Genomic DNA, 144,179 nt, shown 5'->3' with positions numbered 1-144,179 from the left:
TCATAAAAGAACAAATACTGTATGATTCCAGTTACATGAGGTACTTTGAGTACTTAGAATGTATTGAGACATAAAGCAGAATGATGGTTGCAAAGGGCTGGAGGAAGGGGAGAATATGGAGTTGTTCAATCAGTACAGAGTTTCAGTTTTGCACAATGAAGAGCTCTGAAGATGGATGGTGGTGACAGTTGCACAACAATGAGAATGTACTTAATACCACGGAACAGTATGCTTAAAAATGGTTAAAACGGAAAATTTTATGCTATGTGTATTTTACCATCACTTGCAAAATTATCCAAGTATTCTCCACAGAAAAGTAATTCAAGAAGTAGAGATTAAACTAAAAGGTCAAAATAAAGTATTTATACACATATGGAAAAATTTTGTTTGCTTTTATTCAAAAGCATTTAATAAAGAACATCTTTGAAAATTTACAACATGGCATAGGAAATAGATGTTCCTTGTAGAGAATTCAAAAAATATGGGCAAACAAAAATGAGAAAATACATTAAAAAATTACCCATAGTGCCATCCAAAGGTAACTTAACTATGGCTAACATTTTGGTGTATATCCATTAAATATATATATACACACACACACGTCTGTGTGCATGCACACACACATATGTCATATACATATGTATATGCATACTATTGAGTAGGCAGCTGGTTCAGCATCTCCCGGGAGCCTTTGAAAATGCGGCTTCCTGCATTTTCTCCATCACTCATGGAGATTTGGGATCAGTGTTTGTTTAAAATATTCCAGGTGATTCCCACACTCTGGTTTGTAGGATCTACTTTAAGACAAACTTTTCTTTTCAGACAAGAAAACAGAGTCAATGGAACCGACCTTTTCTTTTTTTCTGCTGGGTGTTCTACATGACGACGGTCCTTCATCAAGTGTCTTGCTTCAGAAGTGCCCTGGTTATCCCATTGCCTTTGCTCCCTTTTGAGGACTGCTTTCAGGATGCATAGTATTCTTTTAACTGCCCTCAAAAGTAGGATGACAACACACTTTAGAGAGGAGAAAGGAGTGTTAAAATAATTTGTTAAATATTTTTGAAATATTTATTGACTGAGAAAAGTTTTGTTATATTGATAGAATGACAACTCCTGTTCAAAAATATTTTCAAAAATTATTTCTGATAAACTGAAAGTAACATGTACCCATGTATATTTATGCAAAAACTTTAAATGTCTAAATATTGATTATATGACCATTAAAAATAATAATTACAATATTCTTGGTACATATCCTTGTTCTTCAATCAGTTTCTTAGTGATTTTTATCCTTTAAAATATATATTTTTTATTGAAGTATAGTTGATTTATATTATATTATTCTCAGGAGTATAACATAGTGATTTGATATTTTTATAGATTATACTCCATTTAAAATATTAAAATTATAAAATATTGGTTATATTCACTGTGCTGCACATTATATCTTTGTTTTTTTTTTTTTTTTTTTGCGGTACGCGGGCCTCTCGCCGCTGTGGCCTCTCCCGTTGCAGAGCACAGGCTCCGGACGCGCAGGTTCAGCAGCCATGGCTCACGGGCCCAGCCGCTCCGCGGCATGTGGGATCTTCCCGGACCGGGGCACGAACCCGTGTGCCCTGCATCGGCAGGCGGACTCTCAACCACTGCGCCACCAGGGAAGCCCCTATCTTTGTATTTTATTAATATTTTATACCTAGAAGTTTGTACCTCTTGACCCCCTTCCTCTGTCTTGCCCCTCCCCCCAACTCTTCTCCCCTCTGGTAACCACTAGTTTGTTCTCTATCTGTGAGTGTTTCTGTTTTGTTATATTCATTCGTTCGTTTTACTTTTTAGATTTCACATATAAGTGAAAATACAGAGTATTTGTCTTTCTCTGTCTGGCTTATTTCACTAAGCATAATACCCTCCAGGTCCATTCATGTTGCTGCAGATGGCAAAATTTTGTTCTTTTTTATGGCTGAGTAATATTCACAGAAAAACTGAGCAGAAGGTGTAGAGACTGCCCTTATACCTCCTGCCCCCCACCACATGCACACATCTCCCATTATCAACATCTCCCACCAGAGTGGTACATGTATTGCATTGACATATCGTTACCACCCAGAGTCTATAGTTTATATTAGGGTCCATTCTTGGAGGCATACATTCAACGAGTTTGGACAAATGTGTAATGACATGTATCCACCATCATAGTATCAGGCAGAGTATTTTCACTGCCCTAAAAATCTTCTGTGCTCTGCTTACTCGTTCTTAGCCATTTTAAACTCTAAAACGGTGTCACCGGTATTTTTCCAAAGAATTTTTTTCAGTATATTTCTTTTTAAAAATATTTATTTATTTATTTGTCTGTTTGTTTTTGGCTGCTTCAGGTCTTAGTTGCAGCATGCAGGACATTCCCTTGCGGCGTGCGGGCTCTTCATTGATTTGTGGTGCGTGGGCTTCTCGGGCTTCTCCCTAGATGTGGCGTGCAGGCTCCAGAGTGCATGGGCTCTGTAGTTGCGGCACGTGGGCTCTCTAGTTGTGGTACGCGGGCTCAGTAGTTGCCCTGAGGCATGTGGGATTTTAGTTCCCTGACCAGGGATCGAACCTGTGTCCCCTGCATTGGAAGGAGGCTTCTTAACCACTGGACCACCAGGGAAGCCCCTTCAGTATATTTCTATTTTTGCGCGGATATTTTCATAAGATTTTTGAGATCTTCAAATTGTAATTTATGGTTAATTTGAAATTCTTGACATATTCAGCTGAGTCATTTGTAGTAAAAAAAATATTTTTAATTGAGAAAATAACTAATAGATGCTGGTAAGAGCAAGGTGATTTTTGCTGGATGAAGGATATTCTCAAAAATATTTTTCTATATTGAAAGAACTAAATATTTCAGCCTAAATATTTCAGATACTATCTTTCAGCTTCCATTTGGAGTAACTTTTTTTGACAACTATTTTTAAAGACAAAATTTACTGTAAAGATTGCCTGTATTTATTATTATTTTTCATGCTCATCAGATTTAAATGGTGAAAAATCATAGGATTTTTTTTACTTTTACTTCATTCTGGCACAGAATACCAATTTATCTAATAAAAAAAAACAGAAGCCCCATCAAATTATTCTTCCTACATGTTGAGACATTCCAAACTCAATTACCAATTTTCCAAATCAAATCTCATATACTGTTTGAGTGATCATTAGTTTATTTGTTTAGTTCCATCTTTGCTTTAATAAGAAAATATTTCAGGATCTTCTTGTTTGCAAGCTTTGCTTTTATTCATGGCAGTTCTCCAAAAGTTTCAAAAGTTGCACTTTGGGAGCTTTCCATTTATTGCATACTTTAAAGATTTCCAACTGATTTTAAATTGAGTTCAATCAAATTTTAGAGCTGTTATTTTTAAACAAACAAAAATTCAATACATTATAGGGCACAGGCTGATTTGTAAAAGAAAAATTCAAAGACTTAAAAATGTTTTAAATCTGATTGATTACGAGCAGCAAGGGGATAAAGCTCATATTACTGTGCCAACGTGTTGGAGTTTTTAAATTTCAACATTAACCTTGTCACAAAACGTTTGGTAGTTTAGCTGTTGTGGGTGTGTACGTGTGTGCATAAAGTTTGACAATTACAGCTTTTTTTTTAATTGGTAAAATACTGTGACTTGTTTGTACAAAATTATGGCTTATGTGTTCACTCAACCAATTTTGAGTTCAATTTGGCTCCACAGGCTGTTTTCATTCAGTAAGAACAGTTTTTACTATATGGCTATGCTTCACCAAAATTTGCTTTTATATTATTAATGGAAAAGCAAATAAGTTTATCCTCGTTGTTAATTCATTTTAATTCATTTTAATGAATTCATTTAATGAATTTAATTCATTTTAATTCATTTTAATTGAATTTACAGTAACATTCAAAAAATCCTCAAGTGTTTCCCTTTGGATAGGATGAACTTCCAAAGCTTCCCTTGGACTCCATGAATTGGATTTTAAAAAGAAATCCAATATCAGAATATAACTGAACTGATTTTCTATCTGAAGTATCAAGTGACAGTGGTAAAACTGGAATTACTTAACTGTTTGCAAAGTTCTCCATTTTTTCCCTTCTCAGTTGCCCAATACTTTACTTTTCAAATGTGCACAAGAGATCTGAAAGTGAAAACAAGTAAAATTAATTTAGGACAATATTCCATTGATCTAAGTGACAATGCTATGCTTCGTAAAGTGACTTGTAAACGCACGTCCTGTAGCTGCAGTCGTATCTATGGACACATTCTTTAAATACCCACTTAGCATTAAGCAGATGCTGATGCGTCTTCTGCGGCAGATTTGTGCCTTCTGGTTTTCAAGTGGTTGGTGATATGGCTATGACACCCTAATGAAAAGGGATCTTACCCTTGGTAGTGAGGGATTTGATAGTAAATGCCAAGCATATTTTGTGCACGTTGCACTTTCATCATCATTTGTCTTGAGATACAGAAGCTTAGTATTTAATTGTTCACTAAATGTATACTTTTAGTTTAGTTATAGATAGCTAGTGGGAAGCAGCCGCATAGCACAGGGAAATGAGTTTGGTGCTTTGTGACCGCCTGGAGGGGTGGGATAGAGAGGGTGGGAGGGAGATGCAAGAGGGAGGGGATATGGGAACATATGTATATGTATAGCTGATACACTTTGTTATACACCATTGTAAAGCAATTATACTCCAATAAAGATGTTAAAAAAAAATCGGCTCATTGTTGCCCAGAAGATTTATTGCAAAATAAAAGTATTATCAAACACTAAGAGAGTTGCAGATTTGCACTCCCTGATTAATGACAAAAACCACTGCGCCAGACTGTTTTGACTCCTCCCTATGTACTCTCCAGTAGGATTGGGCAGTGTCTGTTTCCTGCACGCATTCCATAAATGCCTAACTTAGGATTTCCATTTTCCTCTGATCCCAGTGAATGGTGGCCCGGCACTATCATCAGTTTCACAGACTGTGGCAAGACCCACAACTAGCTGCTACGTCAAGTGTCCAGCCGGGGTGGCAGCAGCAGCAAATGAGTGTCTCAACACACTGGAGACCAGAAGGAAGTAAATTGTCCCTACACTCTTCTATCTGAGCTCATTAGTAAGAGTGTTAGTTATGCTGAGTGGAAGCATGATCCCACTTGCATAAAATTCTACAAAAGGCAAAACTAACCTATGGTAGAAAAAAGATGACAGCATTTGTTGCCCTGGGGAGTGAGGACAGGGGCGATTGGGAAGAGGCATGAGGAAACTTCCTGGGGTGATGGTAATATACTGTAGCCTGGTAGGTTTGGATTAAACAGCTGTATGCATTTGTCAAATCTCAGTGAATGCCCACATAAGATTTGTGCATTTCATTGTATATAAATTTTACCTCAAAGTAACAAGTTAGGGCTTCCCTGGTGGCGCAGTGGTTGAGAGTCCGCCTGCCGATGCAGGGGACGCGGGTTCGTGCCCCGGTCCGGGAAGATCCCACATGCCGCGGAGCGGCTGGGCCCGTGAGCCATGGCCGCTGAGCCTGCGCGTCCGGAGCCTGTGCTCCGCAACGGGAGAGGCCACAACAGTGAGAGGCCCGCGTACCGCAAAAAAAAAAAAAAAAAAAAAAAAAGTAACAAGTTAAAAATATGCATGATGTAATATTTAGGGTGATATGTATTGACATTTGTAATTTACAAAATAAGATGGATTGATGGATGGAGAGAAGAATAGATATACATGGGATAAACTAAGCCTAACAAAAAAGGTTAATGGTAGAACCTAGGTGGTGGATACAGAGTGTTCACTAGGAAATTATTTCAACTGTACTGTTTGTTTGAAAATGTTCATAACAAAATGGGGGGAAAACAGCCTACATGTGTGCAGTGGTCAAGAGGGTAGAAAGGGCCACTCTTTTCTGTTTAACCATATCTGTACCCACAGATAACAATTCTCATTGTTAATACTGTTTTTGAATATGTGTAGACATCAGTATAATTATAGGTAATATTACTGTGACTACAAGTACAGTGGCAGGACCAGTGTGGGCAGATAAGAACCTGTGATATCTTTTCATTTTGTAAATGAATATCTTATGGTAAATCAAGTTTTCGTTACCTCTGTGTGTGTAACACACACACACACACACACACACACACACACACACACACACACACACATATATATATACATCTCTCTGCCTGTTCCTCCTGAAGCTTCCACTCCTCAAAGCCTTCCTTGGGGAGGAAGATTTGTTTAGACTCTTTCCATTGCAGAAGCTGCAGGACAGCCAGAAGTCACTCCTGGCCATCGCAGTAGCTATTGTCACAGGTGCACTGTGTTCTTCATTTGCAAAGGGAGCAATGAAGCCTGAGACATTCCAGCACTAGAAACGGTCTAGCTGTCACATGTAGGGGCATATTTATATTTCTTTTTCTCTTGACACTTAAACATTTCTTGTACCTTTTCTCCTTTTAAACTAGTTATATAGGCTTGTTACAGGGAAATTTGAAAACACAGAAAAGTTAAATCAAATAAAAATCATCTAAAATATCACCTTCAAGAGAAAATGAGTCACTATGAACATTCTGGTTTGTATATTCTTCTAGCCTTAATTGCATTTATACACTTTTTTTTTAGACAAAGTGGAATTATAGTAAAGCTTTGATTTTGTAAAAATATCTTGAATGTGTACAAGAAGTGTTTCTCCAACTGCTCTTTCTGTTGTCACTTTTCCTAGAGATTAAAATCTCAAAGTAGATGTATTAATTTAGCAGAGGGAGAGTTGAGATGTCTCATTAAAACTTGGACGAACTCCCTCTGTCGTAGCTTATTTATCTAAGTAGCTTTCTTAAAATCAACAGCTCCCACTAACAAGACATGCACATTAATGTCCCACAGCCAAATACACTGAGAAGCGGCTACTCCTTCTTTATATTTTGCACGTACCACAAACATTGGCTGAGATGTGTCAGCTGCTCTGAAGGGCAAGATTAGAAAATTAAACTTCATTTATAACTTCCATGAACCAAAAGAAAACAATCAAAGCAACAACCATCCGTGTTACATTGAACTTGGAAGGGAGCATAAATAAGATATGCCTTGCTTTTAACAAAAGCTGCTGGAATCTGGAAGAATCTTTCCTAGCCAAGGATCGCCTTTGAGGTTCACTCCAAACACCAGGCAACCACTAAGGACAGCTGGTCTCATAATTTTGAGTGTTTAAAGTGGAGCAATTCCAGTTCATGAGCGCTATATATAATTTGTGAAAAAAATACATGCATCACTGGCATGACACTCGAAGCTTAATGAGATCTCTTTGCTCCCGGAGTGTATTGTTGGCTGATTGCTCTTAGTTATTAGGTCAGAAGAGACATACAGGGAGAATACTTTGGAGGAGTACACAGAACCAGGTGATTTAATTATTCCTAACATTTCTCTTTTCTTGGTAGCTAATTAGCAAACATTCCTTTCTCTTCCTTATCTCTTTTGAGGTCATATCAGCAATTATCTGCCCTCCAGTTTATGCAAAACTACCTGAATAACTCAATGCAGAAGAGCTTATCAGCTTTCTTCCATTTCCTTTTGCTCAAGAATGATTAGCCATGAAATATTTCAAACATACAGAAAAATAGAGAGGTAAATAAAGCCACCTGGATTTAACAGAGGTTAACACTCCACTGTACATACTTAATATATTTTTAATAAAACCCTTCAGTCATCACTGCCACATTTACAAGAATATTTGGTTTTTTGCTATAACATGTCTTAAGAACACATCTTTGGTTGTAAATCTCTGACATACCTCTCTGAAGTGGTTGCATAGCTGTCAGCTCCATGGTCTTTATTGTTCCACTGTGGTCCACTCCACAGGGCAGGGGTGAGACAAAGTGGTCTGGTGGTTGCAGCACGGCTTTGGGGCCATACAGATCCAAGTTCCAATCCCTGCCAACTAGCCGAGAGGATGTGGACAAGTGTCTGTACCTAGTCTCTCATTTGTAAAGTAGGAATAACAATGCCGACTTTGTAGAGATGTTGGGAGGTGATGTACTAAAGCCTTAGAAGAGTACCCAGCACACGGTAAGTAGCTGTTATCAGGTTATCTGTTGTATGTACCGAACAATCCTTATAAAGTTTGGGTCCATATCCAACTGAAACTGTATTTACCAGGAACCAGCCAACCACTATCCAGATAATTAACCACTCCTTATTTGGAGACTAATACATGTCACCTTGGTATGTGAGGCCAGATTTAGCCCAGTGAAATGGCAGTCTTTTTTTTTAATGGCTCGGGGTGACTTTTTCCCATGCTTTTGATTTCAAAAACATAATGGAATTTTATAGTTTTATAGCACTTACCTTTATGTAAAGTCAAATTACCCCACGAGATAAGGGAGCAGTTGGTTATAAAAGCAAGATGCCTTGTGACCACAGACATTATTTGGCTGTCTTTATTTCTGTAAGCATCTCCTTCTTTTTGTATCCTTAGGTTTATCTATTATTTGTCATTCAAGCAAATTGCCTTTAAAAAACCCCCCACATTTTTAAACTCAGTTTCTTAACCATGGCTGAGGCTCAAACTCACCTGTGTTTAATAAAATCAATCAGGCTTCCCTGGTGGCGCAGTGGTTGACAGTCTGCCTGCTGATGCAGGGGACACGGGTTCATGCCCCGGTCCGGGAAGATCCCACATGCCGCGGAGCGGCTGGGCCCCTGAGCCATGGCCGCTGGGCCTGCGCGTCCTGCAACAGGAGAGGCCTGCATACCGCAAAACAAACGAACAAACAAAAATCCAATCAATCAGCCTATCTATCTCTCTATGTATTTATCTATCTATCTATCTATCTATCTATCTATCTATCTACCTACCTACCTATCTATCCCAAGGCCCCCACCCAAGACAGACTGGGACTCTCTGGAACTGGGAGTGATGGGGTTGGGCAGAATAAGGGTGGGCAGGATTAATGTTGCACTCAAGTGAGGTTGTTGTAGACCCAGAATTGAGAATCACACTGGGTTAACTTCTTGAAATGGTATCTATCTGAAGAGCAGTATTAGATTTTGGAATTAATCGGAAAGTTCTTCTTCTTTTTTTTCCCTCCAATAGCTTTGCAAGCAGGATGCTACCATTCTGAGTCTTCTGTTGCAAATTATGTCTTCCATAGGAATGAAGCATACACACAGTCCATCCAAGCACAATGTAAATCAAAACACATGTCTACCTCTGGAACAAAAGCATTTGGACCATCTAACTGGATTCCACTGGAATGAGTCTGTGCGACACCACGCTGAAGTAATTGAAAACCACCCCCCTAAAGAAAGTTACGTGAAGGATAGCCAAAATACCAAAAAAAGATAGGATTTAACTCAATTAAAAAAATTTTTTTAAATTGTACAATGCACGTACCACATCCTTTTGCAAACAAAACCACACCAAATGTCAGAAACGGGCCTAAGAGTACACTGTTCTCCAGACATGAATGTATTACCTAGTCCTGCCAATACTCACCTTCCCTCTCCCCTTTCTTTATTCCCATGAGCTACGTGCTCTGATGTAATCAGGCAGAAAAGTGCATCTGAAGATGAAGACCATTAAGAAATCACCCTTCTCTTTATTTATTACAGTTTCCATGGCAAGAGCAAAATAAAAGACAACTGTGTTTCAAAGCAACAACAATAAAGGAAGCAACATCTCTCTCAGGCAGGCACATCTTTAAGTAAAAGTTATACTGTCCAGTGTGAGACGATGCCATGTGCCCTTCCCCAAACTAAGAGGCATGATTCCTCATGGCGCTGGCCACGTGTAGACACAAACTCCAGAGACCAAGAACCCACTGCTAGAAGGTGCTGACTTTTATATTTTCTTTCAGGATCCTGTTGCTAAGTTTCTCTTTCAACTGACTTCCAGATATCAGACGTGAAATCTCTGGGGCTTTCCAGGCCACCTAATTCAAAGTAATTAGGAACCTGAGTAGGGTCAGAATGCTGGCTGACTTCTTTCAACAAACAGGGACCTAGAATTTGGGCTACTGAGATATTTATCCAGTTCTATCTCTCTGGACAGAGTCAGCAGGTAAAATGTTTTCTAATGCTTGAGGCAGGCAACTCCAAATCTAGATGCCCTCTCCCTCTAAGAAATCGGGACCGCCAGACTCATTAGTAACATAGTGGTATACTCCCTCACTGCAGGCTCATCCTTATTTTGTCACCTTGGCCTTGTATTCAAGCACCTTGGCCCATGTCAACTGCAGCAAGTTGCTTTCCCCTTCAATAAAGGCTCCAAATATATGGTCATTAGTTTCCCCAACCATCTAACCCAATGACAGTATTCTCCTTGATTAGCTTCCAAGACCCCCCCCATCCTACCCCCCCACCCCACCCCAGAAGAAAGTGGAAAATTAGGCATAGAGAGAATGGTGAAAGCAGTAGTTTCTAATAGCTTGCTCTTTTTTTTTTTTTTTAAAGGGAGGAAATTCCCTTTGTGGATTTACTTAGAGCAAAAATGGTATCTTGGCTTTGGACTTGCCCCTACATTCATTCATGTTGGTACTTTTTATTTAGTTTTGATAGTAGATAGGTTCCCCCTGCCTAAAAACCCAAAGGAAAAAAACCCAATTCTTTAATTTACTCACATCCTGCTGGGCTTTCTCAGGCTAATCATTTTCATACCAGCTTCACCTTCAACTGCAACATCCTAGTTTGAAGGAAAGGGGGAGAAGGTCTACTGGAGGTTGCCCCAACCTCAGAGGGAAAGAGGGAACCCTACATGCCTCTTCCTGGGAGCCAACACCAGGGCTGCCCTAGGCTATTTCAAAAGGTCAGCAGGCTCAGTTCCAGAAGAAAACACTACACTTACTTCCCAAGCTGCCAGGGCTCAGAGAGGCATAAAGAATTAATTAAGTAAATTAACAGACAAAATCTGGTAACTGCCAGTTCCTGAAAACCCGAGAGATAAACAGTAAGTTATCCTCACCCTGCAGGTGGGTGAAGAGACTATCTTGATACAACAAAAATAAAGGAACGCTGTGCTCTGCAGTCTTGGAGAGGAACTCTCCTCCTGTCCTTGGGGGTAACCCCTTGTCCCTGGCTCTGGGAGACCACTTGACCAGCAAGGTTGACAGCTCCCCACACACAAAAAAAGCATAACCCTTGTAACCACTTGCAACTTGGGCCTGTGGACTAGTTTTATTTAGAGGGGGATTTTTCATTCTTTTTTTCCTATCATGGCAGTTCACACTGTGCTTCATCCTGCTCTTTATATTGAGGTTCAGTCACACTGAAATGGACACTAAGGTGGTCAAGAAGCCACAAACGGGGGAAGGGGGAAGACGAGGCAGTAAAGAGGGCCATAATGCCTACTTTGACTGATTGATAAGGATAGTCACGATCTTGGGAGAGGGATGGTGAGGATTTTGTGTAGGTAATATGTGAGACAGGACTATAAAATAAAGACACTGAGTTTACTGCCTGGATGCCAAACTGAATAGGTATATGGACCACAGGTCTTTTTATTTTAAGCCCCGGCTGGCAAATCCACTTCCCGCTCCTCCTATGCAGCCCACCTTGGTCCCTATGCAGCCATCAGTTCCTACCAAAGCAGAGTTCCAAGGCCCTCTAAGTATGGGAGTCCTGGCCACTGGCTGTTTGTAATTTTGCCCTCTGAAATCTTTGTGTCTCCTGAGTTTGCACCTTGACTCTGGCATTATATTCTTAAACTATAAAGTCCTCCCCTTTACGCCCATTCAGAAAGCCTAAGCAAACAAGACTAGTTAGTCTGAGAAATAGCCAGTTTACTCTATGGAAGTCTGATCCTCTCACTGCCCAAGAGCCATGGACCACTAAAAAGATGCCTCGGATGTCAGAGAGCCCAAATGCCAGTCCTCCCTCTATCCCTAACAGCCATTTGACTTTAGGAAAGGCCCATCTTTTCTTTGGATTTAAGTTTTCTCCTTTATTAAAAAAGAGAAGCTGTCTAGACAATCAGCCCTATCTCTTTCAGCTATAAATTCTATGTTTTGCAATGGCAAGGCTGAAGATCTGAGAATCTGTGCCTGCCAGAAGGGCTTAAAAATAATAGTACCTAACATTCAAGTACTTTACATATATTAACTCATTTAATCCTCTTTAGAACCCTATGAGGAAGGTATTATAATGATGACCCCAATTTTTCAGATGGGGTAAAAGTCAGAGAGGTCGAGCAGCTTGCCCTGTGTTACACAGTAGTGGTGGAGTGGGGGTAGGAACTCGGGCAGTCTGGCTCTAAGGTAAGTGCTTATAACCATGTATACGCAATAACCGGCAGATTGGAGGACTCAGCTTCCCTCTTCTTCGCTTGCTTAGGTGAGAAAGGAAGTGTGAGAATCACAGTTTACCTCAACAGCATGTACAAAGAGCCAGGACAAAAGGTAGCCGGTACCCTCTCTACCACCTGCTGGATTCCCCTGCATTATTTAGCGCACACATTACCATAGACAAACACAAGCACTTCCTGGCAATGGTGTAAATTAGGGTGATTCTGGCAGCAAAGCCTAAAATCATTAAAAAGTAAACTGATCAGCCTGGGATCTCTTTGCCACCTACTGACCTATCAGTGCATTGATGTGGTTTGGGGGAAACAGTCAAATGATTAGATGAGGGAACACAAGAGGCCAGGCAAAGAGAGCTACTTTCCAGACTAGTTTAGAAAAAAGAGCTGTCTCCAGGGGTCTTCCAAACAAAGCCACTGAGGTCCTAACTGCCCTATTCTGGACTCCTAGCTTTAGCCTCCCCAAAGGCAAGTGCCTTTCACTGAGCCCAACACCAGTCCAGCAAGATCTTTGCCGAGGAAAAGCCAACATGCTTGATCATTTTTAAAGTAGGTCCGGTAAGAAGCGTAAGACTCTCTACCAGTAAGACTCTCTACCAGGAAAGTTCTTGCCAATTCACTGCAGAAAGGTAGTGATGAGAATTTATCCTATCTTGATTCTAAGCTTATAGTGTGAGGGCCCAAGATCCTGAATTGGGCCTCTTTTCAACGCTTAATTGCTATAGAACAGTTTCGTTAAATGGAGTGTTGTTTATTTCTGTGCCCTTGGGGTTTTTCCATAATTAATCCTTTTGGAGCAGGGTGGGGCTGGGCTGGGAACAACACAATATAACTCTGGTTGCAGCTGTCCTTATGCAACCCAGCACATCCACAAGTTAAACACTACCTTTTGGGGGAAACCAACACAACTATGCTGTTTTATGCAGCTTCAGGCTGCTAGTGGTCATTGATAGGTACTATCACCAACTTGGAAAAAGTCCTATATATTGATACTTTCTGTGACCTTATCAACCAAATGGCCATGTGGCATACATGCTATCATACTGAATGAAATACCTTTCTTCTCCTGAGCTAAAAGTACACTGTAATAAGAAGCTGTAGGTTCTTTGCTACCATGTCATTGATTTACCTCCTGTACTTTGTCAACCCAGGAGAGCTATGAATCACTCTTCCCTTTCCAGCTAACGAAACAGGTTCCTTTTGATACAATCTCTTCTTAATCTAGATTTATTTGTTCTGAATCCTGATGCATTCTTAGAGCATTACTTCTTATCAAAGGCGGCTCTCCCTCAGTGTTTAATGATAATTTTTATTTCAAGCTCTTCCTGACTAGTGTGTTTGCCCTTTCTCAGGGCTTTCTACTCCTAGGAATACCTGAGTCACATGTTGTTATATTGCCAGCCCTCATTAATCACAGGTGGGGGTCACTCCCACGGCTCACTGAACAGTGTTAAAATTCTGATGTCTTTTAGGAGTTGGGCTCAGAACTCCTAAAGAACTCCTAATAAAGAATATCTTTATTCTTTCTTTCCTCTCTTCATATTCATTAATTTTAATTTCCAGGTACGCAACAGGACATTTATTCATTCAGCCACTAGTTGAGGAATTACCACGTGTCTGGCACTTCTGCCTGGGTGCTGGAGATAGTTAAAGAAAACATGGTCTGCTTTTAGGAAGCTCACAATATGGTGAATAAGAAAGGTCATGATTAGACAAAGCAAGAAGGGCTCTAAGGAAAGATCCACAAGGCATTTATAGGTGTGCAGAGAACTGTTTGACTCCACCTGGAAGATCCCAGAAGAATACATCCAAGAGCCAAGAAGTGATGCTTGCCTGAACTTTACTTTAAAAGGCAAGTAGTGGGGCTTTCCTGGTGGCGCAGTGGTTGGGAGTCCGCCTGCCGGTGCAGGGGACACGGGTTCGTGCCCCGGTCCGGGAGGATACCACATGCCGTGGAGCGGCTGGGCCCGTGAGCCATGGCCGCTGAGCCTGCGCGTCCGGAGCCTGTGCTCCGCAACGGGAGAGGCCACAGCAGTGAGAGGCCCGTGTACCGCCAAAAAAAAAAAAAAAAAAAAGGCAAGTAGTGGTCATTTCGGGGGAATGCAAAAAACAGATGGATCTATGTGGATGCAGCAGAGGGACATAATTAAGGGAGAAGCTGGAGAGTCATGGCCAGATCATGAAGGGCTTTGTCCCTTAGGCTAAGAAATTTTAACTTTATCTTAAAAAGGAGCCACGGAAGGAAAGGGACAGCAGGATTGTAATACAGAATGGTATCATGAAAGGACAATATCCCTGCTAAGTTCATGATAAGATTCTGTGCCCCCATTTGCTTCATCTGGCATTGCTTCTTGGCCCCAGGGACAGCATACAGAGCATGTGGAGACTAGTCAGGACTTACCACCAGTTCATGGCATCAGTCTACCTCTCCAAGAGACTTATAGCAATGACCTTCCTCAGGCTCTCAGGGAGAGCTGTGCTTGTTCTGTAGTCTGGTCTGCAGAGGATTACAGAATAGTGATTATCCTGGAAGCCTTCCTGCAACAAGATCTCTTTGCATAAGGTCATGAAATGAGGGATCCAGGTGGCAGAGAGCAGTTGTAGATGGGAAGATAGGGGATGCACAGAGGCAGAGACACAAGTCAGCAAGCCCCACGTGTGACATGTGAAATACAGAGGGGTAGGGGAAGAGGTAGGAAACGTGGTGAAAGGGATCAGATCTCTTGGTTCCCTTTGTCCCACGACCACATTGCTGCACAGAACATTACACATTTCCAAGTTGGAGCAGCTAAGGTAGAAGGAAATAGAGTAAATGGTCTCAGCGCAAATGTGAGGCACCAGCAAATCAGTAAAACCAATCACAGTTTGCTTGCTTTTGTTTCCAATCTCTGTTCTCCATGCCCAAGAGCAGCCTGCCTGTCATTATCAGGTTAGACATCCTCCCTTTGAAATTATGCATTCACAGATCTTAAGGAAGCTTTTAGATAGAAATGTCATTACTTAAAAAAAATGTAATGCCCTAATCATCTCCTATTTTCGCTTCTATCTGTAGCATAGCTCATGTACACTAATGTACTTAAGGCTCACCAGAGGACTTGGGAACTGATGAGGAAAACAATTTGACTCCTAATGGTCCCGGACACATCACGCCCCCCACCCCTGGACACTGGCTTTTTAAATTGTCCATGAGAAGTTCTGGGTAAAGTGAATTAATAAATAACAGAATTATATGAGTACATGCAATTTTAGGTTTATCTGACTTCATGCACTGGCCTCCCTGCTCCATAACCCATAATCTTTTCCCTCATATATATGTTTTATGATGGATTTTTCAAGAATTTAAAAGAAAAGTTTAAAACTTTCACTCAAGCTAAGCTTCCTTAATTTTCATTAGTAATTTCATTGGCCAGGATGTGTTACAGGGACAAAAGCAGTTTCAAAATTGATGGCTCAGTCTCGTTGCCTGCAAATAACTCTCAGCCTAGCAAAGAAGAAGGTTTTGGTGTTGTGACTGTCTCCAAAGATACACTTATGCTAGTATGTAATTCCCCTATTCTCCCCCTCACCCCTACCCCGCCCCAATTGGACCATATTTTCTATTTCCCAGCTATAAGAAAACAGGTTCTGGATACTGTACAATGAACATAGGTTCAGTATGCTTAATGCTATAGTATTTCCACAAATATATACATTAGCGAGGATTTTGTAAGCACCGTTTAAAATTATCTGAAGGGTATTTTCTAGGTGACTTTCTCCTTTTCATAAAGCAAAAGCCCTTTTGAAACAATGACATCATTCCCTACTTCATGTGTTCTAATTTCAGGTTTTCATGAATTAATTTCAAAAAAGTGATGGAGGCCACGATTGTTTTACATTTGTTTGAGCAGGCTCCACGCCAACACAAGAGCCAATCACGCTTTGCTGTTAAGCTTTACTAAACAAAGACATGAAAATGGGGGCTACTGAGACAGAACTTCCCCATGAGTCAGCAGCCAGCCAAAGATCTCATGGTTCCAACTAATGAGCCCACGGCCTTTCATATCTAGTTCTGCTTTTTGAGTATCTTTTAAGAGTCTAATTTCTGGTCAGGAACTGAGAAAGCGGGCTAGAATTCTACTTCTGTAGGATCCGAAGTGGTGCTAGCCAAGATACCTCATGTTAACAGGGGAAGAAAAAGTGGCTGATCCCCAGAATCTCAAAAAAGAGAACTCGCTCTCCTCAGACCCCATTCTCCTCTCTCCCCGCTGAGGTTCCAAAGGGAAACAATACATGAGCAGAGAGCAAGGCCAGGCAAAGAAAGACATACTGTTAACAGGACTCCTGACTCAAGACTCCCCTGGCGAGCTGGCTTGAACTATAAGCACTCTTGACAGAGGGACAGTTCTTAAATGTAGTCGCACATCAGTGTCACCCGGGGAGGTTTGGTTTTGTTCTGAACTGCAGTTTCAAGTCTCATCTCAGACTTATTTCCAGGGGTGGGGGCCAGGATTCCGTATTTTAAACAGCATGGCGTACTGGCATGTCTTCTCCTGCCCCATCACCACTGGCATTAGGGGGCCACTAATCTGAGTTGGAAGGTATAAGGCCAGTAATGTGCTGAAACTGGCTTGTACCAGCTCACAAAAGCTGACTGGAATTTTCAGGAATTTTGCAAACCCTTATCAAAAGTTAATTATATAAGCTTACTATTAAATAAATTATATCAAAAACAAAGCTAATATGCAAAGCTCATCATGTCCTAATCACTTAACTACATTTTACTATTATCTATGTTCTTGAGGTGTTTACATCTGTTGTATATGCACTGGTGGGAAATGCTATATAATGGTGCATGGCCATGCATCTCTTCCCAACTCCATGTTCAGTGACAACACATTGGTTGCTTGAGATCAGAACATTTATATCATGGAAATCGGCAAACGCTAAAAAATTGGGGCTCGATTTATTGTTGTCTATAGACTTAAAGTGATGGAAAAATACAAATAATGCAGATTAAACTTTAAAATACGTCATGCCTGTAGCTGGTACATTGTGAATAGCACAAAATTTGAGGAAATGTTCTTTAAATACTTGAAAACTGTCTGATTTTAGAAAGGATGCTACTCTCTTCATTAACAAACAAGCGAAATTCCAAAATATGACATCTTTGTTGTTTTAACTATCATCTTACTCTTTCATGTAAAGAAAAACATCAACCAGCATTCATGTCAGGAACCAGACTTATTCATCAACTGCAATCATAGCTTGGCTACAGATACAAGGCTTCCATAAAATCAATGAAAGCATTCTTTGAGAATTGGTGAGCTATAAAAAATTTACAATAGAGTATTGTACATTCTATTGTGTGTGAACTGTATATTCTATTGAATTCTTACTGTATTTATAATATACTGTTTAATAGTATTGTATATTCCATTAAATTTGCAAATTGTATAAATTATTTTTTGTATATCAGTAGCATTTCTAATAGACTTACATTTGATTATATATGTATATACATTTGTTTTCCAGAGAGCTGGTTGTTAAAACATTTACCAGCACACCACTGCCTAACCCAAGAACAAAAACAGGTTGAACAGCCTCTATGCCTTCTATCCTATAGGTCCACGCCCTTATCTCAGCTCTTGAGTTTACCATTCCCCTGTCAAGAAAAACACAAAGAATTGTACAAGAACACAAATCAAAAGGAAAAGAGATTTTCCTGAAGATGCAAAGCAGATAAGTGAATCCGCCTAATCCAGCCTTTCCTAAGGAGGCTGCCTTCCAAGTAGGGACGGCTTTAGGCTGATCTGACCACACATGCCATGTGGAAAGAATAAGAGAATCCTAACAGGTGGCAGGCAGTCTTGGCACCATAGCCTAATAAATGTCCTCCCCCTTGAACCCACATCAATGGCTCCTTGGGAGCAGAGAGGTGGGTAGAGGTGTCAAAGTAGTGAACAAGGAGTTTGATCTTTTGTCAAATTTGGAACATGTTTGGGGTTCATAAGGGTCAGTGAGCATCTCCACCTTTCACCAAGCAAAGTGTACACGAATATTGTCATTGCTTATGATTTAAACATATCTTTCTAAAGGTGAAATAAAATGCAATTACCAAACCAAGATGTATAGAAATTTAAAAAATTCTGTTGCGTGGTAATCTTGTTGTTTGAAACTTTAGGCCAGTGCCAATAGCCAACACTAACTACTAAGGAGTTTCCTTCGGTGCTGGAAAAAAAAAATTGCAATGAAACTTTAAAGGTTTCTTTTAACAAAATTTGTCCCTAATCAAATCAGATCTCTGACTGTCCATGTTACTGGTGTGTCCTAGTCCATGAATCTATCCAATATTATGAGTACTTTTACATTTGTCACAGTCTTATCCCCCCTCCAACTTCTTAATTTTTCTTTAAAAACAAAAGAAGCAGAAGTCCACCGAATATCTGTTATTTTTATCTGAGTACCATGTGGTAGAAACTTCTACTGAAGAGTCATCCTCCAATTAAAGTGTAATTTTTCAATTATGAAAAAACACAACTGATGCAGATAAGGAGTCTTCCGGTAAACTCCTTTTGAATGTCTTATGGTATTGCAAATATAAACGCACAAAAAGACTTCTCTAACCTCTTAATAAAAGGTGAGTCAATGCTACCGTCATAAAAATGTTCACATATTTACCCACCATAAAAGGGAAACTGGCCTCAGAACATCTTAGAGAAAACACAAGGTTATGGGCTAGTCCTGACAAATGCTAATACTTCTACTTAATCGGTATGTTCTTGAAACCTAGGCACAGAACTGCTCCAACAAGATTCCTCAGGTCCTTAAAAAAGGAATGTGTTTGGTGAAGGTTAAACTGACACATTTAGAAGCTGAGACAGGTGAAGAGTGGGAGAAACCCAATCAGCCTGGCATCCTACAAGGTATGAGCCTTGTGTTATATTTTACAAACTAATAACTGCATTGGTGGTAGTAAGGATGAGGGTGGAGGAGCAATACACTTCAAAGAAAAACATATTCAAGACACTTGCAAAACAATCTGGGGAAAATCGAGGAGATATTTCTACTTACCAAGCTCTGGTATCTGTATAGAAAGAAAATGTACTTTCAACCACAGAGACATTTATTAAATTAAAATTTATTAGACATTTCTTTTTCCATAGCTCGTTATCTCATAGCAAAACTAAAGAACTTTTTGGTCATCACCCAATAACTTGCCCTCTAAGTGAGAACACTGAGGTGTTTTCCTGTTGGACCCTTAATTATTAATCCACACCAGTTACCACCTCTTTGTGAATCGGAAGGTTAAAGGAATATATCATTCATTAATATTAAAATCTAGAGGACATTAAGATTTCTGAGGCTTTAGCTACGGACTTATTTCTGTAATATTCTTATTTCTATAGTCCTGTAGCAGGTGATACCGAGAAGTTCAGCAAGGTGTTTTCACTACATTAATAGAGAGGCATTTCCCCAACTCGTAAGTCTTTTTAATGTGCTAACCTCCAGGATTTCCTTTTAAATTGATGTTTTTAAAAGAAGAATCTCTTGTGAGGCTCTGGGACCAATCTGCTTGTCTGAATCCTGTCATTGCCGCTTGTTAGCTGTGTAATCTTAGACAAGTTACTTAACATGTCTTTTGTGAAATGCTGATAATACTAATACCTATCTTACAAGGTTATGATGAAAACTTCTGAGTTAATAATACATATATAAAACATGGAGAACAGTGCCTGAAACACACTAAGTTAGCTATTACTATTGTATTATTATATTTTCATGGTCAGCATATGTATAGTTTGAAGAAAAGGTCTGTATCTACTTAGTGGGAATGAAGTTAACTAGAAAATTATATTGAAATATCTACCTAGAAAATAAGAGTACTGTAGAGAATGTCTCAAACGATCCTTTTAAAACATTATTTTACCGGTTTTTCCATTTTTAAGGCTTTTTAGGAAGCTATTCCTCCCAATATTTTCCAAAGTCGTGATGACTCATTCAGGAAACAAAACATACAAAAGCCCTGTGACCCCACTGAATATTAAGTTTCCAATTTTGCCTAATTCATAGGCTCATATACTCTCACCTGCAAGGAATAATGACTTTAAGCATTCTCTGAAAAATGACTGAAATTTTAAAAGGACAGAGTTTGCTCTCAGGAACACTTACATCTATATATCTTAGCATCTATTTCCATTCTTCTAAAGTTGCATCAAAGCATAGGTATAAAGAGAATACCTGGAAACTCATCATGATATTCTAATTAGTATTTAATTAACAGGTTGAGATGATACATTCTTATTAATTCATCAATAATTAATAGATGATTTGGCGTCAAAATGGAATGCCCACAAATTATTTACTAAGTAATGAAACCTAGTTAACGGTGGTGGCTGTGTAGCACGGCAAAAGCTACATGTGCTCACTGCCGAGTAAAGTTGGCTTCCACTTCACAAGCACTTGTTCTCAACTAATGCATTTAAAGAACAAACTAGCTTGATATTTAGCATTAGAAATACCGAATGGTAAAAGTTAAACTTGATTTTTACCTGCTCCTATGTTTTTGCTCAGCTGGAGAACTCAAAAGATAGGATCCTGATTCTCTGAAAATAAATTCGACTGATGGTCCCTTGAGAAGCAAAACAATGGGCGTGAAGATTTACCTAAAGAAGTGGCTGTCCTGGCAGATGACTTATTCTATTAATAAAGTGCGTTTGCACACACAAGACACCTTCAAAAAAGTCAGGCCTGGAGAAGAGGTAGGAGGAGTGGAGGCATGAAACACATTTCCATCATACAAAGCGTGACCATTTCTTCCAGACTCAGCCTCTTTCTTTAGGCATGATGAGCTGGCAAAGAATATTTTCTTTGCGAGCAGTAGGGTGTAAAGCTCTCTCTGCCCATGCAACTTGCCACTAGGTAGCTTTCCTCCCAACTAAGTTTCTAAGCTTTGCTCGGATTAAAGTTATTATAGTAATAGGTACAGGTACTGAGTCAAGGTCATGGAAAATGAACTGCTGAGCCTGTATAACAAGTGCTAAATATTTGGTTACTAAAATTAGAGAAACCAGAAACCGTAAGGAGCTGCTCATAACCAGTAATGTAAAAACCTGGTTCAAATGTTACCTCCTCTGTGACACTGGCCTCTCAGCCCAGGTCCTATGCACAGACTCTGATTACTGCAACTCTGAATTGCATTTCATTTATCTGTAGTTTAAGCTGCTTGAGGGTAAGGGCCATTACTATGAATCCTCAGTGCCGACACACAGTAGATGCTCACCATTGTTGAATGAATAATATCTCAACATCTTCTTTTGTTTCACATTTTAGTCAATGTTTCACCTAACAGGGGAATTTATTTGAAATAACTCCTACCCACAAAGTAGATCTAACATAGACTGCTATCCCTTACTAAGATGTCTTATCATTTGGAGTTATTCCAAATTACAAGATCGCATTTTATTTCCCAGCCTATCTGGCTGGGTTGTTGTGCCAGCCACTAATTAATTTCTCAGATTCAACTGTACCCTTCAATGCCTGCTCTGAACTTCTGCACTAATCGATGATTCTTCTAAGCATTTCTCCTTTACAGCAAGCACAGTAAGTTTCTCAGAAGGCGCCTGGGAGACACTGCCAAATTCTAGCTGCTGCCGGACTGCTCAGTGGGCGTAGAACACCCAGTGATGCTTTGCCCCTGCCTTGTGCCCAGAATGGCAGCCCCAGCTCAGCCTGATGACTACCTTCCCACATGGCTCTCCCCACACAAACAGCAGGTACTCCAGGCCTCCCACCCGCAGTGGCACTGTGACCCTCTCAGCGAGGCTGACCCGCGCCCTGGAGGGTGGCTTCATAGTTCCCTGGCGAGTGCAGACAGATCTGTCCTGGGCAATGCAATGAACTTCTCCAACACCCAGTGGGCTGCAAATACTGGATGCTGACTGATAAGGTGGTCAATATAGAAGGCTTGACCCTGAGATACAGTTGTCAATATAGAAGCCTGGAGCTTCCAAAATAAAAACTGAGGTAATTAATTACCTTTGGCTCTGAACTCGGACCAAAGATATTTATTAAAGTAAAATGTCCTATATCATGTTTTTTATCCTTAGAGAAACTAAGCCCCTATTTTTTTTTAAGCTTCTGTTTTCCTAAGCCTTCTATTTGGAGATAGAAGTTACAACCCTTAACTTCAGCATTGCAGGTTAATAGTTGTCCATAATGAAAACAAAAATTCCTCAGCACTTTCTGCATCAATCACCAGAAAGGCACAAAGCAAACTACTACACTACAGAGAAATACGAATTAAGAGTGGCCATGTAGGGAGGGCTTCCCTGGTGGCGCAGTGGTTGAGAGTCCGCCTGCCAGTGCAGGGGACGCGGGTTCATGCCCCGGTCCGGGAGGATCCCACGTGCCGCGGAGCGGCTGGGCCCGTGAGCCATGGCCGCTGGGCCTGTGCGTCCGGAGGCTGTGCTCCACAACGGGAGAGGCCACAGCAGTGAGAGGCCCGCGTACCGCAAAAAAAAAAAAAAAAAAAAAGAGTGGCCATGTAGTAGACACATTTTATTATTGAAGAACAGGACCTTCCAATTACTGCAAGTAGAATATGCTATCTGTTAGTACAGAACTATACCTGCAGCAATAACACAACCTAGAAAGTTATATACTGCAGTGTGGTGAGCTTGAATTTTGGCACTTACACAGACCTAGGTTCAAATCCCAGTTGTGGCACTTCTGAGCTGTGTGCCTTTGGCCAAATAACATAATCCCTGAGTTTCTTTCCTTATCCTGTCTTGTGATGATGGTTATAAAGTAAGATATACCTACCTTATAAAATTGAGAAGATTAAACAAGGTAAGCAACCATTAGTGTGATTAATTTTCCCTCCTGTTTCCTCATTTTATAGGTAAGAGAAAATTGAGGCACAGAGATAAAGTTTTTACCCAAAGCACAGTAGTTTACAGATAAAGTTGAAACTAGGCTTAAAATACTCTTGACTTAAGCATGCAAACTTGGGAAATGAAGTATGTACTAAAGACCAGTAGCTCCATTCGATAAGGATAGTAATTTACTAAGTAAATAATAAATTATAGCTGCCTGATAAATGCCATAAGTGTAGAACAAGTGCAATTTATGTGATTAAAAATTTAACATATTCATATAATACTTTATGCTTTATAAAGTGCTATGACTAATATAATTTAATCTGACCACAGTAGCCTTATCTTTAAAAGACCTATTTTTTTAGTTATAGTAGTAATTTCATAGACTAAGAAATTTCAGAAAAAATAAATTACTTTAGGTGTGAATAAAGGAAAATCATGACTAAATAATGATTTTGCTATAATTTCTCAACTTTTAATAAAAGCCCAAGTTTCTCTTAACTGTATATATCATATATAGAAGAGGTTAAATTAGAGGTTTAAAAAGTAGCCACTTCGCTAGGAGGAATAAGGTTGCTTGGATTTGTTGCAAAAAATATAAGTAAGTAAATGTGAAAGTAAACTTTGTATGGTCAAAGAAATAAAAGACTGCCACTAACAGAGGCAAATGGTTTTTCAAAATACATCTTTGTACCCTACAATTTCAATTCAATGGTGTCTTCAATAATACAAGTCTAGACAAACCACACCTTCCTTCAGTCCTCCCGGGTCCCATCTCTTGAAATCAACAGACACTAGAAAATAAATTTTAAAAATCCACAAAACTATTTCAAATGATTTTATTAGAAAACTGCTGTGTTTCCCATTTACAAAAAGTTTAAATGTTTCCTGAAATATACCACTTGCTGTACATAACTTATCAGAATCTTAACCTTTTGTACACTGGTGATGGGGGCCATGGAGGGTGGTGTTTTGGACTGGGAAACTGCATCATTGTTGCTGCATTATCCTGATAGCACACACCCACCCCACATATTCATAACATACACAGCAAATGAACAAGTTCATCGCAAGTTATGTCGAATATTCTTAAGCTTCTCCCTTCGTTAAAGCCCCTGACCTGGTACAGAATCTAACCAATGGACACTTTCATTACAGCAAAAGCTTCCAGCTGGTCCTGCTGATGGCCGTCCTCTCCATTTTGACCTACCTTGCATATTGTGGCCAGATTAACCTGAAAGTAATTCTGCCCTGTTACTTCCTTTTTCAAAAGTCAACAAAAGTTTCCCATTAATAACGTCACCATTTAAAATAATGGTTAATTCTTACCAGCAATACGCTTGGTTCTTTCATTTCCTCACTTCACCTGAGAAAAAGTCCACCATGATGCAATGAGTAATAAGGACAAATTTTCCTTGAAAACTGAGAATTGTCAGTTTTATTTTTCTCCCACACTCTAACTACAATATATTAACTCACAGCACCACCTACCTTTCAATAAAAGGTTAGGAAACTAGTTTTACTTTTAGCATAATGCCCAAATATCTGGCCTGTACAATTTAGTGTGAAATTAAGTCTAAAATGCAGGAAGGAAAAAAAAAATCCGAAAATTAGAAGTTCCATCTGACATGTATATAAAACACTTATACCAGTATGTATCAATTTCTTAGTAATGTTTCAAACAAAGGAGTCTGGCCAGCAGTATACTGAAGATTTTAATCTGCCACAAAATAGACAGTGAACAAACTGTGCCTGAGGACGTTAACTCGAAGTCGCAATCAGGGAGAAGCAGGGCCGTTCTGACTTATAAATTCTAATATTCATTGATATTTTCATGCCCAAGCGTTAACTAGAATGTGTGTTGCCTTTTCCTTAGAAGTCCTCCCAACATTTTGGTCATTTTCCTTGTTTAAATAAGGAAAAAAAAAAAGGTATAAAATTTCATTTTCATATGCTCTCAGTGTGATCCCTATCAGTACTACAAGTAAGTATAAATTTCTAACGTGGAAGACAGCCTGCTCATACAGCACACAGTTCATCCTCTGTTTAAGGATCCCAGTCAAGACACCATACCCCTTTCTCAAATCAGTGTTATTCTCTGACCTCACGCTGCAACAGAACTATTTTTAGAAATGACGATTTTCTTACATAAACCTAAGCAGTATAGAAATATTATAGAAAATATTTTTTGGTCAGAATGAACGGGCATTTGTACCAACAGCTGAGAAGTCAAACCATGAAAAGTCAAACCATGAGAAGCAACTGATTATATGAAAAGCCTGGCTGTGATGTCCATGAAGAATTAAAATGTCTTGAATTTACAGAGCATTTCTCCTGTGCAGTCCATGTCAGCTCTGTAAGGCAGGCAGGGGCGGGTATCACCACCCATTTCACCTACAGGGAAACAGATGCACTACAGTTGAAGCGTGTCAGTCCATTGGAAAAACAGAACTCCAAGCCAAGGGTGATTTACAGCTGTCTCACGTTCTATTCCTCAGATTTAAAAATTAGAAAAGAAAACTAATAATTTCAGTTAAAACTGATTGAAAATAATGTAACTCATGAAAGTTATTTTGAAAACAGCATTTGGTTACAATTTTCAGTAATATGACAAAAGTTTTGAAGACTATTTTTAAAGAATAGCTTGTCAAAACTAATTGGATTAAGCAACTTCTTAGCAATTGATATACTGGGGCTCTAATTATTTCAGAAAGCTCTTTTGTTAGAGCGTAAGTAGTTCATCATGTCATAGCATACAACTTGTACCACATAGGCTTTCTTCTGGTGATTCTCATCAGCAGAGAGTAACACGGCTCTGTGACTAGTTAATTAAATCACCATCCAATTCCAGTTACAGTTAGCTTGTCAGTCGTAGCAGAGTTGTCAAAAGAGAGAAATAAGCTCTTCTAACCTTTACAACAATTAGTCAAATTTTCATATTATCAATGGAATAAAAAGGATAGTTCTCACCTGCTTCACAGGCCTTCTATTCTTTCTGAAGTTTTACATTTCACATCCATTTCTTCCTAACGTCATATTACAGCTGACCCTTGAACAGCGAGTTTGGACTGTGCATGTCCACTTACACGTGGAGTTTTTCCAGTAAATACCTAGTATAGTACTACCTGATCCCCGGTTGACTGAATCCCCAGATGCAGAACCATGGATATGAGAACCAACTGTACACCTAAATGCAGATTTTCAACTGCTTGGGATCAGCTCCCCTCACCCTCACAAGGGTTAACTGCGATTTCAAATGCCTTCTCTCCTCCTGTAGAATCCCTTTGAAGCTATTCCAGGGAAATTACTAATATGCATCCAGGTACTAAACTTCTGTCATGACATGTAAGATACAACAGAAATTTTTATATCTTCTCATATTTTATTGCACAGTATAAACTTGATTAAAATGCACTAAGTAACAACATGTGTTTAAATCAACACTAATTAAAATGTTAGGTAGGAAATAGCATAACTTACTTTAATATATCCCAACTCAGTATGAAGGTGAGCAGTTTATTTCCGAAGGTTTAGATATTTTCACTGTAGTTCATTATCAAAGCAAACAAAATATTTTGGTCTCTTTCTTCACCTTTGATTCTTTTTAATTCTTCTTCTTTAGTTCACAGTGTCATAGAAGTGTAAAATGAGACTGATAGAAACCACTCTAAAACATATGGCTTTATATACATAAAAAATTCAATAATGTTGCCACAACCCCTAATACAGAGTGATTCTTATTTATCTGCTAGTATCCAGAATAAACTTCTGTACATACTAAATTGTTCAAGTATATCTAGAGCAGTGCTTATAAAAGTGACGTCCCACTGCTACATTAATGGGCATCTCTTTGAAGACCACTTCTAATTTCAACACAATTAAGGTAGAGTTCTAAAATTTTTTGCTTTTACAACTTATCATACATCCTCAAATATTCTAAAATGCTCCAATGAGCCAAATATCTAATTTAATTTACATCTAGCTGAACATCCCTTTTGTACAGCACCAGTGGTTAAATTAAAAATGCATCTGACTAACCAAATGTTCTCTTCCTTCCATTAGTTACAGCTTGTTATTTATTTATATAACTCTGAACCCAAACTGAAAATGAAGACAACTCAGGTCAAACTCTTTCACCCTAAATAAACATTTCATTCACTTTACACTTAAATACCTAATTGTTTTCCTATAGTGTATGTTTCTCAGTAACAATGATACAATTAACTAAGCCAAAGACCAACTTCTCATCTTTGAGGATTAGGCAAGTCGGATAGGATTCTCCAGGTTTGCTTTAAAACTTTCCAGAAACCTGGTAGCCAGTTCATCATCTACCACTCGGCTGTCACTGGACATTGTGACCGTTATGAGCTGGTGTTGCTGCAGTTTGGCATTACCCTCTTCATCCTGAGTGAGCTTCAGCACAGGTCGGAATCTCCCAACAGCCAAAATGCAGGCCTGAGGAGGGTTGATCACTGCAGTAAATTCATCGATGCCAAACATCCCCAAATTGGAAATACTAGGGGAAAACAAAAAGCTCTGAAGATGGCATGTCCTTAATCAAAGAACCCTTTCCCTGAGTCATATATTTTTACTTTATTAAAAAACTGTGTCACAGAACCTCATTCCAAGTTACTCAAAGACCAAAGAAAGAATACCATTTACAGTAGGATCAAAAAAACAAGTATCAACACACAAATATTGTATCTAATGTAAACATTTATTCAGCATTGAACTCGAAGTCCTAGGCAGAGGAATATGGCAAGGAAAAGAAATAGAAGGTATGAAGACTAGAAAAAAGAAATAAAACTTTATTATTCACAGATGAACTGATTGTGTACAAAGAAAATCTAAGCCTCTATAGATAAACTAGTAAGATTAATAAATGGATTTAGCGTAGTCACTAGATAATAAGTCAATATAAAAATTTATACAAGTTGCTTTCATTAGAAAATAATACCATTTACAATAGTATACAAAATATCTAGGACTAAATCTAATGAAACATATATAAGACCTCTAAATAAAAAATTATAAAACACAACTGAAAGAAATCAAAGAACAAGTAAACAATGGTTTATACCATGCTCATTCACTGAAGACTCAACGCTATAAGGATGTCAATTCTTCTTAAACTTAAATTGATCAAACAATTCAATGCAATCCCAATAAAAATCTGAGCAAGATTAGTGTGTGTGTGTGTGTGTGTGTGTGTGTGTGTGTGTGTATGAAAAATGACAAGTTGATTCTAAAATTTATTTGGAAGTACAAAGCCAGGAAAGACAATCTTGATGGTGAACAAATTTGGAAGACTTTCATTATCATATATCAAAAGTTATAGTTTGCTGGTATTAAGCAAGGGAAGGACAAACAGGTCAATTGAAAAGGAGAGAGAATACAGAAAAGGACCAAACACACTTGGTTACCTTCTCAATGCTACAGAGAAGTAGTAATCTTTTCAATAATTGAGGCTTAGTCCATTAATTATCCACAAAGGGGAAAAAAAGAGAATCGTGACCTTTACTTCCATATCAAAGACAAAAATCTAATTTCAGATGAATTGCAACCTACATGTGAGAAGTTACAAAGCTTCTGAAGATAACACAGAAGAATAACTTCATGACTCTGGGATAGACAATAATTCCTAGCAGAAAACAAAGAGTACTAACTATAAAGAAAAATATTGATAAATAGGATTTTATTAAAATTCAGAACTTCTGTTCATTAAAAAACACCATCAAGAAAGTTTCAAAGGCAAGGTACAAAGTGGGAAAGGTATTTCAAATAATATATATCCTATAAAAGTCTGTGTATCAGGAAAAAGGAATTACTATAAAGCATTTTTAAAAATAGACACAAGACTTCAACAGGTATTTTATCCGATGAGTTACCAGATACCCAAATGGCTGACAGATAAATGAAAACAGTATTCAACGTCATTAATTTGCATTTCTCTGACCACAAAGAGTACCACTACACACACCAAGATTCATTAAAATTTAAAACCTAATACTATTAAGAGTTAACAAGAATATGAAGCAACGGGAATTCTTCATACACTGTTGATGGAAGAAAAAAATGGTAGAACCATTTTGGAAAACTATCTGGCAGGATCTACCAAAGCTATAAACCCAGCAATTCTACTTTCAGGTCTATACAACAAAAATACGTACATATAGTCACCATAAGACACTAACAAAAATGTTCACGAGCACCAAACTGTAAACAACACAAATGCCCAACAGTGAAACGGACACTAGCATATATACAGCATACTACAGAATACTATAACGCAGTAACAAATAAATGACTGCTTCACACAGCAACATGCATGGTTCACCTCACAGACATTAATGTTGAGCGAAAGAAGTCAGACACTGAAAAATATGTATTTATGTAAAGATCAAAGTTGGCAAAACAAGAACTTCGGTGATAATTTTCAGAATCATGGTTACCCTCAAGGGGGTGAGAATTAGGAAGGGTAAAGGGAGGCTTATGGGATGCAGATAATGTTTATTATCTTGCTTTGGTTGGTTACACAGCTTTCTTCACTTTATAAAACATTGCAGCTACACTCTGTGTACTGTACTGTAAGTTACAAACAAAAATAGAGCTGATAATAACTCAAGAGTCTATGTGTTAATATTTTACCCCAAAGGACCTTAAAATAAATCACAAGTAGAAAAAAAATAGTTGACGTTTATAAATCTATTGTATGTCAGACCCTGAATGTCATTCTATGAACATCTAAATGGGTTAACCAGCTAACCCTAATGGCTTCCTACTAGCTTTGATTCATATCAAAGACTAACTGTCTGAAGAACATTTTCACATATTCTCTTGTCTAAATAAAGTATGATATTTAGCTTAAATTTTTAAAGAAATGCTTCAGAAAATAAATGAAAACAGGTTAACAAGGACTTCATAAGTCTTATGTCTGATGCTACAAATAATTAAGTTTAAATTTTACCTAAAAGATCCTCCTTGGTATTCTTCAGGTAACAATTTTCCATCTCTAGCTTTCTTTGATAGAGCCTGAGAAAAATACAAACAGAGCATGACAACCAACACTACATTATATGGCTGATTTTGTCACTTAAAGATATGTTTATAGGGTACACTCTCATCCTTGATATGCCTTGACCTGACTTTATAAGAGACTATATATACATACGTATGTGTATATATATATATATATATATATATATATATATGTTTTTAAAATTATATATATAAAATGTTCTCTAACACACTTAAAAAAATGAGTAAGTTAGAGCACAGATAATCCAAGAAGCTATACACATGTGAATCAGAACTCTAGAAAAATCATTTCCCTTTAAAAATTCTTCAAATATTGGAATTACCTTGTACACTATGCAGAATGTTTCAGTGGTTTTTATATATACAGTGAAATTTTCCATTTTGCCTATAAAATTTTTTCTTGTAAGACAAAGTATTAGAAGAGCCTTTCTTGTTACTCTAGTAGCTTTTAAATAAATTATTCAACGGCAACGATCTCACAACCAACGCATCGATTTTCATTTCAGTGTTTGCTTCTTTTTCACCCATAACATATATATAACTTCAAACAGTTGTTAAAAACAACAGAGAATTTTATAGTCACTTTTCAGTATTATATGCATCTTCTGTATTGTTAGTCTTTGCAACTGATTTTTAAATGCCTGTTTAACATTCTAAATACTGCACCTGCCACAATTTAGTCATTTTCCTAGTGTTGTAATTTGGTTCGTTTCTTTTGAATTCCTTCATATAAATTCTCAGAAATGGAATTACAAAGCCCTAGAAAATGAACTTTTTTTTTGGTTCTTGATCCTATAGCTAAAACATTTCCTGTGAGCTAGTCTACCCTGCTACAAGGAATGTAAAAATGTAGTAATTTCATTACACCCTTGACAAAACTGATGTCTAAAAACTTAGAGGGAAAGACAGACAACACTCTGAGAGCTATATGAGGAAAAGTAGTTGAATTTCCCTCTACTTGCAATTAACCACACATCTTAATTTTTATTTTTCAATGCTTCAAAAGCAAGGGGACAGAGACTGAGTCTTTACATACGAAAAATTAATGAAGAATTACTTTATGAGGGGGACAATAGAGATAAGCTACTGTCATTGGGTAGATGATATAAATCTGGGGTTTACTTAATATTCTATACTGTATAGCTAACAAAAGGTACAAGTACAATCCCCACTGAAAACTGCTTAATTTTGAACCATAGATGATTTAATTTTTGAAAAATAAAACATTCTTTAAAAATCAAAAAAACGATCTCAACATATCACTGTGACTTACTGCCAAATGAATCAATTACAGATTTATATTATTTGGATATAGTTACTTACAAAACTATTTAGATCCACAATGAAAAAAATAAGAGATGAATTTAGACTTGTATAGTCCTTGGAATATCAGAAGTAGAGAGGACAATCTACAAATGCATTTCTCCTGCTTTAAGCAATATAACAACTTCACATGATCTGAACAAGCACATATCACATGAACTTTAAAAGGCATTTCTCTAAAGGCAGATGATCATAACACATCCTGATGAGTTACCAGGCTACAACAAATAAAAAACATATTCATTAAAAAAAAAAAATAGATGATAAGCACACGTAATAAATACACTTTAAGAAAATCTCTATAGACCCAAAACATCAGCAGGATATTCCTGTCAACGAATTCCTAAGAGTGTGGAATAAGAATAGATTCTGATGAGGATCATTGGTTTTGAAAGTAACTAATTCTCACTGGTATTTCCTGGGAGTGTGAACGTAAAAATCAAAGCTCATGTTTCCTGAACCATCCAGTTGACAAGACATAATACAAGCTGACTAGCAAATACTTCTAAAATATATCACATGCCGTACTAATTTATTCAACAAATGTACTGGGTACTAAGGAGCTAAACTTTGCCTCTGCCTCTTAAAACTGTTGAAGCTGGCCTACTGCCTGCGTTCTGCCTATTCAATGTGATGTTTTTGGTGAGAGCTGACTCTTCCATATTGGACCCCAGGAAAAAGAAAGCGTTTTCGCTTCTGGAATACCAAGTACTTCTAGTGGTCTCGATTGTAGAGAGGAAATGAATAAACTTTTAAGAATAAAATGCTGTGAAAAGTGAGGTCTGTCCATTACCACTTTGATAGAGATATAGTTTCAGCTTTAATCTTAAAATTTACCTAAAATAGCATCTCTAGAGTTGCATTATAGACTCTGGGAAACAAAGCAGCCAACTTGAACACAGCTGGCCTTAACTTGTACGCATGCTATTTCTGAATTTTTAAATGTTAAATGTTCTTAAAATGGGTTGTACCTGGATAAAAGCTTAAAAGTCTACATACGTAATTGATAAGCACCTGGAAATACCAAAAATATACATTACGTGCATGCACACACACCTATCTCACAGCGTGGCAGAGTATGCTAACCTACCTTCACAGAGTCAGCAATCTCTGGCAGACCCTTAGCAGCAACATCTTTGATGACTGGTGTAATTAATCCTTTATCTGTGGCCACAGCCACTGAAATGTCAATAAAGGGCAGTTGCTTTGGGCTCTCTCCATCCCAGCTTACATTAACACTCGGCATTTGCTAGAAAGCAGAAGTAGAGAAAAATGTTGCTAAAGAAGTAGCTTTAGACCAAGGTTGTTATGGAAAAATAACTAACATTATTATGTAGTTTTGAAAGGGAATATAGCTAGACTGAAGGAAATAAATAAAACTTCGATTTGAAAAAAGTGGTTTGGACCTCTATATTAAATATCTTTTATGTTTGGGAAGAATAATTAAACATACCATCCTTTTTGAAGCAAGCCTGAGGAAATTCTGATGATGTACACATGTTTTGATCTCTTTATATCATGGTTAAGAAAAGGGCTTCCTTTGTTAAACCTAATTGCTAGGAAGTATTTAACGTTTGTTAACCTTTCTGTCTCATATGATGACCGACATGATCTTGAGGAGAAGAGGGGAGGGCAGAGGGGTAGTGACATCCAACCACATTACTTCTATGGCATGAGGAAGCCTGACTTTCTAGTGCAGCCCCGGGAAATATTAGCAGGCTCTTAATAAATGACTTCCCTATTTAAGAGAGATTTCCTAGGCTTCATAAACATATGCTATATACTATATATGAGCATGTATATATTTAATATACATACAACTACACTGAGGATGAAAAAAACCAGGAGATGACTAAATGCCTGGAAACAGTGTGTATTGATAATGTTGCCAGACATCACTGGAGAAAATGATGCTGAAAAACAGATATCAAAAACTAATTTCTCTTCTCAAAAATTCATTGCTTTCTGCAGAGTAAGACCCAAGCCTCCCAGCATGTCATTTAAGCATGGCAATCCACAATTTGATTCCATCCAATCTAATTTCACTCCTGACCACTCCCCTAAGATGAATTTCCACTTTACTCAGGCTTCTCATTCTTATGCTACACTCATTTCTATTTCACCACTGTTCAACTGCAATTTTCACTTCTTCTTTCAAGGCTCAACTCTTTCATTCAACAATGCCACTGTGTCAAAATAATAAAGTCCCAATCTCCCAGAAGATTTTAAATTCTTCATGGACAATGAAGTAAAAGAAGAAAACAAAACAAAACAAACAAACCCTCACAAATGAAGAACGTCTGGCAAATAAATTTAATTAGAAAGTTATGTAACGAAAACCTCTAGGATAAAGCCTAAGTTGTATTCAAAGGAAAATTCATCTTAAACTTTCTTATTAATAAAAAATAATTATAATGAATTACACATTCAAGTTTTCTAACAAGGTATTTCTAACCAAAATAAACTTAGGGAAAAGAAGGAGGGAACACATAATGAAACAATATAAAAGGAGTGATAAAGCAAATATGCAAGTGAGACAGAGTTCAGAATAAACCCAGGCACTGAGGGCATTAAAATAATCATAAGAAACAAATTCAAATAACTCTAGGCTAATAAGTTTGGAAATCCAGGTGAGATGAATGATTTCCTGGGAATATGTAAATTTCTAAAATTGATTCAAGAAAAAGCTGAAAACCAAACAGCTTGATAATTATAGGGGAAAAAAATGGGAAAGCTGCCAAGGCCCCTTCCTCAAAATAGAACTAGGCTCCGATATTTTTACTGGTGATTCTATAAAACTTCAAGAAATACAAATCTTTGTAATACTGAAACAAGCACAGAGAAAGGAAAGGGAAAAACACAACCAAATTCATTTTATGAAGCAAATGATTTAGAAAAAAGAAAAGTCTGAAAAAGCGAGCACACAATTTAAATTACAATTACTTATGGTTTCTGATACAAAATTATAAAATGAAATCTTAAATAGTTAATGGACCACTAGAGACACACTTGAAGAAGGCAAGAATGATTCATAATTAGAAGATCGTTAATATAAATCAAAATATTATTTGGTCAAAAGAGAAAAAGCATACGAACACTGAGATACCAAACGACTGAAAAGGCATGCCTTTAAAATTCTCTATAGTTGTACTCTCCAAGAACTACAAATGAACTCCTTATAAAAATACTTTAAATACAGCACTTAGTAAGCAGTGATGCAGAAAATAGCATAGTTATAGAAAGAATGCATGACAGCAAATGGTGCTGAGCAGGGATTCAGGAAGCCTGGGCTTTGGATTTACATCTCCAGTCGGACACCTCGCTGAACTGCAGGCTCTGACGTTCACCTGCTTCTTGCCACCCCACTGGGACACTATGAGGTTTCCTGAACTTAATTTGTCCAAAACTGAAGTCTAAATTCCCTGCCTCAAACCTGCTCCTCTCCCAGTCTTAGCACATGGGAAATTCCATTCCTCCCACTGCTTGGACCAAAACCCTTGTCCTTCTTTCTCACATTCCACATCCAATCCACCAGCAAACCCTGGTGGTTCTGCCTTTGAAACGTAACCACTTCCACCCTTGCCTCTCCGCAAGCTGTGTTCCACACAACCACCACAGCAGGCTCTCCTTTTTCTTTTTAAAGTTTTAAGTCAGTCATGTAAATCCTTCGCTCAAAACCCTCCAAAGACTTCCTTCTCATTTGTAATAAAATTCCTCCTCCTTCCCATGGTCACCAAGGCCTTGTGTACTTTGGGACCCCCTTAGCCCCTCTCCCTCTTCTTTTATGTTTAATCTCATCTCTTACCCTCCTACTCTCACTAATCCACTCCAGGCACACTTCATCCCCAGCACCATGTCTCTGGGTGACACGATCCACTCCTCACAGCCTCTGTGTTTGCTTTTCCCTCTGCCTGGAGCATCTTCTACCACATCTCTACATGGTTTTCTCCCTCTCTTTCCACAGGCTTTGTCTCAGTTATCATCCTGCCAGAGAAGCCTTCCTTGGCTAACTTTTGAAAATAACACCTCTAGTTCTTCTGTTCCCTTAACCTGCTTTCTTTTTCTCCTCAGCACTTTCACTATCTGACATATATATTTGTTTGCCTCTCCCAACTAGAATATAAGCCCCATGAGAGCAGAAAATATGTAGGCTTTTGCTCACTACTATATCTCTAGTATTTAGCACATGCTAGGGGATCAATTAGTATTTGTGGAATAAATGGTCTTTATTCTGCTGTAATTAGTCGTAAGCCTTTGTGATTCTCAGTTTCTCCATCTGCAAAACTGAGTGAGATTAAATAATAGAATATTTTTAGCATTAAAACTGTAAAATTTTTGTCACTTAAAAATAAGAGTTCTATTTATTATATAAAATCCCAAGATGTGAGACTACTTTGGAAGCCAAAATTATTTGGGGTTTGCTACTTACTTTAAGGGTAACAGCTGCTGCCTTGATGATAAAATCGTTTACTGATACTTTGATGTCATCTGAAAGAAAAACAAGTGTATTAAAATTAATGTTCATAATAAAACTTTTAAATTAACCATTATGATTTCAAACTTTTAAATTATGGACTGCACTGACAAACAATGATAAAAAATATTACAGGTTTTGTTCGCTTAGTCATGGTTCCTCTGAGTAGGAAAACTTGCATTATATGAGGTCCTGGATTAATATTAACCATGAATATAAAAGTTTTCTCCTGATCCTGATTTAAACTGCTCAGATAGCATACACAAGAACTTAAAAGACACATGACAACCATAATCAGAGAGAAAAGATCCAAGTCCCATGTCTTGAAAAAGACAAATGGTCTGTCCATGGCATATATAGTCAGGAAGTTTACAAGATGATTCATTTTTTTTTCCATATCCTTTTCAAACGTCCGTATTCTGTGTATTCTTTATAATACATGGATTATATTAGAACAGTGGTAGCTGTAGTCACTTTAAAGAAACAAATTTTAAATAGCGTTCAGAGCGGGGATGTTCAGAAATTTCTTTTTACTAACAAAGTGTACAATGAAAAAATTTAAGATCACTGCATTAAATAAGAGCTGCTTTTTAACTTAACAAAACAGGATATAGCAAATGCCAAAGATGATGCAATGCTGGCGTGGGTCTTAATGCAATGAATAAAATGAGGTTCTCTGTCTAGTTTTATGGTGAATCCATTTAAATCAATTTCCTTCCAGTATAATGTTTTAAGATAAAGCTGGGGTCCCCTCCCTTCCCAAAGAGCTGATCTTAATGAAAGCATTTGGTTTATACCTCTGCTTTTCCCAGTGCGTATGAAAGTGTTGAAAATGTAAACTACATTTGATTCTTTATTGCAACGGCTTCTATAAAAAGACTTTAAGATGGTATCTAGTCAGTTGATGGTATGTGGTAGGATACACAAATCCTGTTACTCTACTACGGTGGAATTTTACATGAATGATATCTCATTCCAAAGGCATGCTAAGATTTCAGAAAGGGATTAGATGTATTACCATAAACCTAAATACTGTCAAACTGTCATGGTAACTGTCAGCTGCTCTTCTAATACACAGCTCTTACAATTCAGATTTCCAGAAACAAACATTTTTGTTTGTTTAAAACTCCTTTGGGAGCAGAAAAACAAACGGATTTCCAGTGCTTAGAGACTTAATGATACCCACATACAGAAAATTTGGTCTGCATAAATTCAAATATGCAGACAGAATATTTTATGAACACACTGTGCTTACCTCTCATGCCTCCCTCTGCCTCCTTCTCACTTTACCTACTATCCATAGGTGTCCACAGTGAAGACTTCCCAAACCATTTACCAGCTGATGGTTTCCAAATCTACTGCCCAAGTCCATAGTCCTCACTTAAAATTCCCTGCCCTCATCATACTACTACATTTGACCACTTTCTTCATCTTGAAACATGTTCTGTTTCTGACTTCTGTGTCACAGACTCTCCTGGTTTTATTCCACTCTCTGCTTACTTACTTTCAGTCCCTTTCTCTCAATGTTGACATCTCCCCAGGTAAGAACTTTCAGTTTGATACCATTTATATGATAATGATTCCTCCAAATTCTATCTTGAATCCTGGTGTATCTGGAGCTTCAGACTCATACACCCTCTTTCTCACATGACATTTTCTACTTACTTGCCTGATAGGCATCTCAAATCTAATATGTGCAAAGGAAATTTTTTTCAAGTTCCTTTATTTTAAAATAAAATTTAAAACATACAGAAAAGTTTTTTTTGTTTTTTTTTTGTGGACATTTTCAAACATACAGAAAGACCATTGGTAATATTTATTAAGAAGAGAGTAAGAAATACATTGTGAGGGAATATCAAATATTCTCCTTTGCATACTGTTACAAAACAAAGTGTGGAACATACTTATAGAATGTTATATACTATAACCTTTAATGTGGGCCCTTTGAAGACTCATCAAAAAAATCCCTAATTGAAAGGACATACCAAACCTGGCCCATGCAAAGATACTACACTAATCCATACCTCTAATGAAATAGTACTGTTTCCTGCCTCATGAGAGGAAGGAATCAGGAAAATTATTCCCACAATAACCTCTATATCATAACTAGCAGGTATGATTTGAAACCTGTAAGGGGAGCTTTCAGGGTTAACTTTTTGAACATTGATCACTCTAAAATAGCTTTCCATTTAGTTCCTTAGACTATAAAAATCTGTCAGGTTTGAAAGCCTGTACCTATACTGATTTTTCAGTTCTGCTTTCACTTAGGATATAGAAAGCCACAAGAGAAAGTTGTGCCCATCCAAATAGGGTGGGAGGAAAAGTAACATAAACTACAAAATCATAACTTTCTTGAGCTTATTAGGGAGCTGAGGTTACATCTAAGCTTTACAATTATGTCTAACATTTATAATTAGAGTTCCAAGGAGAAAACACATGAAGCAGAAGGTATAGTTAAAAATAACTGTATCTGGGAGTTTTCCAAAATTAATGAAAGACAACAAACCACAAATCCAAGAAGCTGAGAGAAACCCAGACAGGATAAATGCAATAGGGAAAAAACAAAAAACAAAAAACAAAAAATGTTAGGCATACAATAGTCAAGCTGCTATTGAAGAAAATCTTGAAGGCAACCAGAGAGAAAGAAAACATTATATACAGGGAAACACAGATTAAGAATGGCAGCAGATATTCTGCAAGTCAGAAGATAATGGAATGGTATCTTTAAGTAAAAATACTGGGGGAAAAAAACCTATTTACTCAAAATTCTATACCCAACAAAAGTATCTTTCAAAAATGAAGGAGACACACCCATTAGAATGACTACTATCAAAATCACAGAAATAACAAGTGTTAGTGAGGATACAGAGCAACTGGGACCCTGATTTGCACTGATGATAAGAATGTAAAATGATGCAGCCACAACAGAAAATAGTATGTGAGTTCCTCAAAAAGTTAGGGTTAGAATTACCATATGATTCAGCAGTAACACTTCTGGGGATACAACCACAAGATCTGAAAGTAGAGATGCAAAGAGATATCTGTATATCCATGTTCACAGAAGCATATTCATAAAAATCAAAAGATGGAAGCAACCAACTGTCCATTGACAGATAAATGAATACATAGAATGTGGTATATACATAAAATGGAATATCATTCAGTCTTAAAATGGATGAAAATTCTAACATATGCTCATTGTGAATGAACCTTGAGAACAATATGCTAAGTGAAATAAGCCTGTCACAAAAGGACAAGTACTGTATGAGTCCACTCAAATGAGATACAGAGTGGTCAAATTCACACAGACAGAGAGTAAAATAGTGGCTGCTAGAGGCTGAGGGGAAAGGGGAACAGGGAGTTACTGTTTAACAGGTGTAGTCTTCAGTTTTACACAGTGAAGAGTTTTGTGAACATGCATGGTGGCAATGGCTGCACAACAGTATGAATGTACTTAATACCACAGAACTGTAAACGTAAAAATGGTTAAGATGGTAAATTTTATGTTATGTATATTTCACCGGAATTCATAATTCAAGGGATGGAAAAAAATGAAGGAGAAATAGACTTTTCCAGACAAAAACTGAAAGAATTTTTTGCCAGCCAACCTGTATCACAAGAAACATTAAGAAAGTTCTTCAGGCAGAAGTATGATAGCAGATAGCTAGCACTCTGGTTCTGTACAAAGAAATGAAGAATGACGAAACTGGTAAAAATACATACAAGTATAAAAAGACATTTTTTCCCCTCATTTTAAAAACTTTAAAATATAGTTGATTTGCTAAAGTAAAAAAAAATTATACATATATTCTGCTGACATCATATGTAGAAGTAAAGCATAAGAATAACAGCATAAAGGATGAGGGAGGGAATACAGGCATACTGTAAGGTGCTTACATTATACATGAGGTGGTGCAATAAAAATATGAAGGTAGATGTGATAAAGAATTATACTGTAAACCCTAAAGGAACCACAAAAATAAACAAACATGAATAAATAAATAATGAGAGGAGAGAGAGTAAAAAGAAATAAAATGGAATCATAAATAATCCAAAATGAGATAAGAAACAGGAAGAATGATGGGACAAAAACAAAGGACAATAAATGGTACAAAAGAAAATTTTACAAAGGAAAAACAAAGAACAAATCATTAAATGTGAATAGTTTAAATCTTAATAAAAAGAAACCACAGGATTGGATTAAAAAAGTGAGAACCAATTATATGCTGTCTGCAAGGAACCATCTAAATACAGGCATACCTCATTTTATCGTGCTTTGCTTTACTGCCCTTTGCAGATATTGTGATGGGGTTTTTTTGTTTTTGTTTTTTTTTTAACAAATTGAAAGTTTGTGGCAACGCTGCTTCAAGGAAGTCTACTGGTGCCATTTTCCCAACAGCATTTGCTCGCTTCATGTCTCTGTCATATTTTGGTGATTCTCTCAAAATTTCAAACTTTTTCATTATTACTATATTTGTTATGGTGATCTGAGATCAGTGATCTTTGACGTTACTATTGTAATTGTTTTGGGGTGCCACGAACCACACACATAGAAGGTGAACTTAATCGATAAATATTTGCGTGTGTTCTGACTGTTCCACTGACTGGCTGTTCCCCTGTCTCCCTTTCCTCAGGTCTCTTTATTCCCTGAGATTCACAATGTTGAAATTAGGCCAATTAATAACCATACAATGGCCTCTAAGTGTTCAAGTGAAAGGAAGAGTCACACATCTCTCACTTTAAATCAAGAGCAAAAAGTGATCAAGCTTTGTGAAGAAGGCATGTTGAAAGACAAGGTAGGCTGAAAGCTAGGCCTCTAGTACTAAACAATTAGCCAAGTTGCAAATGAATGCAAAGGAAAAGTTCTTGAAGGAAATTAAAAGTGCTGCTCCAGAGAACACATACATGATAACAAAGCAAAACAGCCTTATTGCTGATAGGAAGAAAGTCTGAGTAGTCTGGATAGAAGATCAAACCAGCCACAACATTCCCTTAAGCCACAGCCCGATCGAGAGCGAGGCCCTAACTCTTCAATTCTGTGAAGGCTGAGAGAGGTGAGGAAGCTGCAGAGGAAAGTTTGAAGCCAGCAGAGGTTGGTTCATGAGGTTTAAGGAAAGAGCCATCTCTATAACATGAAAGTGCAGGGTGAAGCAGTAAGTGCTGGAAAAGAAGCTGTAGCAAGTTATCCAGAGGATCTAGCTAAGAACATTAAGGAAGATGGCTACATTAAACCACAGATTTTCAATGTAGATGAAACAGCCTTCTATTGAAAGATGTCATCTAGGACTTCATAGCTAGAGAAAGTCAGTGCTGGCCTCAAAACTTCAAAGGATAGGCTGACTCTCCGGTTAGGCAGCTGGTGACTTTAAGTTGAAGCCAGGGCTCATTCACCATTCCGAAAATCCTAGGGCCCTTAAGAATTATGCTAAATCTACTCTGTCTGTGCTCTATATATAAATGGAACAAAAAAGCCTGTATGACAGCATACAGTTTACATACTGTTTACAAAACAGTTTACTGAATATTTTAAGCTCCCGGTGGAGACCTACTGCTCAGAAAAAAAGATTCATCTTAAAATATGATTGCTCGTTGACAATGCACCACATCACCCAAGAGCTCTGACGGAGATGTACAACAAGATTAATGTTGTTTTCATGCCTGCTAACAATCCATTATGCAGCCCGCAGATCAAACATAATTTCGACTTTCAAGTCCTTGTAAGAAACATTTCATAAGGCTACAGCTGCCATATATAGTGATTCCTCTGATGGACTTGGGCAAAGTAGGTTGAAAAACTTTGGAAAGGATTCACTATTCTAGCTGCCATTAAGAACATTTGTAATTCATGGAAAGAGGTCAAAATATCAACATTAGCAGGAGTTTGGAAGCTGATTCCAATCCTCATGAATGACTTTGAGGGGTTCAAGACTTCAGTGGAGGAAATAACTGCAGATGTGGAAGAAACAGCAAGAAAACTAGAAGTAGAACCTGAAGATATGACTGAATTGCTGCAATCTCATGATAAAACTTGAACAGATGAGGAGTTGCTTCTTACTGATAAGGAAGGAAAGTGGTTTCTTGAGATGGAATCTACTGGTGAAGATGCTGTGAAGACTGTAGAAATGACAACAAAGGATTCAGAATATTACATAAACTTAGTTGATAAGCAGCAGCAGGGTTTGAGAAGATTGACTCCGCTTTTGAAAGAAGCTCCACTGTGGACAAAATGCTATCAAACAGCATCGCTGCTACATAGAGTCGTTTGTGAGAGGAGAGTCAGTCAATCAATGCAGCAAACTTCACTGCTGTCTTATTCTTTTAAAAATGCCCACAGCCACCCCACCCTTCAGCAACTCCCACCCTGATCAGTCCACAGCACTCAACATCAAGGCAAGACCCTCCACCAGCTGAAGGCTCAGATGGTGGTTAGCATTTTTAGCAATAAAGTATTGTTAGACATAATGCTGCTGCACACTTAACAGACTATAGTATAGTGTAACATTACTTTTATATGCACGGGAAAACCCCCCCAAAAAAAGTGTGACTTGCTTTATTGAAATATTTGCTTTATTGTGGTGGTCTGGAACTGAACTCATGATATCTGTGAGGCATAAAGATACACATACATTCAGAGTAAAAAGATCTAAAAAGACATAATATAAAAACACTAATCAGAGAAATCTGGAATGCCTATACAAATATCAGGCAAAGGAGGTTTGAGGATAAGGAATATTATACCAGGAACAAACAGGACATAACATGATGGGTCTATTCACCAAGAAAACATAAAAATCCTAAATGTGTATATGCCTAATAACAGACCTTCAAAATACAGGAAGCAAAAACTGATAAAAACTAAGAGGGGAAACAGAGAAATTTACAATTATAATTAAGGATTTTAAGGCTTGTCTTTCAAGAATTAATAAAACAAAGAGACAGGAAATCAGTAAGTTTACAGAAGGTAAGAACAATAGTATCAACCAACTTCACCTAACCAACATTCATAAAACACTCCTCAAAAGTAGGACACACATTCTTTTCAAGGACACTAACCTTTGTGCTCCATTGCCTGTGCTTAGTTGTGCTGGCTCTGCACCTTTGTAAAAGAATATTGCCTAAAGCCTGAAATATACATAATAGCCCTTTCTCAATGCTCTGCAGGCAGAGGCTTGAACTTTAAAGGTGTAACACTTTTCCATTCACATAGAGATAAAAAGTTGCAGAGCAGAAAGCAATTGCCTTATTGGAGGTTTACAGGAACATTTTGACCAGACCCACCCTGGCACTGTAAGAACAAAGGATTCCAGCACATCCCCTACCCTTTTAGTATAAAAGAAGCCTGAATTCTAACTCGGGTAAGATGGTTCTTTGGGACACAGTCTGCCATCTTCTTGGTCTGCTGACTTTCTGAATAAAGTGCTATTACTTGCCCTAACATCTCGTCTCTCAATTTATTGGCGTGTTGTGCAGTGAGCAGTATGAGTTTGGACCAGGTAACATTATGACTATAAAATAAATCTCAACAAACTTAAAAAGATTTAAATCATACAAAGTGTCTTCTCTAAACACAGTGGAGTTAAACTAGAAATCATAAAAGAAAGAAAAGTGAAAAGTCCCTAAATATTTGGAAATTAAACTTATACTTCTAAATAACTGATTAATCAAAAAAGAAATCACAAGGGAAATTTGAAAACATCTTGAACTGAGTAGGAAGGAAAATAAAACATGCCAAAATTTATGGGATACAGCTGAAGCACTGCTTAAACTTAAAATTAAAAGTATCATATGCTTACGTTAGAAATAAAGTTTATCATATTATATTGACATCGATTTTCACCTTAAGAAACTAGGGAAAAAAAGGGCAAATTAAACCCAAAGCAAATAGAAAAAATGAAATAATAAAGATGAGAGTAAAAATCAATAAAAACAAAATTATAGAAATAGAAAAAGTTAGTAAAATCAAATAACTGATTCTTTAAAGAGATCAATAAAATTGATAAACCTCTTTCCAGACTGACCAAGAAAGTTAGAAGACAAACCACTAATATAAAAAATGGTAATCTCATCTCCTTTACAGTCATCCCTCCGTATCCGAGGGGAACTGGTTTCAGGACACCCCTTGGATACCAAAATCCGAGAATGTTCAAGTCCCTTGCATGAAATGGTGTAGTATTTGCATATAACCTACATGAATCCTCCCGTAAACTTTAAATCTCTAGAATACTAGTAATAGTTAATATGATGTAAATGCTATGTAAATAGTTAACAGTGCATGGCAAATTCAAGTTCTGCTTTTTGGAGCTTTCAGGAATTAAAAAAAAATATGGTTGGTTTAATTCACAGATGCAGAAGCTGTGAATATGAACGGCCAACTGTATACATAGATGTTAAAAGTATAATAAGGTAATATGATCAACTTAATGCCAATAAATTTGATAACTTAGAAGACATAAACAAATTCCTTGAAAAACGCAAGCTACCAAAGGTCATTCAGGAAAAAATAATAACTCTTAATCTATTTTAAAAGTTGAATTTGTAGTTAAAAATCCCCATAAAGAAAATGGCAGTCCTAAAAAGCTTCATTGGTAAATTCTACCGAACAATTAAAAAACAAGTAAAACCAATTCTACTCAAACTCTTCCAGAAAATAAAGGAGTAAGAAACATTTCCCAACTTATTCTGTGATAACAAACCCAGTAAAAAAAAAAAAAAAACTCAATAAAAGAAAAACGACAGACTAGTATTTCTCATGTGCACAGGTGTAAAGATTCTTAGCTAAATTTTAGAAAATGGGATCAAGCAATATATGAGAAAAGTTTTAATGATTAAATGAATTTTAATCTCACTCACTAATGAGGAATCACTCATGTAAACAAAGGTGATTCAACATTTGAAATCAACCAATGTAATTCATCATATTAACAAGGAAAGAAAAGGTTACTTCAAAAGATACACAAAAAGTATTTGAAAAAACTTAACATCCATTCATGCTTAAAATTCTTGGCAAATTAGGAATACAAATTTCTTCAACACGAAGAAGGGAATCTTCCAAAAAATCAACAGCTAACGTTAAAGACTGAATGCTTTCACCCAAGATCAAGAACAAGGCAGGAATGTTTGCTTTTATCACATACTGATCACTGTAACAGAGGTCCTAGACAGTGCAATAAGGCAAGAAAATGAAATAAAGCCATACAGATTGGAAAGAAAAAAATAAAACATCAGATCATTCTAAAAATTTATATGTCTCTCAGCAACCTTAGTTTTAATAGATTTGGAGAAGGAACATTACAAATTTAATAACATGAAAGTACATTTTGAAGAGGAACTAAAAGTTAAAATGTATAAAGAGTCATAGCTAAGATATATTTACAATCTAAAACATTCTTAAATCAGTTTTGGATTTTATACTTTCTAAAATGTTAAGAACTGCTTCTTCAGATATCGTACCAAAAAGTATGACGTATTCAATACTATGTAACCAATTTATTATAGGAAAAGAGAACCAATTCTCTTCTAGGGCTAAAATATGCCCAGATGATGAAACTGATGGAAAAAGCTACACAATGTGCATTTCATAAATAAAAGATCTCATAATAGTTAGTTTAGCATGTGTATTACATTAACTCAACTTTACTAACCTCTGACCAGATTTTGCCTAACTTTTAAAACAGCTCCAAGGTCACAGTCAGTAGTAGCATATGCATGAGGTACAGTACGTTTAGATTCAGTTAACCTCTTGGCAATAACTCTTCTAATATTGCTAGTAGGGATTTCAGTGAACGTGCCCTGCAAAGAATAACATGTTCATTAAACCATAAATAGAATTGGAAAAAACAAGCAAACAAACTGTAACTGAAATCCAGTCTCAATGACCTAACTTATGAAAATAAAAATTAATACAGTAAAACTGTTATGAAAAATTCTTAGTATAAGAAGAAATATAAGAAATCCGAGGAATTTTAACTTTATAGTATATGACTGTAGAAAAAAAGCAGAAAAATTCATGTTTCAGTTGTGAATGGAACATCTATGTTACCATGTTTAAGATGATTAAAAAGAAATGTACCAAATCATGAATAAACCCCTCATGGGTGTGCTTATTGAGATATCATCTACAAGCCTGTAAGTAGCTTCTGTTACAAACATCACTTCTTAATAAAACTCAAGGCAATCAATAAATCAACAACTACAGGCAATTTTTACTTGTAAAAATGGCACACATGAGAAAAAGGTAATTCAAAATACTAGATAATCTGCCAAATTATTTCTATTTTGGTTTGTAATTAAAAAATCACATGAGCATCTTATTTCCAAGAAACTCATAAAGTATGAATGGGATAATAAAATCTTCCTGTAACTTTACTGTAGCTTTTCCATTCTGTTCCTTGAACCACTAACAAAAACATGATGGACCTTAAATTATGTCTAATTCCTTCTTTGTCCTTCACTCCATTCTGGGGCTGGATTACAATCACTTATGATAATACAAATTAGCCAAAAGTACAGCTGACTTCTTTTTTTATAAATGCTTTCTGTGGGAATTAAACATCTTATGTTAGCAAAATACTTGATCAAATAAAATAAATGCTGTCTACATACTGTAAGAATTTTAAAGGTTTATCTTTCAAATTTGAATAACTTACTTTTTAAAGAAATAAGATTTTATTACTCATAAACTTTTGTGTATGTAGTCACGAATCATTAATGTACATTTAAAAAATCTGTTTCTCGTGAAACTTGTACTGTTTTTAATTCTTTTAAAATACTATATTGGAATATATTTCTCCATCAGAAAAAGCAGTGTAGGTTTATTTATTTATTTTTTTCAGTGCCCATTCAGCTTTAAACAAACCTGATTATCTTGCATTTCTTCTGATGGGAAGCAAATGACATAAAAGGTACTAAGAAAGGGAGACAGAGAGGCAAAATGGAGTAATTTGAAAACAAAAAAGGGCTATTACATGTATCCAAGAAGTAAAGAATGATTAGCTATACAATCTCTATAGTTCTTCACAGTAAGACTATCAACTCCCTTAGTCAAAAAATAAAACGTATGCACAAAAGGGAGCTGGTATCAGCTACCAATTATTAGTATCACACCCAAGAAAAAAAAGACATGAAAAGTATCACGATTATACAGCATATACATGGCACTGACACTGTGGAACTTGTGGCAAATTTAAATTGAATCATAATTCTATTTGGAAGTTATTAGCACTGTACAAACAAATCTGGTTTATGGAAATGTGCAAAACAAAACATTTAGAGAATTTTTGTCTTCATCACTTTGAGCTACTACTATATGGACTGGTAAAAGAACTCATGAAACATAGAGTAATGGTTCTTATTTTCTCTCTCGCTTAAGTCTGAAAAATAAAAATCTACTCAGATGACATTACCGCTACATTAGGCTGTCCAGGAGTTGATACTGGAGGGATCATTGGCCGGGGATAAGATGGCCTGGCTGTGGCCTGTGGGGGTAAAGACGCTGTGGGAATGGTTGGCAGGGCTGGGGTGGGTCTGGATTCAGTGATCTTGCCCATCTGTTTCAACTGGACCAGTTTAAGAGCATCCCTGGAGATAAGAAGGGAGTTAGATAACCATGATTAGCAACCAGGAATATAAGAACGTTCAGAAAATGGAGGCCAGATGTGAAGGGAAAATAAAGAAATATACTGATGGCAAGGCTATAATGCAAAACGACTTGAGCTAGACAAGAAAATCTTGTCTCTTACCTGTTCTACTGATTCATATTTGTCCAATGGCTACAATATTTGCACATTTTAAAAATAAAACAACAAACAGATTTTATCAAAGTATTGGGTGTAGACAGTTATTTTTTAAAGGAAAGTCAGTCTTTCTTTCTGGGGGCAGTGTCTTTTGGTAGATGAGCAATTCATAAATTAAGCTATACCCCCATTCATGGTATTTGTGAAATAATTTTCATATAGCATTCAGAAAGTGTCAAGCTTACTGTACCTATGACTTTCATTAGAATATTTACTAAAGCATTGTTTATCCTGGTGCAAATTAAGCTTGTTTATGGCCAGGAAATCATACCTCAAATGCTATCAGCACAATCTAATGTAATAAACCTAAGCCATAGCAGCATTTAGAATGAAAAATAACTAAACAAGTAACAGACTTGCCTTTGTATTATTCTGCAAAACAAAGGTGTCTTTGTTTATTAAAAGGATATAATTAGACTACTATTCAAACTCTCAATCCATTCGAAGTTACAGTGGTATAAAGTCATGTACTTCCTTAAACAAAACAGCTTTTTCAAAAATTTTAATCTGACAATTCTAAAGTACTTAAAAATGTTTTAAATCTAAAAATTTTTTTAAATGAAAAAGGTTTTACATAGTCTAAAAACAACTTCAGGGTAACAAATCTAAAGGCAAATTATATTTTTAAAATTTCTTAAACACAGTTAATGATTTGATATTATCACATACTAGGCAGAACTCTGAGATGGCCCCAATATTCCTGTTCCTGGTGTACATACCCCATATAATCTCTCTTGAGTGTGGGTGGGCCTGTGAATATGACAGATGTCACTGCCATGATTAGGTTACATTACATGACAAATGTGATGGATTTTGTAGACATAATTAAGGTCCCAAAGCAGCTGACACTGAGTTAATCAAAAGGCAAACTATCCCGAAAGGGTCAGACATATCAGGTAAGTTCTTTAAAAGGAACAGGGAATTCCTAAAAGAAGAAATTTGAATGGCGATTCTCCTGCTTGCTCTGGAGAAGCAAACAGGCATTTATGAACTGTCTATGGAGGTGACCTCGTGGCAAAGACCTGAAGGAGGCCTCCAGGAGGTGACAGCAATCCTTGGATGACAGCAAGCAAGAAAACAGGGCTCAGACTCCTACTACCCCAAGGAACTGAATTCTGCCGACAACCATGTGAACCTGGAAGAGGGCTCCAACCTTCAGATGAGACCCTAGCCCTGGCTGACACCTTGATTTCAGCCTTGTGAGACCATGAGCTGGAAACCCAGTCATGCTGGACCAGGACTTCTGACCCACAGCACTGTTAGATAATAAGTGGGTGTTGTTTTAAGCTACTAAGTTTGTTGCAATTTGTCATGCAGCAATAGAAAATTGACACAGGCAGGAATGCTCTAGCTTGGGGAGGCATCATGGGAGGGATCTCCCAATGTGTACTGGTACATTTTTAAGGAAGGAGAGTCTATGGTTTTTATATCAGGTCCAGAAAGGGATACATGAACTTAACATTAAGTGCAAGTAAGTTACTTGTTTCAAAATTAAAGAGCTGACATTTAAGATAAGAGGTCAGACTGACAAAGAAATCTTAAAGGTTGTATCATCCTTGATCTTTAAGTACTGAAAGAGGGAATAGAAGTGGAAAAGTGAGTCTCTTGTGTATGTACTGTGGTTATGTTAATGTAATCTTACACCAGCCATGTGAGGGAGGTATTATTACTCCCACTTTATAAATGAGTAAGTAGGTTCAAAGAGGTTAAATTCCATTTCTAAGTCAGTAGTTCTCAAGCACCTACTCTACTCTAGGTGTTGAAAATATAATGTTAAAACACTTCCCAACAAGGAGTGTTATTCTATAGGAGAGTCATACATTAAGCAAGTAAACAAATGAACAGATAGTGAAGAAAATAAAGCAGAGTAATGAGATTGAGAGTCATGAGTGAGAGGAGGTGTTACTTTAAAACAGGGCGGTCAGGGAAGGACTGAAGAAATAATATTTCTGTGGACGGACATGAAGGACCAAGTCTCAAGAACAGCTGGGAAAAGCATGTTTCTAGGCAGAGAACAACAAGTGTAAAGGCAGGGAAATTAGGGCTTCTAAGAACAGAAGGAAGCCCAGCGTAGAAGGAGGGCAGTGAACAAAGTGGAGAGGGTTTAAAGGTGAAGCTGAAGAGGTAGGCAGCTAGGAGCTGCCAGGGCTGGGACCAAACCTGGGTATGGCCAACTCCAAAGCCTGTGTATTTCCTACTACCTTTCTAATACCTGTGCAGAGTATGCCAATTAAACTAGGCAGAGTCGGAACAACTTTTTCTCAGAAGAAAAGGCTAGAATAGAAAGAATTAAATGAGCATATCTCAGATTAACAGCAATTCTGTGATTGAATGAAGAATAGTTATCTACCCAGTCTGAAGTAGCTAAAAGTAGGACCTCCAGACAAAGGCCCTTCACCTACCACACAAAAAGTAACAGGAACATAACTAGAGGCAAGCCTGGTTCTCCAAGGGTGAGGCACAAACCTGATGGTAATGGCAGAAAGACTGAGTGTCCTGGGGAATGAGCTTATGTGCTCTTAAGGCTTTTTAACAGCAAGCTTACTCCTATTTGGAAGTTAATTTTAAATTTACTTATGACATTTATAACCCAAAGCACCATTTTTCCAGTTAATTGTTATAACATTTACATGTGAAGTAAATGACTGCCCTACAATTCCTGGGGATTTATGTCATGAGTCAAAACCTTGGCCACATAGATAAAAGTGTGAGCATTGATATAAGATAAGGCCTTTTGTTTTAGAAAAATGCCTTTAACAAAAGATATTTCACGTTTAAGAGCTGTTACAAGCCACAGTCTAACATTACTAGTCCCCTTTCATCATATAAGGTAACTAAATACACCTCTCTAACAAAATCTATTATTAATCTGGGTTTTAAAGTTTAGCATCAGAATGGCATATACAAAACACATTGATTTCTTTATACAGGGATCACTAGTGTACCCGCAGTAATCGGTTAAAAACAAACAAACCAACAAACAACAACAACAGAAAACAATGAACACTTGAGGAGACTAAAAAAATCTAAAATAATGCCTGAATACATTCTACTTTAAAAAAGGTTGGTCACACTAAATAGACATATTCTTATTTCACTATCAGCATTACTATTACTTACTATTTTTATCAAGAAAAGGCAGTTTAGGTTCATCCCTAAAAGTAAGTAGGAGTCATCAATCATAAACAAGCAGAAAAGCAATTCTGGCCATGGGCTCACAGTAAACTTTTATTGCTGATTTTACACTTATAAGCCTCATAAAGTATGAATTTTAATTATTGTTTAATAACAGCCAATAATTTAGTTTCTGTAATGCAGAGAAAGATTTTTAATGATTTCTGTCCATTAAGTAATTAATCAGTCTAAGCTTGAAGAATCAGGTAGATATTAAAAGCTATAAAAATTAGAGAAAAACTGATACACCATTTACTTCTGCTTTGGGCATTCACTTAAGGCAGAACCTTCTCTACCAGATCCCTTAAGTCATTTGAGTGTGCTACGAATTAGTTTTAAAAAGAAGTATCACTGAAAACATACTAGACATGACTGTCATGCCTACTATATTTGTGATGCTGTGATACGAACACAAACATTAGCTACAAGTATGACTTAAGACGTAGATATGCCAAAGAAGTTAGGCTATAGGCCAAGAACCTCCAACAGTGTCCCTGGCACTTGTTTTCCTAAAACAGTTACATGTACAGGCAAAGCAAAGTCTACATGCTTTTGCACAACATATACTCTGAGCAATATGCTTGCTTTCATGCAACATTAAAATAGCAACCATGACACTTATGGTTTTCTTCATAAATACAATGGGTCAGAGACACCTCCTCAGTTCTTGCAACTGACTTTTCTCTTCTACTTGCACTTTCAGTTGACAAGGTAAGAAGGAAGGATGTCTCTCATTATTTCAAGAACGTGTGCTAAGGTATTTGGGGCACAGCTTATGCTGAAGGCTGCAATTTGTCAGTCTTACCAGAAGATGACATTTCTGTAGATGACACGAGGACAAATTTTTTTTCCAAAGCTCACCTCAGGGTTTAACTTGAAACAAGGTATCTTTAGTAGTATACAAAGTAAATATTCTCAATAATGCATGCTTTAAGGATCCATTTTCCTCATGATATCTTTTGTAATATGTCACATTTTAAAGACCGAAGGGTGACCCTCTTATAGTAGGGAGTTAAAGGGCAGGGAAAGGACTGGGTAATAGGCAGACAAAGATAGCAAAGATATCAAAATCATAACTCTGTAATAGTGCTTCCTTAGGGTATCCAACAAGATAACACCATTCTGTCCTCCTTAGGAGATGTCAGACTACTATGATAACTTTCAACTTGGGTTTAAAAAAGATACTTGTTCATCGTATATGTATTAAGCACATACGGAAAGAGAAGGGAAAGAAAAAACTCTACTTCTTTACCCCACTGCCGTCACACCACTGATTTGCCCTCTAAACGGTCACTAATCACCAACTTCAAGAGCCTTTTCTCAGAGCCCTTCCTCCTTGACTTATATCCATCTCCTAGGTATCCTCCAACAGAGAAATTTTTGCCTTCTAAAATGTTTACCTACTGATGATCTCAACTGTAACTATCACTTTATTATCTATCAAACCTACCTCTCTAGTACCAAACTATCTCCCAAGATGCATCTTCACCTCACTGATTCTAATATCTGGATTGTCAGCACTGACAATAAGCTTCAAACCAAACACATTAGTTATTCCACCAAGACAAATACTTCTGCAAATCCCTTATGTCTATTTATGGGGCCAAAATGTCATCACCTGGAACAGAATCCCAGGTTCTTCCCTTGACTCATTGCTATCCTGGTCTGTGCTCTACATTCTATCCTTTACAGGCTTCTGGATTTTCTCCTTATAATGCTGTATCCATCAGTGATCTCTCTTTTAGGTTCCTACCTACATTTGAGTATTCATTCTCTCTTAGCTAGACTACTTTATGAGCCTATTAATTTATCTCCTTACCTCAATTTTTTTTTTTTGCTCCAATTTATCTTTCACAAATTTGCAAAATTGATCTTTCTAAGTTACATCTATGGTTATTTTACATTTCACCAAATCTTCAACAATTAATGAATTAAATATAGACTCTTTATCTTATCCCTCAGATATATATCGGTAAGTCTACCATGTTATAAAGAAAGTTGTTTTCTCCCATTTTTACAGACAGAGACTTTTTCATAAGGTATGGACTGGTAGAAGATTAACAAAATTAAGATACAAGTAGTATATACTAAATAAGGATTAATGTGGGGAAAAAACTAGGCTTAACTACCTATCAGGATTCTTTATTTTAATTTTTTATGACTAAGTGAAACTTTTAAGTCTTTTAATTAAAAATCCACAGTCCAGGATGTTGCCTTTCAGCCAGGGGTCAGAACAGCTGATTTCCAACTCATGTGAGTATGTTGGCACAAACTTCACACTATATAAGAAAACCACACACACCTGTCTGATGAACAAATCAGCAAGGCTGAAGTACAGATAAATGAGGATATCTAAGAATTAAAGTGTATTGCTTTCATTAAAAGAAATATCCAACAATAAACCAATGCTTTAATGAAGAGTAAAATAATCCAATGAAAAGAAAGAAAAGTCACCTGGTCTGCCACTTAATAATTTCATAACTTTGCTCTACCTCACCTCGTAAAAATTTCTGCCCAATACTACTGATCAATTTTATTAATAGTAGATAAACAGGGAATAAGCATATTGCTTTAAAACATTAACTCAATTTGAAAATTTAATATTACTCTAGTAGAAATGTGGCAGACACCACTATAGCAATTTCACATTAGCTCATATGCCTATTTGATTAACCTCTGTCTTCCTCACCAGACTAATTTTCAATAGAGCAGGGGTCATCTGTTTTAACATATTCTTGAAAGACACAAAAGTTAAACGAATAGAAACACATAGTGTTCTTGAACAGGAAGACTCAACATCATAAAGATTTCACTTCTCCCAAAGTTAATTTAAAATGTGCTACAATCCCAATAAAAAGAACATAGTCTTTTCCTGCCCAACCCCACCAGTAGGGCTAGACAAATTGTTTAAAATTCATTTGGAAGAATAGTAAAATAAAAATAAACCAAGAAAACTGGTTTACTGAAAAAGAAGAGAAAGGATAGCTCTATCAGATTTTAAAGCTTACTATAAAATATTTCTAATTAGGAGTGTGGTCCTAAAAAAGTGAGGTACTAATTCACGGACAGACTGAGAAACAGAATAGAAAAGAAAATCCAAAATGAGACCCAACTGCCTATGGAAATTGCTTTGATCGTACACGTGAGCAAAATCCAAATGGGTTAAGAATGAATTTTTTTCTTAAACTATGCTTCAGAAATTTAAATGTGATTGCATGATTATTTCATACAAACTTAAAAACAATACAAAGATTCACCATTTTGCACTCTAATTTTCTCCATTTATCATCATTTCTAAGGTTCTGGCTTAGTTATCAAATTAGAACTATTTTTCAGTAACGCTGCAATTATTCAAAAAACAACCCTTGCATAAAATACATTTTATGCTGACAAAAGCAATTAAAAGTACAAAAGAACAGTGTATTTCCTTTTAAATCTTAACACTAAATTAGCCCTTCTTTAAATACTTTCAGAAAAAGATGATCATGATAAATAATGGAACTGGTTATTACAAAAAGCACACACATACTCTTTAGTGAATATCCCCCGAGGGCCAGTGGCTGTGCCCTGGTTAGCATCCAGTGCGTGTTTTTCCAGAATATTGCGGGCAGCTGGACTTAAACGGAACCTAAAGAAAACATGAAAATTAATGGAACCAATGAACACTTATATTTGATTCAAATATATCTAAATGTCCACAGTTTTGCTGAGAATTAGAAAAATTAAAACATAATAAAGCTAAAATGGCTCCCATAGATAGTGACAGTCAAATAAATTAATCTGTACTAACCTGGTTTATTTTACTATGAAAACATTTTCATACAAGTTTAACTAGTTATTATTTCAAAACACTTTTAATAAGAATAAATATTCATAGGGAGAAAGCTTCTATTTTGACTAATCACTTTTCACATGGCTCCTCACCACATAACATACATCAATAAGAAACTATGTTGCTCCTTCATGGTTTTTTTTTATTATAGTAAAATGTATGTAAAATTTACCATTTTAAGCATTTTTAGGTGTTATAATTGAGTGGGATTAAGTACAATTACAATGTTGTACAACCATCACCACCACCCATCTCCAGAACTTTATCATTCTCCCAAAATGAAGCTCTGTACCAATTAAACAGTAACTCTCCATCCCTCCCAGCCCCTGGCAACCATCATTCTACTCTCTATCCTTACTAATTTGACTACTCTAGGTAACTCATATAAATGAAATCATTCATCATTTGTCCTTTTGTGATTGGTTTATTTTACCTAGCATATCTTCAAGGTTCGTCCATGTTACAGTATGTGTCAGCATTTCCTTCCTTTTTAAGACTAACATTCCATTGTATATATATAGCACATTTTAGACATATGGGATGTTTCCATCTTTTGGCAATTGTGAATGCTGCTGCTATGAGCATGGGTATATAAATATCTCTTCAAGACCCTGCTTTTAATTCTTTTGAGTATATCCAGAAAAGGAAGTGCTGGATAATATGGTAATTCTATTTTTAATATTTTGAGGCACTGCAATTCTGTTTTCCAGAGTGACTGCACCATTTTACATTCCCACCAACAGTGCACAGAAATACTAATTTCTCTATATCCTCAGCAACACTTGTTATTTTCTGTTTTGGGTTTTTTTTTTTCTTGTTTTTAGATAACAGCCACTTTAATTAGTGCAAAGTGATATCTCATTGTGGTTTTGATTTGCAGTTCCCTAACATCTTTTTATGTGTTTACTGATCATATGTACATCTTCTTTGGAAGAAATGCACACTTGAGTCCTCTGCCCACTTAAATTGGGTTGTTTTGTTGTTGAATTACATCTTAACATATTTTTTCAAGTCCTTAGTATTTACATGCAAGCATTTTTACTTCATATATAAAGAAGAGAGGCAAACACAATTATGTTGATTCTACAGACAAGGAAACTGAGACACACACCAATAGGTCACATGAATAAGTGTCTACTCTTCAAATAAGACCTTTAAGCCTAATAGCAAACACAAATAACTACACAGTCATATTTTTAAAAATGATTAAAATGGGCTAGATCCAGAAGTTTATAACTCCGAAAAGGAGAGGAACAAATGTGGCATTTTCTGCATTTCTGGGAAACAGCTCTAGTTGATATGGGCTCAATGGTACTAAATCTTCAGATTTTTCAAGAGAAACTGAAATTTTAGATTTTTTTTTTTTTTTTTTTTTGCGGTACGCGGGCCTCTCACTGTTGTGGCCTCTCCCATTGCGGAGCACAGTTTCCAGATGCGCAGGCTCAGCGGCCATGGCTCACGGGCCCAGCCGCTCCGCGGCATGTGGGATCTTCCCAGACCAGGGCACGAACCCGTGTCCCCTGCATCGGCAGGAGGACTCTCAACCACTGCGTCACTAGGGAAGCCCTGAAATTTTAGGTTTTAATGTAAGATTAGCTAGTAACAAACCAACTGAAAAAATTTTTAAAAATCACTACATGGGCCAACACTGTGCAGGTTCACAGGTCAGCTGTTTTTAAACTACACCATGGGGTTTCAGATCCATGTAAATTTCTAACGCTGGATATTAACAAAATCACAAAGTATACTACCTTTGCAAAAGGGAAAAGAGCATTAAGTACCAAGCATCCATGAGCCTACCTTGTGATTTTCATGGAAAATAGAGGAGTCAAGGCAATGGAGTCAGAAATACTGTGTATGATAATGGAAAGTTAAAACTCAGTACTTCAAACACACTGGCAACTTCTTCTAACAAGAACTGACAATGGTAAACGACTGGAAAAAAATATAAAAATGAAAGTGTCTGCATTTTTATTTACGCTCAAAAGCATTCTTAATAGGACCATTTTTCTAAAAAGAACTTTTTTTTTACAAAAAAAAGGAATTTCATATAATTATAGAGAATATTAAAATAAATAAATAAAACATAATTTTCAGAGTCCATCGATTAAAGTTATGGAAAGCTAAAGTGAAACGATGTTTACTAAGTATCTGTGTTGTTACAGAACAACTGGACAAAATCGAGCTCTAATACATGTCAGAAACTCAAATGCAGGGTAGTTAGAAAAGGAAGGCATGTTAAAATGCTAATTTCATTTTATATCAGCTATACATTTGAAACTGTAATTCACATTACAGCAATTAGGATTCCACAAATGAGAACACAATATGAAGTTTGGTACACTGAATTCCATTCTGGAATCCTAAAACCTAACTCAAGCTCAGTGGGGACACAGGCTGTTTGTCTTTTTCTCCACAAGGTGTACAGGGCCTTCCCAGTACCTGGAATATAGTAGGTATTCAATACTATTTGTCTGTGGAATAAACAATGATGGTAAAATAATCATTCCTAGACCTCAGTTTCCTAAGAGAAAAAAAGGGAAGAGCAGCAGCTTCCTACTTAATGTACAAAGGAGTTTTAAAAAGGATAATGATTAAAATACTCAAAAAGTTGCTGTAACATTTTTTTTTTTTTTTTTTTTAAATAACATCATTCAAATAAACATACTCACTGTAGTTTTCCCGGTGTGTGTTCCTTTTTGACAGGGGCAGAAATCTGTGGTTCTGGTGAAGGGCAAGGCACTGATGGTTTTGAAGCTGGTGATGAAGGACCTATATCTTTGGGAATTTCAACATGTTTCCAATCTTCTCCTTCTTCAACTAGCAAACCAATTAGTGAACCTAGCCGTATATTTTTAGATCCTTCTGCAACCTATATTTTAAAAAGAAAAAAATTGCAGAGATGGAAAGACTCATGACTTCATGAAGTAGTTTATTCCTTGGATAATTCTGTACCAGTTAGAAATCTCTCTTAACATGAGCTAAAATCTACACCTGAGCTAGCCTGCCTCCGCCTTTCATGTGCCCTGCCTACCTTCCCGCACTTACCCCTTTCTTCACTACTCTCCTCCTTCCAGTTACTGATTCTACCTCCTGAAAAAAAAAAAAACAAAAAACAAAAAATCTAGAATCTCTTCTCTTTCCGACAGGCTTCAAATATATAAGAGCTACCATTACCATCTTCCTCTTGATGTCATTCAGTACAAATCCAAAACAGGAGTTGGAGTAACATATCTTAACTATTGGTCTTTCCCAGACAGTTTCCACAATGGCTTAGAGAATTCCAAGATTTCATAAGGGATTAATTCCTTCAAATAAGTCATATTTATGAAAATTAATTTAAAGTAAGATCTTTTCAGTAAACTTAGTCTCTGGAAAAAAGGACGTCCCGTTGTATAGACAGAATTGGTTGACTACTGTGGTTAATAATGTTAAATATACTTTCCACATTTCTCTATATTTAATTTCTTCCCTGTATGTATATTTGCAAGACCTAAGAAATAAAATAAAAACTTCATGAATTTTCTGTAAGTACATAAGAAACATGGTGGTGTCTCAGCTGACCACTTTTGCATAGATATTGCCAACTAAAAACATAAATAAGATCGAAGATGATTTTTTTAAACTCAAATATATTTTAAGCATTTCAGCAGCATTAATTTATAAAGAAAGAGTTGATTCTTATTTACTTATTACAAGAAGTCCCTAGAGAACCTTCAGATGATAATATAAGTTCAGTACTGGAAGAAAATGTCATTCCTTCAAAGTTTTCTATTGTTCCCTTTCAATTACTTTAAATAAGGTTCATTAGAGATGTAATCTAATGAATAATAGAATGACAGACTGCAGGACAGTCACTAGTATAGTAATTATAAGTAAAAGCATAACTCTTAGAATGGGTTTGACATTTTCTAAGTAACAGTAATTTTCATGGTTATTAATATGTGCACTATTAAAATAATAAGGCATAAATTCTGAGAGTTAGGAAGCTTTCTAAGTTTACTAACTACTGATGGAGAAGAACAGTAAATATATGAAAGAAATGGGTATGTAAAACTAAATAAGGATGTTTAATGAATTGTGGCTGAGGAAAGAAAAATGCTAAACAACCCAAGAACAGTTTGTTTAGTTGTTCATCACATACTAAAAAGTTTCACTTCTGTGGACTGCTCATTTTTCTTTACTATGTCAAAAAGATGAGTTAAGATTACTAATGGGTTAATACTTTTTCTTCTTCTGAAAATGTCTATTTACCTGCTTATGAACTGCTAACTCAAAATCACAAAGTAAAATGATCAATTTTCTTAAAAAATTGATAGAAGAAAGCATTAAGTGATATGAAGTACACTTGATGTTAATTCCTATCAAAACTGAACCAGAAATAGGATCAATATCCAAGTTCAAAGAATCTCACTCAAATAAAAAGCATTATTTAAAAAAAGGAAAGTTTTATTTTAAAAATATCAATAGGTTTCTAAAACCTGAATCAGATACTATGTAGAATCTGAAACTGACACCTCACCTTGTTTCATTTACTACAATAAATCATATAAATGATTCCGTATATACCCTACTTATTGACACCTTCACAAGTGGGCAATAATGAGCATTTAGTATCATTTCCATTTTTACCATATCTAAGTATCAAGTAAATTTTATTTTTAACTACTCAATATTTTTCCATTAAAAAATGACACGATGAGGGCTTCCCTGGTGGCGCAGTGGTTGAGAGTCCGCCTGCCGATGCAGGGGACACGGGTTCGTGCCCCGGTCTGGGAGGATCCCACGTGCCGCGGAGCGGCTGGGCCCGTGAGCCATGGCCGCTGAGCCTGCGCGTCCGGAGCCTGTCCTCCGCAACGGGAGAGGCCACGACAGTGAGAGGCCCGCGTAACGCATAAAAAAAAAAAAAAAAAAAAAAAAAAAAAAAAAATGACACGATGAAACATGAAATCCAAATACCATGAACAATGATATACTACCACACAACTTGAACATATTAATAGAAGTTGTAAGAAAATAATGCCTATTATAGTTCCATTTAAAGTCATTAAAATCACTATACAAATTTAAAATCACTTCTCTTTCTATTCCCTTAGTGCAATAAGAGATCTTTTAGAGGCGTGCTAGTTTCCTGTAGATATTTGCTTATGTTGCGGTCAGCAAATATTTAAAATTTGTGTAGACTCAGTAACAGAAGAATATGCTCTTTTCAAAACTGTGCTGAGAAACCAAATGAGCCTTTGTTACTGCTCCCTCTAAGATAGCACTGTGGATGCGCTTTGCTCCACTACAGCATCTGGAGCTTTGTGACACCTCAGAGGCCCAGGTCTTTTCCCAGGCATTTGACTTACTTGATCGAAATTCTCCCTTACTCTTGTGTCACTGATTTAATATTAAGTGCAAGATTTTTACACTTAGTTCTGCTAAAACAGCCCATTAATGCTCAAATATTCGATCTGGAGTCTGTCATTTAAACTACTAGCCTTCCCTCGCAGTTTTCTATAGGCTCCCTGGGCTTCAATGCTGGCTCTGCTACTTACTAGTTATGTGACCTTGGTGAGGTTTCTTTATCTCACCATGCCTGTTTCTTCATCTGTAAAATGGAAATAATAATAGTAACTACTTCACAGAATTATCATAAGAAATAAATGAGTTATATACAAGACACTCAGAATAGTACCAGACATCTAGTGAGTACCACATAAATTGGAAAGATGCTATTATTATGATTGCGGTGGTGTTTTCCTCCAAGTTATTTTTAAAACAAAAATATACTCAACATGGATCAAGACTGAACTACAGAGGACTGTCCCCATTTGGAAGGGCTGGAAATTCATATCGAAAGGCCCAGCATGAGGCTGGGTAAACAGCGACATGTGAGACATTGAGACAAACTATTTCTGTGACAAACTATTTCTCAATATACATATACCTAATAGAGTCTGAATTCTATCCCTAGGCCCAGACCCCTGGTATGAGTCCTCTTTACCAGAGACATCCCCCAAAGCTGAAATGTATTATCTGCAAATGTGCTAAATACAGCCCCCTTAATAAGCTCCAGTGTACCCAAGGATATGAGATGCTAAAGACACAAAATATCTACAGCAGTATTTCGCAACAGAGAAATTGTTTGAGAGGGTTCATTCCATTAAAGGTGCTGGTAAATACTGTCTGCTTTGATTCTGGCATTAAAAAATAATCAGTAAGTTAAGAAATTATTTAAATATTTTTCTTCTTTAAAACAGAACAGTTTGAGAGCTGCTAAGTGAGTACTGAAGGAACATGCACAATGGTTAGTGGAGATAAGCTGAGTCACACGACTGGCTTAGTTGGTTTGCAAACAGTACAGATCTTCCATCATAGCTTGAACCATTATACAGTTTTAACTTGTTTTTATTCTTTAATATATATATTTAACTTATATACACTATGAACTTTGGTTTAAAAGGAAGACACATAGAAACAATGAAGCAGAAAACAAATCAATGACAAGCTAAAATGCAGAGGGGAGGAGAGACATCCACTAAGTCCTTGAATACCAGTTTGCCTGGTACTCAAGTGCTGGGCACTGTTCTAGCACAGTATTAACCCATTTAATTCTCTTAAAAACCTTATGAAGTGCTATTATTATTCCCATTTACATATAAGGAAACTGAGGCAGAGAAAGGTTAAATAACTTGCTCAAGGTCACAGGGCTAGTTAGCAAGGAGTCAATGCAGTGTGACACTAGAGACAACATTCAATATGATCAGTACCCAATCTGTAAATTATATTCGCTCAATCAAAATGATCATACAGCACCTCAAGACACTGCTACTATTTTTACAAAGAAGCTTAGAAAGGAAGAGTAGATTATAAATGATTTAGCTTTTAATTCATGGGGAACATAGACTCATTTACTACTTCAATGTCATTTACCCATTTCAGTATTAAAAAAATTAGAACTGAGAGTATCTCCCAATTAGTAGAATTTGCTCTGAGCTTTGAGAGGGTATTTTCTCAGTTAAAAATATTATAGTCTACAGAGTAGAACCAACTGAAGGTCTTACAATTTCAAACTTCAACCATTAACTTTCAAACTACAAAATGCAATGCTGAAGGAGACTGCAGGCAATTTAATAAAAAATAATGGAGGGGAGGAGGGAATCTAACAAAAAAATAAAACCTTACTGAAAAAATCCATTCTTTCGAAAACATCAGTGACACAGTACTGGAGTGAGAAACAAGAAATTGATTGAATTTGATGAACAATACCAAAAATAATTATGATCTGTTGTTTTTGTAATATTCAGATGATCAATAAAGAGTTTTTTAAAAATCTGTTTTAATATCCATGGCTGGTAGGTTTCAGAAAGAATTCTGTTTTTGAAAATTGTTTTGAAGAGTAACGGCCTACCAATAAAATAAAACTCTATCAATGAATGCATTGCCAGTCAATAAACTAAAATTTTCTAAAATTATGTAAGTTTAAATATTTTTTTCATTATATAAGTTTAAATAATCCTAACATCCTACGCCCTCCTCACCCTCAAAAGTATCCTGACTTGTACGACAAATTATATAGTAACCCTAAATACATTTGAAGCCAAACTACACAATCTCTAATAAACTCTCCAAAAATGTCATCCTAATATTCGATTATATTACCATGTAAAACACCCGCTATCCAATTTGCTGAATAAATTTAAGACTAAACTTATGAACTGATATATGTGTAATAATGTAAGGTTTTTGCATGACAACTTACTAGTGATTAAATGAGAATTTAACAACTCTCCAATTAACTTAATTGGAAATAAATCATAAAATTACACGGATACCAATTATTCTTTATTAGTATTATTAAGAGCTTCTAAGCTTTTTTTCTGGCTCTAATTGAAATGTAATAATATTATTTTACATTTAAAATGGAATTCAGAGGTAAAAATTATGAGTACAAAGAAAAGAATAAGATTGGGAGGAGAGAGAGAGTATAAAAACCTCTCACAGACTATGGAAATAAATCCCTATGAATAGCAAAATAGGTTATAATTCCTAATCTTTCAAAATGTGGGCAAACTAAAAACTAGAGTTTTATATCATCACTTGCCTTTTAACAAGCTCAATTATCCAACTCCTTGATGCTGAAAGTAAAAATCTCTTATATGTATCCCTTTAAAAATCATTTATTATGTGTGCTAAAATATGAGGATTATTCCACATTGAAAGACAAAGTTGTAACTTGCTAGTGGGGTGGTTGAGAATGGAGTGGGGTGAAAGGCTAAAAAAAAAAGACAGAAACAAAACACTATCAGTAAAACCACCATAATTTTTTTCTCCATTTTTTCCCCATAAAATTGCACACATTGTGACATGAATATACTCCTATTCCTATTATCCAAAATGCATGTGGAATAATAATAAAGCACAAAGCCCTAAACTACATACAGTCTTTGGCAAGGAAATAGCTATCTGTGCCGCTAAAGCTGCTGTCAATCACACCCCCCACACCGCTTCAGAGCTCTGGGGCCAGATGAACAGTCACCACTGACCTATGACATCATTAATAATCTGAAATGCATTACTAAGTACCTGAGTGGAAAATGCTATCAATTCTGGAAGACTTTCACAGCCAAACAATCCAGAACTGGGGCCAAAAACACAGCTTGCCAAAAGCACACACAATAAAATGTAGTTGCGTTTATTACATATGGTAATTCAAACAACCTTTTTCCATTTCAAAATGCTGCATAAATTAGTGAAAGAAACTACTTTTGGTATGAACACTTATTTTTTCCTAGTTATAAAGGTACAGAAATTTTAGCCTTCCACTCACATTTCCTCCTAGGAAGTATATGTTCAACAATGTGTTTTAACATGGCTATTAATATTGAAGATGACAAGGAAGTTTGACAAATTAGAATGTAAAAAATAAAATATCAAGTATGACATCCCAAGGTATGGTCTTTGAATAGAATGTATGAAGGAAGGCATTATATGCATGGTCAAAGCAGAGGTGAGCTGGTAGCCCAGAATTAAAACCACATCAACAATGGACTACTAACAGACATGCAGTTTATCTGTACAAATCAAACTACAGAGGCACAAATGGATGCTTAGTGTCTAGTCAAATATACAGACTGAAATGGGGGCTTATGGTCCCCAAGACTGAATGAATAACTGTAATAATAATGGGAACAGTGATATTTATTGACACCTGGTGGGTGACAGGTCTTGTGATGAGTGTATATGCATTACCTCACTCAATCTCTACTACTACCCCATGACCTAGGTATTATAGTTATCTCCACTTTATTACGAAGGTTAAAGAATTTGCCAATCATGACATAACTAGTAACCCGCAGAACTTATTAGCTATATCAATCAGGCAGCAGTGTGACTCCAGAGCTTACAATCTTAGCTGTCATACCAAGCTGTCTATTAAATGTCCTACATGTTAAGAAACAAACATGCTCCATCAGTGAGTATACCATGTAACCTTAAACAGGCTTTAATCATTTCATTTTACTTTACTTTTCACATAAATTCTAATATTCCCTTATAAAAATAACATGCCTATTATAGAAAATTTAGAATATAGAGAAAAACGGAAAAAAGCAGAGCAGGAGAATCACTTAGTTCCACTACCCAAAGACACATACTCAAATTTTTATAACACTTCTTTCTAATCTTTTCTGTATTTATGTTTTTAAAGTTCTACAAGATTGTAATCACTGTCCACACACAATTGTAAAAGCATTTTTCCAAAATTTTTTTGAATTTTTGTTAACTTATAAAGAAATCACATTTTTTTCCTAGAAACAATTTTTCATTGGCTATATGATATTCCGTATTTCCTTCCATTAATTAAGTAACCTCTCTTGTATTGCTACACATTTTGGTTGAAGGGTTGTACTAACTTCAGCTTGTAATAATGCCACCAAAGTATCCAAGTTACAGCTTCATATTTTTAATTAGTTATAAAGCAAAGTCTGTTCAGAGAAGAGCCTTGAAAATTACTGCAATGTATTAAAATTTAGATCTAAAAGGAAATTACTTTGGTTTTGCTAGCCCCACAAGTATATTTCCTTTTGCTCATGAAACAGAAAATATGCTATCAAAAGATAAGATTGTCAACTACATTCAAGTATATGAAATATTCCATACACATATCTTTTTATATAATTGTATTTTTAAATAATTATAAAAATGTAAAGGATGAATAAAACTGCAAGAAAGAGTAAGAAGTAGACCAGGACACTGAGCGTGGCTATGAAACCCACAAGCAAGACTATGCATAGGACGACTTCAAATAGTCTCATCTAGAGAAAGGAGCTGAGCAGACAGTCACTTTATACACTTTCTAGGTTTCGGAGTCCTGGGGATAGATGAAGACAGGGTTTCTTGCTTTCATGAGATTAGAGTAAAACATTTCTTTTTAAAAATTTTACCAACTATAAACTTGGAAATTACTAGCTCTAAGCTTTAACCTATTGCTTTCTTTGTCTTCAGATTCCACTTCAAATAGACTTCTCTCATCCCTCAGGCCAGAATGCTTCTCATTTTCCACTAGGGAACCCAAAACACTGAGTATCTTTATCATGGTTGAAATAGTTCTATGTTGTTTGATCATTACTGGCTACTATTAGACCTTAACACTAAAATATTTTAAACATCTGAATTTAAAATGTATTATGTATACTGTAACACTATAAACAAAGAGGTAAAAATAAACAGTAACTCAATTTCAAGGAACTTTAACATTTAAGAAATCTTCATCCTGTTGAAGACAATCAAAATAAAAACTTACCACTATTTTGGCCAAGATGCCATCATCACTTGCATCTAAGGTAACCACAGCTTTGTCAGTCTCTATTTCACATAAGGCATCTCCAGTACTCACAGCTTCACCTACAAAACAAGACTGGGTTTGTTTTGTTTTTTAAAATATGAATGTTATGTGAGATGGTGTGTGTAAAGTGTATAAAACATGATAATAAGTACCAAAACACTCAATAGCTATTTCTGGGCTGTGGAATTAAAAGTAATTCTCATATTGCGTGTGTGTTTCTGTGGTGTATATGTGTATGCTTTATTGCATTTTCCAAAAGCTCAATAATGGACCTAAATTATATCTGTTATAATAAAAAAGTGATTATAGAGATTATTAAGCAAACATTAAAAGTGAAATCGCATTTTATAGAGAATAGAAAGGGATGCGTATCTTCCTCCAAACAAATCAATTCCAGACCCCATATTTCTTCCTTTTTAATATATTTTGATTATTATTCCTTAAGAAGACAGTTTTACAATTAATAACACCTCTGGGTTAACACTGTACGCGAGTTCAGAAACCCTGTCTGCACCACAGAGCACAAATGAATAAAAACATATTAAGCATAAAGAGAGAAAATCAAAGACATAGCTAAGGTCAAGTAAGAAACACCTCTGTGCAACAGAAACAGTATAGATATTCAAAAATGCTGAGCAGACCCTGACTTGCTGGTTTCTGGAGCTAAAAGCAGGTTGTGGGGAGGAAGGGTGAAGTACAGTAGTTTCCTTTGGAGCAAAGGGAACTAAAAGTGGCCTGCTGAAGCAGGGGACTCAAATCGATTCTCTGCTTAAAGCTAGGGCTGGCTGCAACCAAAACCTTTAACTAGAACTATGGCTTTGTATCAGAAATGAGGGTCTAAGAAGGTAGGGGACAAAAACACTACCTCAATACCAGAACAGAGTCAAGCCACCCTCTGGTTCCATTACTTTATCTGCCAATATCCCAAATATCAATAGCAAAATCCCTGGATTGAGGGGCGGGGAAAGGGAGACTCAGGGGACAGGTGGGAAGACATCGAAACTAAAACAGAAACATTCCACTCAAAAGTAAATTGCAAAACAAAGTTCCAAAACATGAAGAAATTTAATGCTAAGAAAGAAAACCACAAAAATCAGTAATTGGAACAGAAATTCATTTCAGATGCAATCCATTTAGTGCAACCCACCAAAGATTTTAAAATAAGTATCTTAAGGATGTTCAGAAATAGAAATGAAGGTATAAGATCCATCATAAGAACAAGAGATAAAAAAGAAAAATAATGTACAGACATAAAGCACCATCAGGTTGAAAGAAAAAAAAACTAATTAGAAATCTTGGAAATGAAAGATACAATTAATGAAATAACAAGAAACAATCAATGGGATATATTCTACAGTCGACATAGTGGAAGAATGATTTAGTAAATTAAAGATAGCTTCAATGAACTACCCGGAACTTAATATGGGCAGACAAAACGACAAGTAGAAAAGAGCAGTTAAGGGACATAAATTGAGGCTGCAGTGTTTGTCCAATGGAGTTCCAAGGGAAGAGATGGGAGAGAACAGTGGACAAGCAATACTTGAAGAGATAATTGCTGAGAATTTCCCAGAGTTAAAAAGAGATATATATCCTCAAAATGAAAGAGCACTGAAGGAGTTTAGAGTGTGGTTATCTACAGTGTATTGACTAGGAGGGGGCACAGGGAGCCTTGGAACTTGCTGGAAATATTCTGTATCTTGACTAGGTATTAGTAACCTGGATATATGTGTATGTAAAAATTAATTGAGCTTACACTTTGTGCAGGTAATACCTTGATAAAAAGAATTAAACAGAAAAAAAGAGTATTACACTGTATAAACATGACTCCACGTCATACACTGTATAGAAATTACATACTTTCAACAATTGAAACACAATCTTAAAAGCTATCAGAGGGAAAAAAATAGATTACCTCAATGGAATGACAGACTGAGAGCACACTTCTCAGCAGCTGCAATAGGGGTCAGAAGACAACGGAGTAATATCTTCAAAAAGCTGAGGAAAAATAACTGTCTAGAATTTTATATGCAGCCAAACCATCATTCAAGAACGAAGGAAAAGTTCAGACATAAAAGCTAAGAAAATTTACCACTTACTGATGAGCTCTTACAAAATGCAGTTTATCAAAAAGAAAGGTAGACACAGAGGGGACCCATGGGCTACACAAAACAAGTTACCATAGAAACTGATAAAGTGTTAACATTTAATCATTTAAAAGGTAATTTCTGAGGGGTTAAAAATGTTTACAACTCAAACATTAAAAAAAACAGTAAGACGGATAAGGATATTTTTAGGTGATAAAACATGCTAAGAACTTGGATACAGACAGGAGGAGAAAATACTGGATAACTCTAGACTGCACTGGCAAAATATAATTAAATATGTATCCTAAAAACTTAATGGTGTATACCAAAAAATATAAAAATGGAAACATAACCTACAGCATTCATAAAAGCAGGAAATATAGAAAATAACAAAAACTATTATCCAATTGAAGGCAGATGCATGAAAAGAAAAAAGCAAAGGATAAAAACAGAAAACACAAAAATGGTAGAAGTCCAAACACATCAGTAATTACAATTAACATAAATGGATTAAAACCACCGACTAAAAGAGATATCAAAATGAATAAAAAAATAAAATCTAGTTAAATGTTGCTTATAAGAGACAGACATAAACAAAAACAGAATAAAAAGTAAGATATAGAAAAATGTGAAGCATACAAATACACCCCCTCACATACACACCAAAAACAGCTGGTACAGCAATATGAATAGGCACACTCAATAAAAGAACATGAAGGAAAATCTAAAGCACTGACCTAACAAATATGCTCTAAAAGTTCACTGTACTGAAACTCCTTCACTGTATATCAAGATTTTCACACAGATGGTTATACTATATCTCAGTTAAAATAGTTCAGAACCACCAATACAAACTATTTTAATGAAATAAACTTATCTGTTAGATATTTATCAAACACCTGAAAGGTGCTCAGTCTAACCCCAAAGAGATTTTCCTACTCAACCAATATTTATTGAAAATGTATTAGAGCACTGAGGATACAGCAGTGGGAGGAGAAAAGTGGTTAAGATTTCTGACCTCAAGAAGCATCCTCACTATCTTGTGATAAATTAATTGGAAATAACAGTGGAATTAGGTGAAGTCAGGATGGTATGGGAACACTCAGCAGGGGTATCTAATTCAGTTTTTGAAAGGTGAGAGCAGCCTTCCTTAAAAAAAAAAAAAGACATCTAGTCTGAGCCTGAAAAGATGAGGAGACAATCAAGTAAAGGGGCAAGTGATCCAGGCAGAAGGCACAACACACCCAAAACTCTCAAGGCGAAAGAAAACAGGAAACTTCGGAGGATCTGGCTAATACTACCTGAGAGAAGTGATGAGAGATTAGGCTGGTGAGGTAAGCAGGAATCCCACCCCAAAAGGAAACTTGTCTGTCATACAGAGAAAGCTACGGTGCCAGATTATACAATCTCACATCACTTCTTTATATGACAGATGTCCTAGGGCAGTTAAGACAGATTATATTTCAAAAGGAAAGGAATCACACCCTAATATGTTTCTGCTGTAACCATGGAAAAAACAATTGAACCAGGCAACCTAGCAATTAAATACTTCTTTTAGACACCTAGAAAAGAAATTCTGCCCATAGGAAAACAATAAAATAATGTTTTATCACTTGTGCTTGCCTATTTCAAATTCCAAACACCCTTTGAGAACGATTCACAAATTCTACCTCAGCCATAGATCAACCTAGATGATTTTGTTCCTATTCCTGAATTCCTATAGTAATTGTAATTAATTTGAAATGAATCACAAATTGTACTATGAAATGTTATGTTAACTTCTATTAATTACTTTTTTAAAAATTGGTTTTCTTCTATTTACCAAACTATGAGCTTCTTCATAATAGGAAGAGGACACAGTTTAAGTGTTTTACATTCTACCTCATTCCCTAGGACTCCAGCTATTGCCTCATACATAATGAGTTTGAGATTAAAACACTTCAGAAAAAAACTGCAATAATATCACAAGTCCTCATTTCCTCATAAGGTATACATCAAACTGTCTTTTATGTTTCTTTCAGTTCTAACATTTGATTTGTAGCATGTTTCTGACATTTAAAAACTTAGGTATCCTGTTTCCTTTTTATTTTGTTTTAATTAAAGGTACACCTATTCACAAAACATATATATATATTAGCTATATGAGAATCCTGAGAGAGAGATAAAATGTAAAGAAACATAGAGAAAAGCATCTATTGTGTGGTGAACCTTCCCCAGGAACCACAGCAAGGTTTAAAACATTGTATTATTATATAAGGCACATTACCCCTAATATCACAAAACTAGGGTTATATCTGTCAATAATCAAACATAATGTGAATGCCAAAGAAAAATTTCGAGACAAATAACGAGCCATGAAGATTCCAAATAAACTCAGTTTCAGCCCTGGTCAACAATTTAGTGCTGTAACTTGGAAAACCTGCAAGGCACAGTAGTTACAAGGAGCTCTTCCAACTCAGACACAGGTTTATTCTAAGCTCTGACACTTACTGGTAATCCTGACCAAGTTACTTAATCTCTCTGACTCTAAGGAAAGTTTTGAATGTGCAGCTATTATAAAAAAAATCATGGAACTGCAAATGTTAACTTTTCACAAACCTCTTCAAATAACACTTCACAACATCTTTAGATTAAAAAGTTATGTATGTTATTAATAACCATTAAGAACCAAGACTCATTCTAGCTCCCTACTCCATACGCCATCATTTCAGACAGATCATTCAACATACATTAGTATATAAGGCATTTATAAGTAAGCACTGGGTATAAACAAAACAATAAGATAGGGTTCTGTTCACAACAAGTTCAGAGTCTAGAGGAGAAGACTTAGAAGCTAGCACAGAGCATCATGGCTGGTGTGAGGTGACAGATGGCTCCTCAGCTGCCACGTTGAGGGCTGACTGGTTGTAGAAGGAGATGGCAGCCTTGCCGTGTTCCTGCGTGTCCCTGTGCCATCTCCTCGTGGTGCGTGTCAGCAGCCGAGGTGGAGCGGGCCCGGAGCGAGAGTGCGGGCCCCAGGAGGGGCCAGAGCAGAGGCCCGCCCGGGGGCCGCTCCCCAGCACCGAAGCCAGCATCGTCGTCATCCCGTGCCTTTGTCCAGGTGGGCAGCCGCCAGAGCTGAGGGCTGGAGTATACAGAGGCTTCCCTTTCTCTTGCAAATTCTGGGTATGACGTGTAGTCTTGATCAAACACAGTTAATGGGGATGTTTATCAACTAAACACATCCTATGACTTTCACAAAATCATCCTGTTCTGCCGAAAGTTAAGAATAAAAGTCTTTATTTAAAAGGTGTGTGTGGTGGTAATGGTGGGAGGCCAAGTCACAGCTACATGAACATTAAAGAAAGAAACCTCTTCTCAGTGCTAAGGTAAACCATAATGACACCTATGATTAGAGACAAAGATAATTCAATCGTATATCAACAAATATTTACCGGCTGCCCCTATGTGCATGACACTGTGCAAGACCCTATGGCAAAAATAATGATAAAATAAGACAGAGTCTGACTGAGGAAGAGCACAAACAAGCAGGCAATGCCAATCTCATCCAGTCAGTGCCTACGGCAGCGTGGGAGGATAGAGAAGGGGGCCCTAGTCAGTGTTTGCCAACTCTTCATCACACACGAAAAGATATTACTTGCATGGCCCAAGACCCCAGGCAACCCGGCTCCTAGGGCATCCTGCTCTGAGGACTCAAGGCAGGAGTAGTTGTTTGAGAAGGAAACTGCTAGGCAAAGTTAACCTCCCTTACATCCTCTGGCTCTTAAATTTCACTGCATTACCCATTTCAAGTGCCCAACACACGTGTGGCTCGTGGTTACTACACTGGACAGTGCAGACATGGAACATTTCCATCACTACAGGAAGCTCTATTGAATAATACTGTAATCTCACCAATTCCACTCACCAATTCTCTAATTATGACATAATAGAAATATTAACAATAAACGTAAAAAAGCATAATGACGGAATGCTATTCAGCACTAAAGGAATGAACTGTTGATACATGCTATAACATGGATGAACTGCAAAATCATGCTAAATCAAAGAAGCCAGTCACAAAAGACTTCATAATACATGATTCTATTTACATTAAATGCCCAGAAAAGGCAAATTTTTAGAGATAGAACGCAGATCAAGATAAGGGATAAGAGAAAGAAGTGACTGCAATCAAGCACTAGGGAGTTTTGGGGGTGATATAAACGTTCTAAAGTTGTATTTTGGTGATGGCTGAAGAACTCTATATATTCACTAAAAAATCACTGAATTGAGCACTTAAAATAGGTGACTGTTAATAGTGTGTAAATTATACCTCAAAAGTTGTTAAAATAGTAGTGTACTGAAAAAACACTGAAGTTATTTGTGAAATGCACACTTCAGAAGTTTTCCATTTTAGCATCCAAACATGTATACAAATCCCCAGAAATAACAGAAACCAAAGCCTCATCTACAATAGAAGCCAGAGACCCATTTAACTCTAGTAGCACCTGGTGATAACAATTCAAATAGTGAACAACACCTTTAAGACAGTTTTACTTCTGAATTTTACACACTGTATTAATTATACAATCTAAGATTTACACAAAATTGTTTTAAATATTCAAGATTCCCAGTCACATGAAAAAAGGAAAGCCCACATAAAGTGACAGTCTCTGAAGGATAACAAACACCAAGGGCAGCAGCAGTAACATGGCTAATGAAGCAAGTTCTATGCCTGTTCCAGACAATGTGTGGCCAAGTACCTCATGTAACTATCTCAGTCTAATTTTGTTCCAGTGTTTCAGGATAAGCTCTTAAATATCGCAAGAAAGAAAATAATGTTTTTCATACCCTCAAATATTCTCTCACAAAAGGGTGGAACAAGAATATTTTCTTCCTTTTTGTTATTTTAACAGATATGACCTTACAACTGATGAAAAAACAATCTATATACACTTTAATTAAACTAAAAATAATCTGACACAAACTTCCCCCACCAAATAACAAGCTTGTGATAAAAATGTGGAATGTGGCTCAATTCACCTTTCAGGTTTTGAAACTGTACGTTACCTGGCACTTTTGAACTGTTTTCTCTACTAAGTTAATAATTCATATTCTTTACTTAATCCTCTCAGACTGAAATTAAGTATTCTAATATTCATTACAAAACTACTTTTCTAACATTCATTAGGTCAACGAAGATGGGAATAATTTACATGCTATATTATTGCATGTTTCCATGTGATGAGACAGGTCATCAAGAGGACGTGACCACTTAGCTGGGCAAGAGTAACTGGAGGTCCCTCACCCCCTCCCCATCCGTGAAATGTGTGCTCCGCTTGCCTTCCCAGTGCTGGAAGCTGCCAAGGACATAGCCTTGAGATAGTACTGTGGTGCTGAGACCACCTGGACAGTATATGTGATCAAGCCCAGTTAAGGCCTCCTCCCATGAAAGTCCCTTTGCTTAATTAAACCTGCCACCTACCAACCTGGAGCCTCTTTCTTCCATCGCTCCCTACCCTCCATGTATGAGGCCGATTTCAGATTACACCCAGGAAGCTCCTGAGGAAGTTGTGATACAACACTATGACTTCAAAAAAGAAAAGGAAACTGAGTTATCACAGAATTCTACAGTCAAGGATATATCTTAGAAATCATCTAATTCAACTCACTCCCAGATATTTCATGACAGAGTGGGAACCCCAAAGGACAAACCTAGACTAGAGTTCTTTTCACTGCACCCTTATTGCCTTGGCTTAAAACAGACACACACACACACACATACATTATTAACAGTTGTGAATTACAGAGTCTCAGATTTTCAAGAAACCGTAAAGGTTTGTAAGACCGAACTGCCATCCACTAAAGGTTATCAGATCATTAGCATTAGCTTAAAAATAAACTAGATTCAAAATTAGATACAACACTACTCATTTTCATGAAAAAAATTCAATCCCCTTGATGTTTGAAGGTCTAAACTCAGTTTTAAATAACAGTGACCATACAATAAAGATCTCAAGATAAAAATTTTTAAAAACATAGCTAATAAGAAAAAAAGGTATATAAAAAGCTTTCTTAGGGGGCTTCCCTGGTGGCGCAGTGGTTGAGAGTCCGCCTGCCGATGCAGGGGACACGGGTTCGTGCCCCAGTCTGGGAAGATCCCACATGCCACGGAGCGGCTGGGCCCGTGAGCCGTGGCCGCTGAGCCTGTGCGTCTGGAGCCTGTGCTCCGCAACGGGAGAGGCCACACAGTGAGAGGCCCACATACCTCAAAAAAAAAAAAAAAAAAAGTTTTCTTGTAGAATATAAAGGTTTTTAATACATAACGACTGAACCAAGTTATGTACCAAGCACCAAACAAACTTAGACATATATAGTCATACCCATGTGTAACAATACATAAATGTTAAACAACTAAATTACGAGGGACTTCCCTGGTGGTCCAGTAGTTAAGACTCCCAATGCAGGGGGCCCAGGTTCGATCCCTGGTCAGGGAAGTACATCCTGCAACTAAGAGCCTGCATGCTGCAACTAAAAGATTCCCACATGCCGCGACTAAAGATCCCACACGCCACTACAAAGATGCCGTGTGGTGCACTAAGACCCAGCGCAGCCAAATAAATAAATAAATATTTTTTTTAAAATCTTAAAAAAAGAACTAAATTATGCTCAAAAAAAATCACAAAGGTGATGAACTAAAAACGAAGCCAGTGAATTACAGAGAACCAACGATTTAGATTGCTCTCAATTACTTATGTGTACTGGTAAACAACATTTCTCCTGAGTTGGCAGAACACAGAATTTTAAAAGCAACCTTCAAGGAAACAGGCTCCAGGGGCTTAAAGTACACCCTGGCTTGTCCTGCATGAAAATAGCACAAGTAATCAAAAGGAAGAAGAACAGAATGATGAAGCCATTTGTCTCCTGGCTCTGCATTATACTCACCATATTCTAATGGGTGTGAATAACTTATCAGGCTGCCAGCGAGCCAGAAGTCTGAGATAAATGTGGTCCAAAGAATCCTCCTATCTACTTGCCTATCAAGGTCTCAAAGTGTGAAGAAATTTAATCATTTTATAATAATCCAAAAAGGCTGGCCTGTGTCTGAATCATTCTTTAATGACACCAACACTCTGTCATACTGGATATGGAAATAGCCAAAGCTCTGTAATTCATCAGGAAAAAAACTTAAAAATAGATTCCAACTGACTGCATTATTTATACAGGTGAAACTTTCTTAGATACTGATAATTATTTTAGAAGATGGCAGCAGCCATGCAGAGCCGATTGCTCAAAATGCTTCCTAATGAAGCACTGTCTCTTTCATTTATATGACATATGTCTTTCTCAAATTCTAGAAAACTCTGCCATTTTTTGGTTGAATATAACCTCTTCCTCATTCTCTCTTTTTTCTCCCTCTGGAATTCTTCCTATTGGGTTAGTAGAGGATTCTCATTTTATTCTTCGTGTCTTAGCTTCTCTTTTATATTCTCTACTGCTTTATCTATTACTACTGCATGCAGGCTAACAGGTTGGACTTCATGAATCCTTTGGTAAGACACGTCTAATCACACCTTAACCCAACCTTGAGTTTTTCATTTTCTAATTTTAGAGACAACATTTTTCATTCCTAGAAGTTCTATTTGTTCTTTTCAAACCTGTCTGGACTTTTTGGATAGTGTTTGTCTTTTTTCATATTTTCAATTCCTTCTCTTACACGTTTTGTCGTTTCAAACATAAGTTTTTATGTATCTAGTAATTCCAATTAGCTGAAGTTCCTGGAGGTCTAATCCTGTTGCTTGTTATGCCTAATAACGTTTGCCCCTAAAGGGCAGCTTCCATGTCAATTATTAAATTTGGAACTGTGAATCTGTGGTTAAGTGGGACTTTATCTGGGAATCTTGTGTGAGTTGGATTAGAGACTGTGTTCTTCCAGAATAATGGCTTCTGCCAAGTAACCAAGGAAGATTATCAGCCCAGGACCACTTTACCTCTACGTATGGGTTCCCAGAAAATGCAAATACCACAAATCTGAACCCCAAAGCCTCATGAAGAAATGCCGATGAGAGAACATTTCCAACAAGGTAAGCATTTTTATTCCAAGACAAATAAATATATTTGTCTGTTAGCCATTTTATGGCATTAAATTCCATCTATAGGGTGGTGACTCTAAAATGTCTATCAAGTCAGACTTCACTCCTAAACTTTAACTCCTATAACCAACTGTCTATTGAACACATTCCCTTGAATATCTAATAAGGAACTCAAACTTTACCACATCCAAACCTGAACCTAATTCTTTTTCTTCTCCAGCTTTTTTTTTATATATACAGCAAGTTCTTATTAGTCATCCATTTTATACACATCAGTGTATACATGTCAGTCCTAATTGCCCAATTCATCCCACCACCACCACCACCCCCCGCCGCTTTCCCCTCTTGGTGTCCATACGTTTGTTCTCTACATCTGTTTCTCAATTTCTACTCTGCAAATCGGTTCATCTGTACCGTTTTCCTAGGTTCCACATATATGCATTAATATGTTATTTTTCTCTTTGACTCACTTCACTCTGTATGACAGTCTCTAGATTCATCCACGTCTCTACAAATGACCCAATTTCGTTCCTTTTTATGGATGAGCAATATTCCATTGTACATATGTACCACATCTTCTTTATCCATTCATCTGTCGATGGGCATTTAGGTTGCTTCCATGACCTGGCTATTGTAAATAGTGCTGCAATGAACATTGGGGTGCATGTGTCTTTTTGAATTATGGTTTTCTCTGGGTATATGCCCAGTAGTGGGATTGCTGGGTCATATGGTAATTTGATTTTTAGCTCTTTAAGGAACCTCCATACTGTTCTCCATAGTGGCTGTATGAATTTACATTCTCAACAACAGTGCAAGAGGGTTCCCTTTTCTCCACACCCTCTCCAGCATTTGTTATTTGCAGATTTTCTGATGATGGCCATTCTAACTGGCGTGAGGTGATACCTCCTTGTAGTTTTTTTTTTTTTTTTCTTGCGGTAAGCGGACCTCTCACTGTCGTGGCCTCTCCCGCCGCGGAGCACAGGCTCCGGATGCACAGGCCCAGCGGCCATGGCCCACAGGCCAAGCCGCTCCGCAGCATGCGGGATCCTCCCGGACCGGGGCACGAACCTGTGTCCCCTGCATCGGCAGGCGGACTCTCAACCACTGCGCCACCAGGGAAGCCCCCTCATTGTACTTTTGATTTGCATTTCTCTAATAATTAGTGATGTTGAGCAGCATTTAATGTGCTTCTTGACCATCTGTATGTCCTCTTTGGAGAAATGTCTATTTAGGTCTTCTGCCCATTTTTTGACTGGGTTGTTTGTTTTCTGAATATTAAGCCACATGAGCTGTTTATGTATTTTGGAGATTAACCCTTTGTCCGTTGATTCATTTGCAAGTATTTTTTCCCACTCTGAGGGGTGTCTTTTCGTTTTGTTTTTAGTTTCCTTTGCTGTGCAAATCTTTTAAGTTTCATTACGTCCCATTTGTTTATTTTTGTTTTTATTTCCATTACTCTAGGAGGTGGATCAAAAGATCTTGCTGTGATTTATGTCAAAGAGTGTTCTTCCTACGTTTTCCTCTAAGAGCTTTATAGTGTCCGGTCTTACGTTTAGGTCTCTAATCAATTTTGAGTTTTTGTGTATGGTGTTAGGGAGTGTTCTCATTTCATTCTTTTACATGTAGCTGTCCAGTTTTCCCAGCAACACTTACTGTCTTTTCTCCATTGTATATCCTTGCGTCCTTTGTCATAGATTGAATGACCATAGGTGCGTGGGTTTATCCCTGGGCTTTCTATCCTGTTCCATTGATTTATATTTCTGTTTTTGTGCCACTACCATATTGTCTTGATTACCGTAGCTTTGTAGTATAGTCTGAAGTAAGGGAGTCTGATTCCTCCAGCTCTGTTTTTTTCCCTCAAGACTGCTTTGGATACTTGGGATCTTTTGTGTCTCCATACAAATTTTAAGATTTTTTGTTCTAGTTCTGTAAAAAATGCCACTGGTAATTTGATAGGGATTGCATTGAATCTGTAGATTGCTTTGGGTAGTATAGTCATTTTCACAATATTCATTCTTCCAATCCAAGAACATGGTATATCTCTCTATCTGTTGATATCATCTTTAATTTCTTTCAACAGTGTCTTATAGTTTTCTGAATACAGGTCTTTTGTCTCCTCAGGTAGGTTTATTCCTAGGTATTTTATTCTTTTTGTTGCAATGGTAAATGGGAGTGTTTCCTTAATTTCCCTTTCAGATTTTTCATTATTAGTGTATAGGAATGCAAGAGAGTTCTGTGCATTAATTTTGTATCCTGCAACTTTACCAAATTCATTGATTAGCTCTAGTAGTTTTCTGGTGGCATCTTTAGGATTCTCTATATATAGTATCATGTCATCTGCAAACAGTGACAGTTTTACTTCTTCTTTTCCAATTTGTATTCCTTTTATTTATTTTCCTTCTCTGATTGCCATGGCTAGGACTTCCAAAACTATGTTGAATAACAGTGGCGAGAGTGGAGGTCCTTGTCTCATTCCTGATCTTAGAGGAAATGCTTTCAGCTTTTCACCATTGAGAATGATGGTTGCTGTGGGTTTTTCGTATATGGCCTTTAGTATGTTGAGGTAGGTTCCCTCTATGCCCACATTCTGGAGAGTCTTTTTTTTTTTTCATAAATGGGTGTTAAATTTTGTCAAAACGTTTTTCTGCATCTATTGAGATGATCATATGGTTTTCATTCTTCAATTTGTTAATATGGTGTATCACATTGATTGATTTGCATATATTGAAGAATGTTTGCATCCCTGGGATAAATCCCAATTGATCATGGTGTATGATCCTTTTAATGTGTTGTTGGATTCTGTTTGCTAGTATTTTGTTGAGGATTCTTGCATCTACATTCATCAGTGATATTGGCGTGTAATTTTCTTTTTTGTAGTATCTTTGGTTTTGGTATCAGGTGATGGTGGCCTCATAGAATGAGTTTGGAAGTGTTCCTTCCTCTGCAATTTTTTGGAAGAGTCTGAGAAGGATGGGTGTTAGGTCTTCTCTAAATGTTTGATAGAATTCATCTGTGAAGCCATCTGGTCCTGGACTTTTGTTTGTGGAAGATTTTTAGTCACAGTTTCAATTTCATTACTTGTGATTAGTCTGTTCATATTTTCTGTTTCTTCCTGGTTCAGTCTTGGAAGTTATACCTTTCTAAGAATTTGTCCATTTCTTCCAGGTTGTCCATTTTATTGGCATAGTTGCTTGTAGTAGTCTCTTAAGATGCTTTGTATTTCTGCGGTGTCTGTTGTAACTTCTCCTTTTTCATTTCTAGTTTTAATGATTTGAGTCCTCTCCCTCTTTTTCTTGATGAGTCTGGCTAATAGTTTATCAATTTTGTTTATCTTATCAAAGAACCTGCTTTTAGTTTAGTTGATCTTTGCTACTGTTTTCTTTGTTTCTATTTCATTTATTTCTGCTCTGATCTTATGATTTCTTTCCTTCTGCTAATTTTGGGTTTTGTTTGTTCTTCTTTCTCTAGTTCCTTTAGGTGTAAGGTTAGATTGTTTATTTGAGATTTTTCTTTTTTCTCGAGGTAGGCTTGTACAGCTATAAACTTCCCTCTTAGAACTTCTTTTGCTGCATCCCACAGGTTTTGTGTCATCATGTTTTCATTATCATTTGTCTCTAGGTATTTGATTTCCTCTTTGATTTCTTCAGTGATCTCTTAGTTATTTAGTAACATATTGTTTAGCCTCCACGTGTTTGTGTTTTTTACATTTTTTACCTCGTAACTGATTTCTAATCTCATATCATTGCAGTCAGAAAAGATGTTTGATACGATTTCAATTTTCTTAAATTTACTGAGGTTTGATTTGTGACCCAGGATGTGATCTATCCTGGAGAATGTTCCGTGCACACTTGAAAAGAGAGTGTAATTTTGCTGTTCTTGGATGGAATGTCCTATAAATATCAATTAAATCTATCTGGTCTATTGTGTCATTTAAAGCTTGTGTTTCTTATTAATTTTCTGTTTGGATGATCTGTCCAATGATGTAAGTGAGGTGTTAAAGTCCCCCACTATTATTGTGTTACTGTCGATTTCCTCTTTTATAGATCTTAGCAGTTGCCTTATGTATTGAGGTGCTCCTATGTTGGGTGCATATATATTTATAATTGTTATATCTTCTTCTTGGATTGATCCCTTGATCATTATGTAGTGTCCTTCCTTGTCTCTTATAACATTCTTTATTTTAAAGTTTATTTTATCTGATATAAGTATTGCTACTCCAGTTTTCTTTTGATTTCCATTTGCATGGAATATCTTTTTCCATCCCCTCACTTCCAGTCTGAATGTGTCCCTAGGTCTGAAGTGGGTCTCCTGTAGACAGCATAAATATGGGTCTTGTTTTTGTATCCATTCAGCGAACCTCTGTCTTTTGGTTGGAGCATTTAATCCATTCATGTTTAAGGTAATTATCGATATGTATGTTCCTATGACAATTTTCTTAATTGTTTTGGGTTTATTTTGTAGGCCCTTTTCTTCTCTTGTGTTTCCCACTTAGAGAAATTCCTTTAGCATTTGTTGTAGAGCTGGTTTGGTGGTGCTGAATTCTCTTAGCTTTTGCTTGTCTGTAAAGCTTTTGATTTCTCCATCGAATATGAATGAGATCCTTGCTGGGTAGAGTAATCTTGGTTGTAGGTTCTTCCCTTTCACCACTTTAAGTATATCATGCCACTCTCTTCTGGCTTGTAGAGTTTCTGCTGAGAAATCAGCTGTTAACCATATGGGAGTTCCCTTGTATTTGTTGTTTTTCCCTTGCTGCTTTCAATAATTTTTCTTTGTCTTTAATTTTTGCCAGTTTGATTACTATGTGTCTCAGTGTGTTTCTCCTTGGGTTTATCCTGTATGGGACTCTCTGTGCTTCCTGGACTTGGGTGGCTATTTCCTTTCCCATGTTAGGGAAGTTTTTGACTATAATCTCTTGAAATATTTTCTCGGGTCCTTTCTCTCTCTCTTCTCCTTCTGGGACCCCTATAATGCGAATGTTGTTGCATTTAATGTTGTCCCAGAAGTCTTTTAGGCTGTCTTCATTACTTTCCATTCTTTTTTCTTTATTCTGTTCCACAGCAGTGAATTCCACCATTCTGTCTTCCAGGTCATTTATCCGTTCTTCTGCCTCAGTGATTCTGCTATTGATTCCTTCTAGTGTATTTTTCATTTCAGTTATTGTACTGTTCATCTTTGTTTGTTTGTTCTTTATTTCTTCTAGGTCTTTGTTAAACATTTCTTGCATCTTCTCGATCTTTGCCTCCATTCTTTTTCTGAGGTCCTGGATCATCTTCACTATCATTATTCTGAATTCTTTTTCTGGAAGGTTGCCTATCTCCACTTCAATTAGTTGTTTTTCTGGGGTTTTATCTTGTTCCTTCATCTGGTACATAGCCCTCTGCCTTTTCACCTTGTCTCTCTTTCTGTGAATGTGGTTTTTGTTCCACAGGCTGCAGAATTTGAGTTCTTCTTTCTTCTGCTGTCTGCCCTCTGGTGGATGAGGCTAAGAGGCTTTTGCAAGTTTCCTCCTGAACCTAATTTTCAATTTCCCCACCTGCCCCCCAAAAAACACCACTGTTTCCCAATCTCAGTTATTCCACCCTTCCAGCTCAGGCCCAGTGGGGCATGTAGTCAACTCCTGCTCACCATTCTGGATATTGCTGGATTTGGTGATTCCTCTTTCCTGTGTTTAAGCTCAACTTACATTTAAAAAATCTGTCTTATAATTTTATACCCCGAAGTGAGCAGAACCCTGACCGCATCTGTTTAGATGGTCATACTGACTAGAAGTCCTCAGGACTGGCCTTTCCAATGTGAGCCTGTAAAGGGAACTACTTAAATTGCCTACAGTTAGCTCTTGATACCAGAGCACTCCTAGGGCCTGTTCCATTCAGTGCAAGGCTACTGTCAGGGCTCAAGAAAGCACGTAAAGACCACTTCCTACAAAATAACCATGAGTGTTGTTACCTCTTGGCTTTAGGATAAGGACACTCACAGACTGATAAACTGCAGCTTGATATTCAAGATCATTCCTATAACCTATCTTATTTCACATCCACCATGCCCTTAATGCAGCCAGAACTACCTACGGTTGCCAAAATACATGTCATGACATCTCATTTCCAAGATTTTGACAAATTGTTTACATTACTTATAATGTCCTTCTCTTTTTTTTTTTAAAAAAAGCCCATGTATTATGTAAGGACCAACTCAAATAGTACCTCATCTGTAAAGCCTGCTTGATGCCTGTCACATCTCCTGCTCTTGCCTTACTCTCCCCTCTGCCAATATATTTACTGATCAGCCATTTACAGTGCTGCTGGGTTTGTTCTATTGATTATTAATATGCTAGTCATAACCACAAAAGGAAACATCAAAACTCAGACATGTTCACCACTAAGGAACAGAATTAAGTTGTGCTTCCAATCAGGGTGGTACATAGCACATCAAGGACCAGTCATGGTCATCTGGATAGCCTCATTGTGCCATACCTCCTATCCTCTATATTGGCCCATTCCACAGTCCCAAACTCCTGCTGTGAGGCCCGTTCTGTAATTTCTCTTGTTGAGTTGCCTAGCGCCCCAGCCCTGCCCACCCCACCTGCAAGAACTGAGACCATCTCTAAAACTCCCAAGCTACTAAATACTTGCAGCCTTTTTCCCAACGCCCAACATTTGTCCTCACTGCCATGAACGGCTCATCTCCTAGAATCACAGCATAACTCTGTTAGACTCTGAACTCTTACTCACTGCCTAAGTTCTCTCTACACAATTTTTTTAACATCTTTATTGGAGTATAATTGCTTTACAACGTTGTGTTAGTTTCTGCTATATAACAAAGTGAATCAGCTATATGCATACATATATCCCCATATCCCCTCCCTCTTGCATCTCCCTCCCACTCTCCCTATCCCACCCCTCTAGGTGGTCGCAAAGCTGATCTCCCTGTGCTATGCGGTTGCTTCCCACTAGCTATCTATTTTACATTTGGTAGTGTATATATGTCAATGCTACTCTCTCACTTCGTCCCAGCTTACCCTTCCCCCTCCCCGTGTCCTCAGTTCCATTCTCTATGTCTGCGTCTTTATTCCTGTCCTCCCCCTAGGTTCATCAGAATCACTTTTTTTTTTGTTTTTTAGATTCTATATATATGTGTTAGCATATGGTTTTTGTTTTTCTCTTTTTGACTTACTTTACTCTGCATGACAGTCTCTAGGTCCATCCACCTCACTACAAATAACTCAATTTTGTTTCTTTTTATGGCTGAGTAATATTCCATTGTATATATGTGCCACAACTTCTTTATCCATTCATCTGCCAATGGACACTTAAGTTGCTTCTATGTCCTGGCTATTGTAAATAGTGCTGCAATGAACATTGTGGTACATGTCTCTCTTTTTTTTTTTTAAGAAGATGTTGGGGGTAGGAATTTATTAATTAATTAATTTATTTTTGCTGTGTTGGGTCTTAGTTTCTGTGCGAGGGCTTCCTCCAGTTGTGGCAAGTGGGGGCCACTCTTCATCGTGGTGCGTGGGCCTCTCACTGTTGTGGCCTCTCTCGTTGCGGAGCACAGGCTCCAGACGCGCAGGCTCAGCAGCCGTGGCTCACGGGCCCAGCCACTCCGCGGCACGTGGGATCCCCCCAGACCAGGGCTCGAACCCGTGTCCCCTGCACTAGCAGGCAGACTCTCAACCACTGCGCCACCAGGGAAGCCCCATGTCTCTTTTTGAACTATAGTTTTCTCAGGGTATATGCCCAGCAGTGGGGTTACTGGGTTTTCTAAGTTTTCTAAGGAACCTCCATATTGTTCTCCATAGTGGCTGTATCAATTTACATTCCCACCAACAGTGCAAGAGGGTTCCCTGTTCTCCACACCCTCTCCAGCATTTATTGTTTGTAGATTTTTTTGATGATGGCCATTCTGACCGGTGTGAGATGATACCTCACTGTAGTTTTGATTTGCATTTCTCTAATGATTAGTGATGTTGAACATCCTTTCATGTGTTTGTTGGCAATCTGTACCTTCTTTGGAGAGATGTCTATTTAGGTCTTCTGCCCATTTGGGGATTGGGTTGTTTGTTTTTTTGATATTGAGCCGTATGAGCTGCTTGTGTATTTTGGAGATTAATCCTTTGTCAGTTGCTTCGTTTGCAAATATTTTCTCCCATTCTGAGGGTTGTCTTTTCATCTTGTTTATGGTTTCCTTTACTGTGCAAAAGCTTTTAATCTATACAATTTTATGAGCGCTAGCCTGGACCACTCAATACCAACATTTGCCTGGATGACCTCCCATGCCCACTGAATCACATACAGAGACCCCAGAAGTCCTTGCCAGGGCTAGTCTCTGGAATCAGTCAAATCCTCCCAGACCATTTCTCACGCTGAAGCATAATAATGGCTATGGGGAACTCATCTGGTCAATTTCTCTGTGCATCTGTCCAACGAGCCCTAATAAGGGACTGGAGATTCATCTCCCCAAAAGTTTAACATGTTGCAGAATGAGTAAAGCATAGGGAGATGGCTAAAAGAATCTATCCCACAGTCAGTACCTGGTTACTCTACAGACACATATGGCAATGACCAGAGGAAGGAAAAAGGAAAAGAATGCAGCTGCCAGAAAAATAAAAAGTCTCCTTCTCCAGCTTCCTTCACAGTAATTTTTCCTCTGTCCTCCTTCTGCACCATGAGTGCTGTAGCATCCTTATCTCTTTGGCCTTCATATGCTTAGTCTTATTTTTTAAGCACCATACCAAGTATTAAAATCTGGCAAAATAATTATTTACAATAGCCAAGGTATGGAAACAACCTACGTGCCCATCAATGGATAAATGGATAAAGATGTGAGATATAGGGCTTCCCTGGTGGCACAGTGGTTGAGAGTCTGCCTGCCAATGCAGGGGACATGGTTTCGTGCCCTGGTCCGGGAAGACCCCACATGCCACGGAATGGCTAGGCCCATGAGCCATGGCCGCTGAGCCTGCGCGTCCGGAGACTGTGCTCCGCAACGGGAGAGGCCACAACAGTGAGAGGCCCGCGCACTGCCAAAAAAAAAAAAAAAAGATGTGAGATATATGCATATATATAATGGAATACTACTCAGCCATAAAAAAGATGAAAATTTCACTATTTGCAACAACATGGATGGACCTTGAGGGTATTATGCTAGATGAAATAAGTCAAAGAAAGACAAATACTGTAGAATTTCATGATATGTAGAATATAAAAAACAAAACAAAAGAAATGAACAAAGCAAACCAAACAGGAACAAACACATAGCTACAGAGAACACAGTAGTGGTTACCAGAGCAGAAGGGCCAGGGGAAGGAGGGGAGGACAAAATGGGCAAAGAAGATCAACTGTATGGTGACAGACGGAAACTAAGTTTTTGGTGGTGAGCATGCTGTAGCATATACAGAAGTAGAAATATAACGTTGTACACGTGAAACAGACAATGGTATAAACCAATATTACCTCAGTAAAAAAAAAATTTAAAAAAATCTGGCAAAATGGTTGCTATAAACAATAGATTAATATAGCTTTGTAGGTAGTATTGTAGCAAGTATTTTCTTAGTAACAGCAAGATTCAAATTCACTTGGAGCTTATAAAAAGCTGAGGAAAGAGTAGTTTCTCACTCCAAGTTATATCCCAAAGACTACTGGCTGGACAACTTTAGAAAATATACATTAGTACAGAAAGTTCAAACACATACAAAAGTTATAAGGAAAGTTAATGAACCAACTTTTACAACTATTACAACTGTCAACTGACTCATGAATACTTATACTCTTATCCTCCCACCAGAGGTATTGTGAAGTTAAGGCCAGACGTACTATCATTTCATATATAAATATCTCAACTCATATCTCTTATAGATAAGATTTTAAAAATTATTAGCACAGTATCATTAAACCTCTAAAATGATTAATTCCTTAATCTAATTAAACATATAATTTTCAAATCCCCCAAATATTTTATTTGCTTGAATCATCAACAAAATAAGTTCCCTACATTGGAACCAGTCTCTTAAATCTCCTTGAAGCTATAGGTTCCTCTACCTCCTTCCTTTCCCCATCTTCCCATCCCTTGACATTTATTTGTTGACGAAATTGGCCTGTAGAAATCCCCACAGTCTGGGTTATGCTGATATACTCCTCATGGTGTCATTAGATACATGCCTTTTTCCCCTATATTTCCTGGAAATTGGTAGCAAGAACTACAGGCTTGATCAATTCAGCTCAATTTTCTGGCAAGACAACCTTATAGCTGGTGGTACTATCTGGTTTTCTCTCTTTCTGTGATATTAGCAACCACTGATGGTCACTGGCTATATCCCTTAATTCATTAGAGACTGCAAAATTGTGATACAGTGACATTCTATCATTCCTCCATCTTTTAAGAGTTGGGATATGCCAATAATTAGAAACTTATCATCACCAACTACTTGGTTACTCTAAGCTACAGTTCATATAGGAAAGTCAGGGAAAAATACTTGAGTCTTTCCACCTATTACCAGTTTTCAAAATGAGTTAATTTACTAGCATCCCCCAAAGCAGACCAACTATTAGTATTTTTCTTTAGTATTATTGTGAGCTTCAAATTTAAATATATTTAATGTGTTTCAATACACTGTAGATATTATTCTTACTGATCCTCAAATTGTCCCATTTTTGGCTCCTGAGTCCTTTAGGACGCCCTCAGGAGTTTTTGATAACTGTTTTCCTTTCTAAATTGACAAGATGTTCCAAGCTCATCTTGTACATTTCCTGCCCCAGACCTGGAAGTAGCTATTTTCCAAGGAGCTTTGGTTTACTTTAGTAGGAAATGACATTAGATGCTATAGTCTCATTGTTAGGGGTGCTCATTGCTAGTGGGTTTGTCATTTTTCCAGGCCCTGCCATGAAAAAGAGCTAGAAAATTTACCATCACAGGATCTTTCCTTAACCTTAGCTATCTTTCAGCTGTTTTTCCTTTAAACCACACTCAAATGCTGGATTCCCAATAATATCACCTTAATCACTCATTTGCTTTATCCCATAATTTTAAAAAACCTTAGAATAACAATACCAACATAACCACTATAATACTATTACTCTAAACAGTTTAAGATATTTTTAGAGATGTCATTGTCCTTTAATTACAATCTAGTAGCAATAGATAGTCAAGTTTGTTGACATCTGAAATAGCCCCTCCCTGCATGGTTGTTATATCAGCAACTCAATATATAATTAGGTTCTCCTATTTCAATTGGTTTCCATTTTTAGGGATCTTTTAAAATTAAATTCTGTGTTAAAATTATGCAAAATATGTATATGGTTCCAAGTTAAGGAGACAAAACAAGATGTATTCAGAGAAGTCTAGCTTCTGCTCCTCTCTCCACCCACCACACTGTTTCCTCCATCACACTACAAATAACCATTTTTTTGTTAAGTTTTTGTTTTATCCTTTTTTAAAAAAAATTTCCAAATATTAGTATTCCCATCCCTTTCTTCAATGAATGATACACACTATATCTATTAGTCACCACCCTGCTTTTTTCCCCTGAAAGTCACTCTACAATAGTAAAAAGAGACACTCTTCCTTCCTTTCTATAGTTGTGGATATAGTATATGTTATTCATCAAATTGTGTACTGACCAACAGATGGATTGTTTCTAACTTTTGCTATTACAAACACTGCTGCAATAAATAGCCTCATATGTGCAACTTTTCTTATTTTTGCCTTGAGATAGGATCCCTAGAAATAGAACTGCCTGGCAAAAGGGTAAATATAAATGTAAGTTTTCTAGGTATTGACAAGTTCTCTCCCCTAGGTCTTATACCATTTTGCATTTCCTACAGCAATGTTTGAGAGTGCCTGCTTCCCCCCATTCCCTCCACAGTCTCATCAACAGAATAACTTGTCAAACTTTTTAATTTCTGTCAATATGATTGGTAAGAAATGATGTATCAGTGTAGCATTAATCTGCATATTTATTAGTACAAATATTAAATAGCTTTTCATATGTTAGAGGCAATTTGCAGTTCTTTTTCTGCAAACCATCTGTTCTTATATCTTGCCCATTTTCTTGCTGAGTTGATAGTTTTCTTATTCTCTATTTTTTAGAAATACTAACCCTTTGTGATTAAAAACTGCAAATACCCTTCTCCAATTTGTCATCTTTTTTACTTTATTTATTATGTTTTCAGCTATAATAAAGTTATTATTTTTACCATAAAATTTATCTATATTTCCCTTATTGCATCTGGATTTTGAGTTGTAGTTAGGGTGTTTATCCACTTCCAGGTTCAGAGGAATTCACCAGCCTTTTTCCTAGTACTTGTCTGGTTTCATTTTTGTATATTAAGTGACTGATTCACTTGTAATTTATCATTGGGATAGTACAAAGACTAAATCTAATATCATCTTCCTTCATTATTTAAACACTAAATATTCATGTCTACTTCCTCATTTTCCATTCAGTTCTGTTAGTCTGTCTTTTTAAGCACCAATACCACAGTTTTTATTATAAAGGCTTAATAACATGTTTCAATATCTAGTAGGTCTACAGCTCTCCTCTGCTGCTCTTCTTTAATGAGAGTTTTTCTTATTATTCTTACTTATCTATTCTTTCCAATGAAATTTATAATCAGCTTGCCTAGTTACAGGAAGCACACACAAAGAATCATTATAAAGTCACAAGTTAACTTTAGGGGATTGACAAATTTATGATGTTGAAACTAAAAGCTAAGAATAAGAACTAAAACTTGGAAAAAAGCATTAAAATAGTTTACCATTCTCTGCTTGTGAAAAGATACAGGCTGAACCCAGAAAACCTTTGCTACATTACCATGAGAAATTTTTATTTAAACAATTAAGATTAATAAGCAAAGGAACCAATCATTTCATGTATATCATGTATTGTGTAAACCACCTGATTAGGAAAACACCAAAATGATCAAGTAACACAGGTATTAGAAATGCATTGCTCACCTTCTTTTTTCAGCCATTTCACAATGTTCCCTTCTTCCATTGTAGGAGACAGTGATGGCATTAGTATCGTAATAGGATCAGCTGAAATTGAAAAAAGGAAAGATTAAACACAAAAAATAATGCACCTCATGAGGCAGCAACAACAAGTTCAAGTAAATTAATATCTAATTCAATTTGAGAAAAAAAATATTCCACAGTCTGAAAGACACAAAACTGGTCAAACTAAGTGTTCAGTAATCTTTTCTGGAATATTTTCAACTCCTTTTTCATAGTTCCCCAAGCCCTCTATGCATATTTTCAAGCCAGGTGCTTACAAGATTAAAAAAAAGAAAAGCTGATTTATGTTTCATCTTCTCCTTCCCCTTTTGTTGCTGCAAAAAAATATTTACAAGTAGAATGACCAAAGGAAAAGACAGAAAAAAAAACAAAAATACTAAAGTCCTGATAACCTGCAACAGAAGAATTATTAGACTTACAACAGAATAATCAAGATTAAACTTTAGAAACTGGTTGTGTTTTTACTTTAATCTAATATTACACTATTCAGAAATCAAAGGTTCTTGCTAAGTGTGAAAAGCAGAGGTTTGCTTTGTTAAGAATGATAGGGTAAGTGAACTTAAGTAGTTAAATTAATCTCAGATTGTGTTTCATACCACAGTTCAGCTAGGGATCCAAAAAGATAGACTCAAACCAGGGTGACCTCTCAATAAAGCATAGCCACTTTTTCCTTAGGTATCAAAAAAGGAGACACGCTATATATTTGGCCAGATGTGCTTCCCGATAATTCCACTGTCCAGGACCATACTTAAAGAGTGCACAGCTGTTAGATTACAATTTACATAAAGTTTATACTAATAAAATAGTTCACAGAGTGCTCCAGTTCTTATTTAGCAGTAGCCATAGTAACAAATTACATTGCCTGAAATCTTCCACAAAACCTATTCTCTCCTCAGATTATTCAACTCTCTGACCCAAAAAAGCAAAATACACCACATCTGACATAATTCAAATGTGGAAAAGGGTAGAATAGGGCTTTTTTTCCCCATTGATGTTTTAGGGTTAAAAATAAGGGAATCGATATCAAAAAAACAAACAACCCAATCAAAAAATGGGCAGAAGACTTAAATAGACATTTCTCCAAAGAAGATATACAGATTGCCAACAAACACATGAAAGGATGCTGAACATCACCAATCATTAGAGAAATGCAAATCAAAACCCGGTGAGGTATCACCTCACACTGGTCAGAATGGCCATCATCAAAATATCTACAAACAATAAATATTGGAGAGGGTATGGAGAAAAGGGAACCCTCTTGCACTGTTGGTGGGAATGTAAATTGATGCAGCCACTATGCAGAACAGTATGGAGGTTCCTTAAAAAACTAAAAATAGAACTACCATACGACCCAGCAATCCCACTACTGGGCATATACCCTGAGAAAACCATAGTTCAAAAAGAGACATGTACCACAATGTTCAATGCAGCACTATTTACAAATAGCCAGGACATGGAAGCAACCTAAGTGTCCATCGACAGATGAATGGATAAAGAAGATGTGGCACATATATACAATGGGATACTACTCAGCCATAAAAAGAAACGAAATTGAGTTATTTGTGGTGAGGTGGATGGACCTAGAGACTGTCATACAGAGTGAAGTAAGTCAGAAAGAGAAAAACAAAAACCGTATGCTAACATGTATATGGAATCTAAAAAAAAAAAAGGTTCTGATGAACCTAGGGGCAGGACAGGAATAAAGACGCAGACGTAGAGAATGGACTTAAGGACATGGGGGTGGGGGGCAGGGTAAGCTGGGAGGAAGTGAGACATCAGCATTGACATATATATAAAATAGATAGCTTGTGGGAAGCAGCCCCATAACACAGGGAGATCAGATCGGTGCTTTGTGACCACCTAGAAGGGTGGGATAGGGAGAGTGGGAGGGAGGCTCAAGAGGGAGGAGATATGGGGATATATGTATACATACAGCTGATTCACTTTGTTATATAGCAGAAACTAACACAACTGTAAAGCAATTATACTCCAATAAAGATGTGTTAAAAAAAAATAAGGGGGGCTTCCCTGGTGGCGCAGTGGTTGAGAGTCTGCCTGCTAATGCAAGGGACACAGGTTCGAGCCCTGGTCTGGGAGGATTCCACATGCCGTGGAGCAACTAGGCCCGTGAGCCACAACTACTGAGCCTGCGTGTCTGGAGCCTGTGCTCCGCAACAAGAGAGGCCGCGATAGTGAGAGGCCCGCGCACCGCGATGAAGAGTGGCCCCCGCTTGCCACAACTAGAGAAGGCCCTCGCACAGAAACGAAGACCCAATACAGCAAAAATAAAAAAACAAATTAATTAATAAATTCCTACCCCCAATATCTTCTTTAAAAAAAAAATAATAAGGGAATTGAATGCTAATGTTAAATGTAGTTAAATATTTCCTTTGGGGAACTGAACTAATGTTATTGTAATTTCAAATGGAGAGTTCCTATGGCTTCATGGTAAAGAAGTGCCATTTCTGAAGCATTTGGAAGGAAGCTTTTATCCTCCCGTCACTGTTCATTCACTCCCCTCTAAAGGACTGGGAAAAGGATCCAGGCAAATACAACTGCCTCAGCCTTTTCCTCATTTTAAGACCTGTCTGCCTATAGGGAACCTGTATTTTCCTTTCAGTTCTATGCACTAGGCATAAATGGACCTGCCTTTCAAAGGCAGATAGTAAGCCCACCTCTCTCTATTCCTGCCATCAGGGCCCAGTGGGTGCTGGGAAGCAATTCAGGATGTGTGTTTGCTTTGTATACACAAACTGTCTCTCTCAAACAAAAGCCCAAAGTCTAAACAGGGGTTGTACTGAGGAGTCCAACTGCAGAAGGCCACAGATATAAGTCACATTTTCCAATACAACAAAACCATCAACATTAGAACTGTTACTTTGATCTCCATCTGTCTGGTTTTTGCCTTCTCAATTGGTACCAATCTACAAGGATAGAAATGTAGAATCATCACTCTCAATACCCCAACAATGATAGAGCCTGAACCAAATTCTAAGTCAACACGCCCATTTCATCAATGAGAAAACTACAATCCACTGATTAAGGGATTTGAATTCTGCCTAACTCTCAAGGCTGTCCTCTCCTACACTGTACCACTGCTCATCGTTAATTGATTATCCTTACCAATATGGATTATCACCTAATTAATCATTGGTTATTTATAGCCTATTCATCCAGAAATTCAAACAGAACCAGACATATCAAATCCATGTGAGCATTCTTCACGTGTCCAATCAAGCAGCCTAACAATCCCTCTCTATCAAAAAGTTCAAGCCTGGCGCTACAAGATGCAATATTTCAAAATCATATACACAGTAAATTTATACATCAAATAGAGTTCCACTACAAAGAAGCAAAATAAATGAACTTCTATGATTCTATGTCCAGATTCCAATTTATGACAAATATCAACTCAGTTCTCTCAAAACAAAGTCTCTCTTCAATATTTTTATACCTTGGTTCTAGTTGCCATGATACAATTAATATTTATTTCATGCTTCTCCCTCCTATTACAATCTCTCACCTACGAGACCGTCACATTTTTCCTGACATTAAGTACTTCATTATGAAACTTTTTGCGTTTTATGAATTACCACATCAAGAATCTTAAAATTTTTCATATTTAAAAAATAAAAAGAACATAATCACTCCTCATACAGCCACCCTTCATAGATGAGTTGAAACCGCTTCTCTGAATGACAATAAAATATAAAAGTTCTGTAATAGATCATTATCCTTACTCTGAAATGAAGGTGACAAAACCAAAGAAAGACATTTTGGACGTTTCCATTATTCGGTACTATCTTGATTGCTTATACTGACTTACATGGAGAGTACAACGTGCAGTGTGTTTTCTGCTAAATCTAACTAACCTATCCTCAGATGCTCATGCTAGAAAATTATTTTTAAAAGGAAGCATTAATTTACTAATAATAATGCATATTTCATTCTAGTATATCCTCTTTCAACCTGAACATTATATACATCTTTTCCAAATATTTTTTTTTCCAGTGGGAAAGTAATTATATAATCATAATATCAGTTTTGAATGACAGGGCTGCATATAACTAATATCTGGCCTTTATGGCTGCCATCAATTCTACTGAACATAGTGTGGGCTTTTCTAGACTCCCTGGAATTTTAACCTACACATAATGTTGTTTAATTTCATTAGGAATTATACGGAGCTTCCCTTCTCATTCCAATAAGCAGTACATTCTACTTTTTTCCTGTCAAACTGAGGAGGCCTTGAAATGGGCCCCAATTACAGTTCCTACTCATAACTGGACACAACTATAAGAATAAAGGAAATGCAGTTTTTTACTCCACTGGTCATACAGGTTATTTCAATTAGTACTCAAAAAATACCCCAAATTTTGTTAGACTTTAACCCTTTTGTAGTCATTTTAGTGTTCTATTTCTTTTCATCAAGCTAACAAAGTATACCTAATGGCTTATAAAGTCTGCCCTTCTAGAGCAGTTAAAAAACATATTTAAAAACTTTTAAGGTAACTACCGTTATGTACGTTGTTCCAGTTTATATTTAAATATACTGATTTTAACAGCAGAGTCTCACAAATCCGTCACAACTGTCTTAATCTCTTTTTTTATTGCCTCAATATAATGACACAATAAGTTGAAATTTTTCACTCAGTATATTGCTGCTTTACCTTCCTTCTCAGGCACATGAGCAAATGATCAATCACTGAATCTTACAGCAAACTACACTAATCTAATTTCTTGTTCTCTAGAGGATTTCTTTTATCTCAAAACACTCGTACTTCAGCAAAACCTATAAAAGCTTTAAACTGATGATCTATACATCAATTCTAAAAGGTTTCCAGATTAAAAAAAAAAGATTAATATAAGCAAACTCTTAAAATACAAATGCAGAACAAATAGCTTTGTGGCTAATAATGAAGCAGATCTAAGCCCCATTACTCTGACTGAATTAAGGAAATTCCACAATTTACTTATGGTACTGCTTGGACGTCATGCTCTAGTCCATTTATACATCCAAACACAAAAATCATGAAATGAAGACAGATAAATTGAAGAAATAAATTACCCTGTACTTTTTTAGTGCAGCTCTCTGTTCCTTATATTAATTTGCTTCTTTTTTAATAGGAAGAGATGCTGCTCATTTAATCACCTCTCTTTTCCAATTCAAGAACTCATTAAATAAAATTGACCTTTAAAATTTCTGCTTAAATAAAACAATTCTGCCATCTGCAGGCTGGATGAAATAAAGCCATAAGACGTAAAGGTAATTTCAAAATCAATACCAGGGCATAGAATAATATTAATACTGCAGTTTTGAATAAAGGTAAAGCAATTTTTGTTTTTTGTTTTGTTTTTTGTTTTTGCGGTACGCGGGCCTCTCACTGTTGTGGCCTCTCCCGCTGCAGAGCAACAGGCTCTGGACGCGCAGGCTCAGTGGCCATGGCTCACGGGCTCAGCCGCTCCACAGCATGTGGGATCCTCCCGGACCGGGGCACGAACCCGTGTCTCCTGCATCGGCAGGCGGACTCTCAACCACTGCGCCACCAGGGAAGCCCAGCAATTTTTTAAAAGATAAGTGCTTGTCATATGGGTCTTCTTTGTTCAAATACTTATTTTGGCATAAGAATAGATTGAAAATGTCACAAATACTTATTTTGGTATAAGAATACATTGAAAATGTCAATGAACAACAATAGAAAATGTATGCGTAATAGTTTGTGAGAAAATATCATTTAGAGTAATAAATGTAATGAAAGACGCCCACAAACAGTATATATGGCATAATCCAATTTCTACCTGCTTAGCTTGTATGTACACAAAGACTGAAAGGATATACTCCAAAATGACAATAGTACCTATCTCTAGTTGATGGTTTTTATTATACCTGCTTTTTATTTCTTTGTTTCTTGTTACTTTTAAACAAAAACCCACAAGAACAGGGAGAAAAGAAGGAACAATAGAACACAATTTTGGAAGCAGAAAAGTAAATAATGTAGATAGAAATAATTGACTAGAAAGCTGAATGCTAAACTAGAAGTGGAGAAAGCTAAGATAATCAACCTGGTTTATACAAGAATTTCCCAAAGGCCCAAGAACTGGCAGTACTGAGGACCTCTGGAAACACTGGGGGCGGTGGGGTGGGAGGTTTGGGTAAATGCTATTTAAGTGCTGGGTAACACCACCCTCATTCAACCCAAGACTGGAGGTTGTTTCCTCTGCAGAGGTAAAAGAGAAGACCTTCGGAACAGAGGTTGGACCTACACACCTGGAGATACTGTATATAGAAATTGCAAAAGTAAGTTAACTGAGAGATCAGCTGAAGTGACTGACAATAACAGAAATTGTGCTAAAAAGCTATTAGATGGTGTGGGATGAATCAGTAATAGTTACAGAGAAAACTGAAGAAAAAATTTTAAAGGCAACGACCTGAAAAAAAGCAAAAAGAAAGAAAGGTAACAATCATAATATGGGACGATATAGGACAATTCTCAGTTAAGCATTATTTGTTTGGTGTAAGCACTGAATATAGATTTAATTAAGAATTGCAAAATAACTACATTGGGTGAATGGTGGAAAGAAAACGGGGATGACTGATCAGAAGTCATACACAGATAATATATAACATATATAATATATAACATAAAATAGAGAGGTGAACAAATGCCAGAGGACACTTAGAAGCAACGAGACAAAACTTGTTGCTTCTAAGGAGGAAGATGACTGGGGGAGCAGGGAGAGATGGGTCAGAGACCCATCGTATTGTTATAAGCCTTTTAGTACCATTTGACTATTTAAACTATATGCATGCACGACTGTGTTAAAATATTTTATTATTTAATAAAATGACTTTTTTTTTTTTTTACCTTAAGCACCAGCACACCACTGTGATTTAGAGAACAGGCCCTGGAGCCAAACTGCCTAGGTTCAAATTATCAATCCAGCACCTACAAGTTACCTAGTCATTCTGTGCTCTGATTGCCTCTTCTGTAAAATAAAGAGTTTGGTAAGGTCTACACAAGGTTACACATGCCAAGTCATTACGATGGAGGCTGGCAAAAAGTAAGTCTCAAAACTGTTAGCTGTTTATTATTAATAGGCAGCACAGAAATGGTTAAGGGTAGACTCTGAAGGCAGCCAGACAGTTGGCTAGATGTATCACAATATCCTACTTTACAATTTCTTCCTCAGTAATGAGCCATGGATTCACAGGTTCCTTTCACCTTCATAATCTAAACATGAAGGTTTCCTTTCTACTCTTTACCTTATCCAGCCTTGTCCTCATTGCTATAGTACACTAACTCTTGAACTCTCTAAAGTACACTAACTCTTGAACTCTCTAAAGTACACTAACTCTTGAACTCTCTAAAGTACACTAACTCTTGAACTCTCTAAAGTACACTAACTCTTGAACTCTCTTTTAACTGTACTGCACATTTGAAAACCAAACTCTCCTTAATGTCACTGGCAAATGTTTTACTTTCTGTGGTACTGTCATATTGAGTACCAAAGCTAAAGGGTAAAATTAGGCATTCAACAAATGCTTTCTGAGCTCCTGCTATCCTAGCCTCAGACCCACATAAGACCAGAATCTTGACCTCAAAGGATTATAGTTTAAATGGGAAGTCAAGACAAATACACAAGTACTAGAGGGTAGCATATAAACGTGCTGTGAGAATGCCAAAGAGCTGAGTCGAGATTCTAGCTGTTCAAAAATGGAAATCTTCATTTGTGTGCTAGTACCACTTTATACTCATTAGAATGGCTATTATCAAAAAATAACCAGAAAACAAGGTGTTGGCAAGACGTGGAGAAATTAGAGCCCTTGTGCACTGTTGGTGGAAAAGTAAAACAATGCGGCTTCTGTGGAAAAACAACCCAATGGTTCCTCAAAAAATTAAACATTGAATGACCATTTATTTGATCAGGCAACCTCACTTCTGGGTATACACCCAAAATAACTGAAAGCGGGAACTCGAACAGGTGTTGCACAGCCATGTTCACAGCAGCATTATTCACAATGGCCAAAAGGTGGAAACAGACCAAGTGTCCATGGATAGATGAATGCATAGACAAAATATTGTGGTATATACATCCAATAAAATGTGATTCGGCCTTAAAAAGGGATGAGATTCAGATATCTGCAACAACATGGATGAAACTTGAAGACATTATGCTAAGTGAAATAAGCCAGACACAAAAAGACAAATATTTTATGATTCTGCTTTTATGAGGTACCTAGAAGAGGCAAATTCACAGGGAAAGTAGAAGAGTGGTTACCAGGGGCTAGGGAGAGGGGAGAATGGGGAGTTGTTGTTTAATGGGTACAGAGTTTCAGTTTGGGATTATGAAAAAGTTCTGGAGACAGTGGTAATAGCTGCACACAATGTGAGCACTCTTAATGCCCTAGAACTAAACACTTAAAAATAGTTAAAATGGTAGATTTTATATATATTTTACAATAAAAAATAACTTTTAATTTAAAAAATCTGCTGAGCAAATAAAACAAGGTGAGGGACCAGCAGAGATATTCCAGGTGAGGGAAACATCATATGCTAATAAAGAGGTGGGAATTACAGTTTATTTCGGCTGAAGAGTAGAATGTAATGAAAATGAAAAGTAAGGCCATGTAAGTTAAAAAAAGTATGTTGGGACTACTGACTTATGGTAGGTAGCCATAGTACCTTCTAGTATACTCTAATACCTAGTTAATGGGTTTGACATTATTTAAATAGCAATGGAAAGACATGAAAAAAATTTCGAGTGAGTAAAATAAATAACCACAATAAAAAAATTGAACTTGTTTACAGTTCCACAGACATGGCTATGTTCACAAAGCTATAATTTACAAAAAAGAAAAGAAGAAAAACTGCACATGCTTTGAGACGGTCACAACTATAAACCCTGCAGAAAAGCTAAAATAATGGGATTTTAAATACAAAGTGAAGATACCCATGAACATGTTACCTGTTCTCCTTTACTGACTTAGAACACTTGTCCTGAGAGACTGAAAAGGCATGTTAAGGACCAGATCCTTCTAAGAAAAGAAAGGAAAGTAAGGGGACCCAGTTGCAGTAGAGGAACTATTTTATTGTTTGATCAGAGAAGGCGTCCTCTGACAAAGTGAGTAGAGCTGAATGGAGGAAGCCATGCAAATCTGATGGAGAGCCTTCGAAACTGAGGAAACAGCAAGCACAAGAATGAGCAGAGGGCTTCCCTGGTGGTGCAGTAGTTGAGAATCCGCCTGCCAATGCAGGGGACTCAGGTTTGAGCCCTGGTCCAGGATGATCCCACATGCCGCAGAGCTGCTAAGCCCGTGCGCCACAACTACTGAGCCCGAACTCTAGAGCCCACAAGCCACAATTACTGAGCCCACGTGCTACAACTACTGAAGCCCACGCACCTAGAGCCCATGCTCCACAACAAGAGAAGCCACCGCAATGAGAAGCCTGCACACTGCAATGAAGAGTAGCTCCTGCTTGCTGCAACTAGAGAAAGCCCACGTGCAGCAACGAAGACCCAATGCAGCCAAAAATAAATAAATTAAAAATATTAAAAAAGAACATAGAAAAAATAAATTGTATGTTTACCCACATAAGAAAAATAAATTAAAAATAATTTTTTTAAGTTAAAAAAAAAAAAGAATGTGCAGGGAGCATGCTTGGCATGTTCAGAACTCACCAAGGGAGCCTGTGTGCTGGAGTGGAGTGAGTGTGAGGTGAGGCATGGTCAGAGCTGAACTCAGAGAGGTGGAGGATTCATATCATATTGTGCTTTGTAAACCACAGTTAAGGACTTCAGATTTCATTCTGAGTTTAATGAGGAGCTCTTGGAGGGTTTTCAGCAGAGGAGTAACATGATCTGATTTACAATTTAAAAGCAGCACTCTGAAAGCTGCATGGAGAATGGCCGGCACTGGGCCAAGGGTGGTGGTAGAGACATCTATGGGGACACTCCTGCAATAATCTAGATTAGAGGTGGTGGTAGCTTGCACCAGTCTAGTTGGTAGCAGAAGTGGTGAGGAGTGGTCAGATTACATTTAAAAGGTAGAGTCAACAAGAATTTCTGATAGTTTGGATGTGGCATATGAAAGTCAGGAGTCAAGGATGACTCGAGTTAGGAGTACAAGTAAAAAAACCCCAAAATCCAAATTAGATGCCATAGCTCCAAAAGGAACATTTTTCTTTCTATAAAAAGTGCCCCAGGGGCTTCCCTGGTGGCACAGTGGTTGAGAGTCCGCCTGCTGATGCAGGGGACACGGGTTCGTGCCCCGGTCCGGGAAGATCCCACGTGCCGCAGAGCGGCTTGGCCCGTGAGCCAGGGCCGCTAAGCCTGTGTGTCCGGAGCCTGTGCTCCGCAATGGGAGAGGCCACAACAGTGAGAGGCCCGCGTACCGGAAAAAAAAAAAAAAAAGTGTCCCAGAAGCCTACATAGACTTGATTCCTATTCAGCTATTCAAATGTAGACAGAAAAATCCCATTAAAAATCAGGTCAGTTATAAAGAGCTTGTGCTTACTCTTGTGCAAAGCACTGGCCTAGGGAAACAACCCAAGGAAACTACATTTGATTCTTCCAAGTGTAGAAACTACAATTGCTCTCTTCCCCTCTCTTAGCATGAGACCTACCATACAGACACACACAAGCCAGGACTTGATCGTATCAGTGCTAAAGCTGAGGCATCAATATAAAGTGTAATGATTGATGGGTAATTCAGGTGGGTTGGGGAGGCATCTCCCATCTGCCCTTCCAGATCTATTCATCAACCCTCCCCCATACTACTATATGGGCTACATCAACAGGCCTCCTTGCTTTGGCCTCCAGCTGGGTTCTGCCAATGAGCAGAATACACAGGAGACTGAAAGGAGAGAGAAGAGTGAGGTCAGGACATTTTTTTCGCCAGCCCCCTCCTTGAAGGGTTGCCTGGCCTGGCTGGATCCTTTAACTGAAGGGCACAGCTCCATTAGAGATCCTCCCACAGGCTCCCTCCTCCCCAGTTCCAGGAAGTGCTCGCTTCCCATGCCTCTTCAAGCCAAGGGGTGGTCACAGCACCTTACTCAAAACAGCCCATTAGGGCTTCCCTGGTGGCACAGTGGTTGGGAGTCCGCCTGCTGATGCAGGGGACACGGGTTCGTGCCCCGGTCCGGGAGGATCCCACATGCTGCGGAGGGTGTGGGCCCGTAAGCCATGGCCGCTGAGCCTGCGCGTCCGGAGCCTGTGCTCCGCAACGGGAGAGGCCGCAACAGTGAAAGGCCCGCCTACCGCAAAAAAAAAATACAAAAAAACAGCCCATTAGTACAGCACCATCTCTACACCCTAAATTCACAAAAATAGTCACTTATAAAACTCTCCTCAAATTACCCATTTCTAGAGTGTCATCGATTCCCTTGCCAGGAGCCTGTAAAAAGATTTAAGAGGGTGGCATTGAAGTAATAAGAAAAATTTCAAACCACAAGGAAGGTCACTCCATTTGAAGGAACAATATGAGAAAAGAAAGGAAAGAGAAGTACAGATGTTTAGGTAAAGGTGAATGATCGGATGAGCCTAAATGCACAAACTTAACCCAAACCCAGATATGAATCAAAATTTCCAGATAACTGCCTTTGTTGTAGTCACTTGTGTAAATGTATCAAGAGTCATTTGTTTTTAGTTCAAACCCCTATATTAAAATGCACCTTTCTTGTTCTCAGATATGGCAAATACCCTTGCAAAGTAGCACAATTATTTTCTGTAGGAAATGACCAAAATGTTCATGGTAATAGCCTGGAGACTAGGTAGCATTTATAGATAAACTACAGGGAGATCTACAAGTTCCCTAGAATCACATACAAAATTTTGCATGTATGCATTTTTCTGAAGAAGTGGTATAGCTTTTATCAGTTTTCAAATAGGTTTATGCCTCTCTAAAAATCAGTGCTAGTAGATTCCCAAAGAAACTCGCCTGAATTTAAATTTACCAACCTTAATTCTGCCCTAGAAATGTTTCATTAACACGAGAAAGGCCTTGATTGAAGAAAAGTATCCAGTAGATCACCAGCTATAGTAAATGTATTGCTTACCAAGTACAAAAAATAAAGAGCCACCATACACTCCATTTTGTTTACAGAATCTGTTGATTCCTTCATACACTTAGCACTGAATGATACATTTATAAAGACCCTGCTGGAACTGTAAGGTATGTCAGAATGGCTGCAGAACTATTTTCTCTGGATGAAATAAACCAAACACTTCAGAAGAGGTTTCAGCTTGCAATATCGGTCTTCTTGGTATTAAACTATAAAATTTAAATTCTACATGAATCCCAGTTTATTCTGCAATCTTGGAACAAGGGCAAAAAGAAATCACCACTCAAGAGTGTAGGAAAAGAATGAACACATGCATAAGAGTTTGGGGATTTACACATTTTTTCATAAAGGGAAATGATGCTCAAGACAACAATAATGTGTATTTAAGAGTATATCATCTTAGAAACTTACAGCGAGGTCAGTGACATATACTTTAACTCTTAAATGGTCTTACCATCCTTTATACACAGTCTGGAATTTTAGTACCTTATTTAAAATAATGCTATCATGACGATTGCTGAAATACCATTTCACAATGTAGATATTACCAGAATATATCACTTATTAAAAAAAAAAGTCTCATCACTGGATCTTAAAATCTCAGTGAAATCATCTTAACATTAACTTCATGTAACATTTTTCTGAGCCTCAAGTAGCTCAGAATATGTAGGCAATGCCTACTGCACCTAATTTTTCATATTACAATTCATCCTGTGGAGTGACTGAATGATGCGCAGGTAATAATACACTCAGTACCTGCCCGCCACCCATGTGAAGAAAAATAATGCCGGGCACACTATATTACATAGTATTAAACACTGTAAGAATTATGTTAATTGTGTCAATACCACTCTTTAATGACAACTTTCTATAATAAATTTTGTGAACAAAGAAGAATTTCAATGACTATCCAGCTCTACAAGGGTTAATTCATAACCCACTCAAGTTGCCCAGCCACAGTGCGACCTGAGAGTAATTCAGGATGAAGCACTCTGCTTTGGATAAACAGGCCCTTAGATAGTTCGAAGCATCTCTCAGGAAGAATTTCAATGACCCTGGATTCTTACATCTCCCTATTCATAGAAATATACTAAAACCATTAACATGAGATATCTGTTCTTTGTGATTAGCAGTAATCTTTTACCAAGATATATGCTTGACTGTATGTATTTCCTAGACAAAAAAATTCATATACAATCTGGCTTCCCCCCTACCTCTGCAGAGCAGTTCCTCGGAGCTGAGTGGCTGTCTCCCGTTCTATAATCGTCAGTAAGCCGCTGAATAAAACTTAAACTCACAACTCTTATGTTGTATGTCTTTAAGTCGACATCTTCTTGGTAAGATTCCCCTCCTAAATTTTCACTCTTTCAGGGTCATGTTTTGGTTAAACATTCTTCCTGACCTATGTCTAATGGCTGGACATTTACAAATTGGCTCCTTTACCACAGTCGTCGCGTGGAGCAACCCAAGTGGCCTCGAAGGTCTCGCAATAGAAACAGGTCAGGAGAATGAATAAAAACGGCTAACGGTGACGTTTAAATCTCAACAAACTTGGTCAACCTAACAACTCTAAAGAAACCTGAAATGTGACTGGGAAAAGGCCCGAGAGATGCCTCACAACCCAAATTCCAAGGCAAGGTCACGGAGAAGCCATATCACCCAGGCGGCCAGCGACGTAATCAAGTTCTCCTAGTTTGCCCAAAAGCCCTTTGCGGCATGCAGTAGGCCAAGTCAGCAGACTCCTCCCCGAGAAAAAGCCAAGGGAACAGTGAGCCCCTGGCAACTCACACCCAGATGCAGGCCTTCAATCAAAAAGCTCCAGCCCCAGGCCCATTGCTCAGATACACAGAAGCTGAGCGAGCCCCAGCCACTCACCTCGCAGCCACTGCGTGCTGTGAAACCATCTCCAACTAGCTCCACGGCCGGCAGACCACCCAGCAGCCCCCTTAACCAGCCCTGGGCTTCCGCAGAAGCCCAAGAGGCAACGCAGCAACCGCTGATCACAGCCTAGCCTCCAGGAGGCCGCCATCTTCCCGGCCTTCTCCCGGGCTGCCCTCTGCACAGCCTGATCGCCCAGTCATCAAGGCCCTCTCAGGACCCGCCTCCCACCCTGTTGGACACGCCCCCTGGACGCCAGCCGCCCCTCTGAGCCTTGGAATCAAGCTCTTCTAGCCCCGCCTCCAACAGTTTGGCCCCGCCTCCCGGTCAGGCGGCTCCGCGGTTGGGTCTCCAGGCAGGGAGGCCCTCCCAGACCCGCCTTTCGCCTTGTCCGCCCCGCCCCCGGGGTGCCCTCAGGGCCGCCTGATTGCAGTTCGGCCCTTGCCGCGTCAACCCAGGCGGAGCGCCAGAAGCAAAGCAGTGAGAAGGTTGGAGGGCTCAGGTACCCCTCGTCCGGGCCATGTCTAGCTGTCACGCTCCGGAGGGAGACTGTTGCTCACTGCAGTGTCGCGCGCAGGTAGGGGCGGGGCATTGTATTCCCAGGAGGCGAAGCAACGGCGCGGCGCGGCGGCTGAAGCGGGGTGCAGGTCGGGTGGGGCTTCAGGCCGGTCCGAACGCGACCCCCGCGCGCCGCCGCTCCCGTTCCTCGTGCAGACCTGAGGCCCCGGGCCCCGAGGCGGGCCTCCTTCCAGCGCTGGGATTCTTTGATGGCGGGGGTTGGGCACCAAACGTTGAAAAGGGAAAAATAACGGAGGAGAGCGTCGGGCGTCTTTCGTGTGTGTTTCAAAACAACTTAACATGAAGACAGGCCAAGCTGGGAAACGTGAAGCTCTGGAGTGGAAATGAAGCTAAGACTGTGCTCTCGAGCTTCTTTTCTGCGCCCTGGCGACCAGCCCGACGTTTGCCGCCTAGTAGATACTCGGAAACGTACTCCGAGCCAGATCTGCGGACTGTAGCCGGCACTTTTCATCTGCACAGTTGCTCTTCGCCTGTCTCGGTTTAGATTGATTATGGGATGATCGTAAAAAGGATTTTTCCTTAAGCAGAAGTCAAAGGAAAATCCACCCTCAGGCTGCTCATAACTTTTCATTCACTTCTGCGCACTAAGAATTTTGTGGAACACCCACGTGCTCAGGGTGGTGATTAAGACAATGGCCTGGGGTCTGGAGGAGAGCTAGACGAATAAACAATTACAATGTGAGAAGCCTTGCTTAAGAGACAGGGAAAGTCCTTATTCCTCCTGTTATTCTTTTTCGGGGCTGAACGCCCCAATTAAAAAGTAGTAACATGACATATTTTATTGGGAAATACTTGTCAACCACTATCTTGTGCAAATAAGTGGCTTAACACAGATTAGCAAAGTCCCTTGTTTGTTTCCTTTTTCCCACTTATTACAACTTATTTATTTTTTCCTCTTTTTACTGCCAACTAAAATTGTCGTACACTGTCTGCCTCTACAAGGTTTAGGTCACTATCTACTGGAGTGGTTGACCTTCAACACACCCTGAAAGGAGTTCAGAGAGGAGGTAGGAATGAGATATTCGAGGAAGAACAGGACTTCAGATAGTTATTTTTAAGAGAACATATTATGAGCCCAATTTCTTGCATCTTATATCTAGAAAAGCACTAAAAGGATTAATGGAGACATCTCCTCGTGACCAGCGGCAGACTTCTTGTGATCAACAGCATCCATCTGCCAAAATGTGTGCTTGATTCCATGTAACCCCCTTTCACTAAAATCACGTCTCTACTGACCTCCCCCCCCCCACCCCACTGCTTTGGAGCAGTTCCTCCGAGCTGAGAGGCTCCCTCCCGGGTTATTTTGCCCCCAATTAAACTTAACTGTCACATTGTGCATTTTTTTTCAGTCGACATCGTTTTTTTTTAAACTACCCCCTAGAGTATAAACTCCTTTAGTGCAGAGACTTTGTCTTGTTGGCTGAATTCCCAGGAAGTGCTTGGTACATAGACACTCAAGGAATACTTATGACTGGTATCACTACCCACTTAGCTACTCAGCCAACCGAAACTTAGAATTCCTCTAAGCCTTCCTTTTTTTCAGTCTTCTCACCCAAAGCCCACCCTTTCTTTTTAACTTCTTAATTATCTTCCAAATCCATCTCCACCATCACCACCTTACAATTTCATTTTGAAATTATTTCCACATCCTTCTTCTGGTCTGGTCTTTTCCTTCCTTCGTTGTCATGCTTCAGCCTCTTCTCTTTATTGCCACTGTAGACACGTTTCAAAAACAAAGTATGATCCTATCATCTTCTACTTAGAACTACTCAGCAGTTATCAGCCATCGGTTGGTCCTTAGATGAAAGGTCCTTACAGTCTTTTTCCCTCCCCCCTCCATCCCATAGAACCTAATTCCGGTTCCAACTACTCAGAGTTCTCTCTGACTGAAATGCCCTTTCTCCTCTTCACCTACCTGCATACTTGGCCATCCTTCATTAAAACTTAGCTCAGCATCCCTTCCTCTATGAAGCTTTTCCCAACTCCTGCCCCCTCCCACCAGTAGCTTCTGTTCCCATAATGCCCTGGACCATCTTGTTTTAATATTGCTTTGTCGTTTCACAGCTGTTAACTTCTTTACTAGAGTTTGAGCCCTCAAGGGTAAGGATTTTCTCTTATTCGTATTTATTTATTCAGGGCCTTCAGTAAAGGTTTGTTGAATGAATGAATAAGAGGGCTATATAATAGACACCAAAAAAAGGTACACAGTGCAAATGCCATGGCACAGAGTTTGAGGAAATATCACTTCCTGCGGAGAAGATGAGAAGGAATCATAGGGGAAGTGGGTAGGAAGCCTGGTGTAAAGGCTGACAAACAAGAGTTTGACAGCTAGAGGTGGGATAATTGGAGATCCAGCATGAGCAATAACAGTGCAAAGAGAAAAAGATGTATTCTTGGCTGGCAAGAAAATGTGTCTTAGTCATCTATTGCTGCACAGCTAGTATCCCAAAACTTAGGCTTAATGCACAATCATTGTCTCACACAGTTTCTGATGATTAGGAATCCAGGAGAGTTTAGCTCAGGGTTCTGGCTCAAGGTTTCTCATGAGTTGGCAGTCAAGCTGTCAGCTGGAGCTTCAGGTATCTCGAAGCTTGACTGCAGCTGGGATCTGCTTCCAAGCTCACAAAGTTATTGGCAGGCCTCTGATCCTCACATTTTATTGGCTGGAGGCCTCAGTTCTTCACTCTACAGCCTTCTGCATAGGCTGAGTACCCTTATAACATGGCAGCTGGATTCCCCCAGAGCAGGTGATCCAAGAGAGAGCAACCAAGACAGAGGCTGTAGGCTTTAGTAACCTGCCATCAGAAGTGACATACTGTCACATCTTAGTCTGTCTTCACACAGACCAGCCCGGTACAATGTGGGATGGAACTCTACATGAGGATGTGAATACCAGAAAGCAGGGAGAGCCATCCTGGAGGTTGATTACCATAACTAGGTTGACTAGAACTGAGAGATGTATGTAAAAAAGTGAAAGAAAATATGTGAAAAGTTAAATTGGAGCAAGAAAGCAGATGGACTTAAATAAGAGACCCAGGGGGTGATATTTGAACATTAAATGATTTGAGGAAGGGAGTCCAGTGATCAAAGTAGTGTTATTATTTTAGTACTAATAATAGAGTGAAGGGTAAGCCGGAGAAGAAGAAAAAGGAGATATTGTAGGCAAGGAGACCAAATAGGAAAAGGTAACTTTAATCCTCCCCAAATATGTGTCCGTGAGAGCTTTTACTCAATTCTTGCAAAATAAGAAAAATAAGGACGATGGTAAAGTGAATTTCACAAAATTAATTGCATTCATTTAAAGGACTATGTTTCATTCCAACATTATCCTTCCTACTTTTTTTATGTTAAAAATGCACTTTCCTTTTTGAAAAATGTGATAATGGATGATTAAATATAACCAATGTCATTAACTGGTAACCTTATGTCAGTCCCTAAAATTTTAAAAGCAGCAACAAAAACTACCGGTCTTGAAATTCAGAAGTCTAAGAATCACTGATCCAGATTATTAAAATAAGGAGACTGATAGCCAGAAAGGGTCACAGACTCGCTGTAGTGGGGGTCAAAGCTAAAGCCAGCCTCTTTGTCTTCTGATTTCTAGTCAGTGCTTAACTGGTAAGAAGAGTTTTTGTTTTTTGTGTTTTTTGCGGTACGCGGGCCTCTCCCTGTTGTGGCCTCTCCCGTTGCGGAGCACAGGCTCTGGACACGCAGGCTCAGCGGCCATGGCTCACAGGCCTAGCCATTCCAAGGCATGTGGGATCTTCTTGGACAGGGGCACGAACCCTTATCCCCTGAATCGGCAGGCCGACTCTCAACCGCTGCGCCACCAGGGAGGCCCTGTAAGAAGAGTTTTTAAGTGTAGTGAAGGTAGGAGGGAGAAATAGGGCTTTGAGTGGAGGTGAAGTTGCAGAGAAAACCAGTATGCAACGAGGAGAATGAATCAGAAGTGCAGAAGGAAACAAAGACCAGAGACAGAGAAAATGCTGACACTTTGACTGTGCCTGTATACAGTCCATTCTTAGGCCAGTGCGAGAAAAAATTCAAGACTGAAATGATCAAAAAAGACTACTAGGTGTCTTGGGGCTATCTTCACGCTATTTTACAGGTCTGTGAATTGTAGAATGCTGACAGTAATGCAGATGATTATTTTTCATAGAAAGGCAAGTCGTCTTATAGAGATTCACCTTATTGCTGCAGCGGGTATTGTCCAGTTTTTCTATATCATTTATTTGTAAATCCAGGATTCCTGATTATTTTTATGTGTGTGTGTTTTGAATTCTCTTTGGACACTGTTGTATCATCTTTTTGGTTCCCTCATTTAATTGATGGGCTAAATACATTTGACGCGTGTTCATTTTAATGTTTGTAAGAGTCCCTTGGGAAAACCTCTATCTGGGGAATAATGCCTCTATTATGCTTGAATTGAAAGAAAAGGTGGGGGAAGGGATTAGAGCCATTGTTGGCTGTGAGCAGGTATCTCAGTGACATTGGAGGCTGATTTACTTAAAATAACTAGATTGAAAAATTGGGGAAATGAAGTATTGATTCAAAAACTGTTTAGGCTTTAGTGTTTTGAAAGTATATACAAAATACTGTTCAATGTTTCTTCCTCACTGTATGGAACCTCTACTGTAAGAAGTTGATTGTAATCCATCTTTAGATATGTCTTTCAAAATTCTTATTCTAACAGACCTAACAGTAACAGACAAGTAATTTTGACATTCAGGGAAGAGCTAAATACTAACTAAACCTTTTCTTTCTTGTGAATTCTTCTTAAAATACATATTTTAATTTTTACTTTTCTTATTATTCTGGATGACTTAAATGACTGCATTTTTACTAAATATATCTCGGTTGGTTCCTGCTGCTAAGTGATTATTTTTCTTGAAATTGTAATTTTGTGGGTTTGAGCCATTGAATGAAACTTTATTAACAACAGCTGCCTTACCATTGTTATTCCTGTAGCATGAAGCAGGCCAATTGTTCTAATACCTCAGTACTGGAAAGACAAAAGGGAAAGGGGAGGCCCTTAATAACAGACTGTTTTCTATAATGTTTGCAACGTGCCCTGCAAGTTGATGGTTAAGGATTGGAAAACTGCAGGAGTCTTCTCATTAGCTGTAATTTAATATGTAATTAAAATATCACTTATATCCCTAAAAAAGGAAATAGCAAATTATACAGGGCATGGGTAATTTTGGCTAGATTTCATAAGGAAAGATGTAAGAAAGACCAATATAACTTTATTTTTAATTTTAATTCAGGAATTTTTAACTCGTTAAAATGGGAAGGAAACGAATGTTGACTGTGTCACACATTGTGCTTCATGCTTTGTATCCATTATATCTCATTTTAATCCTCATAATGTTCTTATTTAATGGATGAGTAAACTGAGGCCCAAGGTCACGTAAGCAATAAATGGTGTAATATAGATTTGCCTTTGTGTCCATTAACTCCTAAGCCTGTGTTCAATCAGAAATTTTAAAAAATGTCAACATTCCCATGTTTTTAATTTTATATATTTAAGTCTACTCCATCAAATGATCATTCGTAGTATTTATCTAAAATAAAATGTGTATGTAAAATATTAACAGTGAATTTGGGAAAATATCATAATTTCAGAAATCCAATTAAATAGCTGAAAATTTAGTCTGTTCAATAATAATCCCTCTTTGGACTCAAAGATGTTTTTTTCCCCTTTACCCAGTGCCAAGATTTATATATGCAGGTTTGCTAGCTGTGCTTCTCTGCACAGTGTGACTACTTCTTGTTCACTTTCACCTGGAGGGTATAGCCCCTTGGGGTCCCATGTGTATGTAGGGATTTTCTATTAGATGCCCTATTCTGAGCACACCCAAGGTTTTATCTTGTGTTTCTAGTGACATGAATAGCTATCAAAATTGAAGAGGTCACCAGAGATTTGCAAATACCTTCAGGGAAATTAGGGCTTTGGATCTCACTTCCCTCCCAGGTAGACTCACTCTTGTTTCTTTTATGGCTGTGAAACCTTATTTTCTTGCCAGCTCAGCAGTACATTTTGAAATATTGTTTGAATGACTTATTCAGCAGTTTTACTTGTTTTCAAGGTAAGGTTGTATATTATACTGCCAAAATGGAATTCATTGTATTTCTTTATTACAGTTTTTGTTTTCATTAATTTTAGCTTTAAAAAAGAGGAGGAAACGCCTTGTTTTGTTTTCTAAAGAAGTAATCATTAGACATTTAAAAGTAAGGCTTTTATTTCAACTAGATTTATCGTACTGATCATTTCACCATTTATACAAATATGGAATCATTATATCGTACACCTGAAACTAATATAATGTTCTATGTCAATTATACCTCAGTATAAATAAATAAATAAATAAGGCTCAGTGTTTATCCCAACATATATCTTCATAGGATTGGGCCTAGAAAGTATTATGATTATTTCTGAGTGCTTTTTATATTATTTTCTTGACTTTATAATTCCATAATAAGTATATATTGCTTTTGTAATAAGAGAAAACAATACAATTGCTATGAAACAAAGGACATTTTTAGAATAAAAATAAAATTGAACCAACACAGATAATAAACAAATAACTATCATAGTATATCATGTATATCATGCCTTAATTGAATAAGATGTTATGTGTAAAGAAATTTTCTGGACAGACTGAAGCATGTCCCTTTCAGCACTAGATCCTATTTTATTTCAGCCATTTCAGTAGATACTTTGTAATATAATCTGGGCATTTCTCCACCTTGTTCTTGCAACCTGTTCCATAATATTAGACTGAATAATTCCTGGTTGCAAAATAATATAGTAGATCCACATTCCAAACATTAAAAACAAAATATATTTTGTAATAATTTTCTCCCTCACCGTACCTCTCTATGGTAGATTTTCTTAAACTTGCTTAAATTGGTTTCTTAATAGAGATATCATCTAGAATAGTCATTTGATAAAATAATGTCTATTTTAGAAATCATTATCTTCTTTTTAAGGACAAGGAACATCCAAAATACTTGATCCCAGAGCTCTGCAAACAGTTTTACCATTTGGGCTGGGTCACTGGGACTGGAGGAGGAATCAGCTTGAAGCACGGGTAAGTTTCTGGCTGATTTCATTTCTGAGAATTCTCCATATAAGTAGACCACAGAGAGCCTAACATGTATTATGTACAAAGAACAACCAATGATCAGTTTTATGATACTGAAGGTATTTAGTTTCTAAATAGAGAAATAGGTATTTGCATAACTGAATGGAATAAGTGTGCAGATGTTGCGGATATAATAAATAAGGATTTAAGAACCATAATTTCTAATCAGAATAATTTGGTCCCCAGTCCATGGAGTACCAAAGTTAAATAACATGTTGCTGGGTATGTTCATATGTCTGGAACTACCAAGGGTCCCCTCTGGATAGACAGGATTTGTTTCAAAGGTTCAGATACATATCTTAAAGTCACTTAAATATAGATTACTAACCACCTAAAATTCTAAAAATTACATTTTTTTGAGTCCAAAAAAAGGCAATATGCCTTTCTAAATGCATGTATCATTATTAATGGACATAGCACCTGCAGGTCCATGTTGTTCACAGGACAAAACAAGAGGTACTGGCCTTGAAACAGAAGGAATGAATAGTAGGTAATTGTTCTTTAGACTTACTCACTGTCTTTCCTTTAAGAGGGTGAAGAAATACGTAACCTACTAACAATGAAAATAGAGGTTGTGGAATCTCACTCTCTTAAGTGTTTCTGGAACAGGATTAATGTATTTGCTCCTGAAATATTTTGGGAATAATATTGTCTGGAGGCTGAATGTTAAAACTGAGTAACTTGGGGCTTCCCTGGTGGCACAATGGTTGAGAGTCCGCCTGCCGATGCAGGGGAAACAGGTTCGTGCCCCGGTCTGGGAGGATCCCACATGCCGCAGAGCGGCTGGGCCTGTGAGCCATGGCAAAAAAAAAAAAACAAAAAACTGAGTAACTTGATTTATTTCTTTATCCTAATTCACTTTCTTTAACAAAATTGGATTACTACAATATTTATGTAATGTTGAATTGTTTAGAAAAGAACGGAATGTAAAATGTAATCAGAACATTTTGAACAAAGGGGATTTTATGGCATACCACAAGATGATGCCATTGAAATTTCGTCTGCTTCAAATTACCAAGAAATTCATGAAATATTAATTAAACTGTGGGAAATGACAGGAGAGCCCTTAGTCAACAAATGTCACAGTTCATGTATAGGGAGGCTCTCAGTCTGGAAACGTTCTGTTCCACATGGTATCAACACATGGGACGTCCGTCATGTGCGTCCTCTCTTACCATCAACCCAGTGCTAATGTGTCAATCAGTATTTTGCAGGTTTTCAAGTTATTTTGCCAAAACTTTCAAGTTGATCTGTTCACAGCAAAGTCCTATAATAACAACACTTGTTGTTGTTTCATTTATTCATTTAGGAGTTGAGTCCTGGTAATTTGGTTTCTCACCTGTATTACTTATAATAAATTATATTCTAAACATTGCCTTTAGTTAACTGCTTTTTTTTTGCATTTGCAGAAATAGTTTGTATATGTACAAAAGAGAGCTTTCTACCAAACTGAGTTAAAATAACTTTTCCAACTGGCTCAAAAAAAACAGCTAAATTACAAATAGAATGCAGGTAAGGGACCATTGCAGATCTCAAGAGGGAATATTTTTGATCATAAAGACATAAAAGACTATGTTCTTAGTAAAACTAAAATTCTTTGTAGAACCATGCACTAAAATTATGTGTGGTCACCCTAAAACACTCACTGGCACCTCTTAAAATTAATTGGCTTTATGGCACTACAGTCAATTTATAGGGAAGTTGCATTGTGTTCGTAAAATGCTTTTTCCTCAGCTTCTTAATTGGTGAGGAGCCTCCTGGAGGTCACAGGTGAAAACAGCCGCAGTTTTATGGCACTGTATTTGGAATCTTACTAAATTTTTGCTTTACAGAGTAGAATGGCTAATTTGTAGTAACATGTTGAATTTTCTCCCTAATATTTAAATGACTTCATAGACCCATATCAATAATTTTATCAGCAATATTATTCTCATGTTAGTGAAAGTTTGGTTTTCTTTATCTGATGCTTAGAGCAAATAAATTTGGAATGAAGCACAAACCCAATAGATTGTGTTTCCAGAATAATTCTAGCAATAAGCCCTTTGGGAAATATGAAATTATTTACTGATTCCAAGGTTTGGCTACTATCAGTTTAGCTTATGCTACTGGTGTATGGTGCCAAAAATGTATATAATCAAAGGTAGCTTGGGCTTCCCTGGTGGCGCAGTGGTTGGGAGTCCGCCTGCCGATGCGGGGGATGCGGGTTCGTGCCCCAGTCTGGGAGGGTCCCGCGTGCCGCGGAGCGGCTGGGCCCGTGAGCCATGGCCACTGAGCCTGTGCGTCTGGAGCCTGTGCTCCGCAGCGGGAGGGGCCACAGCAGTGAGAGGCCCGCGTACCGCAAAAAAAAAAAAAAAAAGATAGCTTAAGACACATATAACAGTTAAATCAGAAGGAAGAAATGGAGGACCAAGGAAATAACAGTAATCAAGGCAATTCCAGGATACTAAGCAGCCATTGTACTTAGGCTGGTTTCCTGTCTTTCACAGCATTATATTTTTATGTGTCAGAGACGCTAATCCTGTTGTATGCTGTTAGAATTAAAATTAATAAACCTATATTGTAGACAAGATAATTGAATCATAGTAAGGGTTAAAGGATTTATTTTAAGTAAATAAAAGTAGAACATGTATTATAAACTCTTGTGTTTTGTTCATCTGCTCACCACATTGTGAAAGAGCAGGGAGTATGGAGAAAATAAATTCGAAAACTTAATACCTTGAAACTCAAAATGCTTTTGTTTGTGGCTTACAGTACCAAGTAAATACTTCACTTTTAGTCTTTGGCATGTTTCCCTCCTAAAATAAAGGCTCTGTCATCTTTGTATTAATATTTTTATCCACGTATCTCCTTCTTTGTAGGTATACTGTTTTCTAAAACCTATTTAGCTAATCTTTTAATTACTCAAAGTTGATCAAAGTCTAAACTGATTTCCATTTTATAAAGACAGTAATAAAAATAGGTTTAGCATACCAGGAAATTTCCTAGTGGTCCAATGGTTAGGACTCCACAATTTCACTGCTTAGGGCACAGGTTCAATCCCTGGTCGGGGAGCTAAGATCCCACAAGCCATGCGGCATGGCCAAAAAAAAAAAAAAGAAAAGACATTTAGCATACCAAATTATTTGAACAAACTGAATAAAATCCCTGGATTTTCCCACTTCGTAGGTGGAGTTTATTTACCAGCAGACTGTTTCAAACTTTATTTGAGTCTGTTCCCAGGACTGCATAAATATCTCCGCACACAAGAAGACCTACAAGTCCACTTACCAGCGGAGGTGACTGGACTAGGTACCACACATGATTCTAGAGTCTCTTTCATGTTACATGAGGACAAAAGATTTGGATCCCTGGTATTTATAAGGGGCCGTTTTAACAGTAATGATCCCTATGCATTACCACTGGTTCCAGAGGAATGCCACTTTATGGTTTTCTTATGCAACAAAGTTCTAAAGCAATAGGTACTTTGTGAAAATGAATGCTTGAACAAAGCTTACTCTGCTTTGGATTTCACTCCCATTATCAGGCATTTATTTTCTAGACCTTAATTTACCAGTAGATCCTTAAAGGAACTTTCTTAAATTTTTTTCAGTTCCAAGTCTATAGGTTTATTAGTAACCCCAACTTTGACAGCTCAATTCAATATAGGCAGTCATCCTCATTTTCACTGGGAAACAGTTAATATTTATTCGTGTCCCTACATCCATGCCTCAGTGGCAGAAGCTGGAGCGTGCAGGTGCTGGTATTTCCTTCATTTGCATTATGTGGCAGTTCTTTAACGGCCTCTGTCAGCAACTGAAACTGATACATGAGCCAAAGGACCTTCGTTGAGGGTGGAGAGAATTTAGAGAAGATTTTAGATTAATTTCCGGAGCAAGTTTGAAAGCACCTTGTGGTAAGTGGTAGTGTTATAGCATCTCCCTTAGCACAATGTGCTGTGTAACACAGAGATCTCCAGATGTAGCCATGCCTTTTATATTTCTAACTTTCTGCAATTGTTCTGGCTTTGTTACCAAATATTTTCACAAGATAGAAGTGTTTTTCAATTAGGAAGCATATACTGTTCCACCCAAAAAGTAGCCCAGTGTTAATGCTGTAATTTAACAAACCATCCAGCAGAGGTCTCTGAGCGTCATGTTTTATAATAAGAGCATTTCAAACAATAAAATTAACCCTGATTTCTTGCAAGCAGAGATCTACTCCAAGTGAGCATATTTCCCCTGATTGGACTTTAGAATAACTGTGTTCCATGTATAGTAAGATAAACTCTGCTTATTCATGCTTAAAGATGCTAAAGACTTATATTTTCAGATTTGTATTTCCCCTAACCAGATAAAAGCCTGGTTACCATTGATTTTGTACCATAAAAGGAAATAAAGAAATGTATATGAAAATGTAACAAAAGCAACTATCAACATTTTACTGTGTCACTAGCATTATAAAGAAATTAATTTGGTATTCTTTCTATACAGCCTACACCATTAATTAAATAAAGCAGCTATTTGTATGACTTGATTTATAAAGATCATTAATGATTGGACTGCAGGGTACACTTTTCTTTTTGCAAAAGCAGAACGTTAGAGTTAAATAAATACCAATTTCTGTATTTTGTGTTACCAGCAATGAAATCTACATTGCTCCTTCAGGAGTGCAAAAGGAACGCATTCAGGTATGGTAAAGGGATACTTCTTAAACCCAAATGTCTGTTCTTCTCTACTTGATTATTGTTTTGTGAAATGGAATTAATATTAAAAGAAATTTTAGTTTTGAAGGGAGGTTATATTGTGATGATTTAAATAACTAATCAACAAACATTTGTTAAGTAACTATTAAATTTTTTTAAGGTGGTAAGTATCCTGCTTGCAATCAGGTGTTTTGAATTCTCATTCAGCCTCTAGAGGGCAAAAGTGAATAGTGCAATCTTAAGTCATCATAAAAAATGATTCTAACTTTGCAGCGTTATAACACCATCTTTATCAGGCTAATAGGGTAATCAGATTGGTGGTCTCAAATGGACCAAACTGATTCATATTTAATAATGGCAAAGCTCTTTCAATTTAAAGTTATAAAACTTTGTATCAACATTTTGAGAAGACCCATTCTGTATTAATGCTAGAATAAACCCAGAATAGAGTTAAAACAAGCACATAATACTTAATTCTGTCTAAGGCATAGTGCTTCATTAATAAAACATTTATATTGTAGTTTGTAGTAAACCCTGGTAAACGAAAGTTACAAGTCAGAGATATGCATGTATTACTAGGAAAAACCTGTGGATCTACATAATTCCTTAGAACTTTAAAAATAGAGTACGTCATCGAGATTAACATTTCTGAGTACCAGTTAAGTTTCTCAAGGGATAAGAAAATTTTACTCTGTATTTTTCCTCTTATATTATGAAATGTGAAAAAAATTATAACACCCATTCTAAAATGATGATTATATATAGTCTCTCTGAAATATAGTTGTGAAATTACATGGCAAAGCTGAGAAACTAAGTTGATGAAATGACATCAACATCATTACATGCATATTAAATTTTCCATATCACTTTTTTCTTCAAATTCTAAAGGTCGATTTTTTTAACTTTCTTGAGATGATTTTTATTAGTAGAAAACATTTTTTTATTTTTCAAAATGGCTAAAAAATTTTGAGAGAGAAACTATAATTATATAAATATTTAAAATATGAGTTAAATATGTATATATATTAGCACTGTTTATATATACTATATATAAATGGAATTGTGTATATGTGTGTGTGTATATATATATATACACACACACACACACAAGAAAGGGGACATTTCTAATTGATATTGTATAAGCCTTCTTTTTTTCTTTTTCCCCCTCTAAATAGCCTGAAGACATGTTTGTTTGTGACATCAATGAACAGGACATAAGTGGACCTCCACCATATAAGAATCTTAAAAAAAGCCAGTGTACTCCTCTTTTCATGAATGCTTACACAATGAGAGGTAGGCAGAAAATGTATTCAACGTAAAGAATATTTGCAGAGTAGGCTCCTGTAAATAATGGCAATTGTTGTAGTTCACAGTTCTTGAATACCTGCTATGTGCAAGGACTTTAAATATGTTAACTCATTCAGTCCTCACATCAGCCTCTGTGGGAGGTCCATTATTACCTCATTTTATATATGAGAGGACAGAGGCTCTGGGAAGATTTTCCCAAAATAAACAGCCAGTGAGTATTGGGGCCAGAATTCCAACCTAGATCAATATGATTCCACTAGACTGTCAAGTTAGCCAACTAAATATTATATTCACAATCCAATTCCTACTCTTAGTTCACAGTTATATCTCTGGGAACTTGTAGTAGAAGTTAATCAAAATACAAACGAGGGAAAATCATGCCCTTTTCTTCACTTCAGTAGGAGTGATCCTCTTTTTTGAAAAATTTACTTTATGATAAAAATAGGACTCTTACTTTAATTCCCAGAAATTGTGGTAGAAAACCAACCTGGAAAGGTTGAACCTAGAGGACAATGTAAAAATAGGAAAGTATAACTGAAGTACTGGCTCAGCTTTGCAATGAAGTCATTAGGACCATGCTTTAGTATAGCCCCTGAATAAAATCAATATAGAGTTAGTAATCATGCCATGTGCTGTTCCCAGACATTATCAGCTACTACTGAAAGGATGAAACTTCAGCAACAGATTCTAACAGCATGAAGAATCTTTCCTAGCAAAAAGCTAAATAAACTTCCCATTGCAAAAGTAGCCATTACTGAGTTTTATAGCATACAAATTCTTTTTTAGGTAAATCCCTTGCATCTATATCTTAAAATTCCTACCATCCCCTTACGTTACTAAAATATGGCCTACACTGTGAAGCATATCTTGATGATTAAGGGACAGACTAAACTGGGTTCAAATCCAAGTTCTTCAACTACTGTCTAGTTGGACAACGTAGTTAAATAACCATGGACAAATTCTTTAACATCTCTGAGCCTCATGTCCTTGACCATTAAATGGGGGAGATGGTTGTTGTGATGATACGAAGCGATAACATCTATAAAGGGGATTTGCCCAGTGCCTGGCACATAGGAATCCCTAATTGAGTGGTAGTAGTATTATGATTATGGTCTCCACAGTCATTATAGTTGTACTTCAGACCATGTAAAGGATATTTCTTGAGCATGTGTGAAGTATCGTGCGTTGTCCTGATGCTGGATAAAGCTTAATTTTTTTCCTTGTGCTTTCTGACTTCTCTTATCAGTAGTTCTCTTTCCTCTCTTCCTTTCTCTCCTCCTACCCGCTGCCAACTTATTATTCCATGCCAAGAAAAACGAGTCCAAAGCCATATACAAATAAGTGTGTGTGTTTAAGTGTATATATTTTTTTCTTTAAAAGGTGCAATTTAGTTCTCACTGAGCGTGTAACTGTATTCTTCCCCCTCCAGGAGCAGGTGCTGTGATTCATACCCACTCTAAAGCTGCTGTCATGGCCACCCTTCTTTTCCCAGGAAGGGAGTTTAAAATTACACATCAAGAGATGATCAAAGGAATAAAGAAATGTATCTCGGGAGGGTATTACAGGTATTTTCCCCTATTTTTTGCTTAAATTATTTGAACAGGGCTTCCCTGGTGGCGCAGTGGTTGAGAGTCCACCTGCCGATGCAGGGGACACGGGTTCGTGCCCCAGTCTGGAAAGATCCCACATGCCGCGGAGTGGCTGGGCCCGTGAGCCATGGCTGCTGAGCCTGCGCGTCTGAAGCCTGTGCCCCGCAACGGGAGAGGCCACGACAGTGAGAGGCCCGCGTACCGCAAGAAGAATTTGAACAGTATTTCTCCTTCTTGTAATAAACAGGATACTGATCTTTTTATGTATTTAATGAGATGTTGTAGATCTGTGTTAGATAGTACCCCCCTTAATATTATACTTCCAGATCTATTCTCAGTGACACAAATCAGATGCCTCCCCTCCTTTTCCCCATCCCCAACCCAGCCTTGGTAAATTATTGCCAACATGAATAATTAAATGTTTGTCAGAGTAAAATCCAAAAATCCTGGCTGAGATATCTACAGAGCTGGAAAGAGTGTGTTCCTTTGTTGAAGAACCCCAAGAGCAAGCTCTCCTCACCTTCACTTTGTCTTCAGGAAGTTTCAGCTCTGACTAAATCTTATGCTTCATTTTGATCTCATGTAGTATTTCTGGAATATTTTCATTTTTAAAAAAGTTTTATAATTATTTTAATTAAGTAGATCTCTATACGTTTATAATTTTTCAGTGTGGAAACTGGCAGAGATAGTATAGAATAGAGGCCTTCTGGATAAAATCAGCTAAACCCACCAGCCCACAAAAATGTAGCAATTATTCGTCAATCTAGAGTAGTGACATGAAGAAACACGTTCCCAGGGCTCAGGGACAGGCTCGGCATTTTGTTTGAATGTACAGGCATTCTTGTTCCTGAGCCTTCACCCTTCCCAATTTCCTAAAGGAGCTGAATCCACTTTGCCTTGTTTAGAGGAAAAGGGTGCCAGTTTTTCTAAAGTGTTCTTACAGCAATATCTTACTGTTACTGCACATAATAGACTGTATGTGTTTAAACTAGTGTGCTGAGAAGTTAATTGGACTTGATTTTAGTTAATATTTATTGTGTGCCTAAAGCATTCCTCAGCACTGGGAAACACCTATTTACAAAAGTTAAATATTTAAATTATGAAAGTGTACATACTAGAAAAAGCATAGCCGCATATTGCCTTTTCCATATCTGGGTCTTGAAGGAGAGGCATTTTGTGTGCTATCAGTTTCATTGGCATTTGATTGCTTTGGTGAAGAAATAAAAATAGGTTTGAAGGGGCTTCCCTGGTGGCGCAGTGGTTGAGAGTCTGCCTGCCGATGCAGGGGACACAGGTTTGTGTCCCGGTTCTGGAAGATCCCGCATGCCGCGGAGCGGCTGGGCCCCTGAGCCATGGCCGCTGAGCCTGCGCGTCCGGAGCCTGTGCTCCACAACAGGAGAGGCCACACCAGTGAGAGGCCTAAGTACCACAAAAAAAAAAAAAAAAAGGTCAGAAGAACGTGTGAGACGGTGGGTAGAGGAGCGGAGCACAATAGAGAGCCTTTGGAATTTTGTGGAGAAACAAATGCCATGAATGAAAAGATGTCATTTGTTATGCATCACAACGTATACACTTTATATATTATTTTGAATGCCTCAGAATTTAAAGAGTACAAAGTTTTTTGACATGCTTTTGCAATTCTATTTGAACCTGGCTGGGAAATCAGTAACAGGGTCATTATCACAGCTCAGGGGCAGTGATACTTCATCAGTATTTGGGGAGAATCCTAAGTGTCCAGTCAAAAGAAGGGGGCAATAAAAGGTGGATGAGTAAGAAAGAATGGAGTTTTTACATTTTCTATTTTTTTTTTTTTTTTTTTTCCGATATGCGGGCCTCTCACTGCTGTGGCCTCTCCCGTTGCGGAGCACACGCGCCGGACGCTCAGGCTCAGCGGCCATGGCTCACAGGCCCAGCCGCTCCGCGGCATGTGGGATTTTCCCGGACCAGGGCACGAACCCGTGTTCCCTGCATCGGCAGGCGGACTCTCAACCACTGCGCCACCAGGGAAGCCCTACATTTTCTATTCTACTTTTTAAATTTTTAAGTCCATCTTAAAAAAAAAATTATAATAACTTTCAAATGCCTAATTCTTATCGGGGGAGGTTACCATGTTAACTATAATTGTTGTACCTTTTGGATGCAACATGCCTATGGTAGAGTGAAAAGAATACTGTTTGATGGTCCAAGGACTACCCTGGCTCTGTTCCTCAGGTCTTATTTTGCTGTGAATTATTTTGCACCTGGAGATATTTCTGACTGTTCGGTATATGGTAGAGGAAAATATAAGTTTGTGGTTCTCCTGGGACTAGCAATTTATTCCTTCCACATTTAAGGATATTTTATAATTACCTCTATTTTACGTAAGTGAAGTAATGGGCAACCTCGTACTGTTCCTGATAATGGTTGGCCAGGTTCTTTATCACATGACAGCTACTCAGTCTGTACCTTCCCTGAAGTAGTAACTTCTGATAATATATGGATAGAACTTATTTTGGTTAAGTTTAGCCATCACAGAGGTAGTTGAAAAGCAGATGTAACATTAACAAGGCAAGAGAAATTCATGTTAAAAGGAAAACATGTCTGAGTTTTGATTGGTTGTAAATGACCTCACAAATAGACATAGTTTTACCAGTAACAAGCTATTTGCTTAAATATTACTGCAGAAACAAAAATGAAAAATGCATATTCTGATTTCATCACATGTACTTACTAAAAATAAGGTAAAGAAGTTCTAATGTCGCAGATTTGAGAACGTTCTGAAAATATTGTCATACCTTTAATAGTTAGCTCCAAAAGGTTTTTGCTATCCCAGGGCCATAAACCACACCTGCATTTATTTATTTGTCTATCCAAGACACTTTTGGGTCCTGCAGAGATAGAACAGAATGATTTTGTATCGTTGGGAAATTCCTGCTTTAATAAGTATTTCAATTGTTAATCCTTCCTATGCTTCTAATTCTGAAATTTATCATTTCTCATCTCCTGTTAAAACTACTGTGATTCTCTATCCTTCAGGGAAATACTTGTATGATCTTGATAATTTCTTTGTTAGGTTTTGGTATCCTGTACAAATTTCTGCCACTTATACTTAGGATTGGAACAATGCCTGCCAAATTCCCAAGGCGTCTCTTGATACCGTTGTTTATACAAGATACATAGAATAACATGCAAAATCTTGTTCCTAATTTGGAGTGGCTTTTCAGATATAAAGAGAACGTCTAACTTGTTATTTGAAAAAAATATAAATTTTATATATGAATGCCTTTATTTGTTTTAAAAAGGAAAGCAAATGGCTTGTTTTGTCTTAATAGATATGATGATATGTTAGTAGTACCCATTATTGAGAATACACCTGAGGAGAAAGACCTTGAAGAGCGAATGGCCCGAGCAATGAATGATTACCCAGACTCCTGTGCAGTACTAGTCAGACGGCATGGAGTCTACGTCTGGGGAGAGACGTGGGAGAAGGCTAAAAGCATGTAAGTGTACGCTGAAACCAAAGAATGTCTGGGGCAAGTCACCACACTCTAAAAGAGAATGAAATGTGTTTTTTTTTTTTTTTTTTTTTTTTGAAATGTGTTTTATGATTGAAAACGGAGTATGGTTTTTTTGTGTGTTACTGGTCAAATTGGTTTAAATTTAAATAGTTTATCATTAATTATTTCTAGATATTTTATTTGTATTATATATTCTTTTGTTAAATATTTTTCAGATGAGCTGTTATTTGGCAAGGCACTATGCTCTTTGGTACAAAGAAGGAGATACAGATCTTGTTCTCTGAGTTGAGGGCTAGAATAAAGCTAACCCAAGTTGCATTAAGATTTGCTGTATTTATTTCAAAAAATGGCACATAATAAAAAATTTAAATTTACATAAGTAGCATATTTTAAACTCCCTTTTATTTCCTGAGAAGTGCATAGTATGGTGGCATGATTCAGTATGATTCCGTGTTTTAATAATGTTGGAGACAAACTAAGAGAAACTTTGCCCAGAATTGAGGAAAGGAAAAAAAAATCTGCTAGGAACAGGGTTAACTTGATGCAGAGGAAAAATGTGATTGTTAGGATTGGAGAACTCTCTTTTCACTGAACACTTTTAGTTCTTTTTGCTTTTAACAGGTGTGAGTGTTATGACTATTTATTTGATGTTGCCGTATCAATGAAGAAGGTAGGACTGGATCCCACACAGCTTCCCGTTGGAGAAAATGGAATTGTATAAGCCAAGTGGAAGTTTATTATACGTAGAGACAAAGCTCATCTTAATTATTACTTAAATGACTCAGGTATTTTTTTTAATGAATTGAAAATTTCCATGAAGCTATTGATTTGTCACTAAATGCTGCAGATCTTCTGACAACTGGATGATACTTGCTTATATTCTTGTATTTTAAATGGCAATACAATGGAATAATTTTATAGTGAATGTTTTTTGTGTTTATTTCTAAACCCCTTAACAGCAAAATATTTTCCTTTAATTTTTTATATATACTCCCAGAGAATTCCTATTACTCTTTAAAGTTGTTAGGATAATAGAATTCATTGGAAAATGTCTACTTAATTACAGAATGAGCATTTTCTTATTTTAATATTGGTATCATAAATTTACATGAAAAGTCAAGGACATATATATCCCTCAATGTTGATGTCAAAACAATTTTATAGATTTCCCCTATACGCTGTAGTGCTTGCCTATATTGTAACACAGAGCACTCATCTTATATTGGGATCTGTTGTAAAATTCAAATCAAGTGATATTAACTCAAACTCTCCTAGCCAAATAAACTGTGACCAACCCAGAGATGTAATCTGAAAGTGTTTTTTTTTTTAATGTAGCCAAAAGCAACACCATCTTGATCTTAAGGTTTTATTTGGTTAATGCTTTTATTTAATTGGGAGAGAAACTAATACACCATCTTCTAAATTATAACCTCATACACCCGCCTCTCGGTTGATCGTCTTGAACCATTTGAGTTCACTTACCCCAGTTCTTTCACTCCAGCAAGTCTTTAACCTCATCCAGACTTCTAGTCCCTTGATCTCACCGTTTGTCATTGTCCATGACTCCTTTCATATCCTTCCTTCCTTATGAAGGAAGCAGCATGAAAAGCCCAGCATTTTCACCACTTTATTGGAAACATCCTAACCCCCTTGTATCTTACCCCCCTCCCCATCATACTCACCTGGCAAAACCCACAGTCCTTGTGAGCCAGTTACTTGGCACCTGTACCAAAGCAGCCAGGCCTGATGGGAAAAAGTACACAACTGTGTTGACTGATCTCACTTCAGATTTATGACCACACCTCTCAGGTGGGCACTCCATGCTGTCAAACAAACCTACTACACTTCCCTAGTAAGTTCGTTTTCCCTGCCTGGTGACCATTTCTCCCCACAGCTTTCTTTATCTGACATCAAATACCCAATCTTCCTCCTCCCATCACTTCTCAGATGGTAACCTCCTCATACTTTCAGAAATAAGTAGATTCATTCCCAAGAACTAACAAATCTTCCCATTTCACATTTCCATCAACCTTCCTGCCTTCAGCTTTCTTTGCCTTTTTCCTTCTGCCGAATTCTAAGTTCATTCTTCCACTTATGCCTTGGATCCAATGTCCGCCGACCTTCTCAAGGGCTTTGCTTTCTGCAAAGATCCCCACATTTATCCCATTTCTTTCTTGCATTGTTAATTTTTTACCCTCTTCCACTGGTATAAAAACATGCTGTAATACCTTTCATGTTAAAATACACACAGAAACCTTGCCTTCAACCACCCTTCAGCTAACTCCAGCGCCTTTAGAGCAAAGCTTTTTGAAATAGTTATCTGCTTTTCTGTCAACTTCTGTTCTCTCCCTTGCTCCTTGACCCACTCCGATCCAGTGGCATCACGGCTACTGAAACTGCTTTACCAAGAATAAGAAATCCCCCGCATCCTTATCCTTTTGAATGCTTCCTTTGCTTTCTTTGCTCTGAGTGAAACCTGTCTCTCCCCTGGGAATACAGTTTCCCCTGAAGCTGTCAGTGGTGGTGGTTTTCACTTCCTCTCTTACCCCTGGCAGTGAGGTGAGTGAATTCCTTGGACACTAAATGTCTTTCCCCTCCTCCTTGTTCCACTGTACTCAGCAAACCGTCAGTCACAGATGATTCCAGCTCTCTTCTGACTCCAAACCCATACCTGTGCACCTTAATATGGCTGAAGGGAAACACAACCACGTCAAGGTCAAGTGGGCCTTTGATGCTGCTGGTGAATTTTACTTTGTTACACTGGTTTCTTCATTCCCCTCCTCCCCTCGACAACTGTGTCTCTCTTCAAACTTCAGACACCTCCCTGCATACTCCCTCGTGGCTGATGACCTTGATTGCTATGTCACTGAAAAAAATAGAAACCACCAAGAAAGAACTTGCTTCCTCTTCTGCCTGCATATACTCTCGTGAAGAACTGTCCATGACTCCCACTGAGGCCAGCCTCTCCCCTTAAGCAGCAGATCTCCCAACTCCAAAAACAATTCCCAGTTTCCTGGTGTCTTCCCCACCTTAACTCCGTCCTCCCAGTCGCCTGGGCAGATAATCTTAGCATCCTGCTTGGCGGTTTCTTTCACAGGCTACATCCAGCCAATCAGCATATCCCATCAGCTTTAACATTGAGACTAGTCTCTAAGCCAGTGGTCCCCAACAGTTTTGGCACCAGGACCGGTTTTGTGGAAGACAATTTTTCCACGGACGGGGGCGGCAGGAGGTCGGGTTGTGGGAGATGGTTCAGGCCGCTGTAATGCGAGCGATGGGGCGCGGCAGATGACGCTTCCATCGCTCGCCCACTGCTCACCGCCTGCTGCGTGGCCCAGTTGCTAACAGGCTGCGGACTGGAACCTGGGTTGGGGACCCCTGCTCTAAACTTCTCACTGCATTCACTTACCACCTGGCCCAAGGCCCACCATTTCTCGCCTAAATTAGAGCAATTGCCTCTAAACTAATTTCCCTGCTTTGGCCTTTGCTCCCCACTCTCATCCCTGGTCCCAGCAGTGTCTGCTCAACCCAGGAGCCTGCATGGCACTCCTGCTCAAAACCCAGGCTTCCTGTCTCACGATGAAGGCTCCGATCCCCTCTCGCCTCATTCAGTCACCCTCCTCCTCACCTACTCTGCCGCAGCTGCTCTGGCATCCTCCCGAGTCTTTACAACTGTCCAGGCACTTTCACACGTGTTCTTCCCTCTTTAAACCTCTTCCTCCAGACACCTGCCTTGCTCATTCCCTCTGCTCGTTCAGGACTTCACAGATCTCTTCTGTGCTGTCTTCCCTGATTATTTTTTTATTTTTAATTTTTTTAAATGCTCCGTAACTTCAGAGTCTTTGCCCTTGCTGGGCCCTCTCTCTGGGATGCTCTTCCCATGTGTGGCTCCACGGTTATCTTCTAAAGGTCTTCCTTGTGTGAATTAGATCCTCCTCTGACTGCCAGCGACACAACGAGGAGGGCTTGCCCTCCCAGCACTCTAGGCAAGATTCCATTTGCTAAGTTTGAATCTTTTCAAGTAGGGCCCCAGTAAGGGTCCTTCCCCACTCCACACACGCCGCCCGCTCCCCGCAACCCCGGTGTCCTTCAAGTCAATTGAAGGAGACCGAGTGCCGTTCAGAAGCAAAGGGAAGCTTCCTTCCTTGATGTAACAACAGACAGGTGCCAGCTCCCGGTCCAGAGCCTGACTGTGCTTATTTGACATTGCAGCCTCACTCTCTGTACCCAGAGCGCTCGCCTCTGCTTGCTTTTCCTGTAAAGGGCTCAGAATGAACTAGCATACTATAATTTAATTGTTTATCTTTTTCCCCCCTCACTAGAATGTGAAACCCATGAGGACAGGGATTTTCCTCTGTTTTGTTCACAGGTGTATCTCTAGTCCCTTGAGCAGTATCTAGTCCCTTGAGCAGTATCTAGTACGGAGTTAGTACTCAATAAATATCTGTTCAGTGAAAGGCAAAATGAATGGCAAGTTCTCTGTATTTTATGCGCCTTTACGGTAGCTTCACTGGTGATGACTCCCTCCTTGAAACTTTTCTCTAGGCTTCCATGACCCTGAACTCATGCGATTTTCTACTTACCTCATTGGTCACTTCTGTGGTTCTTGAATACTTTTCGTCTGTCAGATGACTAATTGTCAGAGGGCCTCGGGACTCTCTGCCCTTAACGGTGTTCTCCACCTACACTTTTTTCCCAGGAACTCTCATTCAGCATCATAGCTTTAAACATTATCTATGTGCCGATGACTCACGGTGTTTTATCTCTAGCCCAGATGTCTCCCTTACATTTCAGACGTATCTCTCCACCTCCTAGCCTCACCCGTTGGATGTCTAATAGGCATCTGAAACGTACCTTGGCCCAAAACAGTGCCACTGATTTTTCTTCTGTGTGAGCCATTATCTGCCCCCTCTCACCCCCAAACATTTTCTGAATGAGTATGCCAGACCTCTTTGAGACAGACCTCTGTCTTGTTCACTACAACCAAGAAAAATGCCTGACACATGGTAAGCACTTCGTAAATATGTGTTTTCTGGGTTCTTGGTGAAGGTTCCTCTACTGGGGAAAAATAGCTTTGGTCACTTCTGCTTAACCTCATTTTCCTCATTCTTAAGATGGAGCTAATGAAAGAGATAAAGTATGTGAAGGAACAAACCGCAGGGCTTGACCCATAGTAGTTATTCAATAAATATTAATTACCTTCCTTTCTATAAGTCCCATTTAATCCTCCTGAGAGGGTTTCGAAGTATTATCCCATTTTTTTAGATGAGGAAATTAAGCTCAGATAGGAATAATAAATACGTAGAATTTAAGAGAAAGGATGTAAACTTCTTACCACAGTGCCTATCATATACTAGAAGTGCATTCAAACTATAAAGTTCCTTTCCTAAACACCCCTCACTTAGCTACCCTCGTGGTAATTGTAATGCAGGTAAGTCATTTAAGCTGTGCTGTAGTACAGCCTGTCTCCGACAGTATTTTTTTTTTTTTACTACTATACACACCGAAAAGATGAGCAAAACCTGATTTAGAGGTGGGGGGACAGGTAGCTGGTGGAAGTCGGTATCTCCTAGTTAGTTGTTGTTGTTTTTGTTGTTGTTAAAGAACAATATGATCCCTATAATGTGATTGTTAGAAGCTGAGGTCCAAAGGTGATACACATACCTCTCAGGGAGGGCTTATTCTCAGCGTCTGGCACATGCGTGTTCAGTGAATATTTGTGGAAGGGAGCAACAGACATTCTTTGCATGCCCTTATGACTGTTTTTCTCTCAATTATCCCCACTTCTTTAAATAAGGAGGGGAAAGGTGGGTTATGAATGAAAGATTAAACTGGTAAGAGATCTAAATCAAACACTTTTATTTCATTAAGTGCAGGACATTCCATTCACTCCCAGACTGAATAAGGAATTAACATTTTAGTCAAGAGTATTTTATTTGTTTCTCAAATGATTTTAGAGCCTTCTGGTCCAACCCAGCTCTCTTTTGTGAGAAGCAACTCAAAATACTATAGTTCCCCAAAGAATGTCCCAAACAATCAGAACGGTAAAGTCATAACCTTAAGGAGAGTTTCATCTTATATTTCAACTGGCTCAAATACTTCCCTTTTGATGAAGAAAACTGCCATATCTCATCAGCAATTCCAGTCAAGGTAGTCAGATATGGGACTTATAACATCGATATCACTTTTCAAGAAGCAATAAGAATTCTCCCACCAAAGTTCTTTAAAATAGGACTACAAGACAAACAGAATTTGGTTTTTATTTCATTGCCCTATAATATATAATCACTGAGTCATCACGTTTCAGATGATAACCACTGAACTTCTTTTGTGGTTATAAGATCCCTTTTCATGGAAGGGTTTGTGGCCCGGACTCCTAGAAGTGCTGTCAGCAGATAGCCTTTAGCTGTCAGCCCCATTCAGAGACTGCCCACCCAAGGCCATGCCCTTCCCAGGGCAGCCCACATTCAATGTCTGAGGCAACAGGAGTATAAATGCTTGGCCATTTTAGCCTGATGCTGGACATGTCTGAAGGGAAAATTTAATTCCAGAATTCTTTGTCTATGGGGTTAGCTGAGGCCATCAGGCCTGGATTATAGCTTGGCTTCTCCCTTCATTCAACCCTGCTTCTGCCCCCTCTCTACCACAGGTAGGGTTACCAACAGTCCCGGTTTTCCAAGGACTGAGGGAGTTCTCAGGATGCTGGATTTTCAGTGCTAAAATAAAAAATGTCCCAGGAAAACCAGGATGAATTTGTCACCCTAAGCACATGTGTTGATCCTGAAGACACCACCTAATAAATATCCTGTACACCAAACTCAGTCTCAGAGTCTGCTTCCCACGATACTCAGCCTGTGACAGTTAGTAGCAAGGGTGATCTGAGAAAGTAGGTATAAGATAGGGTTTTAGAGCTGAACCTCTTACCACCACGTTGGCATTGCTGACGCCATCGAGTGATGGTTGGAGCAAATAGCCCCTGACACAAGGGGACAGTCCAATTGTGAACTTTCACCAATGGTAAAGTAGGATTGCATACCAAGGAAGAGAAAACACTAGCACACACGGTATATCAGACATTTGAAAATTATGGAGGAAATAGTCACCATAACAATGGGACTGGGTGGCTACTGTGATTATTGCTTCAGCGAAAGATAACAAAAGGCTGACAGTGATTAATAGGCAACTGAAAGCCAATGGTGAAAGCCAGAGGGTTTCTTTGGTAGCCAGAAGACTCTCATCTCCTGTAGTAGCAAAACAAAGCAAGCTGAAGAACAGGTCCAGGTTTTAATTATCAGAGTATCTCAGATTCAAAGAATATTCAACTCGCAGTTAAGGCCAGTCTGCCATAACAAGGTCAAGGCTTTTGTTAGGGAAGAATGGGACCTCGACACATTCAGTGGAGAAATCAGTAGTGATGTCCCTGAAAATCTTTAATTCCCAGATACCCGGAATGTTCTGATCCTGAAGAAGAGAACTCTCCTCCCTTTTAGGAGCTGGCACTCCTCCCTTGGCTCTCGCCCCTCAAGACAGCATCCCCCAGGATCTGTCCCTACCTCTCCTCCTGGCCACCAGGCGCATAAGTAGGGTTAAGTCACAGAATAACCCAGCCAGGGTTTTTGCTAGGTCAGGTTAGACAGGAAATGGATGCCCAAGGAGTTGCAACACAGAGCTACAGAGACTAGCAGGAGCCAGCGGAGTTTTGTGGGAATGAATTCCAAGGGTGCTTGACAAAGAAAGCTGGGATGTAAGACTGGTTATGGGAGAGTTGGTTTATTTTGTAGGAGAAGGGGGAATACTCAAGCACTTAACCACTGTTGGGCACAGGGTCTGAGGTAACATTGGTAGCTAGAGACCCAAAGTATCATGGCCTCTCTATTACAGTGCGTTCAGAAGAGCCGGTTACAAACAGACTGTTGATCAGGCTCTGGCTGACTGTGGGCCCATCGTATATTCCAGATGCATAGTTGGAACAGACATAGTTGGGAGATGATACAACCCTCACATTGGATCCTTGGCCTGTGGGGTAAAAACCATCTATCAGAGTAGAGGAGACCAAGTAGAAGCCTTTGAAACTGCTACGTACTCCCATCCTGCTCCCGGCCAAGGTATTAAATAAAAAACAAATTCATATCCTCAGAGGGATGACAGAAATTAATGCCACCCTTAAGGATCTAAAGGAGATGGTAGAGATCCCCATTTCAACTCCACCTAATTCATCCATTGGGACCCCTACAGAAATCAGTCATATGTCCTGGAGGATGACAATAGACTATCACAAACCCAACTGCAGCTGCCATGACAGATACGGCATCTTTGCTAAAGAAGATGAACGTGGCCTCAGATACATGTTATGGAGCCATCAATTTCTATATCAGAAAAGAGGATCACAAACCCAGGGCTGTGGTAGCGCTCACTCTCAATATATAGTCCAAAGAGAGTTGGACTTTCTTTTTTTTTTTTTTTTTTTGCAGTGTACGGGCCTCTCACTGTTGTGGCCTCTCCCGTTGCAGAGCACAGGCTCCGGACGTGCAGGCTCAGCGGTCATGGCTCACGGGCCCAGCCGCTCCGTGGCATGTGGGATCTTCCCAGACCGGGGCACGAACCCGTGTCCCCTGCATCGGCAGGCGGACTCCCAACCACTGCGCCACCAGGGAAGCCCTGGACTTTCTGTATATCTCACAGAACATCGTGTTGACCCACTACATTGATGACATTATGCTAAATGAGCCAGGTGAGCAAGAACTAGTTAACTAGCATCTGCTCCAGTGCAAGATAAGTCTTATGAAGATTCAGGAGCTTACCACAGGAGGAAAAATGCTAAAGGTCCAATGGTCAGAGGCATGCTAGCATATTCCATCCAAAGTAAAAGACAATTTTTTGCATCTTATACCTCCCACTAGGAAGAAGGAAGCACAATGCCTCATAGATCTCTTTGGGTTCTGGAGGCAACGTATTCCACACTTGGGAATACTACTCCAGCACATACACTGGTTGTCTTAGAAGGCTTTGAGTGACACCCAGAGTAGGAAAGAATTCTGCAGCAGCTCCAGCTTGTGGTGGAAGCAGCCCTGCTACTTGGGCCATAGGACCCATAGGACCCTATGATATTTGAGAATTCATGGTGGAAAAAGTTATCATGTGTAGTTTATGGCAAGTCCCAGTGGGAGAATCACTATGCAGGTCCCGGGCTTCTGCAATGGAGGATTATTTGCCTTTTGAAAAACCACAGTGTGCTCCTGGGTGTGTCTCATAGAGACACCAAGGATGATGGTTAATTTTATGTGTCAACTTGGTTAGGGTATGGTGCTCAGAGGGCTGGGAAAACACCAGTCTAAATGTTGCTCTGAAGGTAATTTTTAGATGTGATGAACATTTAAATCAGTAGACTTTGAGTAAAGCAGATGACCCTCCACATAAGGGTGGGCCTCATCCAATCAGTTGAAGGCTTTAAGGGAAAAGACTGAAGTGCTTTAAAGAGAAATTCTGCCTCCAGAGACCTTTGGCATCAAGATTGCAACACTGGCTTTAGCAGGTGTCTGCAGCTGGCTGGCCTGCGTTGCAGATTTTGGACATGACAGCCCCACAATTGTGTGAGCCAGTTCCTTAAAATGAATCTGTCTCTCCATGTCCATATGTGTGTGTGTTTGTGTATAATGTGTATATACATATATATGTGTATATACATATATGTGTGTGTATGTATGTGTGGGTGTGTGTGTGTATATATATATATATACACACACACACACACACACACACACACACACATTCTATTGGTTCTCTTTCTCTAGAGAACCCTGACTGATACATCAGGTGACCATGAATCCAGAACACCCATCATCATCGTAAGCTGGGTTTCGTCAGACCCACCAAGTTGTCGCTTAGGCACATCCACAGTTCATAAGGTGGCAGTGGCACCCCTGGAGTCAAGCATGAATTGGGCTAGAGGTCACGAGGCAGTTGCAATAGCAGAGAGCTCAGGCTCTTATACATTTGTTGTTGCACAGGCACTTCTCCCTTATCTCATACCTATGGTCACGTGGTGAGTTACATAACCAGCTGACAGAGGAGGAAAAAGCCTGGGCTTGACTTATGTATGGTTAAGTTAGCATGTGCACACAAGTCAAAATTAGCCACAGACTACACTGTATCCTCACCCAGGGGTAACCTAGAAAGATAGTGGTGAGGTAAAGTTTCTTCCGCTGGGGAGAGTGTCAGGTGATGAATGTGGTCACCCACTTCGCTTGGACAAAAGAAGTGGCTCAAGGTTAAAATATATACAGACTCACTGGCAGTGGCAAATGGCCTGGCTGGCTGCTCAGGTGCCTGAAGCAGAAAGACTGAAAAACTGGGATCAAATTGATCTGAGGTAGAAGCATAAGGAGAGGCCTATGGCAGAGCATGAAGAGTAAAGATTTTTGAATCACATGTTAATGCCAACCACAGGGCACGTACTGTAGAACGGGTATGAGACAATTAAGTGGACAGGACGACTCAGGCAGTAGATGTCATCCAGCTTCTATGTGCTTCTCTGATAGCCCCTCCCACAAGTCATTTGATTAATTATTTCACACTAAACAAATCTTCAGTTGATTGCACCCGTAATAACTAAGGACAGCCACCAACTTTGGCACTCATAGCCAAGTTTTACAGGAATATTTGAGGACTTGTAGCAGGAAGAGGAACCAAGAGTCAGATCTGAAGGCCCTGATAGGATCATGACTCTTCATGGCTATAAGCTCATTGTTCTTCCATGCCTAGACTTGACCTGGCATTAAGTCTCCCTGGGCGCTGAACACAAAGATGCATCTACCCAATGAGTGTGGTGATATTGTCACCCTTAAATGAGCTACAAGTGGCTTCAGATACAGCAATCTTTCTCCATCCATGTCTACTTAGCAAGGACTCCACCCAGCAGCTGCACTGGGGCCTTCCCAAAGGAGCCCAAACCCACATCACTGGCAGGAACCAAGCTTCTATTCTCCCCTGTAGAAAGTGTATAACCCACTACGGTAATACGGCTGCCTCCAATAGTAAACCATGAGAGAGTCCAATTGGTGTGGCTGCCCCAGAAAATTGTTTAAACCCTCAATGGCTCCACCAAACTCTTACTGCCATTTCATAGCAATGGCAGGAAACTATGGTGAAAATATCCAGTAGGTAGCCGGAGATATGGGTCTAGACATTGGGAAAAAGAATATGGGAGAATTTTCAGCAGATCAGTGATTCTTCCATCCATTCATCCATTCATTTATTCAACAATACTTACTGAACATCTACTGTGTGTCAAGCACTCTGCAGGATCCTCGAGATTTTCCAGTGAATAAGACAGATCTTGTCTCTGTCATCCTGGTGTTTAGACTCTGATGGTATCATGGAAGTGTTCATTGAAGCCATGAGTATAGATGATCTTTCCAAGGGTGTGGAGAAACACTAAACTTCGGGGCACATTCTAGAGTGTAAAAGAGAGAAGAGAAACCAGCAAAGGAAATAGAAAAAGAGGAAGTAAGTAGAAAACCAGAAGAGCATAACATTTAGTTTAAGATGTGAGAGTTTCAAAGGGAGAGAAAAGATAAAATATCTGCTGCTAAAAAAAGTGTAGGTAATATTATTAAAAACATGAACTCTAGCCTCAGAGATACATAACTCTGAGTCTTACCTCCACCATTTATTGGTGATGTGCCTTTGGTGGGGATGGAAATGCCTCCTTTAAGGACTGCATAAATGAGATCACGTATGCAAAGTGTCAAGTATACTGCTTAATAAATAGTAGTTTCATTTTTTATTTTGCTTTTTGGGGGCACTTTTGAATTTGGCAAAAAGGAGAATTGGTGCATTCTAGGAAATTTGACTAAAGTCCTTAAGCTTCAAAATTCAATATGTTCTTCCCTTCCAGTGTCTATGTACTTCAGAGTGAGAATCTCCCACTATGCACCCGTCTGGTAAGATGTAGGAAGAAGGGCAATAAAAGGGACATTTGTAATAATAATTTAGGTCCCTCATTCAGTGCCCAAATACCTCAACCTTCTAACTTTGGGGATGTGCTCAGTCGCAGCGCTGGGAATTTAAGCAAAGTAGCCCTCACAACTCAGAACTTGGGGCTGAATGGGACTCTGTCTCGCATAACCAGGGCAGCATACAAATAAATCAAGCATCAGACTCACCTCAATTTAGAAGGCTACAAAATATTTTTCTCTTGCCCTTACTTAGACTTTGGAGGCAGGGATAGTAGCAGGGAACCATTAAGAGAAACAGCAGGGGCAAGTGTAGAAAGAACCAACAAACCTGGATCCAAATGAGGAGATGGCCAAACCTGGGGAAGTCTGAAAAATAGAAGGCCAAGGTCAGAGGGTCAAGGAGAAGGCCTTGAGAAGCAGGTACAGACCACTAATTGGAGAAGTTCAGTAGTAAGAAGACAGAGACAGAGAATTCTGGCTGTGCTGTTGTCAAATTCAACCTAAACTTAGACCAATTACTTAAACCAAGTCCTGTTTGATGAGTTGGCTTCTCAAGCAAGCAATCTGTCTCTGTTTTTCAGGGCCTGGCTTTCTCATGTTCCAGAAGCAGAGCGGGTCATAAGCCCTGATGAGATGTCAGTGGAAAGACATCTAGTACGCCCAGCCCGCAGATACTGATCGTAAGTAGAAGATTACAAGGTGGTTAAGAGTAGTTATGGTGCAAGGTCACACTGTCCTCGTTCCAGCTGGGGAAAGATCATTCTTTCTATGCCTTAGCTTAGGCAAATAAACAATCACTAAAAGTCTCTGCAGTGACACCAGGTTTCACGTCAGGTCCTACTCTGGAATGCAGGTATGGCAACATCTAGGTTATTTGTGCGGATTTGGCCTTCTAAATCACTGACATGCTTTGGATTAACTCTAGGGTAAGATCATTTTCTCAAAGAAAGGCTAGACAGTAATGGGCTCCCATCCCAAATCTATTCCAGAGCATCTTCCACTGTGCCCCAGTTGGTCTAACTCCACTGGGGGAGACTGGACCTTCCATTTCTCCTCCTCTCACTTCCAACCCCTGCCCTTGTTTGCTGGAGTGGCTCTACCAGCCCATGTCTACATAGCTGGATTTACCACAGGGTCTGCCTTTTACCTGCTATGTGTGCATATGTGCCAGTCAGGGTGGTGAGGGAAGTTGCCAGAATATTCGCCCCAATGGTGAGAAAGCATCATGACCAAATGTTTGTGGTGATGTCTAGCTGGTGGGTTTTAAAGCCCTCTGAAGATTGAGATCCAACTTTTAAGTTAAATCTACATACAGTCTTCATGGCCATACAAAGAAATTTCAAGGAGTGTCTTTCCCAGGGCTGCCTTCTGCATACATTGATATCTGGTATAGGTCATTGGCTGGCATGGGACAGGTGAGCCTCTCAAAGTATTAAGATGGGATCTTCCTATAGATTTCCACTGTTGGATTTAAATTTAAATAAAGCATTCTAACATTAGGTTGCTGGATGATGAGGACAGGAATAAAACAAAGTATTATGGTTTTATTTTTGTTTATTCATTCGTTCAACATGTATTTGTTGAGCACCTACTATGTGCTGCGCACTGTGCTAAGTGCTAGAGGTGCAGAATGAACAAAACCAACCTTTGGACAAAGAAGTAATTCAATAAGAGAATATGATTTCTTGATGTGCTAAGTTCAAGGCAGACGAGGCTAGTTGCTATTTCCTCAATGAAAACCCATCAAGTAGAATCTTAAGAAGCTGACTGAATTCAATCTTTTTGAATCATAAAAGCAGCAAATTCATGTGGACTGGGCTGCCTACTTCAGGTAAGGAGCTGTAATATGCAATGTTGAGGAACACACTGACCTTAAACCATACAGTGAGGAACCAGGCCCACACAGTATCTTTGTAGGACAAGAGTCAGGAAAACTCTGTGGAAGTGTAAAAGAAAACCCCCCTATGCTGGGTGTCAGGAGACTTTGGCTTTAAGCCCAGCAAGGCCACTAACATTTCCTCTGTGACTTTGTGAAAGTTGCTTTCTGTCTCTGAAGCATTCGTTCCTCGTCTGTGAAACTGTGGGGTTTGAATTATGATATTTAAGATTCCGTCCCTTAAGATTCTCCTTGCTCCTGTAAGACAGCAAGACTTAAAATTAATTTCTGTAATCCCCAGCTCAGAATACAATTGTCTCCCATTTCCAATTCCCCCTCTGTGTGGACAGGTACAGACAAATAGCCATACGGCCCATTTCTGTCTGTCCATAGCAAGTGCTAGGTTCCACGTGGACCAAGACAAGAATAGATTCACCTTTCTTGGTCACATGATTTGTGAGTTAAGAGCTCAGATCTGGATCTCAGCTAGGTAGCATTAACCATTTACTACCTGTGTGACCTGGGTAACTTATTTAAGCTTTCTGAGACTCTGTTTGCCCACTTGTAAAATGGGGATGACAATCAACACCTCTCAGGGTTGTCATGTGCCTGGCATATAATAAATGATGGTAGATAGCTTTGCGGTGATGTGCTAAAATGCTAAACGCAGACTCTTGGGTTCGAATTCCACATCCAGCACTTACCAGCCCTGAGCTCTTGGTCAGGTTACTTAACTTTCCCTGTATTTCACTTTCCAATCTGTAAAGTAGACGTGATAATTACAGTGGTGGGCATCAAAGCGATAATCCATGTACGCACATAGAACAGTACGTGACTCTTAGAACTCAATAAAATTTAGCTATTATTATTAATAAACGGTAGCTAATACTTTTTATATCAGGGTGCATATTACATATCAAAAATGCAAACATTCATCAGGAAATCATCATTGAGAGCATTACCCAAAGAATCAGAAAAATACTTGACTTCACTACTAGCTAACACAAGCACAAATTACTTACTGAGCATTTTTTTTAACCCTTGATGAAAATAGAGGTAGTATCGCTCAGCCCTTAGACGCTGAATCCAAAGGAATCAGAAAGGAAATGCTTTCTGAAGTCCAGCCCGGCTGCCGGCACACACCATCTCTGCCCCGTTGACCTGTGTGACCGCAAGCCAAGCAGCCGAAGCCTCGCAGCGTTCAGTAGAGGGGCAAGTGGTAACCACATAGAATTCAGGCCTGTCGAGAGTGAGTTTGTGATTCAGGGGTTTGACTCTGTCAAACAGTGCTGACAAAGACACACTGTTTTCCCTGACAGTACAGAATCATATTACTGCACACACAAGTGTCTCACACCTGGGAAAGATGAAATTACACTGAACTTAATCCTCCGAAACCAGATCAACAAGAAGTCGCTTAAACATTTAGGAGAGGAGTTGTCTCCTGGCAAAGAAAATATTGCAAGGCAGTTGGGCAGTTTTCACTAATTAGAAGGGCCTGGCCTTGTCAGTTGAAAATCACCTTTGATCCTTTATTCTCTTTATTAATTATACCTTGAGAGGTCTGAACACAGTCTCTGGGCACTTGGGTCTTGCGCACTCGTTCTTATTTGCTGAGGAAATCAGTCCTTTGGTGAGGTGACGTAAGCATATTAGAGCAAAGCAGATTGATACCAGATACTTCACTAAAAACTAGATATATAAATTCATTCCTTTCAGCAAAATTGAGCTTTGCTGCAATTAAGGTTAGTGAAGAGTATGTCCATGCCGGAATGTGTCAGTGAACACATACCCAGGGTTGTAACCAAAACCGAAGCCAGACAGGAGATTCACAGTCTTTGTCTCTGGGTTTAAGTAACCAGAAAGCCAGGGTTTGGAAAAGTGTTTAAACCAAAGACGCCCAGTGAACTCTGGTGCACACCTTCCCCTCTCCCCAACGCCCCACACATGATCTTTCTCACTTGCCCCACCTGCAAGGGAGGCCGAGGATCTGGCCTCACACCAAGTGGACAGAAGCAGCCAACTCCCTGAGCCATCTTCAGCCTGCAGCTCCAGCTTACTGAGGCCAAGCTCTTCCCTCTGCTCCCTCCTGCAAGGAGATAACTTAGCTTGGAGTTTTATGGAAATTTAAACTATGAAACGTATATCTCAATTGATCGTCCTACCAAATGCAAGACAATGTAATGGTGAAGGGTGGGAGTCGGTCAACCAAAATTTTAAAACTTCACTATTAAAAATCAGATAAGATATGCAAAAAAAAAAAAACCCTAAAAATAAGAAACACAGACATAGAGAACAAACATATGGATGTGGAGGGGGAAGCGGGGGTGGGAGGAATTGGGAGATTGGGACTGACACATATACACTATTGATACTATGTATAAAATAGGTAACTAATGAGAGCCTGCTGTATAGCACAGAGAACTCTACTCACTGCTCTGTGGTGACCTAAATGAGAAGGAAATCCAAAAAAGAGAATATATGTATACGTATAGCTGATTCACTTTGCTGTACAGTAGAAACTAACCCAACATTGTAAAGCAACTATACTCCAGTAAAAATTAAAAAAAAAGAAACACACTGCAAAAAAATGCCAAAGACACCACAATTGTACAAAAAAAAGTAGATCTTTTTTTTTCCTTTTTTCCTTCCTTTTTTCCTCTCTCCCCAGCTACCTATTTTCCTTCCCTAGAGGCAACTGATATTATAAATTTCTTTTGATTCCTCTAGAAGTGTTTAATGCACATTCAAGCCTACGTGCACATATATTTCCTTCAACACACATGTACCTACAAATGGTAATAAATCTAACCCACTGCTCTGTACCTTGCTTTTTTCACTATATGTTAAAGATTCTGCCACATCAATACATACAGGACAGACTTGCTCTTTTTAAGAACATCAAAGAATTCTATGGTATGGATGCGTCATAATGGACTTAACCAGTTCCTTAGTGAAGGACACTTAGGTTTTTTCTAACAACCTTTTGCCATTACAAAAAATGTTGTAATATATGTGTCCTTGTAGGTACAACATCATATCCATGTGTGAATATACCTGCAGAATAAATTTCTCAGAGTGGACTTGTTAGGTTAAAAAATACGCACTTAGGGGCTTCCGTGGTGGCGCAGTGGTTGAGAGTCCGCCTGCCGATGTGGGGGACGCAGGTCCGTGCCCCAGTCCGGGAAGATTCCACGTGCCGCAGAGCGGCTGGGCCCGTGAGCCATGGCCGCTGAGCCTGCACGTCTGGAGCCTGTGCTCCGCAACGGGAGAGGCCACGACAGTGAGAGGCCCGCCTAACGCAAAAAAAAAGCAACAAAAAAAACGCACTTTAAAAAAAAAACGCACTTGTGTAATTTGGATACATATTGCCTAATTATCCTCATAGAAGCTGTGCCAGTTTACCCTCCTACCAGCAGTGTATGAGAGGGGCTGCTTCCCCAAACCCTGGCAGGGCCAGTGTTTGCCAAACTTTTTGATTTTTGCCAAACCAACAATGACAATTATATCTTACTCTTGATTTCATTTGATTTTTTTCTTATTGTAAGTAGGCAGAGCACCTTTACAAATGTTTAGATACCTTTTCTTTAAACCATCTGTTTCAGGTCTTTGTCTCGATGTGTTGGTCGTTTTTCTTTTTCCTTATTTTTTTTTTCCATCGGGGTATAACTGACACATAACGTTATATCAGTTTCAGGTGTACAAGATAATGACTTGATATTTGTATATATTGTGGAATAATCACCACAATAAATCTAGTTAACATCCATCACCACACATAGTTCTCTTGCTGATTTGTAAACACACTTAGTATGTTAGAAAAATCATTCTGTGCAGTGCAAATATTTTATCCTAGTTTGTTGTTTGACTTTGTGTCATTTTTTCCAAGCATATTAAAAACATTTCTTCTGCATATCGAATTTACCAATATGCTTTTGAATGGTTTTGAATGGGTGGTAGCAGGGAGAGGCCATCAACATTTAACTGACCAAAGGCAAAACTGAACAAAAGCCAAGCTCCTCAAAATAACCAAGTCTGTGTTTCCCTTGCTTCCTTTTAAAACTCCATCTCTGTAAACCCTCTCCAAGCACATAAAGTTCCAGCCAAATAAGCTATTTGCATTTCCCAAAACAAGTCTTCAGATCTGTTTGGGTTTTTTTTTTTTTATATACATATAGATGATGAATAGGCTCTTCTTTCTACTTGGAAAACATTTCTCAATCCCGTACTCCAAATTTATCTGATGGGCAAATTCCTGTTTCATACAAAGCGATCCAAATATCATCTCCTTTGTGAAGAATTCCCTGCCTGTTTCATCCTTCCTGTGCATGATTAGTTATGTAGCATTTTCTACGAACCCCTCTGGTACTGATCTCACGTGGTTCAGTTCACACCCTAGACAGTAGCGTGGGCTCTGGAGCCAGGCTGTCTGGGTTCACATCCTGGCTCAGCTGCTTATTTGCTGTGCAACTGACCTTCAGCAAATTACTTCACTTCTCTGTGCTTTAATGTCCTCATCTGTAAAGTGGGAATAATAATAATGCCTCATAGGATTGCTTTAAGAATTAAATAGGTTAATAGTTGAAAAAGGGTTAACAGTACCTGTGTTGAGAACAGTACCTGACACACAGAAAATGTTTATTATATAAATAAAAACATATTGAACCCAGTTCCAGTCTCAGCAACAGAGAGAAAAACACCAGGAGGGAGCCGTGCTATCATTTATCTCCTTTCCTATCTTCTTTCCTAGACTGTGAGCGCGGAGAAGGAAGGGGCCAGATACTGCGCTTCACTCAATTTTGTCTCCCAAGCACCCAACACATGGTGGCTTCTTTTTTTTTTTTTTTTTTTTGCGGTACGTGGACCTCTCACTGCTGTGGCCTCTCCCGTTGCGGAGCAGAGGCTCCGGACGCGCAGGCTCAGCGGCCATGGCTCACGGGCCCAGCCGCTCCGTGGCATGTGGGATCTTCCCGGACTGGGGCACAAACCCAGGTCCCCTGCATCGGCAGGCGGACTCTCAACCACTGCGCCACCAGGGAAGCCCTGGTGGCTTCTTTGAATGAGTAAATGAATGAATAAATGCTTTCTGTTCCAAGGCTCTCATTTTAGTTGAAATACAGCATCAATACATAAAATAAATTTAAGAAAGCCCTCAAAATAAAAATAAAGAAATATAAGTCGTCTGTAACACAAGCAAGTACAAAGTCCTTCTATCTGTGATTGTTGAAGAAATAGTCAAGGAGACCAGTGGAGCCGAACAAAGAAAAGTTCTTGAAGGAATTTCCTTTAAAGATTTAAATCAGAGAAAGAACAAGGATTGTAGAGACGGTGGAAGAGTATCCCAGGCAGGGAAAATGACCCACATACGGGGCCGCTTGAGGATCCTCTTAAGTCCTAGGCAGCTCCACATACATCTTATCAAACCTTCAAAGAGACTCACGTCTACCCTAATTTGGGGGCAAAATAAATTTGAAAGATATTTTCTACTTTGGCTTTTGAAATTCTTTTCTATGAGTAACTCCTTTGATTCACACTTGATTATGATTTCTCAGCCATCATTGGGTACCCATGAGAAATTTTAAGTAATAAAATCTAATCCACAAGTAAGTTTTAATCGTAATGAGATGCTTATGAATACTGAATTTAATTACCAAAGTTGACATATGCTGTAATTTGCAGTAATGTCACTAAACATTTTAAAATGCTGATTTCGCAGTTGCCATATTTTGGAAGCAAAACATTTCTTTCTTTCTTTTCTGTTTTTTCCCCCTGGTCTCAGGTATTTTAATCAGCTCTTGAAATGTTCTTGGGCCCCAGCCTAGGCACTATGCCTCTGGTGCCTATGGGCAAAACAGCCTGGCTTGTTCAAAGGCCTGGAGGCAAGTGCAGTCAAGCTTGACGCTGAATATGACAAACTTATTTTCTCTGTCGAAGCCAAGTATTTATGTGGAGGATTAGTTGGATGCATACTTCCTAAGGGAACCAACTGCCTTTGTAAGTAAAGTCCTGTTGCAAAAATAACAAAAAACCTATTTCCGTTGGGAGGTGTGGGTGAGGAGGACACAGTGCTTTTCTCGTCACCTGCCAGGAACACCATGCCCGCATTTCATGTCAAAGTCTGTGAACACTCGGTACCAGATGCAGCATCTAAGATATTAGCTTCTATCACAGAGCCAATTCTTACACCTTTTTGAGAACAAATTCTCATAACTTTTCCAGGCTCTTTGGAGCAACTTAGAACCTTTTCTCTTTTTCACCCCTCAACTTTCCTTGTGCTAGATGTTGTGTATCGCATCCCTTGGTATGGAGGAAAGGTCCCATCTTTGAATGACGCACAGGAAAAAAAAAAAACGGACTGAGGCTAAAGACATCTATTTTTTTTTTTTTTTTTTTTTTTTTGCTGTACGCGGGCCTCTCACTGCTGTGGCCTCTCCCGTTGCGGAGCACAGGCTCTGGACGTGCAGGCTCAGCGGTCACGGCTCACGGGCCCAGCCGCTCCGTGGCATGTGGGATCTTCCCGGACCGGGGCACGAACCCGCGTCCCCTGCATCGGCAGGCGGACTCCCAACCACTGCGCCACCAGGGAAGCCCTAAAGACATCATTTAACCTGAACCAGGCCATGAGAAAAGAAGAGTGGAACGGAATATCCAGCAGGAATGAACACCATGTTTGCAGGTGGTAGTATGAATGGCTCCATTATAAAGGAATTGGGGTTGACATTTTGCACAACTCTAGGGGGCAACATTCACATAAGGTCACAGTGCCCCCTGGAGTTGGGCAACCTTGTGGGTCTGAAAGCAATGGGTCACAGGCCTTTCATTTCCAGGGAAATGAGGAACAAAATGGTCCAGGAGAAGAGAGAATATTCTACCAAGTCGCGTGTATGTTAGGAACATTCCAACACTGCAATTGATTTCATGCCCAACTCTTGCTACACCTAAGATTTGCATACAGTACTAGGGAGGTTTGGGGGGAAAACCATGATTCCACCCCTGAACCCAAGCCAAACCTTCAATGACTGGAACCTGGGAAAACTGCACTTTTCAATTTTAATCTAGTTTCTCTTTCCCAATAGCATTTAAAGGACAAACGTGTTCTGTTCTGCAGCCCTGGAACTCACTATTCATGTTTAAGTCATTACCTGTGAGGACTTTATAAGGGTTATTGCAAGTTTAGCTTTACAGTAAATGTACTATAATTTACACAATAAAATGCAGTCCCTTGCTTAATTACTTACCTCACCTGTCGGGAGTTTTTCTCATTTCTCGGGTCAAGGTTTTTACTTAGGGCCATAACTACAGAGTTGACATTGCTGTGAAACACTTTTGAATCCCTCAGAATAAGACTTCTTGACAAGAGCAGCTCGCCAAAAACAATGAATGGTGTTTCACAATCTGAGTGGGTGTACTTCATCTAACTAATATGTAAATAAAGGAGTGGTGAGTTAACAGCTCAATACTGGAGGGACCTCTCAAGAAAGCTCAGCTACTAGAAACCAAGGACAGCTTCACTCAAATCCTGTGACACTGTGGAATTCAGGCTCAGCAAGGTCACTGGGCCCAGACCAAGTGGAGGACAAAGGGCTCGTTTCTCTCTCTGGAGCTCACTCATGTCCATAGCTATGGGACGCCAGGAGGTGCGCTCCAGAGCTGATTCTGAATCCTCCCATGTCATTTCTATTCCCCACACCTCTTTTTTCCTGTTTAAAAGCACCAGAGCATTACGCATTACAGATAGTTCCAGAGAGGACGAGATCAATGATGAACTTTTGTCGCGCCCTCTGGTTCACATCAGGGTGAAAGCCCAGTAGGCCAGCATGACCTGAGGGAGTAGAACCCCCGAGGTCCAGCCAGACAAAGGAAAACAGGGACCTTAGAAGAGGAAGAATAGTATTTGTAGGTGCTGATGGAATCACTAACATAATAATTCAATCGTAGGTAGCTAGCACTTGCCCACACTTACTTGAACATGGGACCTCAGACGCTAGCAAATGCTGCCCACCTTCCAAGTTTCTCTGGGAGCCCCCAGGGGATGTTCCATAGGCATCTGCATACAGTTCTGTTGTTTTCCATCCAGTCTCTGTGTTGATGACGTCCAGTTCCCAAGATTCCCTCCATGGGCTCCATGCAATCTTGACGTCTGGGCCAAAGCTTTGTCTCATGGTGCTGTCAGAGCTGCTGACCTGAAAGGGGCCAAATGGTTAGTACCTTTTTATCTGGGCAACAAAGCATCCCAGGTGTCCCTGAGCCCCTGTGAAAACAGCTCCTTCTTTCAGCTCTCTGGGAGGGTTCAGACCAGAGTCCCAAGGGGTCAGACTGGTCCATTCCGGAACTGATATCTGAGACAGATGTGCTTTTTTTTCTCTCCGCCTCCTCCTTTTCCTACCTTTTATTCTCCTCCAGCCCTCCCTCACTCATTCTGTTTCAATGTATCAGAGTGAACCCCAATTATCTACATTTTAATGAGTCACCAGGAGGCCAGATACCACCTTCTGAGAAGCAACATTGTATTCATTAAAAGGCTGTATAGCCTGGTGGCTGAAGCCATGAGTCACACCTAGATCTGAATACAGGCTCTACCACTTACTGTGTCCTTAAGCAAGTGGCTTAATGTCTTTGTGGCCCAGTCTCCTCAATTACTAAATGGAGATAATAATAGGACTTAGTTCACAGGGCTGTGGTTGGAATTCCACGAGATCATTCATTTATATCTTTCTTGTTTAAATATTTTATTGAGGGACTGTTCTAATGTTAGGGATACAGAACAGAGCAAAATACCCAAAACCTTTGTCCTCATGGAGCTTAAATTCTAGCTGGGGAAATAAACAATAAGCAGAAAAATAATA

General features: G+C 38.3%; 2 protein-coding genes across 3 annotated transcripts; one reads left to right on the top strand and one right to left on the bottom strand.

Annotated features, from left to right (window-relative positions):
• Positions 1 to 26,516: 26,516 nt before the first annotated feature.
• Positions 26,517 to 102,862, bottom strand: PDHX (pyruvate dehydrogenase complex component X). Of its 2 annotated transcripts, XM_065881699.1 has the most exons (11): positions 102,699 to 102,862; positions 88,705 to 88,785; positions 65,559 to 65,659; positions 57,442 to 57,641; positions 54,467 to 54,565; positions 47,374 to 47,548; positions 45,613 to 45,760; positions 35,927 to 35,985; positions 32,588 to 32,746; positions 30,104 to 30,168; positions 26,517 to 27,652 (listed from the first exon to the last, which is right to left on the bottom strand). In XM_065881699.1, the coding sequence occupies exons 1-11, from the start codon at positions 102,850 to 102,852 to the stop codon at positions 27,394 to 27,396; spliced, it is 1,500 nt and encodes a 499-aa protein (XP_065737771.1). In that variant the 5' UTR covers positions 102,853 to 102,862; the 3' UTR covers positions 26,517 to 27,393. The 2 variants fall into 2 exon arrangements, with proteins under 2 accessions (XP_065737771.1, XP_065737772.1); XM_065881700.1 differs by lacking the exons at positions 35,927 to 35,985; positions 45,613 to 45,760; positions 47,374 to 47,548; positions 54,467 to 54,565; positions 57,442 to 57,641 and having other exon boundaries at positions 27,394 to 27,652; positions 102,699 to 102,852.
• A 157-nt stretch (positions 102,863 to 103,019) lies between these two features.
• On the top strand, positions 103,020 to 122,425 carry APIP (APAF1 interacting protein). The gene is made up of 7 exons (XM_065881987.1): positions 103,020 to 103,278; positions 110,271 to 110,371; positions 115,043 to 115,091; positions 116,282 to 116,399; positions 117,844 to 117,979; positions 121,315 to 121,482; positions 122,122 to 122,425. The coding sequence occupies exons 1-7, from the start codon at positions 103,222 to 103,224 to the stop codon at positions 122,219 to 122,221; spliced, it is 729 nt and encodes a 242-aa protein (XP_065738059.1). The 5' UTR covers positions 103,020 to 103,221; the 3' UTR covers positions 122,222 to 122,425.
• The last annotated feature ends 21,754 nt before the right edge of the window (positions 122,426 to 144,179 follow it).

Source organism: Phocoena phocoena, chromosome 8 (assembly GCF_963924675.1).
Source record: "Phocoena phocoena chromosome 8, mPhoPho1.1, whole genome shotgun sequence".
Taxonomy (NCBI): Eukaryota; Metazoa; Chordata; class Mammalia; order Artiodactyla; family Phocoenidae; genus Phocoena; species Phocoena phocoena.
The sequence above is the reverse complement of the archived record's forward strand: the minus strand, read 5'-3'. Positions and strand labels throughout refer to the sequence as shown.

Bases quoted from the DNA above. Each gene is read 5' to 3' on its own strand.
- PDHX (XM_065881699.1), bottom strand. From the start codon at position 102,852: ATGGCGGCCTCCTGGAGGCTAGGCTGTGATCAGCGGTTGCTGCGTTGC. The intron at 88,786-102,698 runs GTGAGTGGCTGG...TTTCAATTTCAG, and splicing joins CAGCACGCAGTGGCTGCGAG to CTGATCCTATTACGATACTA. The intron at 54,566-57,441 runs GTGAGTATGTTT...TGTTTTCTTTAG, and splicing joins CACACACCGGGAAAACTACA to GTTCCGTTTAAGTCCAGCTG.
- APIP (XM_065881987.1), top strand. From the start codon at position 103,222: ATGTCTAGCTGTCACGCTCCGGAGGGAGACTGTTGCTCACTGCAGTGT. The intron at 115,092-116,281 runs GTATGGTAAAGG...CCCTCTAAATAG, and splicing joins TGCAAAAGGAACGCATTCAG to CCTGAAGACATGTTTGTTTG. The intron at 117,980-121,314 runs GTATTTTCCCCT...TTGTCTTAATAG, and splicing joins ATCTCGGGAGGGTATTACAG to ATATGATGATATGTTAGTAG.